The following is a 133981-nucleotide window of genomic DNA, read 5'->3' on the forward strand; positions in this document are numbered from 1 at the left end:
TTGGATGTTGGATTGTACTCTTAACTTTCAACAATCATTGCAGCACTTCAAGAAATGAAATCCAATCAAGAATTAATGGTGACTGTGAATAAATAGCCAAGTGAGAAAAACTGGATAAAAGGAAATCACAAATTCCAAGCAGACTTCACCTCACCAGTCAATATCATGATAAAAATGTAGTGGAACGTTGCAACATAATGTCTTTTTTGTGTTACCTGGAAGCATTGACAAATATAGGAGGTTGATCAGATATTCAGTGGTTGCAAGTATCGAAATTGCAGTTGGTTGGGGAGCCAACAGCGTTTGTCAGGTGTAGAGTGGGATTAAAGAATGCACAGGCATTAAAACAGTTAATGGAAGGCAGCCTGCAGTGCTATGAAAAACACCACAGCATGAAGTTTTTCCATGAGTAGTTGAGTAATGTAACTAAAAGACACGAGTCCAGTGGGTGGTTTCGCAGACAGAATAATGTAAGAGTAATGTCCTGACATAAGAATTGAGGAGGATTGATGAAGCAAAGAAAGTTATACTCCAAGAAGCTGAAAATATGGCACTAGATGGCTTCTTGAGGAGCTTGTCACCCAATGTGTCAAGATATGTTCAAGCGGGTACCCCTAAAGACCTGTACACTACTGTCAGATTAGCTAAAGAGTTTGAGGAAATTGATATAGCAATAAGGGTGTGGGGCAAATGAGGAGTGTTTTCCACTAATGTGAAGAGGCAATGTAGGCAGCCTCAATGGAGTAAGACGTCATCAACGAGATTAAAGAAGTAATGGTGGGAATAGCTAAGATGGAAAAGGATAAGGCTTGAACATAAAAGGGAACTTCAGATCTGCCAAGTGGTGTTCCTATTAAGTTTTGATGCTAAAGATATGTATGCAGATGCGGAATGTCATATAGTGGGGATGGTGAAAGGAAAGAAATATGCTTCTGTTAGACACAGGGCACGAGTGTCAATGGCAAGTCGAGATCTTCTGGAACAGTAAAACCCACCATGTTATAGGTTGGGAGACAATAACACGAAGACATTGGTGTCAGTCTTACTGAATATTCAGTTTGAGTTGGCTAATTTTGAACAGTGTGTGTAGGTAGTGCTTTATGTAAGTGAAGGTTACTGTGTGATCCTGGGGTTGGGCTTTCTCTTAAAACATAAGGCAAATACTGACCTTCAGTGACATACAGTGGAACTGTCACCAGTGAAATACTGTCACAAAGTTCCACTACCGTAAGAGATGGACCAATAAAACTGCGTACAAAAACACCACGGCTTGATTAATATGATCTGTGCCACAGGGCACCAGGAAGTCACTTTTAGGTGAATATAGAACCTGAGTTTCCTGTTGATATGTATCATACAGTCACTAGAAAAGAACAGCGTTTTGTGATAAGGAGCATTGTATACTGGGAAAATGGTATCCGTAAATATAGAAAATTTTGACACCCGCGGAATAAAACAAACAATGAACTGTTTGTAGCAAATTCAGACATCCTACGGGAAGATGATTGGGGCACATTAGGTGTGGAGCATAATCAGACACTGGCTGCCACTGAAACTGCATTACATAAGAAAGAAAAGTATCTAAAAGAACCAGAAAGACTGTCATTCGAGAGATTACTATGAAAGTTTCGGGTTATTTTATCCTCAGGGCACTTTTCTGGCAAAACCTGTAATACAACACTGAATCTCAACAGGACACAAAGCACTGGTTCATTGAAAGTTGTATCATACACCTCAGCATTTACAATAGATTATGGAGGATTGCATTAACCAGCAACTAGCCAATGGAACAACAGAGGAGGATAGCACGAGGCCCTGGGGGACTACCTGTCATAGTCGTGGCAAGGAAGTTGGCAGTTGGTTCTAAGTAGTACAACTTTTGCTGTGATTATTGACATTTTAATAATAAGATAGTAACTAGTGTGTACCCCATGCTCAGTATCAAGGAGGTTATTGATAATTTGTGGCAGTGCCAGTATTTCTCTACCATGGAATGAAGGCCAAAGACAGCTTTCTCGGCCCTCATTCATATTGAGGAATGCGTCAGCAGCATTTCAACAGCTGCTGGATGTAGTACTGAGAGGGTTTAAACTTCAGCAATGCTTAGTGTACCTCGATGAAATAACTTTTATCTTGAGGGATGTGGAAGAACATGTGCAGTAGTTGAGAGAGGTTTTTATAAGGTTATATGCTGTGTGTCTTACACTGAGCACAGAGAAGTGTCATTTTGCCTTAGAGGAGATGGGATACAAAGGGCATGTAATTAGCAAAGAAGGAGTGAGGGCAGACGCATAGTTGGTACAAGCAGTTCACAATTTCCTGGATTCTAGGATGGATAAGGAGCTACAATTATTTTTAAGGCTCTCAAATTAGTATAGGAAATTTGTGATGAGATTTGTCACTCATGCAACTGTTGAAAAAAGGTTGAAATTCTATTGGACAGAGTGCCATGCAGTTTTGACATAAAACCCAGTGTTGATTTTTGCAGACTATCAGAAGTAGTTTGTACTATCATGTGATGCTTCCAATCAGGCATTAGAGTGTGTTTTACATCAGGTCATAAATGGTGAGGAACATCCTATGGTTTACACTTTGTAACAATTGAATAAAGCAGAAAAGCACTATTCCAAGACAGAAAAAGAGATTCTCAGTTTAATATTAGGGGTCATGTATTCTCAGTGTTATTTATATCAGAAAAAATTCAAAGTAATGACCAATCATGTAGTTCTAAAGAGGTTGTTCGGATTGAAGGGCTCTTCTAGCAGGCTCACAAGGTGAACTTTGAGGTTACGTGAATTTGAATATGAAGTTGTGCATCAGCCAGGTAAGAAGCATGGAAATGCAGATGGGTTGAGCAGAAAAGTAGTAGCAGTTCAGATACTGGGACACAGCATCACTGAGTGGCAAGCAGTCCAAACTGCTGATGTTGAGTGCAAGCTGTACATGATGCAGCCACAGTTCAGTGTCTGTGACGGCTTATTATGTAAGACAACTAGGTTAGGGCACTGTGTAATGTTGCAGCTAAGCTCAGGGAAGAAGTTTTAAGGGAAACAATACAAACACCACATGCTATCTGGCAATGGAGGTTGGAGGGCAATGAAATTGAGAGTAGCAGAACGGTACTCTTGGAAGGGGAGAAAAAGATGTGGATCAATATGTAAAGAACAGTGTGCACTGTGAGTGGACATCATCCATGAGGGAATATCATTACAAAGCTTACTGGAAGCAATAAAACCGTCTGAAATGATTTAGGTGGAAGTTAGGTCTGTTTTACCTGACTCCAGTGAGAAATGGTCCTGTTTAAGCAATTGTTGACCACTTTTCATGGTAAATGGAAATGTTACCATACTGAATCCACAAGCAATGGTTAGCAACTGACTGCTCAAGTTTGGTATACTTGAGAAGGTAATCACAGACCAAGGGACAAATTTCATGCTGTACTTGATAAAACAGCCATGTCATTTGCTATGGGTTTGGAAAGTAAGAAGTAGTCTGCTGCACCCGCAAACCAAAGGTAGAACAGAGCACATGCATCAAACTATTGGTAAGATGCTGAGTCACTATCTAACCTCTCACCACAATGAGAGGGACATGTACATATCATTCAACATGGCAGCATACAACTTGAAGGTTCATACTGGTACTGTGCTATTCCCTTATGGAGTGGTGTATGGGAGGGAGATTGAGGTGATCAAACCAAAGATTGGTAAGGATGGAGGGCTGGTTTACAGTTTTGACACTAAGGGACTCTTAAACTGCAAGGGGCAGTGGGAAAGTGCATGGGGAAGTAAACCCAGTATAGAGTAGGTCATTGGGTAACTTTATCAAGCCCTTGTACCCCGAAAGATAAAAAGAAAAAAGTGATGACATATTAGGGCCATATCAGGTAATAGAGACATCTGCACCAGTAAACATTAAGATGTAGTTGCTGCCTAGAATGATGACAGTTCATTTTGGATGCCTGTGACCATTTCAAGGTGCTCCAGAGTCATTGCCACTCAAATCAACATCCACAATAAAGAGAAAGTGCACAAGATGTGAAAGGAGGGTGAGTGTGAAGTTGTTATGCAACCTGTGCAAGAAGATCATACAGATTAAGGCCAAGAAAATGAGGGATGAAATTAGGGATACTTTGTGATATATTGTGGTGTAATTATGGACTTGTGAAGCAGTAATGTGAGGATGGTGTGGTTTTCAGAAGCAGCAAGGTTTAATGAAGAGGGTGTGTGGAATATATTTTGTATAAGCAGCTGTTATTAATTATAAATTTCAAGTGTATGTTTAATGTAGGTGTAAGGAGTATATCGGGAGACAGCAGACCTTTCCACAAGGTGGAGGCAGAGTAGCTGTAGCTCCCTGTTCTCAGGTTGCTGGATACCAGGGATAAGGGATGAAGTGGATTCTAGTTGTGTCTGTGCTTCACCACTTCACCACAGCAGGAGTGGTGGTGGTGGTCATACAAGATCAGTATCAGGGCAGTGGAGTGCTGTTATTGGGTAAGAGATGTGGTTCTCACTAGTCATCAGTGGACGCTGAAACTGGTTATCTGTGTATGGGAGATGAGAAATGAGGTGAGGAGATTGGAGAACGTGTTTGCAGCATTGCGATGCAACATTGAAAAGAAAGACGAGGCATAGCACCGGCCAGCTAAGTGAACTCCCAGTAGTACAGACCAAAGTAGATTAGGTCACCAGTCGCCTACAAATAACAAAAAGGAAATGGAGAGCATGAATATTGTTGTGTGCATGAAAATTGCAATAGAAGTAATGTTAAGAAGTGTATTTATGTAGATTGCACAAAGCTCTATTGCACAGGGCATGGAGCTCATGGCTAACATTAAGTAACATTGGGAGACGTGCCATGATGGCAGGATTAAGAGTGAAAGGGCAATAGCAGTTGCAAGTTGTGTCATAAATACTTCCACAAAACTACTACTTGTAAACTTAGAAGGACTGTGGAGTGTACAAATGTGAAGCCAAGGAACTAAACTGTAGAGTAAATTCACAGCCTCTGAACCTTGTGGTTAAAAGGGAACTTATAAAATATTGTGCACTGTGTCCACACATGTTAAGTTCTGTTTCAGACCCATCTAAGGTAGAGACCAGGCACCCAGGTCTTCCAAAGAGAGGAGGTAATATAAGGCTGCCACTTTTTTTGGGAATTACTCAGAAGCTAGCAGTTCAGCCATAGCAGTGGAAGGCAGCTGACATTCAGGTATGCCGAGTGCGGCATCAGGGTGGTTTATACAGCACAAGGTGGACCAGGTCATGCACCACTGTTCTGCAGCTGCCACAAGAAAGCAATGTTCTTGCAGAGCGAGGCAAGCTGTTACCACAACCCAGGCCACGGATTTATGGTATCGAGTGCGGCTGGAAAAAGTTCATCAGCAATTTGGGCTGTAAACGGGTATAAAAATCATCAGCAGTCTAGTAGTGTGTGTACGGATGAGAGGACCATAATGGAACATGAAGTGAATAGGATGAATCCAGACTTCCACTGCCACACCTTCTTGTAGTGTCAACTCATCCTCATTGGACTTGGTATTACTCTACGTGTGAGCTGCCTCCTCGTTCACTTCAGCAGCTGCAACATTTCTGCCCTGGAGGACAGAGGAACGAGATGCAGGTGGTACAGCCACCCACCCTTCTGTGCTGGTTCGGACACCGTGCGCCATCACCTGCTGGGGTGAGCTCCACCACCTCAAGCTGACATCCCTTGCATGTAACATGGCAGTGTTCTGTGCCACTGGCTGTGACTGCATGTGGCTGAATCCCACTTATGGGGGCTGCCTGCTGCTTCATAAGCTACTGGAGTCAGCACTGCCAGGCGACAATGTCACTGTGTTGTTGCCATCAGCTCGCTGCTGCTATTCCCTGACTTCATCACGTGCAGCAATGGGAGGGAGAGGATTGTGTGCGGCCATCACCTTCACCAAGGCACTATGAATGTAGTCAAATGACTGTTAATAAAATGTTTTGCCTTTGGACACTGTTTGACTATGCAGCTAACAGCCTCTTCCCACAACCTCGCCACAACCCAGCCCTGCACAGAAGTGGTTCTACACATCCGGACTGCTTCATTTTGAACAGAATGAACCGAGAAAGTACTCCCAACACTAAATGTAAAAGAAGAAGAGTAACAATGAAATACTTAGTTGTGGAACTGGCATAAGATATTAAACCACATAATACTCTTATACACCGTTTCAATGAGATACTACTTATGAAGGAAAGACTCTTGTATACACTATGTGACCAGAAGTATCCAGACACCAGGCTGAAAATGACTTACAAGTTCGTGGCACCCTCCATTGGTAATTCTGAAATTCAATATGGTGTTGGCCCACCCTCAGCCTTGACTACAGCTTCCACTCTCGCAGGCATATGTTCAATCAGATGCTGGACGGTTTCTTGGGGAATGGCAGCCCATTCTTCACAGAGTCCTGAACTGAGGAGAGGTATCAATGTCAGTCGCAAGGCCTGGCATGAAGTCGGCATTCCAAAACATCCCAAAGGTGTTCTATAGGATTCAGGTCAGGACTCTGTGCAGGCCAGTCCATTGCAGGGATGTTATCGTCGTGTAACCACTCTGCCACAGACTGTGCATTAAGAACAGGTGCTCGATTGTGTTGAAAGATGTATTCACCATCCCTGAACTGCTCTTCAACAGTGGAAAGCAAGAAGGTGCTTAAAACATCAATGTAGGCCTGTGCTGTGATAGTGCCACACAAAACAAGGAGTGCAAGCCCCCTCCATGAAAAACATGACCACATCATAACACCACTACCTCTGAATTTTACTGTTGGCACTACACACACTGGCAGATGATGTTCACTAGGCATTTGCCATACCCACACCCTGGCTTCGGATCGCCACATTGTATACTGTGATTCGTCACTCACACAACATTTTTCCATGTTCAATCGTCCAATGTTTATGCTCCTTATACCAAGCAGGTGTCGTTTGGCATTTACCGGCGTGATGTGTGGCTTACGAGCAGCCGCTCGACCATGAAATCCAAGTTTTATCACCTTCCACCAAACTGTCATAGAACTTGCAGTGGATCCTGATGCAGTTTGGAATTCCTGTGTGATGGTCTGGATAGATATCTGCCTATTACACATTATGAGCCTCTTCAACTGTCAGCGGTCTCTGTCAGTTGACAGAAGTGGTCGGCCTGTACGCTTTTGTGCTGTACATGTCCCTTCATGTTCCTACTTAACTATTACATCAGAAACAGTGGACCTAAGGATGTTTAGGAATGTGGAAATCTCATGTACAGACGTATGACACAAGTGACACCCAATCAGCTGACTACGTTCAAAGTCCGTGAGTTCTGCGGAGTGCCCCATTCTGCTCTCTCAAGATGTCTAATGACTATTGAGGTCACTGATATGGAGTACCTGGCAGTAGGTGGCAGCACAATGCACCTAATATGAAAAATGTAAGTTTTTGGGGGTGTCCGGATACTTTTGATCATATAGTGTATATAGGGTAGAAAAATTTCTTCTCTATAGATTCCAAAACAGAATAAAAAAAGCTGGATTTGCTAATTTGTGAAAGCGATGAGATCTTACCCTAGTTTAAAGAGGGGAACTGAGATGGCTTCACTCCAGCAGCTGGAATAAGTAGCCCTAATCCTGACTGTTTGAAAGAAGTCCCATGTGGATTTCTTCTTGTTGGGAATTCAGCTGCGGCCCACTGACATAGTGAGCATGCTCTATTCTTTTCTACAGAGATGTCACAGACTTCCAAATGGGGAAGGGCTAGTTATACATTTGTGTGTCAATGAAGTCATGATACCAGAAAATGATGGGTGGTATACAAATAACAGGAGGGTTGAAGGTAAAAGTTCACCTTACAGCTGAGATGTCAAGCAGCTGACAGGTACATAAATTTTACTGAAATTGTTATTAAGCTTTTAGCAACTTTCTCTGAATTACCTAACAAGAAAACATCCAAGTAAAAATGCAGCTGCTCTGTTCCGGTACTGCTACATGAATAAGTCTGAAAGCTTAGCGAGCATTTTGATTCTGTCTAAGTGCTTATCGACCACTCACTTCCACAACAGTTGTTCCTTGTAAACTTACCTTTCCATATACTCCTTCCCCATCTCCTCCTCTTACATCCCTCGGCCCCTGCTCCCACCCTCTGTATCTCATCTGTTTCACCCCTCACACTATCCTCACTGCACGTCTGTCCATCTCTTCCACCACTATCTCGCTGTCCATTTTACCTTCCACCAAGTACATTTTCCTTCCCATCTCTCTATCTCCATTTTTCCTGCATCTGACCACACCCTCATCTCCCATACCCATGCCAATCTCCTTCTTGTGCCCCTCTATTCATCACCTCCTCTCGATCTGGCCATCTCCCTATCCATCTCCTCTCCCCCTGTCTCTGTCCATCTTATCTTCCCCCTTCTCTCTGTCCATTCCTCCTACCCCTTCTTCTGCCTCTCTCTCCCCCCCCCCCCCCCCCCCTATCCATACCCTCTCTGTCCATCCACTCCCATGTCAACCTTCACCCAGTCATGCACATGCACATGTGTAACCCCTGCAAAATGGGTTGACAAAGCAGGCCAATACTGCTGGCATAACATGCATGTCATGCAGGGCAGCCTCCACATAAAGGGCTTCAGAACTGTTATCTGTCTGTCCCTGGCACGTAGGCTGCCCTGCAAAGCAGGCCAATAAGGTAGCCCAGATTCAACAACACAACACCACACTTGTTGTGCACAGCAGCTTATGTGTCAGGGCTGAGAAATTGTTTCTTGTCTCTGATGTATAGTAGGCTGCCATGCAAAGCTGATCAATAAGGCACGCCATATTACTTCCACACAAAACAACTATCATGCAGCGCCGCCTATATGGCAGGGGCTGAGAAAACACTTGTTGCTCGTATCTCCACTCCTGCTGGAGCTAGGTTATAAATCCGACAGTGCTGATATTCCTGAAGTTTGCGTTTTGTGTGCCAAAATGGGTTGAAACTGATCCAGTGGTTGGGGAGAGTCCAGACACACACGACCCATACAGCAGGGGCTGAGTATATCACTCCTTTACCCATATCACTACACAAAGTGGACAGTGAGAGAGAGGTGATGGAGCTTCACTTGAGGACATGTTCGACACGTATACTACGCACATCTCCCCCTATCTCTTTCCATCTCCTTTTCCTCTGTCCCCCTCCCCCCATAAAGCCCAGCATTGCCTCTCCCTCTCTCTGACCAACTCCTCAGTCCACAGAATGATACTGCATGAAACTTCCTGTTAGATTAAAACTATGTGCCAGGTCAATACTCAAACACGGGACCTTCGTCTTTCGTCAATAGGTGCTTACCATCTGAGCTACCAAAGCACAATTTACAACCCATCCTGTCAGCTTTACTTCTGACAGTACCTTATATCCTACCTTCCAAACTTCACAGAAGCTCTCCCGTGAGACTAGCAGAACTAGCATTCCTGGAGGAAAGGATTTTGCTGAGACATGGCTTAGCCACAGCCTAGGGTTTCTAGAATGAAAGTTTCACTCTGCAGCCAAGTATGCACTGATATGAAGCTTCTTGGCAGGAGGTGAGATACTGACAGAAGTACAGCTGTGAGGGCAGGTCGTGAGTAGCGCTTGGGTAGCTCAGTTGGTAGAGTAGTTGCACACGAGAGGCAACGATCATCAGTTTGAGTCTTGATCTGCCACACAGATTTAATGTGCCAGGATGTTTCCTCAGCTCCCCCCCCCCCCCCCCCCCCTCTGACTACCCTTCCTTCCCACCATTACTGTTCATCTCCACCTCCTCCCTCTCTCAGTCCTCTTCCTAGTTCTGTCCAGCCAATGTGGAAGGGCAGGAGCGGGGAAACATGTGCTCCTAATGTGCAGGCTGTAGTGCAAAACAGGGTGGTAGGGTAGACCGATAGTATTCCACACTCCTTATCTCTGCACGTATTGGAGCTAGGATGTTATAAACTCTACAGTGCTGATACTCTTGATGCCTGATGTTTTTGCCAAATTTGGTTGACACTGATCCAGGGGTATAGGAGAAGTTCCTGGACATACATTCTTTCTATTACAAAAGAAGAATATGGCCATTTTATTATCTAACACAATGCAGAAGAGTAACATTTGGGGAGTGGGTCAAAGACATATCAATTATTCTACCAGAATAGTTCTGTATTGTACAATTTTTTTGCATTGTAAATCTGTTCTATTAAATAGCCATGTATTTTCCTCGACAACTGTTGGGTAATCATGATGAAAAGCAGCATGTTTCCTTATACTGCGGTTCACAACATAGTCTTGACTGTTACTGATGAACAGTAGACAATATAAGCGTTGCCTTGCATTTGCATGCAGAGTACATCATTGTTTTGTTGGTTGTTACTGGAAGGAGTTTGTGGCACAACTTGACCAGAAGAAGGGATTGGTTGGTAGGACATGTTCTGAGGCATCAAGGGATCACCAATTTAGTACTGGAGGGCAGTGTGGAGAGTAAAAATCGTAGAGGGAGACCAAGAGATGAATACACTAAGCAAATTCAGAAGGATGTAGGCTGCAGTAGGTATTGGGAGATGAAGAAGCTTGCGCAGCATAGAGTAGCATGGAGAGCTGCATCAAACCAGTCTCAGGACTGAAGACCACAACAACAACAATGGAATTCCATGTTCTGTAATATAGGCATTCATCTGACTTGTGCAGCAAACACCGAATATTAAACAATGGAAAATCCAGGATGGAATGTAACAACATAATGTGAAAGATAATTGCTACTCACCATATGGCAGAGGTGCTGAGTCGCAGAAAGGCACAGGCAAAAGACTGTCTGAAAGTTTGCTTTTGGCCAGCAAACATTATTAATATTCATATTTTTTCTACGATCTCATTGTGACTTCACACCAATTTCAGCTGTTTTTCATCTTTCACTACACGCCTACTTCCTGATATTTCATCTTGTTTCCTCTCATTTTATCTTTTTTTGTGATTTTTACCATGTGTTTGAGTGTATTTTTGCATGAAAAAGACTTTGTTGGTCATAGGCTAACTTTCCAACAGTCTTTTTCCTGTGTCTTTCTGTGACTCAGCATCACCACTATATTGTGAGAAACACTGAATATCCTACACTGTACACCACATCTAGATACATGTTTACTCACTGTAAGCTACGTAAGTGACATATTTGGATTTTACCTGATGCTTTTAAAAAGCAGACAGAAGAAACAGCAACTTAAATCACACACATTTTTTTCCTTGTTCCCTTTTTATTCTTATAATTTTTGAGCCCTATTTTGCAAAAGTCATTCAGTGTTAAATCTCTAATGCCAAATAACATTTAATTGTTTGGAAATAAACAACACCTTATCAATCCTTGACATAATTTTCATGTTTCAGATACCGAACATTTGACCAATTTAAGCTACATCTGATTTAAAAAATAAATAAATAAATAAAAAACAATGTGGTAAGTGCACACTCACCTACCACAGTGTTGGCAGTAAGGAGAGACGTCTTCACACCTAGTAAGTTTAAAAATGATGTCTGTATGAAAGTGAATTTCTGACAGATTCTTGCACAACTGTTATAAAACTAGATGTTGTTAGCATCAATTTTGATGCAATTTAGTGACTCAACAAGTTTTTGTTGAATGTACATCTACTTTTTTTGCTGATTACTGGACTGTTCTCTGCAGTAAGTGGATGGCATGGTCATAGTTACTGTTATACTACATGCAGTTAAAATCTACACAACAAAGTGAGTTATCACTGGTAGAATCTGGAATTTGTATATAATATAGTCAGAAGAATGTAAGATCAGTATGATATCCTTGATAAGTAATGTGAAATAATCTGTAATGAAACACAAAGCAAGTGTCATTTCTTCAACTTCTGGATGTCCCTCATGCACTCAGCAACAACCCCTTTGGCTATCAATATGGCATTTTCCTGGAACCAGTCTGGCAATTGGGAAGAAGTCCAATCCAATGGACAGTGCAATGTATGCTCCCAAGCAAGAAGATCTGATGGAATACATATAAGCAAAGAAAATGGTAGGCCTATTATTAAAAAGATTGCGAGGGTTCTTTTTTTTTTTCCTTCACAAAATCTGAACAGAAATCAAAATATATTTTGGAAAAGTATGTTGTTATCACTGTGGACCAAACCTGCAGACACAGAAGAAGAAATTCATTGAGAAATGTGCTGCATGTTCATGAGAGCCTCACCACTTAAGGGCAGACAGTGTGCCCTTCCTACACTATGAGAAGTCCGGGACAGTCTTCCCACAAGCTGACAGATGCAATGATACAGTGCACTCCCACTTGCAGAATAAATGGTGAAAGCTTACATGCAGCTTGATGACTAGGCATAAAGAAAAGCAGAGGAGGATGCAGTGTGCTCCATGAGCAGAAAAAAATAACAAATAAAAAAAACAACCTGACTCCCACCCATGCTGTTTCCAAGACAAGAGTGTCAACAAACTGTGACCATGAGCAACAGCACAGCACAGTGCTGCATTTACATGTTTTTTTTTCCAAAAACATACCAGTTGAGATTACCACTGCAACAAATTGTAAGTAACATTGGAGAGTGATGGTAAATGAGATTTTTAAGCATTTAATAACTCTAATAAGGCCACATGTCAGTATGTACTAACACTTGTACAAAACTCTGGAGATTTCATGCAAAGAACTCGGGAACTTCCCCTTGAGAGAGATGACACAATAAAGAGCTTTAATGCTGTGTTTCCCTTCACCAGGGCTGTAGCTCATAGTGTGAAGGATCTTAAACACATTGAGCCACAGAACATGAGCCATTTGTGATTCAAAGAGCTCAGCAGCCGACTTAAAACACTGGTACACATGATTCAAAAGAAATGGTTATAACTATCAGCAAACATGACATTTTTGGAATAGCCTGTATTCCCACACAGGATGAGCTGAAGATTCCTGAGGGAACAACACTATCCTGCACAAAGGTAATGTGATAAATGAAAAATAAAGAGACTCTTAGTAAGGCATAACACCATATCTTTGTGAAGGCCTGGGGTTTATTAGGACTGTACAAGATTATCTTCATCTCTGGAAGGTTGTAATCTACTGAAGCCCCTGCCAATGTTGCAAAACATATATTGGTGAGATGGTCTGCACACCTCTGCCACAAATGGTCAGACCCAACCCCTACGACTCCAGCCTCTGGCTGATAGTAGGGGTATTGCTAAGGGTATAAAACAGGTCCCTGCTGCAACATCTTAATGTTAAGCTGAGAAAGGAAACAAATCTCACAGCCAAAAATTTGTGCACAATCAATGAGGCAGAACACCTAAGAAGAATTAATACGTTACAATGATTTCTTGATACATTTTAAGATATTACCTGTAGTTGGTTAAAATTTGCATCATCATAAAAGTAACTGTTCATTCACCACAAGAAACACTCCAAAACTGTTGTCTGTCTTAATTTGTTTCCTGTCTGGTACATGTACAAAAATGAAGAGTCATAGTCCAGGAAGTATGGCTCAGAATTACGCACATTGCTTACATAGAGCAAATTTATGTGCCATCAAATTTCACATCCTTTATTCATCAACACTTTTATGGTCAATTAGCATTAAATGTCTACAGAATTGCAAGCATTATCGCCATCAAATTATTGTTTATTCACACTAAGCAGAAAGTCAACACGCCACTCTGCACGGCCCAGTATGAAACAGGGAAATGGAGGTTCCGAAATACCATTCACGAGAGAAAAAGTCAGAATACAGTATCAGAATTAAGGAACTAGAACCGACTACATTTATTAATGGTCAAAGCAAACATCATACCTGATGTTCTTTATAAAAGTTTATAACTCCTAGTAAACTGCTGAGATGTGAAACAACAGGAATTGTCATCCACACATTTCAAAACACTGACATTTATTTACTATCAACCATATTTATAAGGCAATACAGAACCCGTTTACCCTATAAGTTGTGTTATTTTATTCTGAGTATCTAATAATGTCAAAAACAACATTATTTTTCTCCTTCAAGAGGACTGACTATTCTTAAAAGCAGGTTATTTAATGAAAGTTGCTTTATCAGCTTATGTTATTATATCAACGAAAATAAGCAATATTTGAAAATATAATATGGATGGAGAAAAAATTTACTCCCAAGCAGTGTCAGAAGAAAACACATAAAAGATGCGGAAATGTGCGAGTTTTTCGAGCCAATGGCTCCTCCTCCTCGCAGAACGGTTGAAGCTACGGGCAAAGGAATGAAGAAAAACGACTGGTGAGGTTTAGAAAATGAGAAGAGTAATGGAAATGTTGCCCAGAACCACTGGTCAGGAGAGACTTGTTGAACAGGATGAGAAGGGAAGACTGATTGTTGGTACCTGCAACAGACAGGATGATAAAGACATCCACTCTCGTCTGGTATGGGCACCACCTATCAGCCTTTCCTTCAGCAAGTCTCCTCCCACCGACCCAGGGGGCCTTTTCCATAATTCACATTTTCTTAACCTCACCAGTCGTCATCCTGCATCCCTCTTCCTTTCACTTTCACATACCTGGCTGGCTTCTCTTGGGGAAGAGCAATCAGTGAAAAAATATACAAGTTGCCATGGAACAATTGAAAGGTACCATGAAAACAATCAAAATAATAAAATAAAACCCAAGAAGGTGCAAAAGCATGAAATCCACTACTACAATGTGAGTGACTATGGAAAAAATAGGTCAAAATCTGAAGTTAGCAGACTACACCACCATTCATCCCACCAATGTCAATGTCAAAATTTTGTTCCTGAGAACTGAGAAACCTTGACTTTGATGTCCTGTTCCATTCTGGAGGGGGAGAGAGGGGGGGAGAGGGGGGGGGGGAGATAGAGAGAGAGAGAGAGAGAGAGAGAGAGAGAGAGAGAGAGAGAGAGAGAGAGAGACTTGAATATAATCACAAACAGAACAATAAAGGAAGAAGAACAGAGTTTAACACCCCTTTTAGTCCAGTAGGGTTAAACCTAAAAATTAGACACATCGGAAATAATTGCTACAACAGGTTTTATTGTTTTAATGGCTTCATTTGTAGGCCCAATATGACTATCGTAGGTTTTCCCTCTTGGGGGAGTTGTGGAGAAGTGGTGTGGAGGAGGGGGGGGCAAAAATGTACCCGAAAAAGGGGTATTTTTCAGTTTTGTGATCATATCTTGTAAATGAATCACAATATCAAAAACATAGTGGAATTAAAAAATTGTAGGGCATGAAATTCTGCATTGAATGAGACCATCCGCATATTTTTTGGACTACACGTTACCATACTAGTGCTCTTCAAAATTGGACCAATTTTACATGTTCATGAAAAATTTTTGTTTTAACCTCAGTTTTTTGGTAATATCGTTGAAACTAACCCATCTATCAATAAAGTGGTTCATACAAATGATACAGAGGAATAAATTCTGCGTTTGATGAGACTAAAAGTGAAATGAACCACTCGTTTCTGTATGGCTAAGTTTGTACTTTCATTGCTAAGCGTGTAAGGTACTTCACATTTACAAATCTGGGTCTCTAGATCAGTTTTATGCAGAGGACTCAAAAGTAACATTATCATGAGTAAAGACTTAAAAAAAAATATTTTAAAAACTGTTCAAAGTCAGGGGTAAATTCCGTGACAAGGAACTTAAGGTGAACTTTGGCAATCCCTTATTAAACGGCAAAGCCTTTTTTGCACTATGCTCTTCTGCCTTTGTGTATATGTTCTGCCTGGCAAGCCAGTGTAATAATGACAAAAGTGTATCTTTTGTAATTCCTAAGGTAATTGTCCAGAAAGTTACCTTCAAAAAATCAGAACCCTACATTTGACCAAATTTTGAGGCAAATATATTTATATGGGTCACCTCTGATTTTAATTTAAAATGCACCATTTGGAAGATCAGCTTTTGCTTTACTAGAATATTGTGCATAATGTAAATGTGCAGTTACCAGGCGGCAGCATCCTGCGTCCGCCCACTAGGCGACACAGTTTATTACACTGCAGTGTTGCCCAGGTAAAAGTCTTATCTGGCTGGGTCTCACCAGTTCCCACCTTTCTTCCGGGGTGGATGCACACCAAACGACGCAGTTATTTACCCATAGAGAACGACATGCCACACGGCGCTAAGGCTGTATGGACTGTAGTGAAAGAAGGAAGGAACAGGATGACATCACTGTTGAATTAAATGGGTCATAAGTGATGAGCCGGAGGCAGAAAATGTGTTTAATATTAATTTCTTAAATATAGTAGAAACTATAGGGTTGTATGGAGGAATGGTGAAACATTCCAGTTAATGCTAACCAAATACATTGAATATTTAAAAAGATACTACAGCGGAAGTGCGACAAGTATGGTGGTCGATGGCTGCCCAGAAGACCTGCCCACCAAGAGCATCAAATATGCTGAGCGCCTCCACTGAAGAAAAAGATACACTTCTCCTGAGGTCATCTTTACCGAGTTAATGAAGGTGACTATGACTCAGGAGCAATTCCTTTCCAGTGACAGAAATAAAGCACGTCTCATTAGCTTGCTTACTTCGAGGCTTGAAGATGAAGGCTTCTCAGTAAAGTAAGCTAATGAAGATGCAGACCACCTAATTGTCGCCACTGCGCTTGAGGTATCATGGGAACATGAGAAGGTTGTGGTTGTTGGTGAGAATATGGACCTTCTCATCATGCTCAATCCCCTAGCCACACCATCAGCAAATAAATATTTCTTAAAACCTGGAAGAGGATAGACCTCATCAAAAGTATTTGTCCAGCAGTTTCAAACTGGCAAACAACATCAGAAGGCCACTCATATTTCTCCACGCCATGAGTGGATGTGACACAACTTCAGCACTTTTTGGTCAGGGCAAGAAGAAGGTGGTCAATCTACTGGTCAAAATAAATGTCTTCTGGAAGATATCAAACCTTTCTTAGAGCATGACACTCAAGCTGAAGCTATTGTCAAAGATGGCCTCCAATTTTTAACAATCCTCTATGGAGGTACGGCAGGAGACACTTTAGACAAATTGCGATTCGACCTGTTTTCCAAAGCAATTGTGAAATCCAGATTCACCCTAGCATCCCTACCAACAATGTCGGAAGTAGCTCGCCAGCATTGCTTGAGGACCTACTTATAAGTATAAATGTGGGTAGGACACCAGATGGATCCCCTCCTCTGGGGATGGCAGGCTTCATTGTTTGGTCTTGGCCCCGTTCCTACCTCCAAAGAACCAGCTCCAGTGTCTCTTCTCTCAACAATTTCCTGCAAATGGAACAAGCGCTGTCCAGGTAGTTGTGGGTGTCGGAAGGCTGGCATTAAGTGCTCATCAATGTGTGTCAACTGCAAGGGGAACTCTAGCACTAACTCCCTCCAACCAGATGAAACTGAGGAACCAGATGTTGACGAAGACCTAGACTGTATATATGAGGCGACGAAAATTACTGAGTTTGAGGAGCCGAGTGACGGGGCATTGGACTCAGAAATTACAGACTTTGAGGAGCCGAGCAGCGCAATGACAGTCAAAGGGCAACATATGTGAAATTTGTGTACATATTTACTTTTACCCTTTTCATCTCATACATTTATGTAACATTTTGTAATTACAAAATATAATAACCACTACTTAATTTCAAGGAGTGTCTCTCTCTTCGTGCCTCCTTCATATTAATTGAATGGGTATCACTATATTATATCGAGGGTTAAGAACGGAGACCACATATCTGACAAAAGACAAATTTTACACGGGAGCTAAAACACATAACTTTTTAATAACAATTTTGATTGCTTCGATTTCTTTATTTAGAGCATAATCATTTATTACTCTCAGGTTGTGCATTGTCTTTTTGCATCTTTTGTTATAACATATATTTTTTTCACTTACAAGTTTTTTGAGCGAGGGCTTTTTCTGACATCTGTCAGATACAAGGTCTCAGTTCTTAACCCTCGATACATAAAAAACATTTTTATTATTATTTTTCAAATTTTAATATTTTATTCTATTACTACAGGGTGTTACAAAAAGGTACGGCCAACCTTTCAGGAAACATTCCTCACACACAACGAAAGAAAATATGTTATGTGGACATGTGTCCGGAAACGCTTACTTTCCATGTTAGAGCTTATTTTATTACTTCTCTCCAAATCACATTAATCATGGAATGGAAACACACAACAACAGAACGTACCAGCGTGACTTCAAACACTTTGTTACAGGAAATGTTCAAAATGTTCTCCGTTAGTGAGGATACATGCATCCACCCTCCGTCGCATGGAATCCCTGATGCAGCCCTGGAGAATGGCGTATTGTATCACAGCCGTCCACAATACGAGCACAAAGAGTCTCTACATTTGGTACCGGGGTTGCGTAGACAACAGCTTTCAAATGCCCCCATAAATAAAAGTCAAGAGGGTTGAGGTCAGAAGAGCGTGGAGGCCATGGAATTGGCCTGCCTCTACCAATCCATCACCAAATCTGTTGTTGAGAAGCGTACGAACACTTCGACTGAAATGTGCAGGAGCTCCATCGTGCATGAACCACATGTTATGTCATACTTGTAAAGGCACATGTTCTACCAGCACAGGTAGAGTATCCCGTATGAAATCATGATAATGTGCTCCATTGAGTGTAGTTGGTAGAACATGGAGCCCACTCAAGACATCAACAATGCCTGCCCAAACGTTCACAGAAAATCTGTGTTGATGACGTGATTGCACAATTGTGTGCAGATTCTCGTCAGCCCACACATGTTGATTGTGAAAATTTACAATTTGATCACGTTGGAATGAAGCCTCATCCATAAAGAGAACATTTGCACTGAAATGAGGATTGACACATTGTTGGATGAACCATTCGCAGAAGTGTACCTGTGGAGGCCAATCAGCTGCTGATAGTGCCTGCACATGCTGTACATGGTACGGAAACAACTGGTTCTCCCGTAGCACTCTCCATACAGTGACGTGGTCAACGTTACCTTGTACAGCAGCAACTTCTCTGGCGCTGACATTAGGGTTATCGTCAACTGCACGAAGAATTGCCTCGTCCAGTGCACGTGTCCTCGTCGTTCTAGGTCTTCCCCAGTCGCGAGTCATAGGCTGGAATGTTCCGTGCTCCCTAAGATGCCGATCAATTGCTTCGAACTTCTTCCTGTCGGGACACCTTCGTTCTGGAAATCTGTCTCGATACAAACGTACCGCGCCACGGCTATTGGCCCGTGCTAATCCATACATTAAATGGGCATCTGCCAACTCCGCATTTGTAAACATTGCACTGACTGCAAAACCACGTTCGTGATGAACACTAACCTGTTGATGCTGCGTACTGATGTGCTTGATGCCAGTACTGCAGAGCAATGAGTCGCATGTCAACACAAGCACTGAAGTCAACATTACCTTCCTTCAATTGGGCCAACTGGCGGTGAATCGACGAAGTACAGTACATACTGACGAAACTAAAATGAGCTCTAACATGGAAATTAAGCGCTTCCGGACACATGTCCCCATAACATCTTTTCTTTAGTTGTGTGTGAGGTATGTTTCCTGAAAGTTTGGCCGTACCTTTTTGTAACACCCTGTATATTAAATAAGTACAAGACAATGGGTTGCTATGGTTCTGTATTTCTGTATTTAGAAGAGTGTACATAAGAATTACTGAAGATAATGGTCTTCATTGATGATGAGAAATGGTCCAACTTTAATGAGGAGCTCCACACACGTGTGGTCCAATAAATTCACTTTTGGTTTCATCGAATGCAGAATTTATCTCTCCATATCTTTCTTATGAACGACATTATTGCTAGGTGGGTTAGTTTCAATAATATTACCAATAAACAGAGGTTAATATGAAAATTTTTCATGAACATGTAAAACTGGTCCACTTTTGAAGAGCACTAATATGGAAACGGGTGGTCCAAAAAATATGCGGATGGTCTCATTCAATGCAGAATTTCATGCCCTACAATTTTTAATTGCACTGTGTTTTCAATATTGTGAGTCGTTTATGAGATATAATCACAAAACCGAAAACATACCCTCTTTTTGGGTACATTTTTGCCCCTCCACCACTTTTCTACAACTCCGCTGAGGGGGAAAAACTAGGATAGTCATACTGGGACACAAACGAAGCCATTAAAACAATAAAACCTTTTGTAGCAATTATTTCTGATTTGAATGCTAGTTCTACTAGACTATCTGACAATGAGGACATTACAGAGGACATCAAACTGCAGGGGATGGGGAAGAAATTTACTCCTGTAGGGGGATGGGGAAGAAATTTATGTCATTTTTAAAGAAATGGAAACAAAGTCTGGATGGCCATACTGTGATTTGAACCATCATCCACCAAAATGAGAGTCCAGTACATTAACTTTGTTTGTTTGTACTTCAGGAGTAAAGGAGACCATTCACTGAATAGCAGAAGTATTAGAATCATTGACAGGCACACGAAAAAGAACGAAAACCTTGCTAACTTTTGGAAGAAATCCTTTAATGAGCTCATTTGCCTAAAAAGAGACAAGAAGAAAAACAAAGGGACAGACGATACAGGAGACAATGTGGATGTAAAGCAGTGTTCTACAGGCAGCAGAATGGTCTGGTATTCGTGTCGGGAAAAAGCTGAGATAGTGTTTTTGTGTATGGTCAAACAGATGGAAATGGTCGAGAGCCAGCACGGCTATACAAAAACAAGTACCTTCACAGACACCAATCACATCACACAACATTTCAATCCCTTTTTGGGCGTTTGTGAGATCACGAGTCCTTTCAGGGAGATGGCGGACAGAGTGCACCAGATTTGGAGGACTGGGTTCTACAGGATACCAAGACGAACCCTAGTTCAAGCTCCAGGCAAGTGGCCTGCCAACATGGTGTAAGCCAAAGTACGATTATTGTATCCTGCATGACAATTGCTACTATCCCTATCACCTGAAACAAGAGAAAGGGTTATCAGAAGTGGATTTCCCTCTAGAGGAAGGATTTTGTTGATGGTTTTTGCACCAGACCATCACAATTATGGGATTTCTGTCATCAGTCCTCTTTAGACAAAGCAACCAGAACTGGCATCGTCAATCTGCATAATCACCATCTGTGGGCTACAGACAAGCCTCAGTGAATGAATGAGGCATCTCATCAGCATTGGTTCAGCATCAATGTGTGTGCACGCATTCTTGGCGACCATATGCTTGGGCTTGTTATTATTACACAATGCCTCAATGGAAGAATATATCTGAACTTCCTGCAGAATAATCTGCTTCGGCTGCCTGAAACTGTGCCTTTAGCAATAAGAGAGGTTATGTGGTTTCTACATGACTGAGCACCATCCCACTTCCGCATTAAAGGTCACCGATATTTCAAGATAATCTTCCCCAGCATGGCGTGCTGGATCAATGGACTTAAATCCCCTGGATGTTTACCTCTGATGGCATCTGAAAAGCATTGAGTTTGCTGAACTAGTTCCTGACATGCAGACAACAGCGAGTTTATGATGCCCATGATGCTATTCCGAGAGAGGCCGAATGTGCAAAAGAGAGCGGAAATCCATAATGTGAAGTGTGAAAACCATGGAGGCCACTTTTAACATCTGTTGTGATGTGGATGCAATGCAGCTCTGTAGTGTGTTCTGGAATGATATACTGTCATTGCACGCACACCGTCCTTTTCCAGACGCATGTTTGTAGGACATTCTTTCTTCCACATCCAGTCAGGAACCCGTTTCTGCAGTTTGTTGGTTTTCTTAATGTTAACCTTGTGTAAGATAAGTCACCTTGTTTGGTACACAAAAAAGTATCAATTAGTTTTAGCTGTTTTCTTAGGGAAAATCCACTTAATGTCATATTCACTGTTATCTAAGTGTTCCATTTTCCAAGTTGTTCTCCACGCTGTTGCCTAAGCAACATTCTGCTAGGATTTGCCAAGTAAAGGCTGAACAAAATACTGCTGGGGAATAATTAACAATTCTGTATCAAAATGATATGCTATAGTTTTGGCAGAAAAGGAGCATCTACTTACCAGTCACTGAAACATGAACAACTGAACCAGACTGACATAGGGACATAAAAATCCAACTGAACCATTAACTTCTATAATTTTCTGAAGTTCCTTCAGCAGAAGCAGATGAAGTGACTTATTTTTATTTTACTTGTATATTGCTAATAGAATTTTTAACTTTTCAAAACTTCATGATTCAAACGTATTTTAAAATTTGTCTGGCAGTTTTCCTTCAAATTACTGATACTATTCAAATAAACTTTAATTTTGATATGATATTCAAATATCACAACAGATTTCCAGATCGAAATTCAAAATTTCCCTGAATCAAGCTTTATTGTAAGTGAGACCAAGTTTTACTTTACCAATTTTCATGGCCATAAATGAAATTATTTGACTTGTCACATCACTTGTTAGTGAGTTCCACAAGGAATTACAGTTTTAGCAACTATTCTGTGAGCTGTAAGCTTCTGCTGCCCCCAGGAAATTCATTTCTTACCAGTGTCCATCACCATTCTGCACCATGCTAAGACTTTGTGTGATAATCTTAAGTAAATTATCACAGGAACACACTTCAACCTGCTGTCACTTGACTGTAATATCAAGATACTTTGTTAGGAATGATGAGTCACATTTCAAATTGGAAACACTTCACACTATGTGCATTGTAGACTTGAAGCTTGACACAGAGAGAAAATTGGTAAAGTATTACTTTGTGTCAAAGGTTGTTGTTGTTGTTGTTCCATCCCCCACAATGAAGTTTGAATATTCAATGCCAACATTTTTAAAAAAAATTAAAAACCTACCTTTGCTTGTGTGTGAATAGTGAATTCGTAATTAGATAAGACATTTTAACATACACTCCACTGCAATTGTAAATTGACAAGGAGCCTGAGAACCAATAGACAATAACAAAGAAACTCAACGTTGGCAAGCATTCTGTAGGTACCCATGATCAAGCAACGTACATTACAATAACTCACTGTTGTGAACTCTGAACATTTCTTTGCATCATTGAACAGCTGAACTCCCTCCTCAGTGTCCCCTCCTTCTATCTTTCACAATTTTCCACACAAGTCACCACCTTGGTCAAACACCCTGCTGTGTGAATTGTAACTAGAGATAACAGCCTTCGCACCTCATCAACTGACAGCTGAGAATAAGTGAAGTTTCCTTTTATTCAAAAAAGAGAATAGCAGTTTGGAATCAATAAATACTAAATAATTTTGCATCAGCTACATCTACCTTGTTTAATGTTTTGAGACATTCTTATGTTGGGTACTGTGCAAAACAAAATCCATAAAGTGAGTTCTGCACCATTATAAAGAGCAATGAGCAGTATTTAACTCAACAGTCTTTTATTGTGAAATTTCCATATGAAAATATGCACATTTTCATGACAATATACAACAAAATAATGTCCAGGCGAATTAACAAGTATATTTTTTTTTGGCTCTTGGTGACAGCATACATATTCAAACTAAGGAACTTAGGATGCATCAGCCATTTCTTCATCCATAATTTGTAAATCATCCAGCATTTCATCTAGTGTTATACGAGGCATAGTTAAGTCCTCAATATCATCAACATCAACTGGAATGTCTTTAGATGGATCACGGAAAATATTCACATTCTGTCTGTATGCTGGGTCTTCTTCCAAATCATCCAAGAATTCATGATAATCACTGAAAAATAATTGAATTGAATTTAGCATAATTATGTTTTATTTTGTGAGGACTGAATCTAGAATGTCACTTAACTCAATGAAAGACATAAAGAGCAACTTACAATGGAATACTGTCTCAATTCATTTGCCGCAATACATGACGTGATAAAATATTTGTGGATTTTTGGATTTTATTCATAAGAATGACAAATTTAAAACAGGACAGTTAAGACAGGGATTTGAAATATCTCCACTGCACTCTAATTCCTATGAAACTTTGCACTTATTTTCGAAATTTTGTCAGATGCTAGTGTAACTGATATTATATATTACAACTGCTTATAGTTGTAAGTATGGTTGGAGTATGAGCACACTACTGAAGTTAGTCTAGGTAGACAGGAAGTCAGCTTTGAAATAATTAATTTGTTACAAGTAAAGTGCTTTCAGAGCAGGTTACTTCAAGGCACAATGGCAGAATAAGTTGAGATAGTATTTTCGGCTGTAGGTGAAACAAACATTGAAATGTTGTTGTTGGTTTGATTTATACTGACAATGTTCCAAGTTTTCGAACACTGATCCTAGAAACATCCTCCAAAACTTTAAGCATCATCTAACCAACTCAAAGATTAGTACAATGTTTATAAATTTCTTATCTGTACAACCCACAGCCATTGCACAAGCTTTTAAAGATAATATATTCTTACAGAGATAATGAGCTTCGTTCAGAAGTAAATAAAAGTGTAATGTTTCACATTCAACAGCACAGTAGACAACATTGGTTACAATAGATCCGAACTCTGTTTCAGATCTATCCTACACTCTTTCAGAGAAACATTAATTACAATTCTTTATAATTCTTCATGTTGATCTTCTTTATTTCTCCAGAAAATTTCTAAATTAATACTTTTGTGTAATTATTTGTCACTTGTTTTCTATAAACTATGTGGTTTTTTAAGCTCTGTAAGTGTGATGTCTAATAATGACAAGCAAATGTTAGAAATTATGAACCATTTCTGTTATAGTCTGACATGCAAAACACGGTCTTATGTGCAACTTTCCGTATCACACGAAGTCACAAAAACCATTGAAAATATTGAACCCACGGCATATGTACAAGTAAGTCACCAAGTTTGGATGGAATCCCAATCTCGCTTCACAGAGAGTACTCTACACCATTCGCCCCTGACTTAGTTTGCATTTATCATGAATCTCTTGCCAAGAGCAAAGTCCCAAGTGACTGGGAACACTCTACTTTACAGGCCTTTATACAATGGAGAAGGGTGGAAGGTACTATACATGGGATCAAAACAGGAGTAAAAACACAGAGCTAAAAGAAAGGCACATGGTAATGTGACTGGCTGACCACTTCTGAAAGAAACACGGGTGAGTCAGTCACCCTATTACATATTCAGAACACATTCATAAAATTTTGGGAAACAAGTTGGCCACATCACAAAACTGTAAAACACTAACCACATTTGTTTTGAAATCACCTAAAACAGAGGGTAGGTCTCCCGGCAAATCTGAAGCTGTCCTCTGGTCAGAAAATAAAACACAGTCGAATAAAATGTGGTGCACATTGATTTGTAAGCCCCAAGACCACACATTGGAGGATCCTCTCGCCAGAGCAAGAAGGAATGCATCATAAGGCCGTGGTCTATGCGAAAACAAGTAAAGAAGACCTCATCCTTACTTTGTGGCTGAAAGTAAGTACACCACTGCTGCATAATGGGTTTTACTAGATGCAACTCATTATCAGTCACTTCTAGCTGCTCGTCTCCGATCGACGCATGACTATGTCACTGTACCTCAACAGCGAGGTGATAGCATGCAGGAGGATAGCCCACTACACCGCTACGCAACAGCTCCTCAGCTGCTACATCTGCCCTTTCGTTCCCTGCAATACCCATGTGCCCTGGTACCTAGCAGAAACACATTTCCTTCCTAGATGTTGTTGTTGGAGAAGGGTGCCCTAGACATTCTAGACTACTTTATCTGCTGGGTACAAATGTTGCTGGGAGTGAAGGGCACTCAGAGTCAAAATAGATAAGGAAGTTAGCACTATAAGAACGTTTCATCTGTTCCAGTGCCTGCAAGATTGCACACAGTTCTGCATCGAATACAGATAAGCCTTGAGGCAGTCGGACTTTGAGTATATGATCTGGGAAAACAACAGAGCAACCAATGGAGTCTCCCTGTTTTGACCCATCCACAGCTGTAGAATTGTGGTGCTCATTTAAAATGGAAGATAAAAAGTATTAAAAACACGTGCAGGAGTGTAATCTCTCCTGTACTGAACTAAATCTTAAATCACCCTGGGCCTCTGCTGCCACCACGGTAGCAGATGGTTAAAACCCTGGGTTCTGGGATGTACATGCTCCACACCAAGTGATTCCTGCCTATGCATGCGGATCCAAAATGGCATTGTTGCCTGTGGATGATCGGGAAAAAAGCATTCCAGAGGTGGTTGACCAACAACATGGTACGCTGGTGAAGTTGGAGCTGTGAGGAACTTGCATGCCTGATGCACCATGAGGAGTTGCTGCTGGATGGTGAGTGGTGGTTCCCCAGCCACAGCACAGAGACTGGGTTACCCGACCCTGCGACATAGCTGTGTAATAGTTGCAGGGAGAAATTGTCTTAGCAATGTACTGCACCAGAAGCCATTTCACGAACTCTCAAATGCGGCCTACCATAACAACAGTGGCAACTTGGCCTTTACAACCATAGTGACGAGATTATTACAAAACTGGTGATGAGGGTTTACAAACATCCCCACGTGGTGGGTAGTGTCAATAATATTCAGGTAAGATGGGCTCGCTGATCCATCTCTATGAAGCCACTGTCTAGGTGTGAATGCACAACAGCCCAGTAAAACTGGAGCAGACATGCCATGTCTGTTCCCCAAGACCTGTGGCTAAGGCACTTGATAATATTCAGTGCCTTCAGAGATGTGGCTTTCAGGTCTCTCAGGTGTAGTAACCAAGACAGTTTAGAGTAAAAAATGAGACCCAGAAACCTCACTCAGTTTTTAAAATGTAGAATGATGTCCCTCATATGTGAGTCAGGTAAATTAAAAGTATGACTATAACAATTAAAATTAACACACACACACACACACACACACACACACACACACACACACACTTCTCTGCAGAAAGCCGAAAACCTGTCTTTGTAGCCCAATACTCTAATCTCTGCATTGTAACTTACAGCTGATGGGTGCTATTTTAACACTGGAGGAGGAATGGAAAACAGCAAAATCAACCACAAATAAGGAGCACTAAACCGGAGTCCTGACTGTAATCATGATACTGTTTATGACTATGGCAAAGAGCGTAACACTTGAAGTGCTGCCCTGAGGAACACCATTTTCTTGCTCAAAATGATCTGACAGCACATCACCAACTTGGGACCTAAACTAGCGCGTAAACAGGAAGGACCATTTGAAGATGGGAAGGTGGCCATGAAAGACCCATTGATTAAGTTGCTTGAGAATACTGTGTCTCCAGGTACTGCCATCAACTTGCTGATATCAAACAATAGTGAGACAGTGATGTTTACACAGGAAAGCCTGCTGAATAGCCACCACTGATAGGACCAGGTGGTCAACAGTGGACCGAAATCTAGAACCTACACTTAGAGCAGCTAAGGAGTTGCCTGGTCTCTAACAACCAGATGAGACAATGGTTAACAATTCACTCCTGAGCCTACCCTACACAGTTCATTATGGCAATGTTCCGGAACTACTGGGACAGGTGCAGTCTTTTCCTGGTTTGAGGAGAGGTCTCAGAATTGCCACTCTCCACAAGTAGGGAAGTTACTTGTAGACTATGTAAGATTGAAACATTCGAGGAGGATTTTCTTTGACACTCCTGACAAATGTTCAAGCAAGCAGTACCGGATCTGATTGTGATCGGGTGCAGCATTGTACGTCTCAGACAGCGCTGATTCCAGCTTCCACATGGAGAAACGGCAGTTGTAGGGCTCAGAATTCTGGGATCTGAAGTTAACTTGCCTCTCTCTGCAGTTGCATAGTACCAGCAAAATGCTGAATGCTGGCTGGCACTGGCAGTAGCGTTTGCAAAATGTGCTGCCAGCATCTGTGTGATGTAGTCTCTGGGCATTGTTTGGAGAAACACCCATTTCAGCACTGCTGCTATTGGCAAATGATTGTGTTTACCAGAAATTCTCCTGATGGCTTCCCATACTATTGCTGAACTAAGGGAACAGTTTATGGTGTCAAGGAACACTTGCCATAACCTTTTGTTGATCTCCTTAACTATGTGTCGAGCCTTGGCTCTTGTGACCCGAAATGCTGTGAGCTTCTCTACCGTTGGGTCCACTGACAAACCACATGCTTGAGCTGGGTTGCTGAATGGCACTAATTGGTCCATCAAGGAACAGATTGCCTCCTAAGATGAACTGAGAACTTTGAGATGGGTAAGTTAGAAGCATGATGAATCATGGGTGTGATGTGGTCCACCCATTCCTGGATGCTGTGTGCTGTGTTCAAACACAGCCAGCTGGCTGGAAAGAGTCCAGTTAGCCCTGCTGACCATCCTTTGTGGTGGCTTCTCTTCAGGTAATGCTCCATCTAGTAGGTGAATGTGGAGGGGGTAGTGGTCACTGGAATAAAAGTCATCATTGACTTCCCACTGAACAGATGAGGAGTGGAAACGGATAGGACCAGGGAAGAGGATACCTCTGTGTGCCACTCTCTGCCAATGTACCCACCCATACTTTCCCCTTCCCTGCTCTCTCCTTTTCTGTTCTCACTCCCCCTCTCCCCCAACCCACCTCCCTACATTGCACCTACCCCCATCCCACTCCAGATTGCTATTCACATGACAGTCACATTCCGACCGGAGCTGTCAGTGGTAGTGGTTGTGTGTGTTTTGAGATGTACTTGCTTTGTGAGTGTGTGTGTGCTTTCTTTTCCAAAGAAGATTTTTGCTGAAGGCTAACGTGTAACAGTTTTTTTGAAGTGCCTGTCTGCAACTCAACACATCATCTTTACTGTGTGTAGCAATCTATCCTTTTTCTAATACTGTTAAAACTATGCATAGGAATGAATTACACTAGTTCTGGAAGTATAGTGCCATCTATGATACCATTTGTAAGATCCTCAGCATATTTAACAAGAAATTGCTTGTCACTACAGATAAACTGATCAGCTGCTATTTTATTAGGAGAAGGACATGCACAATGTAGTAACCATAAAAGTTATATTAATGAGGTTATGGTAAAATACTGTATTAATTTTCCCATCTTTCTAAATAAACATATATATTGGTGAAAATATTCAATGCTTGACAATATAATATGGATAGATCAAAAATTTACTCATCAGGCGGTGGCAGGAAAAAATAAAAGGTGTGGAAATGCACAAGCTTTAGGAGCCATTGGCTCCTCCTCTTGGCTGAATTCCTTCTCAACCATCTGATAAGTGTCTCATGACCAAGGATTCTAGGTGACTTTTCTGTTTCCAAAATCCCACCAGTCCTTTTCCTTCATCCTCCTTCCCTTCCATTTCACCCTTCTGCCAGAAGGGGCCACTGGCTCAGAAAGCTAGTGCATTTCCACACCTTTTATGTGCCATCCACGCCATTGCTTGGTAAGTACTACTTCTTCTTTTTTTAAATCTATGCATATTATAAAGAAATACACAGATGATTAACTCACTTAGGAGGTGAATTAGACATACTATTTTGATGTGAACCATAACTGTACAAGAAACAACTACTGTTGTGTACTGACAGTAGTCTACTGATGCCCAATGTCTATGTATAATACTCAAGTTACTTCGATAATTGACAGAGGCAAATTCAGACAAGTGCATTATCTAAAGGCAAATAAGTAATGTGCTATGCCATACCATACTGTAACATGAATTCATACTTTAATATGCTGGTCAGTGACACACAACCCTAACACTGATGTACTCTTGGATTTACACAAACAGGATAAATCAGTGGTAAAATATAGGTTTTTAGTGTCCCACACAAGGTCTATATGAGCAATGTTTTTACCACCAAATATGGGAAATCCATTACAATATAGGACAGTTAGCAACCCTGCTGTAAATGGAACACACATATGGCGAGTGTGAAACTTCTGTTTTCAGTAACAGCATATACGCACAAAATATAGCATTGCTTCTAAAAATAGTAAAAAAAATTCTAAATTTAGAATACTCACTTGGCTTCAGTGTTGATATGAGTGCTTTCTTCAGCAAGATGTTTAAGTTTCCAGTTACGCAAACGTTTACGACTACTCCTATCACCGTAATATTTTTTCACAAGAATGATATCTGGTATCTTTGTAGCATCCAATTTCTCTAAATTTGGATCATTTACATTACTGTCTGCAAGTGTGTACCTGGAAATGTAATAAAAAAATGCAAGGAATAAATTGATGATAGTTTATGAATGAGGAAATGTCTAAACCCAGTTCATACACTTTGTAACATAAGAAATAAATTTTAGAAATTTTCTGAGACAGTATCACTGGCGATACTAACTCGCTATTTTGCCTTGTAGAACATTTTTAATTCCAGGAATGTTAGTAGGAATACAAAAATCAAAATATACATGACCATATTAAGACCTATAGTAATATATGGATCAGAAGGCTGGGTATTGACATTAAAGGAGGAGAACTGGTCATTGAGATGCGAAAGAAAGATACTGAGAAGGATTTTTGGAGCAGTGAGAGAGGAAGATGGCTGGAGAGTAAGAACAAATGTAGAACTACAAACACTTTTTGGACAGATGGATATTGTTGTTAAAATTAAGCAGGGAAGAATAAGATGGGCAGGACATATAGAGAGAATGCCAGAAACTCGGAGTGTCAAGAAAGTTTTTAAAGGAAAACCTGATGGGAGAAGGAGATGAGGTAGACTCAGAATGGCTGGACGATATGGAAGAAGATCTGAAGGAGATGGGAATAAGAAATTGGAGAAGGAATGTGACAGACAGAGAAGAATGAAGGCAGGTGATACATGAGGCCAAGGTTCTTAAAGGACTGTAGAGCCAACCAAGAAGAAGAAGAAGAAGAAGAAGAAGACTAACTTTCTGGAGGAATGTGCATCATCTTTTCAAAACTTTCAATGACTCTTCTACATTAAAAAAAACTTTGGAAGCTATAACAATTGATCAGGTTACCTGCCATTATGAATGAGGGTCCATTCAACGACTGTTTTATGACTTTCAAATGATAGAGCACAGCAGTCAGTCATCCTTTTCTTGGAAGTTTTATTCGGCAAATCTAGATTTCAGCTAATGCCTAGCCATTATCAGTGCACCATTTCATAGTATCAATGCTTGTTCAAGTATGTCAGTCCCCTGTTGGTCAGACTTCGGTCACAGTTCTTTAACGACTACTGTATCATGAAGGCAGGCTTTGCGAAGAACACATCGATAACGAAACCTAACTTCATTATACAGTAGTCTCGAAGTTACTGTGACAGAAGCCCGAACAACAGGGGACTGACATACTAGAACATACACTGATACTATGAAATGGTGCACAGATAGTGGCTAGGCACCAGCCGAAATCTAGATTTGCTGAATAAAACCTGTAAGAAAAGGACAACTGATTGCTGTGTTATACCACTTAATTTCAAAAATATTAGTTGCAATTAACATTCTATATCTGGTTTCAGTTCTTGCCAAATTCATGAAGTAAATTACACAAGGATGATTTACCATGGATATTCATGGGCGGAAATAGCTAGAAGGTGAAAGAACGACCTCACAAATTGGCTAGGAATTATTTTCAGAAATGATGAGAAAATAAATGCAACTAAAACTAGGATTCAAAGTATTCCATTTAAATAGCCCAAACACAATTTTTTTTATATAAAATAATTTGTGTAAATTAATAAGTACCCAAGAACAGAATCTCCAGGCTTCAATATGTGGCCAAGATGAGTCCGAGTGTGGATTGTGTTTTCTGTCATTCCCAATTCTGATGCTCTTACCACCCACACATCAGCTATTGTATGCTGAAAAAATTAATTGATTTAAAACATTAAAGCATATACTATATTCACCAAAAGATTATGGTGACGCAACTCACAAAAAAGCTAACACAGCAGATTCAGCAAACACAAATAAGAAAAACATGTGGAATGACAGTAAACAGTAATTACGTATATTTTATCAAAGATAATTATGTATTTTTTAGTAAAACAACAGACTCTACAGATATAATAAAATTTTTTGGAATATTTCTGACTGTCTAGTTTTTCCTTGAAATAAAAACTACTATCACACACTGCAATCTGAATTGTCTCTAATACTTCACAATACTAAATGATTGAGAAGACTGATCAGTAGGCCAAAGATAGACAGTTTTCATTATCTAAACTGTAAACAAATCTTAATTAGTCCCAGCCCTGTTAGTTCAGCAAGTCAGTAACACCATAACTGAAATTGTTTTATAAAAATATTTTTTTCTCCTGTGGTCCAAGAAAGAACGGTGTAAAGGAACAATGCAGACAAGGGGCTCTCACATCAGAGTGACATTTAAAGAAGCTCTTGGTAAATTATGAAATAGATAAATAGATGCAAATTGTACTTTAGGTATCTCAAATCCACCTTTCAAAGTTGCAGTATTACCACTGTAAGAAACAAACTATGGAAAATCCAGGAACAAATATGAAATATTATGAAAAGGAAAGTTGCTACTCACCATATAGCATGGATGGTGAGTCGTAGATAGGCACAACAAAAAGACTGTTACAAATAAAGCTTTCAGTCCGTAAGGATATCGTCAAAAATAAACGACGGACAGACACACACACACACACACACACACACACACACACACACACACTTGCCTGAGTCTGCAGGCGCGTGTGTGTGTGTGTGTGTGTGTGTGTGTGTGTGTGTGTGTGTGTGTGTGTGTGTATTTTTGACAATGCCTTACGGGCCAAAAGCTTTATTTATAACAGTCTTTTTGTTGTGTCTCTCTGTGACTATAACAAGCAGATGTTCCAAACACCTGTGATCATGTGGAATCTTTGGAAATGTAACACCACCCAAAAGCCGGTTTGACCACAATAGTATTTTATTAGCTGTGATCCTATTGAATGCAGAATGCTTTTCAGGTTCAGACTGATTATCATAGCTAGTTATAGGGGGACCTATTGTTTAATGTGGACTTCTAACCGTGGTGCATGTTTTTTTTCCACATTTAGAAACACACAACAGAAAACAGTTAACAGTCACTTTCAAGCTCTTGCTCTTTTTCTAATAGGAATACACACATACCATTTGGGTGTCTGTGTGAATGTGTGTACTCTCAATAGAAGAAGAGCAAGAGCTCGAAAGCTAGGGTTAACTGTTCTGTTCCTGTGTGCCATGCATCAATTTGCTACATGCAAGCGGCCGCCCTTCCCTTATTTTATGTATTTTGCATCCAGATATTTCCAATGTTGTTTCAAGATTTTTAACATTTAACTTATCAGGAGCAGCTCCTACATAGGTTTGCAGGTTTGCACTACCCCCATGAATAATTGTTAAGTTGTGTTTGCTTTTTCAATTTTATACATAAGTGAAGAAGTTGCGTGCCATTAACCTCTTTGAAATGCTCAGGCTCTAAGTACCAAAAGTAGCTGAATAGGACAAAAATGTGTTGACAGCAACGTGGGCTGCACTGGGCCTGTAAATGGCGACCTGGGTGTCTTGGTTGTGTGGGAGCAAAGTTTATCAAGACAGTTCTCATATACAGGCCTTGTGCATATAAACACCCCAAGCAAGCCAATTAGGAATAGAGGAGGAAGGTGGGAGTGTACTGAGCAGCATTCGCCCCCGATACACGGACGAGACAATGCCTCCTGGCCACACAGCGAGGACGACGGAGCATGCGGACGCGAGATGCAGAGTCACATCCAGAGCTGGTACCTACTAGCATGGTGCGACTGATGGAGCAGTTTGCGGCTGCAATGTGTGATGTGTGATGCAGAGGCAGCAAGCAACGGCGGCAACATCAGCGGCTCCAATAGAGGTCTCTTGAGGTTTCCCTTAGTCGTAAAGTGAATACCAGGGCTGTTCCCTTTAACCCCTCAAAATAAATTCTTAATTATAAGATATAAAATAAACCTCCCTCCTTTTAGCACAACAAATAAAGAAACACTGCCAAAACTTTGTAACGTAGCCGGTACCTACGGCCCGGCAGAGCAGACGCTATTAGTGGCCCACCCTCCACCTTCCTTCTGAAGAGAACTGAAGATTTCACATCTTTGAACAAAGCAGGACTCTTGCACCTCGTTACCAGATCACATGTAACTGCGAGCGAAATAACTATCTCCTGTTCCTTGTGTTCATTATTTTAGCATGGCTATAGAGAATTTTGAGACAAGAAGTGAATATATGAAACAGTGAAACACATAATTTCCTTGCTCTCTGAACCCATCAATTTACACAATTTTGAAGAAAGATTATAAATGAAGAGGCTAGGTACTTAAACAATTTCGCAGACATTTCAAATGAAAAGTTGCCAATTTGGTAGAAAGTTTAACTCCAAACTGTACAATAAGCAAGAATGCCTGTGTGGTTGCGATTTGGAAAACAACTTATTTTGTTTTTCTTGTTTATTACTAGGGGAGCTTTTGACTAAACATGGAGTCTGTGACATTCAACACCTCTGCGACAAAATTAGTAAACACGAACTTTCTTCAATCCACATGAACAACATTTTGAATGTCTAGGAAATTTAACTAGGCTACCCAATTAGGCAATGGGTACAGAAAGCCCATGCCACTAAACAACCAAAAAGTCACCCATAACAGGTACATACTAAATATAATTATGACCTGTATTCGTTTCTGTGGTGTGTTGGAACTTGACCCTCTGATGACACAAGACGGAATCATGTTCCAATCCCAACATTTTTCATGCCTTGATTAATTCTACTGTAGAATTAGACTTTGCATTAAAATCACATTTAGAAAAAGCAATAGTTTCCAAAGCAACCTCTAAAGCCACCCAAAATGACCTTCAATGGGTGTGAAGTCTGCCCAGAAGACATTAGAAAGTAAAGACAGGTGCAGAGTTTTTGTTAATAATAGCTGACAAAACCAGTGGTGTAGCCTGCATTTTGTAGGTGGTTATAGTATATAGGTACATATCATTAACGGAATACCTGTTAAAAGATTTTGGGGTATCACAGCATCAGAAAAGTATGATGCCCAATATTTGGCAACGTACATCACAGAACAGATAAATTGCCATTTAGAGAATTGTCCATACATACTAATAGCACAAACATACAATGATGCAGCAATCATGAGCGATTTGCCACACAGGGTACAGGCTCTTGCTAAGGAAACATTTTACAATGTTTCATACATTCATTATTAGTCACCAGTTGAACCTGATTTTTCACCAAATTTCAGGGACTTTTCAGCTCCTTTTCAGCATTTCCACAAAGAACAAGAGTCCTTAATGAAATAGTGTGAAAATGTTCACCACATTTAGTGTCTACTTATTGGAGTTTCCAGTGAAAGAGTGTCAATACTGTTTTTGAATATTGGGAAGGTATTTTCGAGAACTTGAATAATATGACCAACAGGGAAAAACTGTGTAATGAAAATACAGTCCTATAAGCCTGCAGCTTAGTTACGATTTTGAAGGATAAAAGGTCCATTTTCTGTCTCTCACTTTTTTCATAACATTATGATCTATGTGGATATTTTGTACACACAGCTACAGAAACATGATATTGACTCACCTTATGCACAACATCAGCTGACAGCTTTTGAGCATGAAATTACAAATATTACGGGAGGCACAGCTGAAAATACAACAGATTTGGATGAATATCATAAAAGAGGAAGAATTGAAAATGGAGGAGTGATGTGTAATCTGCTGTGGAACACGAAAGAAGTATTACAAATATTACGGGAGGCACAGCTGAAAATACAACAGATTTGGATGAATATCATAAAAGAGGAAGAATTGAAAATGGAGGAGTGATGTGTAATCTGCTGTGGAACACAAAAGAAGTATGCAATGTAAGTTAAAAGGTGAACGAAAGATTCAAATTCACTGGACAACTAGTTGCAGCCCCTCTCTTTCTACCAGAGAAATCCACTACTTAGTCTTCCAGTTTTCCAGAAACTTCTTTAGAGCTGCTGTTGAATGCTATTATTTTTTGGGAGCTAACGAACTTTGAACAGAACTCTTTGTTATTTATGGAAGAGAGGAGTACAAAAGTATCAGTGGAGCTTTGAGCTTGCCAGATTACATAACAGATAATAACCTTCATGATACGTTGGGAGAATCTTTGAAACTCTTGAAAGCAATAACTACAATTAAAATGACCACATCAGAAGCAGAACATTGTTTTCCATCACTGAAACGTATCAAAAGCTTCTTAAGGAATGCTATGGAACAAAGAACAATATCAGCACTTGCAGTGCTCTCTATCGAAAGAGATTTTGTATTAGGAATTCCTGACTTCAGTCAAAGAGTGACTGAAAACTTTGCAAACATGAAGAAAATAAAAATCGAATTTATGTGCAAATGATAGATAACCCCATAAAATGACAGAGATGGACTCGAAAGAGATTTACATCACTGCTGCTGAAAAAGGCTAGTAAGGGAGGCCTATTACTTTTTGCGTTAACAGAATTGCAATTCATCTTAATTTCTTTTATTCTGCAAAGTAATAATTTATTTGGGGAACATGTTTTGGTGTTATTACTAGCAGATGCTGCAGTAATATGAACAAGCAGCCTGTTTATATTATGGGTTACAAAAACATGTGCAATGCACTGATTTTCTATCTGTTGTTAATGTTTTTCTTGGCGAGCAAAGTGCACCATCTTCCTTGGTCACAAGCCACCGCTGCAACTTATGCACAAGCACAAGAAACTCAAGTTAACAACTAAAAATCAAAAAAGGGAAAATCCAGGATGGAATAACAGCAATATGAAGTAGGATAGATTACTACTTACCACATATAGGAGGCACTGAGTGGCAGCCAGGTACAGTTAAAGTACATCTATGGGTAAACAAAGTCTTTCCTCAGCCGTAGAAACAACACACACACACACACACACACACACACACACGCACGCACGCACGCACGCACGCCACTATTGTCTCTGGGCATAAAAGCCCGACTGCAGTATCTTGGCTATGTTGGATAGTGGGGGTACAGAAGGGGCCTGGGGCAGGGAGGAGGATTGATAGCAGGGTATGGGTGGGGGAAGGTGGTGGTGTTGTGGCTGTGGGAGAGTGCAGGGATGTGGTGAGGACTGGGTGGTAGGCTGCTAAGTGTAGCATCAGGAAGCTGTGCACATTGGGCTGGTGGGCGTGTGGCTGGGAGGGGAGGGGGAGATAGCAGGCATGTATGAGGCAGGAACGTGCACCGGGAAAGGTGGAATGAATGATACAGTGTAGAAAGAGTTTTTACTCGCTTAATTCAGAAAAGCCGGTGTTCGTGGGAAGAATCCAGATTACACAGGCTTTGAAGCAATCAACCAAACTGTGTTGGGTGGTATGCTCATCACCTGAGTGTTCAGCTCTCACTTGGTCATAGTTTAGGAGTGTCCAACCGCTAATGAGCTGTCTGTCCAGATAAATGGCCACTGTAAAACTGTGGCTGAGAGACTGTTGACCCACTCAGCCGATGAGCATGCCATCCAACATGGTGTGCTTGACACAGCCTGTGTCATTTGGATTCTTCGCAAAAATACCTGCTTTTCAGGACTGAGCAGATGGAAACACTTTCTATACCCAGGACACTGAAACATGCCACTATAAGGTGACTCCACAAGTGAAGTAGAGTTGGTAGTATAACTAACAAACAAGTGAGGGACGGTAGGCGCTGCATCTTCTGAACCAATAACAGCACTGAACAAAAGCCAGTTCGGGCATCGATGCTACCACATTGCCGGCTTCAGTGTGAACATTGTATGTGAGTGCGCGAATACCTGCTGTTGTGTTGTGTTACTGCCTCGACTTCAGTTTTTGTTTGTTAAACAATGTCGTTCACCAAGCGATAATCCGTTGAGCCGTGGAGTGCCATTAAATAGTCAGGCTTTGGAATTGCTACGGAGGAAGCGTGAGATTTACCAGCAAGAAAAAGAATTTGTTTCTGTTCATGGGCATGCGTCGATTCCTGCTGATGAAGTTTTAGAGCATATCTCGAAAACTCTAAAACTCAGTGAAAGAACAGTTATAAGGAATGGGCTGCTACTTCAAGACTTAGAAGACAGTGAGGTAAACAGTGTGGACGAAAGACCCTGTGTGAGAAACAGTGTGTTTTTAAGAACTCTGGGCAAGAAAAAAAGCAGCCTCGTCCTGTTACAGATATTGATTCTTTCCAATCCGATGCAATTCCTCAACACATATACAGATACTATAAAAGGAAAGAATACCTCACAATAGCGAAGTTGCTAATTTCTTTAAAAAAAGTGAACTTTTCTCAGGGGGGTGGGAAACGTCACTTAAGATGATATGAAAAAGTATGGGCTTCTGTTTTAAAAAGTTAGATGGATGAAAACTGTTACTTGAAAAAGCTCATGTCGGTGCAGCTCGTACCATTTTCTTACACAAAATTGTAAGAAAGGACACACTTAGTCATATGTTTAGACGAAACCTGGGTCAACACTGGAGAATTAGTTGAGAAACGCTGGACAGATGATATTCTGAATAGCAGCAGTCATCAGCCAGCAGGAAGAGGATCCCGATTAATTGTGGCCCATGCAGGATCTTCCCAATGGCTTTGTGCCTCGAGGACTTTTAGTTTTTCGATCGAAAAAAACTGGTGACTATCATAAGGATAGGAACTACCCACAATTTCTACAGTGGTTTAAAAATTTGTTCCCCCAGTTTAGTGTTCCGACAGTGTTTCTGATGGACAACGCATCGTACCATTTCATGATTCTACATCTACAGCTACATCCATACTCCGCAAGCCACCTGACGGTGTGTGACGGAGGGTACCTTGAGTACCTCTATCGGTTCTCCCTTCTATTCCAGTCTCGTATTGTTCGTGGAAAGAAGGATTGTCGGTATGATTCTGTGTGGGCTCTAACCTCTCTGATTTTATCCTCATGGTCTCTTCGAGAGATATACGTAGGAGGGAGCAATATACTGCTTGACTCTTTGGTGAAGGTATGTTCTCGAAACTTTAACAAAAGCCTGTACCGAGCTACTGAGCGTCTCTCCTGCAGAGTCTTCCACTGGAAGTTATCTATCATCTCTGTAACGCTTTCGCGATTACTAAATGATCCTGTAATGAAGCGCGCTGCTCTCCATTGGATCTTCTCTATCTCTTCTATCAACCCTGTCTGGTACGGATCCCACACAACTGAGCAGTATTCAAGCAGTGGGCGAACAAGCGTACTGTGACCTACTTCCTTTGTTTTCGGATTGCATTTCCTTAGGATTCTTCCAATGAATCTCAGTCTGGCATCAGCTTTACCGACGATCTACTTTATATGATCATTCCATTTTAAATCACTCCTAATGCGTACTTCCAGATAATTTATGGAATTAACTGCTTCCAGTTGCTGACCTGCTATTTTGTAGCTAAATGATAAGGGATCTATCTTTCTATGTATTCACAACACATTACACTTGTCTACATTGAGATTCAATTGTCATTCCCTGCACCATGCATCAATTCACTGCAGATCCTCCTGCATTTCAGTACAATTTTCAATTGTTACAACCTCTCGATACACCACAGCATCATCTGCAAAAAGCCTCAGTGAACTTCCGATGTCATCCACCAGGTCATTTATGTATATTGTGAATAGCAACGGTCCTATGACACTCCCCTGCGGCACTCCCCTGAAATCACTCTTACTTCGGAAGACTTCTGTCCATTGAGAATGACATGCTGCGTTCTGTTATCTAGGAACTCGTCAATCCAATCACACAATTGGTCTTATAGTCCATATACTCTTACTTTGTTCATTATATGACTGTGGGGAACTGTATCGAACACCTTTCGGAAGTCAAGAAACACGGCATCTACCTGTGAACCCATGTCTATGGCCCTCTGAGTCTCGTGGACGAATAGCGCGAGCTCGAAACCCATGCTGATTCCTACAGAGTAGATTTCTAGTCTCCAGGAAAGTCATTATACTCTAACATAATATGTGTTACAAAATTCTACAACTGATCGACGTTAGAGATATAGGTCTATAGTTCTGCACATCTGTTCAACGTCCCTTCTTGAAAACGGGGATGACCTGTGCCCTTTTCCAATCCTTTGGAACACTACGCTCTTCTAGAGACCTACGGTACACCGCTGCAAGAAGGGGGGCAAGTTCCGTCGCGTACTCTGTGTAAAATCGAACTGGTATCACATCAGGTCCAGCGGCCTTTCCTCTTTTGAGAGATTTTAATTGTTTCTCTATACCTCTGTCGTCTATTTCGATATCTACCATTTTGTCATCTGTGCGACAATCTAGAGAAGGAACTACAGTGCAGTCTTCCTCTGTGAAACAGCTTTGGAAAAAGACATTTAGTATTTCGGCCTTTAGTCTGTCATCCTCTGTTTCAGTACCATTTTGGTCGCAGAGTGTCTGGACATTTTGTTTTGATCCACCTACCGCTTTGACATAAGACCAAAATTTCTTAGGATTTTCTGCCAAGTCAGTACATAGAATTTTACTTTCGAATTCACTGAACGCCTCTCGCATAGCCCTCCTCACACTACATTTCGCTTCGCGTAATTTTTGTTTGTCTGCAAGGCTTTGGCTATGTTTATGTTTACTGTGAAGTTCCCTTTGCTTCCACAGCAGTTTCCTAACTCGGTTGTTGTACCACGGTGGCTCTTTTCCATCTCTTACGATCTTGCTTGGCACATACTCATCTAACGCATATTGTACGATGGTTTTGAACTTTGTCCACTGATCCTCAACACTATCTGTACTTGAGACAAAACTTTTGTGTTGAGCTGTCAGGTACTCTGTAATCTGCTTTTTGTCACTTTTGCTAAACAGAAAAATCTTCCTACCTTTCTTAATATTTCTATTTACAGCTGAAATCATCGATGCAGTAACCGCTTTATGATCGCTGATTCCCTGTTCTGCATTAACTGTTTCAAATAGTTCGGGTCTGTTTGTCACCAGAAGGTCTAATATGTTATCGCGACGAGTCGGTTCTCTATTTAACTGCTCAAGGTAGTTTTCAGATAAAGCACTTAAAAAAATTTCACTGGATTCTTTGTCCCTGCCACCCGTTATGAACATTTGAGTCTCCCAGTCTATATCCGGCAAATTAAAATCTCCACCCAGAACTATAACATGGTGGGGAAATCTACTCGAAATATTTTCCAAATTATTCTTCAGGTGCTCAGCCACAACAGCTGCTGAGCCCGGGGGCCTATAGAGACATCCAATTACCATGTCTGAGCCTGCTTTAACCGTGACCTTCACCCAAATCATTTCACATTTCGGATCTCCGTCAATTTCCTTCGATACTATTGCACTTCTTATCACTATAAACACGCCTCCCCCTTAACTGTCCAGCCTGTCTCTGCGGTATACATTCCAATCAGAGTTTAGGATTTCATTACTGTTTACGTCTGGTTTCAGCCAACTTTCTGTCCCCAGTACTATATGGGCGTTGTGACTGTTTATTAATGAGAGATGATTTAAGACAAAACCCCCACCACTAGTGACCGTAAAGTAACTATGGTGCGGTGGTTGCAGGCGAGAGACACTGCTGCGGACATGAGCATGACAAAGCTGTTATTACCCTCCCTCGTGAAACAAAATAAGCCTGTGACGCCTAAATATGTTGTAGGTGAAATTGCAAGCGAACAGGGTCACTTGGTAATTAGGCTACCGCCTTATCACTGCCATTTTAATCCAAGTGAATTGGTTTGGAGTGAAGTCAAGGCGTACATTAGAAGTAGCTTTTACTACAACAGAAGTGGAGAGACTGCTACGGGAAGGTCTTGCTACTGTAGATGCTACCTCATGGAGGAAAAAAGTTTACTATGTTGCAAAACTGATAAGAGAAGGAAGACTGTAGATGGCATAATAAATGAAAACGAGCAATTAATGATTTCTCTTGTTGTTGTTGATGATGAAGACAATGGTTTTGGTGTGGATTCTGTAGATAGTGAGGGAGAAATGGATGGAACTGTGCCATTGACATTGTAAGTTGGTGAGTGTAAATGTATACAGAATTAATTCTCTCTCTCTGCAATTGGGTAGGCTATGCATGTTTTGCTTTGTTTCTTTCTATGAGTGTGGATAGTGTACGATTTGGTATGCTTAGGTTTACATTATTATATGACGTTTTACATGCAGCTATTACAGTAACAATTTGGAATGACTATTCATAGATATTGTCATTAACTTCGGCTGTTTCTATTTCCCGGTTTCATATACTATCAAATGCTTAGTCTCCATTGTCGTTCTCTCCATTGTTAGAAAAACGTACTATGTTGCATGTACGTATAAATGTTGATTGTAGCTTACATTTACAAAACATACTTCGGAGTTGTCGGTGTGTACGGTGGCAGCTATTGCAACCTCGCAATCGCAGTATAGCCAACCACACGCTAGCTGTCAAGTGACATGTGTCACCAGCCCTGGTATAGAACGTATTGTTTGTTCCAGTAACTGCCCTCATCCTGGACTCAAACTACTGTCAGTCCCTGTTTGTAGCTGCCCGTTGCCTTACTAGCATAATCCTTACCCCTTATCTGCCCCCTCCTCCTCCCACAGCCTCACAATGCTGCACATAAGAGGCTACTATCCAGTTCTCACCACACCCCTGGACTCTCCCATACGCAGCAAAACAGCACTTACCATGCCCCCCCCCCCCTCCAACCTCTTCTACTTTCACTACCTGCCCCACCCAAGATCACTGCTCACCACAGTCAGGCATCAATATATCCTACTTTGTATCACCACATTTAACAACAATAGTAAATATTTGGAGCAACCAATATTTACTGTCGGACTATCTGGCGCATGCTTAACTATACTGTGCTCCCTCAACATTATTTTGCAAGTATTTATACATGATGGAAATAGTCATAAGCTTGTAAAGTGTTGCAGGGTAAGCTGTGTTCAGAAGTAAAAGAAAGAAAGAAAGAACGAAAAACAGAAATCGATTCACTGTGCTATTTCCAAGTTAATTAGCACTGAAGTTAGCCAATCAGGGCCTCGCACATGCAAAATAATGAGACCCACCCATGACAGAGTTATCAAATATGTTTTTCGTTTTGCTTCCTAAAACTGAACAAGAGAGTGACACAAAAACTGAACATGGGATGGTCGTAAGGATTGAACCAAAGCCAAGGGCTGAGCAGTCTTGTGCAATGTCACCTACGCTATGAGAAAAACTGACTGACTGTGTCTGGCAGGCTGCTTGAATTTGCAAGCCCAATGGCCTGATTGGCTAATTTCAATGCTAATAAACTCAGAAATGGTGCAACATATGGACATTTCTTTTCTTAACAATTATTTCTTGGCGCAGCTCACCATTAAACAGCCTTACAAGTTTTTCAGACTGTTTCTATCCACTCTTTATATTCAACTACTAAATTACAAATTATATGGCAAGAAAGTCATACAAGCCATGGTAGAAAACTTGTATGTAAACTGTACACAGTTCATTTAACCTGATTTGTAACACAGCATGCAACAAAAGTTTCATGCTAAGTTACTCTGTCAGTGTGTTTGCCAACTGCAATTGCTATTATTTACTTCTGGATAACATTCAAAGTGAGCTAAAAAGTGATTTCTGACCTGTGATACGGAGACAGTAATCTTGTAAAATGTCCCTTCACATATATACTCTTTCAGTTGAATCTTTGTGTATCCTGACAGTGTCATTTAATTTCCTAACATTTTGCTTCTAATTCTATTACAGTGATTCTGTGCAGCTTTTAAGGGTTCCAATTTGTTTTCATTGTTGTTGCTTGAATGAATTTTCACTTCAAAATCAACCTAAAAGCAAATAATGCTGCATCTTATTCACTAACAAAAAAAAGTCATCTACATTCTTTTCATTAACATCAGTTATACTAAATGCTATTGTCTCCTATCTTAAATGGCATATTAAGAAAATTTTAGAATCCCAGGGGTTAAAAAATTCTACCACTCCTCTTTGTCACTCAAAAACTCATCAAACAACCATGTCTTTTGCAATACTGTTGAGGTTTTTCTTTCATGATTCACTAATTTTGTGGAATCAATGCCACCGCACTTGTTTCCTAATATTTGTGATAATACTGACTGCATACCACAAGACGATTTAAACAAATAGTATCACAGAATTTCCCGTGTTGCTGAAATATTGTGCCACCAGTCTCAGTGAATAAATGGCACTTGGACATGCACACCAGAGTTCTAGTTCCTTCTGAGAACTTACAAATGGAATCACACTGACACTATCATTTCACAGAAAGGTACAGGGAGACCTTACCCAAAGTAAGATTGTTTCGCACTATGTAAAACATCAGCATATCAATATCACAAAGTGCTAATGTTACATGTAAATGTTCTCCCCCCCATATTTGTTAATTGGCTCAGCGACTCAGTGGTATGATTTTTATCTGTCACTTACCATGCCATTCACATCTTACAAGGTTTTTTAATGAGAAAGTTGCTCAGTTGCATGGTGGTTCAGAATCCACATTAAACTATACACCCCCTATAACTGGCTGAATGGGTTAGTTCAACGGCTATAGGAAGGCAGTGTGAACCAAGTCCTTTAGGACTGCACCTAGCAAAGTACTGTAGAGTTCAAACCAACCGTGTTGATGGCAACTTATTTAATTTGCCACCTACAGGATTATGTCATTCAAGGGCAGAGTGGAGCCACTAAGCCAATTAACAATTGTGAAAAGAATAAGTAAATTCATAAGTAACATTAGCATAGAGTGAATTGAGAAAAGCTGCAATCTTAAACATGCTCAAAGAATGCCTCCTGTAAAAACTTGTACAAAACCCCTATTATGCTCTACCTCATTTCCATCCAGGTCCTGAGGGACTTTCCTATCTTACCTACTCCCCGTTTCCTCTGTACCTTTCCAATCCACTACTGCCGTATGTTGGAAATCAAGTCATACAGTTTTTCTGTATGCCTATCAAGTCTTCAACTGTTTAGTAAGTAGACTTGGTTTCATTATATATTATATAGTACAGTGTTGTATTGGCTGTAGAATTGGTCATTAATAAAGGCTTTAAGAATTATTGCCCCCCCCCCTCCCCCAATATACTTGAGGTAAAACAAATACAAACCATAATCCATCAACAATTCTGTAATTTTACTTCATGTCTTTTCAGCTTCCTTATAGAAATCACCTCCTTTTATGTAACCTCAGATTCACTTTCCTTAACACTGAACTATGACACTACTCTCCAATACACACAACTGGAGCACAGCATGGAGCAGCCTTGAAATACAGTCAGCAAATACAATTACTTCTTAGTTACCTCTCTGCCTTAAGAGCCCAATTTTCTCAAGTTATGGTCAACCATACAACTAAAATAAAAGTTACATCTCCACTCAGTCAGTATTCAATTTTAATAGAAAATAAAATAAAATGGCAACATATGAGATTTATATTTCAAAACACTGACTAACTCTTATATAAAACCTGTTTACACAATAATTTTCCTCACTTTTTGCCCTTTTAAGTGTAGGACAGATCTATCTAATTTAATGACAGTCAAGTCAACTAGTCAACACCAGTTTCCCCAGATTGTGGTACCCTTTTCACAGACAGGTTATATTGTGGAAACCTTTTCCCAACCAATGAATGACTGTAAACTTATAAGTTACAAGATGCGTTCAAGTTGTAACACCTACAACTTCTTTTCTCAGGACTGCAAGCAGATAGAAATGTGTAGTTTATTTCAAAATGTGTGTGAACTTGTCATGAATGTGTAACAGAGATGGCAGCATTGTACGGCATACACAGCTACAACAGTAATGTCAAGCTTGAGGACTGTTCTTGATATTGAAAATGGCGATGTTTTAATTGCAAGAACAACGAGTAATCATTAACTTTCCCCATGTGCATGGTGTGCCACCAAATGAAATTCACCCACAGCTGAGTGAGATGTGTGGTGATAGTGTCATGGATGTGTCTAATTTGCATTCATGGGTGCAACAGTTCAAAGGAGGCAGAACGTCATGTGACAACAAACCAAGAAAATCTCAGCCTTGCACAAGCTGTGTCTGAGGAAATGATCAAGTGAGTGCAAAAAGCTGTTTTGGATAACCACAGAATGAGTGTGGAACACATCACTTCCAAAACTGGCATTTCCATAGTGTGTGTGCACCATAATCCCGTACGAAAGTCTGAAAATGCAAAAAGTGTCTTGCACTTGGGTGCCATGTTTGCTGACAATCATTCATGTTGCCAGGCAATGTTGACGGCTTGAACGGGACTTTCTTTTCATCGAATGTGATAATGTTTGAGACATAGATGCCAGTTTTCAGTCTTGAAACAAAGAACCAGTCAGCTCAATGGAAGCACACATACTCATTGCCAATGGTCAAACAAGACTTTGTAAAGAAGCATTCACTGCAGCTGTGCAATCAAGGTGTCGTCGTTGTGAGATTACATCAAGAAGTGACAAGTTTCACTGTTTTCGTGCGAATTGTCTGTGAGGGAAAGAAAATGCAGGTTATTTCCCTCTTTTAAAAAATCTAGCAACAAAATGGATAAATTCCGCAACTTTTTGATTTCCCCTTTTAATAGGCTTACCTTGTTTGATATTGCTCCTTGCCCTGGGAAAACTTTCCGGTCTTTGTCTCTTATTATATCCACATCCATTACGATATATTCTGCAAGTTGTTTTGGATTGCAGACACTGTTAAATGGGTGTCGCCAGAAGTTTGTACTACTCAATTCAGCAACTAAAATATAATAACAATCATTATTTTTGCAAACCACATTGTAAGGAGCCATTTTAGAAAAAATAAAGATCTGGTAAAACCAAACTGAGAATTATGATATTAATGGAAAATTTATTATATTTTCAATCTAAAGATATCAAAATCCTTACTACAACGACAATGTATGGGACATTCACTCAAAGATGACAGACATCAAAAACTTACTCTGTGCAGTAGAAGGATCAATAATGTGGATGGAGTTAGTCACTCGGTATATGAGGCAAATAGGGCTGATGCCTCCTAACTGATGGGTCAACTTTTTTGGCAAGCATACCACACTGTCCTTTGATAGAGGTACTATTTCCACACTAAAATAAAAAGAAATCAGTTTGAAAATATGTTCCACTTTGTTTTATACTGAAAACTTACAAGCAAAACATCAAGGACCGATTGTATGTACTTCTGACTGGAAGTACATTTTGACCTTAGCTCCGAAATTGGACTCTGTTCAGGACCCCATTCTACTGTGTAACACTAAACTTGGATACATCGAAGGAAGTATGGTGTTTATTTAAATTAGCATGAAACACGCTTGGCTGTACCGGTACAATCAGCTATCAACAAGATTACTGTGCTTCAACTGCAGATAGTAATACTGGAGATAGTAATCATACATTGTAGATACACAGTACTTATTATTGGAGGTGTCATTTTCTAAAGATGGAGGAAAGTAGGCAGAAAAGCTGCAATCTTCAAACTTCTCACCATCTGGAAAAAATTTTACGCTGGAAATCATATTGAATTTGCATAAAGACATAACAGAAGACAAAAATCTGATAAAGTTAATATGGCCAACAAAGAAAAGGTGACAAATCATGACTGGAAATATTTGAAAATATGTTACATCACTATTAAGAAAATGACAAGAATGCATTTGCGCAAGACAGAGTATAGCTTTAAGATGCACTTTACAATCACTACATTTCATCTATGTAATTACAGTACAAATGTTGTGTGAACTTGACCGAAAATAGTATCAAAACTTTTCAAGGTTGAATGTATAAAACTGGAAGTGGTAATTTTGTCTGGTCTACTATTATGAAAAATGGGCAAAATCTAATTGCAGGTCAAAAGCCAAAATTTATTCCTATTTCCAACTTATATGACGACAATGTACGTTTTCATCCTGAATATATATGCAGAGGTCTGTATACATTTTAAAACAGTTGAGTAAACTGAAACGAATTTGCTTTGTAAAATATAGTTTACAATATTATTCATAACATTCTTGAACAATGGAAACACCAGGTAGGAATACCAACAATGTAGGAAATGACAGATTGCTACCTACCATAAAGAAGACACATTAAGTTACAGACAGGCCCAATTAAAGACACTCAAAGTTTTCGGCCACACACACACACACACACACACACACACACACACACAAGACCGCCAACTCCAGCATCTTGGGCCAGAATGCAACATTGCTCAGGATGCAAGCAACAATCTGGATGGGGTGGAGAAGGGGAAGGAACAATAGTGTATGGGTGGGGAGAGAGACAAACACTGTCTGTGCCGCACGAAGAATCAGACAGCATTCATCCCTCTCCCCACCCATACACTATTATCCCTTCCCCTTCTCCACCTCCTCCAGACTGCTGCTTGCATCCCATGTGATGTTGCATTCCGGTCCAAGACGCTGGAGTTGGCGGTCGTGTGTGCGAGGTGTGCTTGACTCTCTCTCTCTCTCTCTCTCTCTCTCTCTCTCTCTCTCTCTCTGTGTGTGTGTGTGTGTGTGTGTGTGTGTGTGTGTGTGTGTGTGTGTGTGTGTGTTTTAATGAATAAGACTGTGGCCGAAAGCTTTATGGAGTGTCTCTTAATTGTGACTGTCTGCAATTTGACAGGTCTTCTTTAAGATAAGTATTAATCTGTCTTTTCCTAAATTGTTCATTACATTCTTGTTCATTTACAGATTTTAATAAGTGAAATGATGTAGCTATAATAACTGCTGCACAATTTAATTTACTCTGAGTCCCAAAACTTAAATAGCTCACCATTTTGCATATTGACATACATTTCCACAGGTGAAACGAGTGACACATGGGGAACAAAATTCCAAGAAATGATGTGGGAACTCACCTGGTATCCTCTGCACTGAATTTCAGGACACAATCACAGAGCCATTGCCTTACATTTACAAATTGACTTGCATATGTTTACTACTAGTATTGCTTATCAACTTGCATGCATTTTAAGCTTTTTTTTTTTTTTTTGCAGTTAAAACTTAAGTGAAATTATGTAGTCACTGCTATTTGAGCTTATAAAACATTTTTGAAAGAGGTGTTCAATCAAATTGTTCATTTTCCATTGAAACTATCTCCATTTAGGTAACCATTCATAAGTGACACATCTCACTATTAAAAATTATGTGTAATAATTTGCATGACTACAGAAAACGTAAAATCATGCCAAACTACAATATCGTTTCTTCTTCTTATATTAGGTCTCCAACCTTAGAAACAAATATATGTGCATTAAATGCATATACTGATAAATCAAAACTTATCATGAATGTATTACAAACTTTCCTTTTATAAACAAGCCACTATATTTTCAACTACCGGAGTTGCAATGCACTTAGAATACTTTTTCTTAGTGAATATGAATTGTATATGCAACACCAAGTTGTCAAAATGACACTGAATAGCTTAATTAATACTTATTAATTTTATAATGCAAAGATAATAATAGCAAACTAACCTGTAGGTGAATTTGTAGTTGTAGATATTACTGTGTATATCATGAGAAATCAGTTTCTTAGAGTGTTGATACCTGCAGGGAAGCACAGTTGTTAAGAAATCAATCATTTTTCGGGCATGTCCTTCAGTTGAGTAGAAGAAGTCAAGTCCCTCTATGAAAGAGGAAAACAACTAATTAAACACTAATATTTCACTGAACCGCTACAGAATAAAAAATAGGTAAATCACACAAAGACAATAACAAGGCACTAATTTCACAAGTAACTGATCCTTAAACAAGAAGAGTTCACATGTAGAAGGTAGTCTTTCCCTTGAGTAATTACTGCATACAAATGTAAGTCATCTATCGTGGATGATAACTGTGCATCACACAGTAAATATCAACTTAAAATTTTTTTCAATACCTGGAATGGAATCTATAACAAATAGCTGAACAAATTTGGCATATAATTACACACTGATCAATGCATTCTCTAGCATCCATCCCTCCAGTTGTACATCAATCTCAGATGAGCCGTACTGACAGTTCGAAGTCAGAGGGATGATGGATAAAATTTATGATAATAGCTATGAGATTTCTGCTGTGTGCTCAGATGCTCGCATGGCAGAACACTGCCAATAAAATTTGAGTCCTGGTACCACATAATGTACAGATTTATATGAAAGCATACTATGCTGTTGGATGAGAGGTCTTATTGGGTAGGGGACACCTACTTTGTAGTGATGGATAAGCTCTCCTTTCAGTTACCACTCACAGGAAAAATAACAAAGTAGTTTTCTTCCTTCCAACAGTAATATTTTTATTTGATGAAATATTCTGTGCCAATGGAAAAATTCAATTAAAAAGCTGCAAGAATACAGCTACTTTGTCTCCCTGTAATGAAATATTTTGTGCTTCACTCGTCTATTTACATACATGAGGTTTGTTTTGCTATAGATTGCATGTATCTTCTTCATATAGCTTGGTGGCTACCTATTGGGCTATATATTCAAAGGTCCAAGGTTTAATCTTCTGCAGGTCTTAATACTACTACTTTCGTTACTTCATCTGCCCCTGTCAATGATTAATAATTTGATTGCACAATGGTTCAGAGTCTACATAAAACTATAAATTCCCTTAAAACTGGCAAGGTTGGAGCAAGAAAAGTGCATAGTACCTCTAATAGGACCAAGCCTAGTACAGCACTGACTTTTACACTGACATTTGGGTTGATGACAAGTTTACTTTCCCAAATCTTTTTCAATTTAAGCTTCTGCACAGACTATATACACTTTCTCTATTCAAGCAACTGCTTATGATTATCTCCAAAGGGGCTTCCGAATAAGACACACGTGTGATTTTGTAAGTTTTCCTGGCAAAATAACTTGATTCTCTTCTCAGGGTTTGTAGCCAGATCTTCAAGTCAAGTTGAGACAATATTTCGATGGTGAAACTGGCCATCATCTTCAGGTGAGATGTTGTTAGTGCTAAACATCATTGAAATGATGCTCCAGTGAAGCCAGCATCTCATTATAGCTGAGCAGAGGGTCATGGTAATGAAAGTTTGATAAACTTCTGAAGAAGAAGAGAAAACAGAAGTGTGCCTCGATTTTCTTCCCAGGGTGCTATAATGAAGGTATTATTGCACAATTTGTTTATTTTATTAATAACAGGCGTGTCAATACTATCAAGATGAATGCTGGTGCTGGTAAGGAAGCAAATTTGTTTCACTCTTAGACAACTGGATATCATTTCTAAAGATTTATTTTTCTTGCATTTGGAAATTTAAGCACTGCTTTCAATGGCTTCCTAGGAATAGATGGATGGTGCCACATAGGTTGTGTCAGACTGGGTGCATAAGAGTGCAATCACCAGACAACCCTCAAAATTTGAGCAGCTTCTTTCATGTTCCACAATATTAGATGATTTTCATTGACAGACTATCATTAATCTTATGTGTATGGGACTGGATGGTATCACTGTGGCCATGATGGAGAAAGGCCTAAATTGTTCTCCCACTATGAAGAGAATTCCCCAAGAAATTTATCTGTTCTGTAGAACAAGTAGTATTCAGTTCCTCAGGGAATTGAATGGAAGAAATCAAGCTTGAGGTGCATCACACGTTATGCCAGGCTGCTGCCGAAGAATAATATCAATTCTGCGGAAAGGGCAGTTACTCATTCTATTAGAGTAAATAAAGATATAGTAGTTTCCCTAGCAGACAAAGGAATTGCATAGTCATCATCACTTGGTGGACTGTGCAAGTAAAATGGATTACTTACTTAATGCTTCAATTTACTGAAAAGTGAAGAATGCCGCTAATGAAATGACAGAATTGCACTCCTGAAAAAGGAGCTGGATGTCCAAAGATGATATCAAAAAATTGTGGCCCAGTGCTGCCATTTCGCTGAGATGATATGGTTTACCCAAAATCCACAAGGAAAAGGTGCCATTTTGCTCCATTGTTATAGTTAAATTCTTTTATCTTGGCGGCTTGTGCATGCCCGCCCAGACGCGGGAGATTGCTGCATTGCCAGTTGCAAACGACGCACGTGCCAAGATAACCAGTGCTATAGTATAGTATAGTATAGTATAGTTCGCAAACTTACGTTTAGGGTGGAGTGTGCAGTTTATGACGTAAATCCACCATGGCCACATTAACCTTTTCCCTGCTACAGAGACGTGCTCCCTGCATTTCGTGCGATTTTGTCATCACTGCACTGCTCGCCTGTGCGGACACATGGTGTTCCGACTGCTTTGACACACTTATCATTCGATTTCACAAAAACTATTTGGCCCAAAAATTTGATTTTTACACATCTTCTTGACTGATACCTTCCCCCACATAAATGATTTAATTTTGTTTCGATGTTCAACACAGTTATTATGCAGCATTAAACGTAGTAAACCATTGCACGAAATTTTGAAGAGTTTGCAGAGGTAAAAGTCCATAGCGTATACCTAAATTTCATATAAAATTTACCATATAACAATATCTCATTTAATTTAAGTACCAGATAGGTGTCACATGTAATATTGAGAAATATTCCGTCTTTCGTGACTGTAATAAAAGTTTTATTTACACCAGGTGCGTATGGCTTTATTTTAAAGCACTTCAATCAAAAGGAAGTAGACAAAATACATTAAACAAAACTGTGGGACACCCAATGATACCAAATCTGACAAATTTGTGGTCAAATTTGTTATAATTGGGTGTCCCCTTCCGAGAGGAACTAATTTTCATTAGGATTTCTTTTGGCTCTGTGTGTCGTTTTCAAGAGATTACAATGTCCCCAGTTAAAATGAACACCCTTTATAACATAAACAGTGTTTATAAATTGGGAAATATTCCATCTCTAGTGACTGTAATAAAACTTTTATTTATACCAGAGTCATTTCACTTTTTTCTAAAACATTCTGATTAAAACAAAGTTGGCGAAGTACACAAAACTGAATTGTGGACGTAATAAAACATAGAAACTAAAATGTATTGTCAGTGAGGCGCAGTGTGCAAACAATTTGTGTTTGTCATAACTGACAGCAAATACTTGCCAAAACATTGAATATGATGTTGCCAAAGCAGCGAAGCAAAGAATTGCGTCAGACAATCAAGTAGCTCGGCAACGTATGAGCCGAAATTTTGCTCTAAATAATACTTTTAATACTGTCGCAAAAGAATATAAATATGAATAATAAAATAGCAACTGCGGAAGAGAAGATATACAAACAAAACAGATAACACGAATATTGTATGTGTGCCTTTTCATTGTTTTTAATTGCTGTGAAAAGAAATATTGGAGGACAAAATTAGAAAAACCGAAATCTTATTATGATTATAATGAAGAGACAAAGCACTAGAAATTTCAAAAAATTACATTCAAACGAATAAAATTCATGAAGTAAGACACTTCAATATTGTTTTTAAATAAAGGAAATATTCAGCACTGAACGAGGTTTGAACTCAGAACCTTACACTTTGCATTCAAACACCTTAACCATTACACTAACGAAACTCATCAATCAATAAGACTCCTGGAGGACTCTAAAACATCATGCAAAATACCGACAAACACTGTTGGTATGACTATGAATTACTCACGTTTCGTCGAAGTGCAATAGGAAATAAACAATTACCGCTGTTCTTTATTGCAAAAAAGCGGTTCGTGAGAATGATACAAACACCTTTCCTTGCTATCACCTGAATTAGGAGGCTTATTGCTTGTTTGGTTTAGTTAATTAATAGAATATGAAGCAATTGGTATAAAGAATGCTTTTTCCAAACTTTCGATAAAAGAAAGTGTGCTATCAAGACATTGCGTTTGTTCAATTACTTTATTTATGACTGAACGTTTTCAAAACTGAAGACACTTGTCCGTGCTCTGCACTACAGTCGTGCTCTGGCAACATCGTTCTCTGTTCATTGGCTGACTGTGTTTTGTGAAGTCAGATGCGCAGAACAAACCTAAACTTGGCCGCCGTTGTAAATGACGCGCACTATAGTAATTTGGGTCTGTCCACCTATAACATGGCAAAGCATTTTTGGGGGTGAGGACTGGGGGGGGGGGGGGGGGGGGTTCTTCGTCTCTTCATCAGCAAGTGTGGACATTACACCCCAACTAACTGGAAATTATTCAGCATATAAATACATTACAGATGGGCTCCTCAGACCTGCTTGTAAGCTTTGTGTCGATAAACCCCTATCAGCCACAACTGCTGATATGACTGAAAAAAGCACTAAAGACAGCGATTTTAAAACAAACATGTTTCTGGATATATGCTGATATCTCTTTAATTCGGCCACATGGAGCTGATACCCTTAAATGTTTCTTAGGACATTTGAATCCCCTTCACCCCAGCATTAAGTTTACAACTGAAGTGGGGACAGATGGAAAGCTCCCATTTTTGGATGTTCTCATTTCTTAGCAAAATGGTGGCATTGTTATGTATAGCATTTACTGGATACCTACACGCATTGACCAGCACCTGCAAATGACTAGCTGTCACCAAGCAAACCAACGCAATGGGGTCCTTAGGATGCTGGTCTGACGAGAATGTGCCACACCTAATGCAGTGGCTATGAAGCAGCTCACCTACATCTGGCAGAGCAGGGCAATAACAAATAGCACAATGATCCGGCTAGTTGAAACAGTCGTGTTTTCTGTCTTCTTTTATGGTTGCGAAACATGGACACTCAAGGCCAGAGACAAACAGCGCATTGATGAGTTTGAGCTTTGGTGCTGGCTTAGGATGCTACGCATAAAATGGACCGAAAGAAGAACACATGTGTCCATTATTGAGCCATACGATATCTCCAGATGCCTTTCTTTTCGAGTCACTGAAAAAATTCTCCAGTTCTTTGGCCATATTGTGAGAAGAGATGGAGAAAATCTAGAAAAAATTATCTTGCGAAGAAAGATTGAAGGCACGAGACAAAGAGGAAGATCAGTGAGCAGATGTATAGATCAAATCAAGATGATCTCCAGTCTACCTCTCCAGCAGGCACTAAGAGAAGCTGGCAACCGTCCGGGATGGAGACACTTTGTTCACGGGGTCACGACACTCAGCAATGAGCACAACAACTTCGCTTATCACAGGAAACTGGACACCAAAAGTTTGCACTTGAATGGAATGAATTCCCTGAGTAGCAGATCCATCGAGCCTTGGAGTTAAGATCATCACCAAAAGTATAGCATGATGAATCTAAATCAGATGCTTTCCTACCATATGCTGGGTGATTATAATCTAAACTAGGGAAAATTTTTAAGAAATTTTAACATCAAAACTGTGTTTATTCTGTCAGCCAAGATTAGCGACATTTTGGGTTCTGTTAAAGATGACCTGGGGCTAAGGAAGCCCAGTGTTCGTAATGGTAAAGCATGAATTGGTCAAATTATTCACACCACCCACCTCAATTACCAAAAGGTTAGCATCTCTGCCTTTGGTGTAGAAGGACCTGGTTCGATCCCTGGTACCTCTTTGGATTTTTCTGAGGTAGGCAGGTCTGGAAAGCGGTCCTCTCAGCCTTTGAGGCCAAAAGCAGAGCTGCTTGAAGAATGAAGCAGCATTGTCATCTGGATTCAGCTATTGGCAATAATGACTGGTAGGATCAATGACTGACAGATCACATCTCCCACGATCGAAGACTGCTCCTCATATTGCCTTGTAGGCAGTAGTTGGACAGGCATAACTGGCCTAAGGCCTAATATGTGGGTGGTGTTTACATTTACTATTCATACTCTTTAGGACAGGTGTGTGGAACTTTGTTGCCACACAACCAGGGCTGGTTTGAGAACATTTTTTTGCACTAGTGACATATCATCATCATACATTAGTTGTCACTGTTTGGCCTCTTGATAATAACTTTAAATATAACTCAAAATCTAGTAAGTGTAGAAATGAGTAGTTTTTGCTACTACTTAATGGTACACCATGTGTACAAATCTTGCACTAGATGTGGCCCCCAGGCAACTTCTTATGTCACTTGGGTCTTAGACTGGCCCTGCACACAAGGTTATAACAATCGGAAAAATCGCCATTAGCAAAGCTGTGCTTAGTTGAGGAACACACAATTAAATATAATGAGAATTGGGTGTCTCATTACTGACTTTTGCTTGAAGGAATCAGCTGAAAGTGGGATGGTTGATAATCTTATTAAAAGGTAACTGCTATTCCCTGAACAAGTTGTGAAATCCACGCTGATCTGCATTAAAACACAATTTCTCATTTGGAAGAAGAATTTGACAATTAATTTCAGCAGGGATAATTCACTTTTGTCTGTCTTCACCACCAGTGGCACTGCTCATATCCTCTGCAGCACTAACAGTGCTTGGTGCATGTGCCAAGTACTCTCTGTTGGCCTATAAGTGTGCCAGCTTCAGCAAAGCATCAGCTCGATGACACTCAGCAACAGCAATATCTTACCCAAAGATGGCAACCAGCTGGACTGTTGAAATATTCTATCAATCTGACTTTAATATCTGGTTGCAACAGAAGAAGATTATCACAAGCAACACAGGTGTTTGCCATACACAACTAGAAGTTACTTAACACTGTATAGTGCCTAATCAATACATTTTGTAGTACATACACACATTAATGATGAAACACTTTGTTAAATAGCACAGCAATTTCCTTAAAACCGCATAAACACTAATTCATTTTGCTGTCTTATTACCTCTAAACATGTTTAGAAAGGATGGCAAGAGAACATTACACTTGCTTTCAATTTGTTTACTTTACCTAATATGACTGAACTACTATTTGCAATGAAAGATACACAATGTCATGGATTTACATGGATTAACATACTCGGCAATTCTGTATCATTTGCTCTTCATTCTGAACTGTGGGAAGTGGCATAAGTAAATGTGGTTTACAGTGAATATTGGAGGAAATTATTCCATTTAGGGGGTGAAGGGGGGAGGGGGGAGGGGGGAGGAGGAGGAGGATGCAATACGGAGACCACTGACAAATTCAGAGAGACCTCCTGGGGCTACGGAGTATAAAGAGGAACAGTTAGATCAAGGAATCATGGCAAGAACCAAATGAAACAGATAACAGAGAGTAGGAAAGTGTGGAAACTGGTATCTAGTGGGAAGGAGATGTGGGTCCTCCTTATAGCAGAAGAGTTGAAGGGGGAGTAAGAGGGGTGAAGGAAAAGGACTGGAGAGGTTTAGGGAAGTTCAGAAAGGCACCCAGAACCCTGGGTCAGGGGAGACTTACTGGACAGGCTGAGTAGAAAGTAACGAAATGATAGGCAGTTTGTTATGAAGGTAATGACTGGCACTATGAGATGCAAGATATTACAGTTTTTTTAATGAATATTTTCTTTAAAATCCTTTGGGAAAGATTGCAGATCAGCTATCTTGCACTTGTTGCTGTCCATGCAGAATTGAGAGCCTGCTTACTGCTGAGCCAAATATTACACAGTATGAGAGCTTCGGCTTGAGAGCTTCACATCTCCATTTCTTGCTAAGCCAAAGTGAACTGGCCACCTAGCAAACTTACGGTAAACCACGCTTTGTTTGAGACAAGCTTTAGGGAGTGATGGTCACTTTGCTCCCCACAGCATACCATGTGACTTCATCACTAGTCAGTTTATCTCATATATACCATGGTTTACCACCTCTGGATACATCCCAGGGTGTATACGCGGACAAGAAAAAAAAATTCCCGGATTTCCCGCTTAAAAATACACTTTCTCTCGGGTGGAAACATAGTTTTTCCCTGTGATTTGACAGTATATTTTCTCTCGGAACTATATAACTTATCAATCCCTTGAATGGTTATGGTTTTATACATGGGTGTAGAATTTCCCGGCACTTTAGAAAACGCACCTCAGGGGAAAAAACACCTTTTGGAAAGATGTTTGATGTGCAGTAACGTGTACACTGCATATTTTCATATTACGAAAGTATAAATTCGAATTCCACCAAACACCGCATGTTACTTTCCGAAGCACTGAAATCGATATTGCGATGCGTATTTGTAAGCCAGTCATAGCTCATATCACGTGATCATCTCGCCAGCCAATGACAGCGGATATTCAGAGCTTCGGACATGTGGTGTAGTCAGCCAATAGCAACATCACTGTTAAGTACCATGAACACATGAACAGGAAAAGTTAATGGTTTAAATTAACATATATAATGTTGCTACAAGAAAAATAAAGCTTTCACATATAATATTGGTCTCTAAGGCCAATACGCTGCAAGAGAAGCTAAGGTTTCACATATAATGTTGGTCTTTTATGCACGCATTAAATTTTAAGATATATCACACAAATGTGAGAGTAAACAACATAAAAGTGTTATCTTCTCGGCTATAAATTCTTCTACATGGCTCGTCATCAAAGAGCTGATTTTTAAATGAGTCCCAGATTCCCAGTGAAGTAGGCATCAACCTGATATTAAGCTTTTCAGTATGGTTTCGGGATGTAAATTTCCTTGGGTACCAGTACTTTGTTATCTCATGTCTGGTTCTTTGTTATGGCATAATGCCACATGTGCTATAAGATGAAAACATACACTTGAAATGCACTGAACAGTTGAAACTAGCCAATAGTTTGAAATTAAACCCTTTGTTTCAAATATATTGACTGCCTCAGCAGAAAAGATTAAGAAAAGAAAATTTCTTCAGCAAACCGATAAAAATAACTTCATTGTTCTGCATGGCAATTAATGCTTGACTGTCAGAAAGGTGGAAATAAAATAAAATCAAACTAATAACGTATTTTAGCCTTCCGCAATTAAGTCAATGTATTTTAATTCACATGATAGCTCCCGGCCAAAGAAATCAATTTTGTTTTCATTTGATGTGAGTGCAGTAGACAAAGAGGAAACAGCAAAATCACTAAATGTAAACACTGGTCACATGGAGACTACCCGCTTCCCTATTATAACTCAGACTGCTCTGCGCACCAGACCCATATCTACGATATTTCCGAACCAGGCCAATAGTAAATAGTGGCGTCCCTCGAGCATTTGAGATAGGACGTCAAAAATTTTAAAAAAATCGAATTTTCTAAAATATGTTCATTTTGTAGTGCACATCTTTCTGAAGAGTCTGATACATAAAACATATGTGTCCCAGGAATTGTAAGACATGTTATTTGATCTTAAGTGTGCCAAAGTGCAGCGCCACACCTCTTCACACAGCATTCTTCTATCGCACGTCACTGTATTACGGTCTGTGGAATTGAAACGTGTATACTTTGTACTGGATGCCATCAAACTATATACAGGACAGTGGAAACTAAAATGTTTTATGGTGCCTTTCCTGCTTCCAGTCGGCCAGTTTGACATCCTGCCCCCTCTCAGAAAATTTGCACTCTTTATTCCCTATTAGCTAACAACTTGCTGCTTTGTGTGACATAAAATTAAGTATAGGATACATAAAACCAGTAAAGAGAAGAGACAAGCAAGACAGTACACAATTCTTCAATCCTTAGCTCCCAGAATTTTTTCTCTTTAATCTTGCTACAGCTTTACGTGGCATGCTTTCCTTTCTGCGAAAGGATCTGTTACCTCATCACAATTTGTCAAACGTTTTGCTACATAAAAAATCGAAATGTCGCTGTCTAATACTGAAAAAGCTGTAATTACAAATAGGCCCAAGATTGGTGCGGTTTCTCGATCTGATTACCTGTATTTTGTAACTGTCTGCGACATAAAACAAAATAGGCCTTTATAATACTGTAGCAATTGTAACACACGCAAAATAAACGAGACTGGATTGGCACAAATGGTCATTTTTATAACACGGTAGAATATAATTCGCAAAGCACCAATATCAAAATATGCCTATTAGGCCTACTATAAGCAAAAAGCTTTATGTTAGGAAATAGTTTTTCACTTAATTCATACGCTCCAGTTTCTCAAGCATGAGATCGAAAAGTAGTAGTGCGAAATTTTTATATAAATTTGGAATTGTCATATTCTTCCATAATTTAAGTGATGTCACAGTTTCTTCTCCTTCCTCGTTCTAACAAACAATGCTGTCATCACTAATTCTGTATCTATTCCTACCAGTGTCAAAGCTTATTCGCCGGTTAACTCGACTAACTTTGCCAGAATCACCAGTTTAGTTATCCTGCGATTATTCTCCTGTTAGGCATTATTACATGTTCGTACAACGCGTTTTCCACGCTACTTCCAGAATAGACCTTAAAGCGGATGCTAGCCGGAGACTGTACAACTGGCCCTTGTTAGTATATCGATCTGGCCAAAAATTTTATGGCAAAATTTCATTTTCTTGGATACACCGAGAAGATAATACGTAGTCTTTCTTACCTGTTATTCCTGTTAGTCGTTTATTCGCACTCCGGTAGTCTGAATCTATAGATTTCGCTGGTAATCATAACAACGCTCATCATTCGCAAACCCAATCAACCACATAACCAGAGGGGTTGGCTTTCTTTCATTCAGCTACACTCTGCTCAGCTCGTATAGCCCCTTTTGTCTGCAGGAAAGTTTATTTCTAGATGTGACGAGGATTCCACTGACAGAGACATCACGTACACTATGCACGCATTCACAAATCACTAATGATTCATTCAAAAATCAACGTAGAATGTGTTCAACAATGTTCAAAAACCGACAGGGACACATTTCAAAGTCATACGAATAATCGATAGACCAACGTGCGCTGGACGCTAGGCGCTTTGTGAAACAAGGTTTTTTCCTCAGAAATATGAATTGGCCTAATGCAAAGACCCACACTGTTCATTGACTTAATAATGTTCTCATCATCAACTGGAGCGGCTTTTAATTAAATGAACATACATATGCAGAATCAGCTCCCTCAGAACATGGAGAAGCTAAAAATTCAAATGACCATTCTCGTTATAACATTGTGTGTCATGCCTGTTAATAGCATGGAGCAGATGTAAATGAAAAAGATTTTTATCCTGCTTGGCTTATCTGAAAAGCAATGGAACATGAAACCACAAACTGATGAAATAGTTTTTTTCTTCCAATCAACTACAAACTTACCGTGTATTGGTTTAATTCCTAAGGTATGTTCATGGGCCTTGTGCTTCAAGATTAACTGTTCCAAGTAGTAGAAAGTCTTCTTATTTTCACATTTCTGCCTTACTTGAACCTGCATCAGCAACAGAAGAAAGAAAGTAAGGATAAGTTATCTACAAGTAAGAACCAGGATCAGCAAACCATGTTGTTGGCACATAATATATATACACTTTTCACGATATTTTAAAATCATTAACTTATAGATATAATGCACTATTTGAAATGTCAGCTCACACACTGTTAGAGTATCTTCAACAAGAATTGGTGGAAATAAAAACAAAAGCTTTAGGTGCCAATTGTTGCAACGAAAGGCTTAATTTATATCTGATTGTATATTTTCTCCACACTTTTCACATATGTGGACAGTCAACTGCACCAGAGCATTTATACTGCAGGGGCAGCAATGCAAATGTACCTATTGTCCTGAATGTTGTTGGAAGATAGGAAGTGCAAGGAGCCACTGCACAAATAGCAGGCACAGAGTGCAGTGGCCTGACTGTGTGTAGTTGCATTCCATATATGAACACTGCACCCAGACGATATACAACAATTTGTTATGCTCTGATAAGCAGGGGGCATTTAGCACTTCATCAACAAATGGTGCTTGGTGTTTAATCCACAAGTTGTGGACGGTAGAAGCTTCCAGTATAAACTGGGTGTTCGCACAGATCACAATACAGCAGTAGCTCTGTTTGGCAACTAGGAGTCAGAGTGGTCACTATTCCTGGACATTGTGCATGTGGCAGGACATACAAATTACACATATAGAAGCTATATGAACACTGCAATGGAGGACAAAAGCATAAGGAAATGTTTCTGAGTTAATTTCATCTCATGTTGCTGGTTTGTGCTTAACCTAATGTCTTCTGGTGGTGGTAGTTAGTGTTTAACGTCCCGCCGACAACGAGGTCATTAGAGACGGAGCGCAAGCTCGAGTTAGGGAAGGAAATTGGCCTTGCCCTTTCAAAGGAACCATCCCGGCATTTGCCTGAAACGATTTAGGGAAATCACGGAAAACCTAAATCAGGATGGCTGGAGACGGGAGTGAACCGTCGTCCTCCCGAATGCGAGTCCAGTGTGCTAACCACTGCGCCACCTCGCTCGGTCTAATGTCTTCTCTCATGGGGCATTATCACTACACTGTACCTATTTAATTGTAAAACTTTGCTTGCTGCTTGGGTCCATTTAGGAAGTAATAATTGTACATTAGGCTGATGTGTTGTTCATAGTCCTCAGTATCAGAGTCTACCTTTGTCTTTGACTTCTTTGATTCAAAAGTATGCAACCAGCAGATCTCATTGTCTTAGCTGGTTGGATATTGAAATTATTATCTGCAACATCTACCCCCATGAACCATGGACCTTGCCGTTGGTGGGGAGGCTTGCATGCCTCAGCGATACATATGGCCATACCGTAGGTGCAACCACAATGGAGGGGTATCTGTTGAGAGGCCAGACAAACATGTGGTTCCTGAAGAGGGGCAGCAGCCTTTTCAGTAGTTGTAGGGGCAACAGTCTGGATGATTGACTGATCTGGCCTTGCAACACTAACCAAAACGGCCTTGCTGTGCTGGTACTGCGAACGGCTGAAAGCAAGGGGAAACTACAACCGTAATTTTCCCCCGAGGGCATGCAGCTTTACTGTATGGTTAAATGATGATGGCGTCCTCTTGGGTAAAATATTCCGGAGGTAAAATAGTCCCCCCATTCAGATCTCCGGGCGGGGACTACTCAAGAGAATGTTGTTATCAGGAGAAAGAAAACTGGCGTTCTACGGATTGGAGCGTGGAATGTCAGATCCCTTAATCGGGCAGGTAGGTTAGAAAATTTAAAAAGGGAAATGGATAGGTTGAAGTTAGATATAGTGGGAATTAGCGAAGTTCGGTGGCAGGAGGAACAAGACTTTTGGTCAGGTGAATACAGGGTTATAAATACAAAATCAAATAGGGGTAATGCAGGAGTAGGTTTAATAATGAATAAAAAAAATAGGAGTGCGGGTAAGCTACTACCAACAGCATAGTGAACGCATTAATGTGGCCAAGATAGACACAAAGCCCATGCCTACTACAGTAGTACAAGTTTATATGCCAACTAGCTCTGCAGATGACGAAGAAATTGATGAAATGTATGATGAGATAAAAGAAATTATTCAGGTAGTGAAGGGAGACGAAAATTTAATAGTCATGGGTGACTGGAATTCGAGAATAGGAAAAGGGGGAGAAGGAAACATAGTGGGTGAATATGGATTGAGGCTAAGAAATGAAAGAGGAAGCCGCCTGATAGAATTTTCCACAGAGCACAACTTAAATCATAGCTAACACTTGGTTCAAGAATCATAAAAGAAGGTTGTATACATGGAATAATCCTGGAGATACTAGAAGGCATCAGATAGATTATATAATGGTGAGACAGAGATTTAGGAACCTGGTTTTAAATTGTAAGACATTTCCAGGGGCAGATGTGGACTCTGACCACAATCTATTGGTTATGAACTGTAGATTAAAACTGAAGAAACTGCAAAAAGGTGGGAATTTAAGGAGATGGGACCTGGATAAACTGACTAAACCAGACGTTGTACAGAGTTTCAGGGAGAGCATAAGGGAACAATTGACAGGAATGGGGGAAAGAAATACAGTATAAGAAGAATGGATAGCTCTGAGGGATGAAGTAGTGAAGGCAGCAGAGGATCAAGTAGGTAAAAAGACGAGGGCTAGAGGAAATCCTTGGATAACAGAAGAAATATTGAATTTAATTGATGAAAGGAGAAAATATAAAAATGCAGTAAATGAAGCAGGCAAAAGGGAATACAAACGTCTCAAAAATGAGATCGACAGGAAATGCAAAATGGCTAAGCAGGGATGGCTAGAGAACAATTGTAAGGATGTAGAGGCTTATCTCACTAGGGGTAAGATAGATACTGCCTACAGGAAAATTAAAGAGACCTTTGGAGAAAAGAGAACCACATATATGAATATCAAGAGCTCAGATGGAAACCCACTTCTAAGCAAAGAAGGGAAAGCAGAAAGGTGGAGGGAGTATGTAGAGGGTCTATACAAGGGTGATGTTCTTGAGGACAATATTATGGAAATGCAAGAGGAGGTAGAAGAAGATGAAATGGGAGATATGATGCTGCATGAAGAGTTTGACAGAGCACTGAAAGACCTAAGTCGAAACAAGGCCCCGGAAGTAGAAAATATTCCATTAGAACTACTGATAGCCTTGGGAGAGCCAGCCCTGACAAAACTCATCTGGTGAGCAAGGTGTATGAGAGAGGCGAAATATCCTCAGACTTCAAGAAGAATATAATAATTCCGATCCCAAAGAAAGCAGGTGTTGACAGATGTGAAAATTACCGAACTATCAGTTTAAGAAGTCACAGATGCAAAATACTAACTCGAATTCTTTACAGACGAATGGAAAAACTGGTAGAAGCCAACCTCGACGAAGACCAGTTTGGATTCTTCAGAAATGTTGGAACACGTGAAGCAATACTGGCCCTACGACTTATATTAGAAAATAGATTGAGGAAAGGCAAACCTACATTTCTAGCATTTGTAGACTTAGAAAAAACTTTTGACAATGTTGACTGGAATACTCTCTTTCAAATTCTAAAGGTGGCAGGGGTAAAATACAGGGAGTGAAAGACTATTTACAATTTGTACAGAACCCAGATGGCAGTTTTAAGAGTCGAGGGGCATGAAAGGGAAGCAGCGGTTGGGAAGGGAGTGAGACAGGGTTGTAGCCTGTCCCCAATGTTATTCAATCTGTATATTGAGCAAGCAGTAAAGGAAACAAAAGAAAAATTTGGAGTAGGTATTAAAGTCCATGGAGAAGAAATAAAAACGTTGAGGTTTGCCGATGACATTGTAATTCTGTCAGAGACAGCAAAGGACTTTGGAGAGCAGTTGAACGGACTGGTCAATGTCTTGAAAGGAGGATATAAGATGAACATCAACAAAAGCAAAACAAAGATAATGGAATGTAGTCGAATTAAGTCGGGTGATGCTGAGGGAATTAGATTAGGAAATGAGACTCTTAAAGCAGTAAAGGAGTTTTGCTATTTGGGGAGCAAAATAACTGATGATGGTCGAAGTAGAGAGGATATCAAATGTAGACTGGCAATGGCAAGGAACGCGTTTCTGAAGAAGAGAAATTTGTTAACATTGAGTATAGATTTAAGTGTCAGGAAGTCATTTCTGAAAGTATTTGTAAGGAGCGTAGCCGTGTATGGAAGTGAAACATGGACGATAAATAGTTTGGACAAGAAGAGAATAGAAGCTTTCGAAATGTGGTGCTACAGAAGAATGCTGAAGATTGGATGGGTAGATCACATAACTAATGAGGAGTATTGAATGGAATTGGGGAAAAGAGGAGTTTGTGGCACAACTTGACAAGAAGAAGGGACCGGTTGGTAAGACATGTACTGAGGCATCAGGGGATCACAAATTTAGCATTGGACGGCAGCGTGGAGGGTAAAAATCAGAGAGGGAGACGAAGAGATGAATAAACTAAACAGATTCAGAAGGATGTAGGTTGCAGTAAGTACTGGGAGATGAAGAAGCTTGCACAGGATAGAGTAGCATGGAGAGCTGCATCAAACCAGTCTCAGGACTGAAGACAACAACAAGAACAACAACATCTGCAACATCTGTACAAGTTGCTGCATACAACAATATTCCTTGTGCTCCAGTTTCTCCCTGCTTATCTAAATGAGTAGAAAGAAGCAACATGGGTCAGCACTGTCATTGGTTACTATGGCTCATTAGTTCCTGGAGCAGGTGGACTGTTTTTGTTTTTGCCTACAAAGTATCAAAATACTGCACTAGCTTTTATGCTACAGACTCTCGCTGATGGGAACCAATTTTGGGCAGAGAATATGGGCGTGTTCAAAACTTAAGTGCTGGACTCTATTTTAACTGATTACATCCTTCCTTATACCAGTCAAGCATAACTTAGTTGTCTAAGTTTTTGATTGAGCGTCATTGCTTCTTGTGTACTTAAACTAAAGTGGAATAATGTTAAACCTAGTGTCAACATAAAAATAAGCTCACAAACAACTCACTATTATATATAGTTATTGTGGGTAATAAAAGAAGGGCCACAGGTATACATCCAAGATTCAAGACTGATCTCTACTTGACTTTTCCAAGGGAGATGCATGATGTCCTTAGTTTATACTTTGTCATTCAGCTGGGCATAGGAACTCATTCACTGTATCCCTACTATTAGATTGGTGCGTAAGTTCAACGCATTTTTGTTTTTTGTGTTGGTGTTCTGCTTGCTATGGGTTTATTTATTGATTGTTTTATTTGTAGTTCACTGTTGCTATTTGAGTCTACATATTGTCATTTTGTCACTTGAAGATAGTGATTGGAGCTGTGGATGCTAGCAAATGGAGTGCCAAGTGGAGAAATCTGAACATTTCCAACATATTCTTCCGTTTGAGTTTGATAGAGGGGTAACAGTAGTGGAGGTGGTCAGAAACATTTGAGCCATGTATGGGGATAAAGCCATTGAACAGAGCATGGCTAGAAAATAGTTTTCTTATTTTAGGGAGGATTGTTCTGACATTAGTGACTCTCCATATTCAGGAAGGCTCTTGGGGTTTGATGACGACTGTTTAAACATATTAATCCACAATGATCCATTTCAGTATACCTGAGAACTGGCAAATGTGGTGAACTGTGATCTTTCTACCATTGTGCAACATTTGCAAGAAATGAGGAAGTTCCAAAAATCAGATGTATGTGTACCACATGCTCTAAGCCAAAATCACTAGCATCTGCAGGTGACCATATGTGCACCTCTGCTTACTTGTCATCAATTGGCACATGAACAACACCAACTATTCCTATTCTGTATTACTGCTGGTAGTGAGAAATAGTGTCTATGCCAACGAAAGGAAAGGAATGGTTGGGTCCAAACACAAAGCAGCAACTCCCTGTACAATGATCTGTGTGCATCCACAAAAGATAATGTTACGCATATGGGGGAACAGTGATGGTGTGGTGTACTACAACTTGCTTCCCCGAGGTGTAGCTATCACGGCTGAAATTTATTTTCAACAAATGAGATGCCTTGCACACACAGTCCATAACAACAAACAGGAAGATGGTGTGAAGTGATGCTACTCCACAATAGTGCCCGCATGCATTTTGCTAGACTGACGCAAAACACTATACATGAGGTGAGTTGGGAAGTTGTTCCACACTGACCTTATTCACACCAAAAAACTCTCTAATGAACTTCCTTTCTGGATGAAAATGTGTTCCAAAGATGGCTTGAAAAGTTATTCGCCTCAAAAACCATCTAATTTCTCCAATCACAGAATTGAAAAGTTACCTTGACATTGGCAGACTGTTGTAAATAGTGAAGGAGGATATATTATTGATGACTAACGTCTCTTATGTGTATCTGTTGTGTTTATTAAAATTATGGAAAAATGTTACGAACTTGTGCATCAACCCAATACGTAGAAGGTATGATCAAAAAGTAATGGGAAATTTTGTTTTTTAAAGAATCTTTAGTTATTCATCAACTTCAACTTTGTGCCCTTCAAAGTAATCCCCCGCAGATACAACACACTTGTGCCATGACTTCTTCCAGTCCTGGAAGCACTTCTGGAACTCACTTTTCATTACAGTGTTCAGTTCCTCTGCAATTCTGCTTTGATCTCATCAATGGTGGCAAATCAATGCCCTTTCATGGTTCTCTTCAGTTTCGGGAATAGAAAGAAGTTGCAGGGGGCCACATACTGCTGACACAGTGGCTGAGGCAACATAACTGTTTTGTTTTTAGCCAGCAAATCACAAACAAGCACTGAGATGTGAGCACGAGCATTGTCATCATGCAATTTCCATGAATGGTTTTGCCGCAACTCTGGTCATTTTCTTTGGACTGCTTCACACAAATGGAGTGTAATTTCCAGGTAGTATTCCTTATAAATTGTACAACCATAAGGCAGCAACTCATTATGCACTATCCCACTGTACTGAAAGAGGACAGTGAGAATAACCTTCACTTGTGACCGAACTTGTCAACTTTTTTCAGTCTTGGTTCTTCAGATGGTTTCCATTGGGACAACTGAGCCTTGGTTTGAAGTCATACCCATGTTTCGTCACCTGTTATAACCTTCTTTAGAGGTTCTGGACCACTGTCGACTTCATTTGGCAATTCCTGAGTGATGTCTATGCAACAGTGTTTTTGATCGAAATTCAACAATTTTGGAATAATCTTTGCTGCTACACTTTTCATGCTCAAAACAAAAAAAAAAATTCCTGCCGGCAGTACACCCGTGGACTGTTCGAGCAAGAAATACGCTGGGAGAAACTGAAGAATCAGAATCAAAAGATTGCTTGGCATGAGATAAAGGATATGCCAACATCATCAGCAATCTCTCTGATGGAGATTTAGTGATTTCCTAGAACCATTTTCTTTACTTCTTCCACACTGTCATCAGTAATTGATGTGCTAGGGCATCCAGGGTGACTGTCATCTTCAAAATTTTCTCAACCCTCTCTGAAATGTTTGCACCACTTTTATACTCTTGTCTTACTCATAACAGATTTGTCAAAAGCTACATTCAACATTTCAAATGTGTTGCAGCACTTTATTCCACTTTTCAAGCAAAATTTAATGCAAATTCTTTAATACATCTTTTTCCAAAGTAAAAATTCGCTGAGCACTCGAAAACACACAATCTTTTCAACTGTCAACAATAATCCAAATATTCAAAACAGCTGAAAATGCAAACATATATCAAGAACATGTATACAAACAAGTTAAAAGAAATTAAAAATTAAGTGTATAAAGCCAGCAAAATTTCAAAGGAATAAATCCCATTACTTTTTGATCACAACTTGTGTATGAGCCTTAGAAAACAATTTATTATGTTCAAGTCTCAGTGATTAAGTGGTAAAATGCCAGATATAATGCACAGCCAAAGATCTTTGATTTATTCACTGATTAGACCCAGATCTTTATCTGTCACTTATCACTTGTTTCACAGATGGCAACATTTGTTCATCTGAGAAATGCTGAGTTGCATAGTGGTTCAGAGACCAAGTTAAACTGCATGTCCCCCCTATGACAGGATCAATCAGAAGACTCTTCCACAGCAAATGAGTGGCAACGCACTGAGCCGACAGGCCTAAGGACGACTTATTTTCCATATGTAGGTTAATACTACATGAAACGGAGAAATTAGTAACTAATATATCTAACACCTGTAATGTGCATCAACACAGTTAACATAAATCACAGCATTCTGCACTCCACTGGTAGACAGGAAACTACTGCTGTGTGTTCCTGCATGGCAGTTGCATGGTGTTCTGGGAAAGGCCACTTTCCTCACCATGTGTGCTGTTCATTCTTCAGTTTACAGACAGCCTACATTTATGCTTATTTTGTGCACATATGACTAATGTGAATCACTTACTCAATTTGGTATCCCACCAGACAAAAAGTGCTTATCACACATGTCTACAATAAGGATGACAGAAGTAATCTACAAAACCACTGCCCAGTCTGATTGATGTCCACCTATTGTACATTTCTAAAAACATATTTTGTCCTTTAACATAACGAGGTCTCTCGATCGGAATGATCATCTTGATGCTGACTAGCATGTATTCCAAAAACACCCATTACGTGATACCCAACTTAAGCTTTTCTCATATGACCATTAAGTCAAGCAGATGAGTACATTATTTCGTGACTTCCAAAAAGCTTTTGACTCTGTGCTATACAAATATTTATTTAAAAAAAAAAAAGGTTTCTATGGGGGTATCAAACAAAATCTGTGACTGTGTTGAGGATTTCTTGATAGGGAGGACATAGCATGTGACATCGGATGGAGAGTCATTGACAGAATTGGAAATGACTATAGGCCTGGCCCACAGAAATGCATTGGAAACCTTATTGTTCATTTTGTATATTAATGACCTGGCAGGGAATATTAATATCAACCTCAGACTTTTTGCAGGTGATCAGTTACCTACAATGAAGTGCTGCCTGAGAAAAGCTGTAGAAATATTCATTAAGATCCTGATACGATTTCAAAGTGGTGCAAAGATTGACAACTTGCTTTAAACATATTTTACAAAGGCAGAATGAAACATAGTGGCCCGTAATTACAATAACAATAATTTACATTTAGAATCAGTCAACTCATACTTTACAGAATGTACTCTTACAGCACTGACCCTTAGCTAGAATTTATTGCAAATCTCTTGCCCAGTGCAAAGTCCCATCTGACTGGAATGAAAATGCAGATGACTCCTGTGCATAGTAAGGGTAAAAGAGCAGATTTGCAAAATTACAGTCCAATACCCTTAACATTGGTTTGTTGCAGAATTTTTGAACAGATTCTGACTTTCAATATAATAAATTTGATATGGAAAAGCTTCCACCCACAAATAAGTACAGAATTAGAAAGCACTGCTCATGTGGAACTCAACATGCCCTTTCCTCACACAGCATTATACGAATCAAGGATGAAGAGCAACAGGCAGATTCAATATTCTTACATTCCCAGAAAGCATTTCCCACTGCAGGCTTAATGAAGGTCCAACAGGATGTATACATGGACAAGTAAAAAAAATTCTCGGATTTTTCTCAGATTTCCCGGTTAAAAAAAAAACACTTTTTCTGGGTGAAAATACACTTTTTCTGTGTTTAAGTGACAGTAAACTTTCCCTTGGAACTGTAAAACTTATCAATCCTTTGAATGGTTATGGTTTTATACACCGGCGTAGAACTTCTAGGCACTTTAGAAAACGAATATCCCCCCGAAAAGAAAATAAACAATGCATTTTGGAAGATCTTCAATGTGCAGAAACATGTACGTTGCATATTTTCGTATTATGAAAGTGAATATTCAAGTTCCACCAAACACAGCGAGTTAGTTTCTGAAGCATTGAAATTGAAATTGTGATGCACTTTTGTAAGCCAGTCACAGCTCATGTCATATGATCTCGGCAGCCAATAACAGATCTTCACAGCATACAACATGTGATGTAGTCAGCCAATAGCAACATTACTGTTAAGAAGCGTGAACACACAAATAAGAAAAGTTAAAGGTTTAAATTAATATACATAGAGTGGCTATAAGAAAAGCTAAGCTTTCACATATAATATTGGTCCTTTTTTTGCATGTGTTACACTTTAAGATACATCACACAAATGTGCCAGTAAAATTTTAAATAACGACATAAATGTCTGGTCTTCTGGGCTTGAGATTCTTCTAAGTGTCTGGCCTTCAAAGTGTTAAGATTTAAATGGGAGTCACACACACTGTGATTTAAGAAATTCAAAGGACATTGTCGCATGTAACACAAGTCGTGTTAATTAAAATGAAATTTACTTTGAAAGTAATGCTTTTCAAACCACCATTCACAATATTTTCCTGCGACCTGTTAGAATTTGTTTCAGCAATTGTCAGAGTACCAGAAAACAGAAGTTACAGAGCATGTGCAACTACAATGATGTAGGAACAGGACATCAGATGACACTCCGTGAACATCGGAATTTCGTAAATCATACTAAAATGCATAATTTGGCTTAATGTGCACATTCATATGTCCAGATTCACAAAGATGTAGGCCCCAACATGATATTAAGTTTTTCAGTGTCATTTTCAGGATGCAAATTCTCTTGGAGTACTAGTACTGTATTATCTCATATTTGGTTCTTTATTATGGTGCCATACATGTCAGAAGATGGATACAAGCATTTGAAATTCAGTAAACATTTGAAACTGCCAATGGTGTGGAATGAAACACTTCATTTCAAATAAATTAACTGGCTCTGCGGAAAAGACCAATAAAAGGCAAATTTCTTTAGCAACTCTACAAAAATAACTTCATTGTTCCGCAAGGCGGTTAATGCTTGACTGCCAAACACATGGAAATAAAATCAGAAAAATGAAACTAATAACATATTTTAGCCTTCCGCAATTATGTGAATATATTTTAATTCACTTGATAGCTCCCAGCCACAAAATTCTATTTTGTTTTCATTTGACGTGACAGCTGTAAATGAGGAAGAAACAGCAAAATCACTAAAAGTAAAAACTGGTCACGTGGAAACTACTCCCCCCTCCTCACTAGAACTCACACTGCTCTGCGCATGTGGGAATCTGGCAGGTTGTACTGCTAATACAGCAAACAGCCACACTTCACGCAGCCATAAGTGGGAGAAGATACTGATCATACATGTCTCAACTGCGCATGCACGTCAGTCTGCTGGTAACTGTTCAAAAAAAACCTAATGTGAACAGCTGTGAAGTCACGCTTGTCAGAAGCAGTTTGTTGTTATGAAGAATTGTATAGTCTTTGCCCTTAAGCCTTTGAAATGTTTTGCTGTTGGCAGACACTTGTGTATGCACTGTGTTTCATTGTTGTAAATGGCGCATATCTCTCATTTGTTTTATGGCCATAGCATATTGTTCTGCAGGGTGGGATACAGTAAAGTTCTTTGTTGGAGTGTTGGTTCTTACCGGTCAAAATTACAAAAATTTAACTGAAAACCAAAACATTGAAAAATTCCCAGAATTCTAAAAAAATTACCAGGTTTTTTCCGGTTTTCTCCCATGAGAAAAGATTCCAGGGTTTTTCCTGGTTGTCCCTGGGCGTATACACCCTGTCCAAGCATACAGAATAAGTTACCAGATACGTGAGTTGCTCGGCAGTTTCTTATGTAATAGAACTCGGTACATTGTCCTCAACAGTGAAGTGTTCATCAGAGACAAGGATATCATAAGGAGTGCCCAAGGGAAGTATTATGGGTTCACTACAGTTCCCTATACGCACAAACAATCTGCCAGCAGGGTGAGGAGCAATCTGCGGCTGTTTGCTGATGATGATGTAGTACACAGAAACGTGCCGTCATTGAGTGACTAGGAGCACACGAATGACAGACAAAATTTCTACTTGGTGTGATGATTGCCAGCTTGCTCTAAATGTAGAAACATGTAAGGCAGTGCAGATCAACTGGTAAAACATTTCCATAATACTCTAACACAGCACTGGTGGTGTGCTGCTTGAAATAGTCATGTTGATTAAACAAATAGTCAATGTTGCGAAGCAACATGAAATAGGATGAGCAGGTAACATCTGTAGCAGGGACTATTAGGAGAGTTTTAGGAAATTGTAGCTCATCTACAAAGGAGACTGTGTATAAAACACTTGTGTGACCTACTCACGAGAACTGCTTGAGTGATTTGGATTCCCGCCTGGTTGCATTAAAGGAAGACATTGAACCCATTCAGAGATGAGAGATCAGATTAGTTACTGTTCAGTTCCATTACTATGTGAGTATTATGGAGCTGATTTGTGATCTTAAATGGTGATCCCTGGAGGGAAGGCGGTATTCTTTTCACGAAATACTACTGAGCAAACTGGCATTTCGAGTTGACTGCAGAACGATTCTACTGCTGCCAAAGTAAATTTCGCATATGGACCACGGAGATACAAGAAATTATGGCTCGTGCAGAGGCACATAGACAGTTGTTTTTTCATCACTCTGTTTGCAAGAGAAATAGGAAAGGAAACTACTAGTAGTGGTACAAGATACTCTCCACCATGCATCGTACAGTGGCTTGTGAAGTATGTATGTAGATGTAGATAAAATATATCTGGTTTATCAATTGTTGGAATATAAAATGGAAACATCACTTAGGTTCATTCACTGGTAAGGCAAACTGAGAACTAAAGGTCATTGGCAAGATACGGGAGAAATGCAGTCAACCTACACAGGAGATCGTTTTAAAATCACTTGAACATCCCATTTTAGAATATTCATCTAGTACTTGGGGCCCATACAATACAGGACCAACAGAGGACACTGAATGTAAAAAAATCCCAGTATGAATGGTCACAGATTTCTTTGACTTGAGAGTGTGTTATGGAGATGCAGAAATGTTGAAAACAGACTATTGAAAGTAGACACAAATTATCCTGAGAGAGTGAACTTGCAAAAATTGAAGAACCTGTATTAAATAAAAAATCTAAAGAATTCTTCAGCCCCCTATGTGTCATTCCTGTAGAGACTATGAAGAGAAAATTAGACTAATTACACAGGTCTGCAAAAAAATATTTTTTTTTTAAAGTTGTTTCAAATTTGATAAGCGACTTATGTACTTTTCAGGGCTGATTTCAAAAATGCAATCCATTTTTTCTATCATATCAGATTTTCTCACAAAAAAGGGAGTATTTTTGGGTATAATAACAAAATTTAAGCAAGTTATCACATTTTTCTGATGTCATAAAATTTTATTTTATTTATAATTCATGTTCTTAACTACATTTCCAGTCACTCCCATTTCTCTTTAAGCTCATAGGTTCTTATAACAACACTTTCGCTTTCTGTCGAAGCTTCTTTTATTGCTTTTCTCTTGTTGAGGAACATCTCTTTTTATAATCCAGCAGTAATCCACTATCATGTTGACGTTCCATCTTCCTTGATATCTTCTTTCCATTTCTTTGATGTGTAGGTGGAATATTTCGCCCTGCTCTTCACTTAAATCACCAAGGTTTGCAGGGAAGTAGTCAAGATGTGAGTGGAGAAAATGAACTTTAATGCTCATGTTACAGCCCAGCTTCTTAACGTTGTCTAGCATGTCTGCAACGATTGTCTTGTAGTTTGGATCTCTCTCATTTCCTAGGAAACTGATAACAACTAATTTAAAAGATGTCTATGCTGCCTTTTCTTTTGTTTCCATTTTGTCCACAAAGTTGGGATCTGTCATTAGTTTTCTAATGTATGGTCCGACAAAGATTCCTTCCTTTAGCTTTGCCTCAGATAAAAAAGGAAACTGTCCACAAAGATATCTGAAATACTCCCCTTCTATTGGCAATGCCTCAACAATTTAATGTGAAGTGGTGGAAGTAATACCTTTTTGGGATCCACAAGGCTTTTCCTCTCAACATTTTTAAGTCCTACCTGTAAGGTTTTTCTCGAGGGCGAAGCTTTTTTATGTAGTGTTGCTTTCTGTCTCTACTGTCCCATTCACAGAGAAAGCAAGGGAACTTTGTATAGCCACTTTGTTGACCAAGCAGCATTGAAATCACTTTTAAATCATCACATAGTATCCATTTGTGGTCTGAATAGCATTGTTTGCTTAGAACCAGTTCAAGTTTTTTGTAAGATTACTTTAAGTGAACCGATTGTCCAACTGGTATAGAAGCACACTTATTGCCATTGTGTAGAAGTACTGCTTTAAGGCTCATTTTTGAAGAATCAATAAAAATTCTCCACTCATGAGGAGCATATTCTATTTTGAAATGTGCCATAAGTCCAGGAACATCACTGCAAAACACCAGGTCACCTTCTTGAGAGAAGATAGAGACAAACTCCTTTTCCCTCAATCAATACTAAGAAAAGGATGTACACGGAGCCAACAAATGTTTATCTTTCAATCAAGATCCTAAAACCACTGTTGATTCTTTAAAAAGGCCTAGGTCTCAGATTGTGAGAATGGAATGAGATCGGTTGTACCAGGATTGTAGCAATCTCTGTCTTCTTCACTATCACCTAGCTGAGCCAATGGCTCGTGATCATCCATATCATCCAAAGAATCTGGAGGAGAGGGTATTGTTACTTCAGGTCCACGAGGAACAGGGCGAACGGCTGATTGAATGTTAGGGTAAGAAATATCCTCTTGTTTTTCAAATTGAAACCTCGTTATGTTGCAAGAACAAAAATAGCAGTCATCACTATGATTTTTGGGCTCCCTCGAAACCATCAATATTCCAAAACTTAAGGACTGCTTTTTATGTTGAAATCATTGCCTCTGTTCTTCAACACATACTGAACAAACTTTGTGTGGGCCCAACGCTTATCTTGATCGCCTAACTTTAAACCGAAATAGGTGAAATATAGTTTTTCAACAAAATCGGAAATGTTTCTCTGTATTTATTAACAGCATAGTTACCACAAATGTAGCAGAAGAAATCTGGCGAGTTTATACATCCTCTGGTAGCCATTGTTCACAAAACAACTTCACAACACAAGAAAACAGTCACTACTTTAAACACTAGTAACAACAACACATGACCAGCACAGAGTGAAGGGGTACTGTGAACTGTAGGACAATAGCAGCAGCTCACTGCTTGGTGATGGCGGGGGAAGGGGCAGTGCGACAGACAGGCACTGACATGAAAATACTGTTAGTTTCTCCTAATTACTCTTTATTTTACATATATCTAGTATAAAAATGGCTAGATAATAGTTTATGGAGATCCTAAAAACGAAAATTCAAACTCACTGGAGTGCTCAAATAGCGAAAAAAGCTAAAACTAGACAACCAGTTTGTGAAATAACTGTACATGATGGAATTTTCCCACCATTTTCCCTGAAATCAGCATTTAAAACACTATAAAAACCACTTACTAAATTTGAAACAATTTTTATATCACAGACCTATGTTACAGCATCACACTTCATTTGCAAACCACTGAAGTGCATGACTAAGAGAATTTCTCACTCTACTAATTACACTGAACAATAAATTTGAAGTGAAAGTGTGTAAATTGCATGATTTTGAATGAGTTATGTTTATTTCAGTACAAAATGATATAAAAATAATCATCTTCGTACCTATTTAGCTATAGTTTTTTAATAAAGTAATCTGCATTTTTACATAAATAACTCACTAAATAAATATATATAAAAACAAAGATGATGAGACTTACCAAACAAAAGCGCTGGCAGGTCGACAGACACACAAACAAACACAAACATACACATAAAATTCAAGCTTTCGCAACAATCGATTGCTTCATCAGGAAAGAGGGAAGGAGAGGGAAAGACGAAAGGATGTGGGTTTTAAGGGAGAGGGTAAGGAGTCATTCAAATCCCGGGAGCGGAAAGACTTACCTTAGGGGGATGGATGTGTGTGTGTGTGTGTGTGTTTGTGTTTGTGTGTGTGTGTGTGTGTGTTTGTGTTTGTGTGTGTGTGTGTTTGTGTTTGTGCGCGTGCGTATACCTGTCCTTTTTTCCCCCTAAGGTAAGTCTTTCCGCTCCCGGGATTGGAATGACTCCTTACCCTCTCCCTTAAAACCCACATCCTTTCGTCTTTCCCTCTCCTTCCCTCTTTCCTGATGAAGCAATCTTTTGTTGCGAAAGCTTGAATTTTGTGTGTATGTTTGTGTTTGTTTGTGTGTCTATCGACCTGCCAGCGCTTTTGTTTGGTAAGTCTCATCATCTTTGTTTTTAGATATATTTTTCCCACGTGGAATGTTTCCCTCTATTATATTCGCTAAATAAATATGCATTCATGTTCCAAGATTCAGCATAACAAATTTTAAGTGAATAATTACTTTAATTATTTATGTATTATGCATTGATAAATTTCAGTGCCATTCTGGAAGCACAAAAGTAAAATATCAAGAAAAAATGAAGATGATATTACATGAATGCAAATACTTTGTAAGTCTACTTTGTACCAGAACTATGTACAGCACAAAAGAAAATATATAAATTAACTGGTCACAAATGTATATAAAGGATTACAAATGTTAAATGTCCATATATACAGTATATACAATTATGTATTTTGTTCAGATTTGAAGTCAGAAGATGACCGTTTTCTCTTGGCTTGACATTTAAACACATAATTGGGAACATCCCTTATGAAAGTCCAGCAGTAATCTGCTAAAATAGTAGGCTCCACTTTCCAGTATAAGTCTTCTCAAATATGGCAATATCTTAATGAAATTGCTTCCCAGTTCATCACTTACTGCACCACAATCTTTGGGGAAGAAGTCAAGATGATCATGTAAGAAATGCATTTTCAATGACATGTCGCAACCAAGTTTTTCATAAGATGACAACATGTTATCTATAACCTCCTCGCAGTTTGTTGCTTGTTGTTCCCTAAGAACTGTAAACAAGCTGACTTGAAACATTCCCAAGCATGCTTCACCTCACCTTGTACGATTCCAGCAAAAGTACGGTCTCCAAAAAGCTCTCAATTCTGTGGGCCTACAAAAATGCCCTCCTTTACTTTAGCATCACTTAAATAAGGGAATTTTTGCCTTAAGTACTTAAATGCGTCACCATCTTTGTTCTTTCCTTTAACAAAGTTTTTCATGAGACCCAACTTGATGTGCAAGGGCGGGAGCAGAATCTTTTTGGGGTCTACTAGAGGTTCACTCTTAATGTTCTTTATACCTGGTTGAAGAGATTTTCTGGTGGGCCATTCATGTTTACTGTAATGAGACGCATGAGCTCAGCTATCCCATTCACAGAGAAAGCAGCAGTATTTAGTATACATACAAAGGTGCAAAAATTATTACATGCATTAATGAAGTCACTGAAGTTGAAGAGCAGGGAGACAAAAAGATCACTAAAATTGGTATCAAAATGTTTACATTCAAAATATTCCACACAAGTAAGACCAGGGGCAATAAAATAAACCACTGTTACTAGTTATTATGACTTTGACAAACCATTATAATATTTGATTTTAAACGTAACATAAAAATCCATATATAATTGTCTCACCACAATAAAATGGCGTAAAATGAAAACTAGAGCTAATTTTGAACTGTCTTTGTGATATTCGTGATCGGCACATTAGAGCTGATAGGAATTGGCTATTTTCATTCAATTTACATTTTCATTGTTGCACAGTGTTATTACAGGTTCTTCCCATTCCATTCACACATGGAGCGTGGCAAAAATGATTGCTTAAATCCTCTGTGCTAGCTGTATCTAGTCTAATCTTGTATTCGTGATCCTCGCAGAAGCAACATGTAGTGTGTTCTAGTACATTCCTGGATTACTAAAAGTTGATTGTTGAAAGTTTCCAAGTAGGCTTTTATGGAATAGTTTGAGTCTGTCACGGTTTATCACTACAGTTTATCAACATCTCCCAGTGAGTCAAGCAAACATGTGACCTACAAATTAAAAGGGTGTTGGACAGGGACTCGAACCTGGCTTGCTTTTGCCCACGAAAGGCAAAAGTCCAGGATTTGAGTCCCAGTCCGGCACACAGTTTTAATCTGACAGGAAGCTTCATATAAAAACATACTTTGCTGCAGAGTGACCATTTGTGCTGGTCTTCTTTGCATACATTCAATATTCATGTTAATCTATTTGGTACAGGTCATACACAGTTTAGTAATATTCTAGTATGTGTTTCCTGACTGTTTTGTAAACAGTACTTTACAAACTGGCTGCATTTCCCTAATATTACAACGATTGAGTCTATGGGATCGATCATATCCTTAGAAATTGTTACTCCCAGTATTTGTATGAGTAGGCCGACTCAAACTGACTCATTGATACTGCAGTCATAGGCTACAACCTTTTTTAATTTTGTGAAGTGCACAATTCTGTGGAATTTGGGCTATACGAGTGTTTTTTTTTGGCTTAATTTCAGTAAGTAAAACAATTCCTGGCCAAATTTTCACCAGCATGTTTTGCATCTAAGAAGAATGCAAATAATTAAACATAAATTTTCAAGACATGCAGTATGAATCAAATGATTAAGCATTGTGGCAAGTCTGATTCTTTGTGAACATGTCAACTGATTTACTGAGCTGTTCAAATGAACCTTCCACTGAAAGACTCAGTATTACCATGCATTCACAATATTGCTGGAGAATATATTTCATTCGTCACTGAAACTCGTGAGAAAATACTATAACTGAGAGAAGGGATCTATAATCAGAGTTAATACACATTACATCGTAAAAACTATAATGATACATATATTTAACATAGAAGAATAAATTCTGACTACTCTATCCTAATAACACAGAGTAAAACTGTCATTAATCCGAAGATTGTTTCCATGCAACAGTGCTTTACTAAGCATGTTCCTGTTGGACATGATATGCAGTTTTCTTCCTTAAAACTTTGAACTTATTTACCCAGCTAGTTGAAGGAGGACCAACAGTTTTTCGTGGATTCCAAACCATGGTGCTGCTCAGCCTTTTTCACATCAACAGACATTTCCAGAGGGGAAAGAAATGATAAATGACAGATAAAATTCCTTAGATCTTTGTATTTGTAGTCTGGCACTTTACAACTGAGCCATCAAGCTACATTACTTAACTGCATTTAGAGTAGCACATATAGCTTATTTGTATCTGTTTTTCAACAGAATTTAATATCAGTATTATTGACTTTTTTTACATTATTTAACAACACTGATCTCCCAGGGATCTATTCAATGATTGAAAACGAGTATGTGGGCTGTAAGTTGGCACACAGAAGGTCTCAAATACAATGCTTATTTTTGTGAACAGATGCTGTGCCAGGAATACGAGTTCTGTCACGGAAGAATATAACTTGTGGCTTCTCTATTAAGGCACCAGACATGAAAGGTATGAACCAATTCTTCCTCTTGTAGCTTTTAAGTTCCCAACAGGCAGTATCATACTAGAATTTTTTTAAACTCATTGTATCTCTCAGGTTTTATATGGTGGCTAATTACTGCATACTATTTCCATCATAGGAACCAGTTTTTTTCCAGGTATGCAGTGATATGTTCACTTCTCTTCATCCGTCATCTACTTTCCAAAATTCCTTGTTCTTCTTCAGCATATTGCTTAATGCATTTCAATCTGACACTTCTTTGCATCTCTGACCTCAAGTACACCTTACACAAAATTGCACACTAGTAAAGCTGTCCACAAACTGAAGGCTGGTATGAACACCACACTGTTTTACCATGCAGGGTGCTATTGGAGGTCGTATGCCCTTGCTTTCCTCTGATATTGGAAGTGACTCACCAAGCTAATTATAGTAGGGACCTACAGTTTATGGTGGGTTCCAGACCATGGGAAACTTGGCATTTTTCACTTTAAAGATTTATTTCCAGAGGCACACTGATTATCCTGGCTGCAGCCAGGTCACCTCTTGTCAAGATGTCTTCTATATACATTTCTTTATTTTTGTTCTGTGGCCAAGTGCCCTTCCTATTACCATAAACATCAGTTAACACAAGAGAAGAAGACGGGAAGGTCTTTAACCTAGTGTCTGTAATTGATTCTAGTACAGCTTACATCACAGTTTAGCAGTAACATTAAACTATTCAAGTAGTATACAATGAGATATTTTCATAGGTCTCATTACAATACAGCTTGAAAGTCTGCAAATGATTGTATTAACAAGTAGTATCAACAGGGCTAATAATAATTTGACAAATACATATGCTCAAAATCAAGTGTCTGACTAGAATACTTAAGAAAAATATATCTGCACAAGCAATGAGGTGACCACTCCTAACAGATGAAGCACACAGTGTACCAGGCAACAGGCAGCTGAAGTAGCCAACCCCTTGTCACAAAGGGGTGGACACACTCACAGTTCAGGACGAGGATGTGTTCCTGTGCATGAGCCACTTATCTTGCATGAGCTCCACATGTGAGAACAGCTGATGGTAAGCTACTGATTTGTGTACATTTAACACACCAAGCTGCCTCTTAATCCTCGACTAATCAAAAACATTTAACGTGTTTTGGGAAGAAGGCAACTGCCTTATGATGAAAAGGGGTATGTCAATTGTGAGAGCTATGTACTTTTTTTAAAGTTAAGTACAAACGTTCAATTCAGGAAACTAAAACTGCAAAGAGACAGAATGGGTATCCTGTACTAACCTAAAGAAGGCAAAATTTCAAGTACTGCCATTGTACAGATGTAAAAGTAGAAAGAGTAACCAAGCTTTCTTTGGTTCCCCTCATCCTCCTAGCAGGTGGAAGAGACCCTTTGAATCTGGGATTTGAGGACCTGCCTTCCTTTCTAACCTTCCCAATCCATCCCTTTCAGCTCCCTGGAATAGGAATTATCAGTTCCCAAAGTTGAGATATCTTTTTTTTTTCTATCTAATATTTGTGTCTATTGGCAGTACTTGGACTTTTGCCTCCTAAAGGTAATTACTGGCAAGCCATTCTGTCTCACTGTAATTTCACAATTTTGTAAGACCATCTGCATATCTGTTACAACTCCATACTGACTGGAAGCTGAAGAGTTATTCATTTGAAGAGTTTATTTTTCTTTTCATTTAATTTATCTATTCTGCTGCTTCCTCAAATAAAGCATCTATCATACTTATCGGAACATCTTATATATTTCTCTAATACATATTAGTGAATGCCAGGCTAAACGACTCTTAAGATAATGAACTGCATGGGAGCACAATTTATAATGAAACTAATACGAATGATAAATTTAATATGTATTAAAATACTCACAAGTGCGCGCCAATAATCTTGAGCTTCTGATCTATGACAATCATCACACATTTGATTATTTACGATATATTCAACCACAAATACTTGCTGCAGCATTGTCCCACCCAGCACCTCACCATGGACAGTTAATTTGACCTAGGAACAACAGAATCCAAACAATATTGGTCAAAAATACGATACTGTAGGAGAGGGAAATTATGTTGTTCGTACAAGAATAAAAACATAGATTTAGTGGAAAGAGAGCATTTATTTCCTGTAACAAATTAACACTGATGGTATCTCTTATCAATATTTTTGGACTAAAATCGCTACCCCCATCATGTTCTGTTATACATTAGTAAAAAAGATGTGCAATGTGTTCTGTAACCCTTCCTCCACCTGAACAACAACAAAATTCAATTTTCACAATTACTTTGTTATAACTAACCCAAAAAATGGTCATGTAAGAATAATGAGTGTGGATAGTAAAGAAAAATGTGATTACAAAATGACAGACCAATAGTGTGAGCAGGTACCAAGAAAGTATGGAGGAAAGGTGCAGAGTGGGTAATAAAACCAGTTTGCCTTTCTCCTTCACAGTAGTTCTTCTCCATTCACTATTATGTAACAATGATCTCATTCCCATACACTATTCTTCTTTGTTATTTATCCATTCTAAACATTACCTCATACTCTTGGGGCAAACCAAGCATATTATAATATTCCAACAATTTAAAATTCAGGATAGAATAACAGCAATATGGAAAGGCTAAATTGTTACTTACCACATACAGGAGGCACTGAGTTGCAGAGTTGTACACAAAGTCCTTCTTGCATAGAAGACAAATTGACACAAGCACAACTCACACAAACATGGTAACAGTCTCCATGTTTTAGAGCATGACTCAAAGCCATTAGGGCCATAATGCCCAGAGACGTGTGTGTGTGTGTGTGTGTGTGTGTGTGTGTTTGTTGTCTGAAAGCTTAAATATTTCTAGCATTATTTTTCATTGTGCCTGCCCATAACTCAATAGCTCCTCTATGTGGTAAGTAGCAAGCTAACCTATCCGTATCATCATTCTCCTTCACATGGTCATGGACATTAAGTACACACATTTTTTTAATTTGGAAATGGTGGATGCTTTCCAATCTGAGAGTATGATTCAAGATAAATCACAATCAAAGGTCATAACAATATTTCTGCTGTGAAAAGCTTAAGAATTTCAAAGAATCGAAATACAACAAACAGTATAACACATAGTGACAGCAGTATTTTATTATTCTAATATAACAGCTGGTAATGTAAATTATGTGGAAAGCAAATGATGAGCCGAAATAAATTATAATCACAATATTCTGCTCATGCAAGTTTGCTTCAAACATTTGATTGATTAGTCAACCACCATCTTAACAAAGGTTTTATTTATGTACGTACAATAAAATTTTCAATCCAATTCAACGAGGGACAATCAATTATTTTTTACCTTTATTCTTTTTGAATGTGGCTCTGTCCATACAAAACCAGCATCTACCAGTTTAACTCTGTTTAGACCTTTCAGTTTTTTTAGGCATAATGAAAGTAGTTCACGTGATTCAAGTGCACAGGTTATCCATTCTCCTGGTGGCTGAAGGTACCTGGAAAAATTTTAAAAGTTTTTCTATCAATTTATGTAGATACACAAATAGGCATGACTAACTTATCTATGCATTAAGGCACTAAAAACTACACAATTTGCTCACTGCCCTTATATAAGTATGCACTACGTCTAGTTGCAGAGGGCATATAGATAAATTATGACTACCACCTCACATATGCATCCTATTAATATTTCAACCTGCCGGTCTTAAAGTGAAGTCTCACTATCTTTTGGACAAAGTTAATATGGAAGTCTACTTCTTCATATGAAATGTGTAGCAGTTGTTCAAATGAATGCAAACAGCAAAATTTCATTGCATCACACTTGAAAGACGCTTTTCCTTTTATTCCAATTGTCTTAAGGTTAGTAGCGTAGCTCAGTGGTAGCCTTTAGATGGCACCATTCTCTTCATTTATGGCAGTTTCAGCATTGTCACATGACTTACGGAGTAAACATGGCTGTACCACTCTCCGTTTGTACTAATGTAGAAAATCATTAGCTACTTCATTTTTTTGTAGCTTGAAGGTGTACCAGGAGCTGAAATCCACAGGAGATATTCAGCACAGAACAAGGGCAATGTTTTACCATGGCAAAATGTTTGCCAGTGGATTGAACAATTCAGAAGTCACCAACCAAACGTAAAGGATTAGGAAACAACAGGACATCCACTACTGAGGCCAACAAAGATAACGTCTGCGACCTGATTTTTAATACAGTTAATTTCCGACTTTAGTATGTTGGCTGAAATTAATTTCAATTACAGTTTTTTCTTGGCTTCCCAATCATAAGACTTACTATTCTGTACACAATCCTTACTGTACTAACTCAAAAAATGAATATATCTACAGTTACATTATCATCACAATGTAGTCATCAGCCAGAACATTGTAACCATAGAGAGAGAGAGAGAGAGAGAGAGAGAGAGAGAGAGAGAGAGAGTTGTAATGATAGTTTCATTTCTTATCCTACATACATCAGTAATTATGATAAAAATCAAGAAAATGTTATCTCTGAATTTTTGTGAGTTATTCATCACTTATTTTGATACACACTTTTTTCCTTCTGCTTCAGCTAGCCTACTGTATATCAATGACCTTTCATCAGTAACATTACCAGACGCTGTTCGTTTTGTTTGCCGATGATACAAACATTGCAATAAATAGCAAATCAAGCTTAGTCTTAGAAAAATCAGCTAATAAAATATTTGTGGACATTGATCACTGATTCCTAGCCAATTCTTTGTCACTAAACTTTGAAAAAACAAACTACATGCAGTTCAGAACTTGTAAGGGGTGTCCCACGAGTATATGTTTAACATACGATGACAAGAAGATAGAAGAAGTGGATAGTGTTAAATTCTTGGGATTACAGCTTGATAACAAATTCAACTGGAAGGACTGGGAGGAGCACACCACAGAACTGCTGAAGCATCTTAACAAATCTCTGTTTGCATTACGAATTTTGTCAGACATAGGGGATATAAAAATGAAAAAGGTGGCATACTATGCTTACTTTCATTCCATAATGTCATATGGGATTATTTTTTGGAGTCATTCATCAAGCCAAGCTAAAGTTTTCCGGGCACAAAAACGTGCAGTAAGAGTTATATGTGGTGTGAACTCAAGAACATCCTGCAGAAGCCTGTTTAGGGAACTCGAGATTCCTTCATCAAAGACACCAACCACTTTCTCGAACACCTGGAATCCTTACCCAATGTGTTACCCCCGGAAACCGGAAACCATCCTTGTAACCATTGATGCCACTTCCTTATACACAAATATTCCGCACGTCCAGGGCCTCGCCGCGGTGGAGCATTTCCTTTCACGCCGATCACCTGCCACCCTACCTAAATCCTCTTTCCTCATTACCTTAGCCAGCTTCATCCTGACCTACAACTCCTTCACTTTTGAAGGCCAGACATACCAACAACTAAAGGGAACAGCCATGGGTACCAGGATGGCCCCCTCGTACGCCAACCTATTCATGGGTCGCTTAGAGGAAGCCTTCTTGGTTACCCAGGCCTGCCAACCCAAAGTTTGGTACAGATTTATTGATGACATCTTCATGATCTGGACTCACAGTGAAGAAGAACTCCAGAATTTCCTCTCCAACCTCAACTCCTTTGGTTCCATCAGATTCACCTGGTCCTACTCCAAATCCCAAGCCACTTTCCTTGACGTTGACCTCCATCTGTCCAATGGCCAGCTTCACACGTCCGTCCACATCAAACCCACCAACAAGCAACAGTACCTCCATTATGACAACTGCCACCCATTCCACATCAAACGGTCCCTTCCCTACAGCCTAGGTCTTCGTGGCAAACGAATCTGCTCCAGTCCGGAATCCCTGAACCATTACACCAAAAACCTGACAACAGCTTTCGCATCCCGCAACTACCCTCCCGACCTGGTACAGAAGCAAATAACCAGAGCCACTTCCTCATCCCCTCAAACCCAGAATCCCCCACAGAAGAACCACAAAAGTGCCCCACTTGTGACAGGATACTTTCTGGGACTGGATCAGACTCCGAATGTGGCTCTCCAGCAGGGATACAACTTCCTCAAATCCTGCCCTGAAATGAGATCCATCCTTCATGAAATCCTCCCCACTCCACCAAGAGTGTCTTTCCGCCGTCCACCTAACCTTTGTAACCCGTTAGTTCATCCCTATAAAATCCCCAAACCACCTTCCCTACCCTCTGGCTCCTATCCTTGTAACCGCCCTCGGTGTAAAACCTGTCCCATGCACCCTCCCACCACCACCTACTCCAGTCCTGTAACCTGGAAGGTGTACACGATCAAAGGCAGAGCCACATGTGAAAGCACCCACGTGATTTACCAACTGACCTGCCTACACTGTGATGCATTCTATGTGGGAATGACCAGCAACAAACTGTCCATTCGCATGAATGGACACAGGCAGACAGTGTTTGTTGGTAATGAGGATCACCCTGTGGCTAAACATACCTTGGTGGACGGCCAGCACATCTTGGCACAGTGTTACACCGTCCGGGTTATCTGGATACTTCCCACCAACACCAACCTATCCGAACTCCGGAGATGGGAACTTGCTCTTCAATATATCCTCTCTTCCCGTTACCCACCAGGCCTCAATCTCCGCTAATTTCAAGTTGCCGCCACTCATACCTCACCTGTCATTCGACATCATCTTTGCCTCTGCACTTCCGCCTTGACTGACATCTCTGCCCAAACTCTTTGTCTTTAAATATGTCTGCTTGTGTCTGTATATGTGCGGATGGATGTGTGTGTGTGTGCGCGCGCGCGCGCTCTTTTTCCACCTAAGGTAAGTCTTTCCGCTCCCGGGATTGGAATGACTCCTTACCCTCTCCCTTAAAACCCACTTCCTTTCGTCTTTCCCTCTCCTTCCCTCTTTCCTGATGAGGCAACAGTTTGTTGCGAAAGCTTGAATTTTGTGTGTATGTTTGTGGTTGTTCGTGTGTCTGTCGACCTGCCAGCACTTTCATTTGGTAAGTCAAATCATCTTTGTTTTTAGATATTTATTTCCTACGTGGAATGTTTCCCTCTATTATAAATATATATATATATATATATATATATATATATATATATATACACACACACTCTAACTTCTGCACCATTTCAGTGCAGTAATGCGTTCATTGTAAATAAGTATTATAGTAGTTGTACTACATGTTTATTACCTTATAAATAAATAAAAAACTTTTTCATTTTAAATTCAGTGCATTAATATTTGTAAAATGACTTTCATACAGTGTTCATAAAAAATTAAGATCATTCCACTTGGGACCTGTGGAGTGGTACATTAGCTTATTTGTTTTAGTTCTAAATATTTGTCATGTATTGTTGTTTTTCTGACATGTTCCACATCCTGGAGGACCTCCTCACTACGGATCAATTGGAATGAAAGTAAATCTAATCTAATATCTACTGCCTAGGCCATTGCTTATGTACCCATTTGTAATTCTTAGTTAATAATAATGGCAGTAATAGGAAGTGGCATATGTGTGTTTCTTTTGAAATACTCACCATTTTCACAGTTAGCAAACCCTGTGCTGACAAATAATTGTTGTTGTTGATGCAGCTCTCGATGCCACTCTATCCTGTGCATGCCTCTTTAGCTCTGAATAACTACTGCAGCCTATGTCCTCAAACTGCTTACTGTATTCACCTCTGTCTTCCTCTACAATTTTTATACCCCAAGCTTCCCCTCAGTACTAAATTGGTGACCCCCTTGATGTCTCAGAATGTGTTCTATCAACTGATCCCTTCTTTTGGTCAAATCGTGCCAAAAAATTTTTGTGTCCCCAAGGCTATTCAGTTTCTCTCCATTAGTTACGTGATCTACCCATCTAATTTTCATCATTCTTCTGTACAACACATTTCAAAAGCTTCTATTCTCTTTTTGTCTAAACTGCCTATCGTCCATGTTTCACTTCCATACATTACTACTCTCAGGAAAAATACTTTCAGAAATGACTTCCTAACACTTTCATCTATATTTGATACTAATAAATTTCTCTTCTTCAGAAATGCTATTCTTGACACTGCCAGTAAACATTTTATATCCTCTCTACTTTGGCAATCCTCAGTAATTTTGCTACCCAAACAGCAACACTGATCTACCACTTTAAGTGCCTCATTTCCTAATCTAATTCCTTCGCATCACCTGATTTGACTACATTCCATTATCTTTGTTTTTCTTTTGTTGACGTTCATCTTATATCCTTTCCAGACACAGTGTACATTCCGTTCAACTGCTCTTCCAAGTCCTTTGCTGTCTCTGACAAAATTACAATGTCATTGGCAAACCTCAAAGTCTTTATTTCTTTTCCCTGAACTACTCTCAATTTTTGTTTGGTTTCCTTTAACGCTTGTTGAATGAACAGATTGAAAAACATTGGGGTTAGGCTGCAACCCTATCTCACTCCCTTCTCAACTACTGCTTCCCTTTAATGTCCCTTGACTATTATTACTACCATCTGGTTTCTGTACAAGTTGTAAATAGCCTTTCGCTCCCAGGGTATTCCAGTCAATATTGCCAAAAGCTTTCTCTATGCCTATAAATGCTATAAATGTAGGTTTGGCTTACTTCTAAGATAAGTCATGGGGGCAGTACTGCCTTGCATTTCTACATTGCTATGTAAATGTAAATGTCGTGTGACTAGGGCCTCCCATAGGGTAGACCATTCTTCGGGTGCAAGTCTTTCGATTGGATGTCACTTCAGCGACTTGTGTGTCGATGGGGATGAAATGAAGATGAGTAGGACAACACAACACCCATTCCCTGAGTGGAGAAAATCTCCGACCCATCCGAGAATCGAACCTGGGCCCTTAGGATTGACATTCTGTCACGCTGACCACTCAGCTACCAGGGGCGGATCCTACATTGCTATGAAATCCAAATTGATCTTCTCCAAGGTTGGCTTCTACCAGTTTTTCCATTCTTCTGTAAAGAATTTGTGCTAGCATTTTGCAACCATGACCGCTAGTTCGGTAATTTTCACACCTTTCAGCACCTGCTTTCTTTGGAATACGGATTTTACATTCTTCTAGCACACCAGATGGAAGAGTTTTGTCATGGCTGGTTCTTCTAGATATTGTCTACTGACAGGATATCGTCTACTCCCGGGACATTGTTTCAAATTATGTCTTTCAGTGCTCTGTCAAATTCTTCTCACAGTATCGTATCTCCCATCTCATCTTCATCTATGTGCACTTCCCTTTTGCACAATATTGCCTTCAAGTTAATCTCCCTTGCACAAACTGTCTATATACTCCTTCCACTTTTCAGCTTTCCCTTCTTTGCTTAGGATTAGTTTTTCATCTGCGCTCTTTATATTTGTTACAGCTGCTTCTCTTTTCCCCAAAAGTCTCTTTAATTTCCCTGTAAGTGGTATCTATCTTCCCCTAATAAAATTTACTTTAAAATGTTACATTTGTCCTCTAGCCATTCCTGCTTAGCCGTTTTGCACCTCCTGTCAATCTGATTTCTTAAACATTTGCATCACCTTTCACCTGGTTCATTTGCTGCATTTTTATATTCTCTTTTCGTCAGTTAAATTCAATACCTCCTGTGTTATCTAAGGATTTCTAAAAGGCCCTTTTCTTACCTATTTGATCTCTGATGCCTACACTATTACATCTCTTAAGCCTACCCAGTCGTCTTCTGCTGTATTCCTTTTCCCTGTTCTATTGAACTGTTGTCTAAGGCTCCCTCTGAAATTCTCAGCAACCTCTGGTTCTTTCAACTTATCCAGATCCCATCTCCTTAATGTCCAACATTTTCCAATTTCTTCAGTTTTAATGTACGGTTCTTAACCAATAAATTGTGGTCAAAGTCCACATCTGCCCATGGAAATGTTTTACAGCTTAAAACCTGGTTCCTAAGTCCCTGTCTTACCATGATATGACCAATCTGAAACCTCCTGGTACCTCCAGGTCTCTTCCACACAGACAACCTTCTTTTATGACTCTCGAAACCAAGTGTTCGTAATGATTAAATTATGCTCTGTGCAAAAACTACCAGGCAGCTTCCTCTTTCATTCCTTTCCCCCAGTCCATATTCATCAACTAGTTTTCCTTCTCTTCCTTTTCCTACTACTGAATTCCAGTACCCCATCACTATTAAATTTTTGTCTCCCTTAACTATCTAAATAATTTCTCTTATCTCAGCATGTATTTCTTCAATCTCTTCACCTCCTGTGGAATTCGTTGGCTTATGAACTTTTACCGCTGTGGTGGGTGAGAGCTACGTTTCTATCTTGGCTACAGTAATGCGTTCAGTATGCTGTTCACAGTAGCTTACCTGCACTCTTCTCTTATTCATTAGTAAAACCACTCCCGCATCACCTCTATTTGACTTTGTATTTATAACTTTGTATTCATCTGACCAGAAGTCCTGTTCCTCCTGCCATAGAACTTCACTAACTCCCTCGACATATAACTTCAACAGACCCACTTCCCTTTTTAAATTTTCTACCCAACCTGTCCAATTAAGTGCTCTAACATTTCATACTACAATCTGTAGAATGCAAGTTTTGTTTCTCTTGATATAACATCCTCCTGAGTAATCCCAACCTGGAGATCTGAATAGGGGACTATTTTACCTCTGGAATACTTTACACAAAAGGACATCATCATTTAACCATACGGTAGAGCTGCATGCCCTTGGAAAAATTACGACCATGGTTTCCCCTTGCTCTCAGCCGTTCACAGTACCATCACAGCAAGGCCATTTTGGTTGATGGTACAAGAGCAGAAAAGTCAATCATCCAGACTGTGGCCGCTGCAGCTACTGAAAAGGTTGTTGCCCTCTTCAGGAATCAATGCACATGTTTGTATAGCCTCTCGCATAAGCCTCCATTGTGATTGCACCTATGATATGGCTATCTGTATTGCTGAGGCATGCAAGCCTCCCCACCAATGGCAAGGTCCATGGTTCATCAGAATAATTATCAATAATTTTCTACTTCTCATGCAGATCACTATTATCAGTAGCAAACTTTTTCGGACCCTGCAGTTGTTAATTCACCTCAAAGTCCGATGCCCAAGCACAAATAACTCGATTGAAAGATAGCAAAGTTATCAGGCTTGTTTTGGTGCCTTGCAACTACTCAGTGTCTCTACAATTTGGTGAGTTATTACATTGAATCCTTACACCTTGCAGTACCGAGGGGGGGGGGGGGCGGCGGCGGGAGTACTTCATGCACTCCTTTAGGAGATATTCAGTAATCTAGTAGCGTACTTTATATTTTAAAATTCTGAAAAAATAACATTTGTTTTTAATGATTTTTTATACCAGATTCCATAATTGTTTTAAGTTTTTCAGTAAACCTTAACCCAATAATTTAAGTCTTAATAATGAATGTGACTCTCACAACTAAAATTACATATTCAGGTTCAAAACCCTTCTTACACATTTATATAAATGTTAAAAGCTATTTTGTGAAAAAATGTTAACAACAGTAAACAAAATTTGTATTTTTAAAAAAAAATTTGGGGTGATCATAAAATACCCTTGAATTAGTGTGCACATTACGCAAAATGCATTGGTATTGCTAAGATTGTGCTAAAAGATATTTTCCAGTTCTGGACCCAGCTTATATGTCAATATCTATTTGAAAAGTATGTTGTTAATAAAAATAATTAACGAATTTTTTGTAGTGGGCATAATATGCCCTTGGTATTATATATCATGGGAAATGCATTGGTATTGCTAGGGTTAATTAATTACACACAATATACAAGGTATACTGTTTGCCTATGATATTACTCTAGCTCATCAGCATTCATTATGAACTACTGTCATAACTTTTTAGTCCCATTTTTGTTGAATGTTTCATGAGACCTGTTTGATAGCTTCAAATGTATGCTGGGATCCTTATACTGAAGCAGGCTGTGAGTTTTATCACAAAACACATTGATTAGCAATCAACGCAATTATGCCACAGCTACTGTTATCATGTTTAGTAGGAACAACAATCAGTTTATTAAGGTCTGACTAAGATATTACACACCTAAAATAATTGACTCACTGCAACTGAGTGTGCTGGCTTGCATCTTAGTGGATAAAGAAGGGTCCAGAAAAATGTAGATACTCTTTGATAGTTAATGTCTTTCGAACAAAATGACATCACTGCAGTTTTGCATGGTAGCATAGTCCATTGTTTTCTCAACAGATCTTGGTGCGCGTTTTCCAGTAGATGACAGTGCACCAAAGAATGAAGTAAGATTGTTGTTTCGGAACACAAGGCTGTATTGAAGTGGTACTGGACATACAAAATCACGATGGAGGTACAACAGCAAAGGCGTAATGTGTACAGAACTCAGCCACCAACATGTACAACAATTTACTGTACTCAGGATACATTTGAAGCTGACGGTACTGTTCAGGATATGCACACAGAAAGGTGTGTTGCAACATTTTACTAGGTCACCTCTCAAAAATCTGTGAAGCAGGGTGCTTGTGAAAGCAAGGTAAGCCGGTGAAACATATGATGAATTCAGAAGGCTGCGAAGTGGAAAGTGTACATTCCAAGATTGCTGCATGCTATGAATGGCGGGATGACCTGGATCGAAGGATGAGTACTGCGAGTGGTTTGAAGGCATGCTTTGCAAGGATGAACGTTTTGCAGGGATGGTTATCTAGTCTGACAGGCAATTCAAACTGAATGGTACTGTAAACCACTACAATTGTGTATTCTGGACTCCTAAAAATCCTCACATTCACGCACGAACAAACATTTTCATCTACCAGCTGTTACTGTGTGGTGTGGTCTGTCATCATGTGGTTTGACTGGCCCATTCTTCTTACAAGGGAAACTCCCCATCACACCTCTCTCAGATTTTGTGGTAAGAGGGCCCAGTGGACAGCCCATCAAAACCTGAACACAGATCAAGCAGGCAAACAGGAAGATGATGTACTACACTGTGAAAGAAAAACAAAATAGAAACAATGAACAGTCCAAAGAAAAGAGGTGCAATATAGAGCAACGTGAAAGAGATATTGCAACATGGTTATGTGGCCACAGTGTTGAACTGCCAAGCAGGCGAGCCGTGTTGGAACCTCCCTTCTGCCAATTTTTCTTTTATCTTTTTTTCTTTTTGCTGTATCAAATTTGTAAGTGTGTGTCATAGTGTAATGTCCATTTGCAACAGCAAGGTGTATCAGTTGATTCTGCACAACTACTCTATTAGCGGCCGAAAGGAAGTGGCTTTCGAACGGGAACTCAAACATTTGATAAGTCATCTGAATCCTCGACCGGAAAACACGTTTGATGTGTCATACATGGCATTAGTGACAGTACATGTGTCATATGATAGGAATAGGAATCTCTTACCGACCCACCTAACTTGTATGCCTGGTAAGGGAGTGAGATATGCCTCCCTGCCCAATTCAGGTGTTGATATGAATGTGATCACTCCCAAGGAAATGGTGAAAACATAATAGTTTGTCACAAAAGTTGCAACAAATAGATGCAACAGTTTCACAATCACACAGTTTCTCTATGCTCTGTCAAAACATATGTTTTTAACAATTTTGAAGATGCTTTCCATTCTGGAATCTTTAACTCTTGAATTTCTTTGTTATAACATAGTTCACACCCATTTATTTGTCGTTTCATTTTTGTGACACGTCAATGTGGTGTCTCGCCTGCTCTCACTACGCTCACGTTTACTTGTGATGGTAGCATATACTTTCCACATGACTCATATTCTATAACCAATATAAAGTATGACAACTGCCAAGACTACATAAAGGTTCACTGACCGGACGGGCAGTTCTTCTCCTGGCCCCACCACTGTTGTTTTGAAGTGCAAGGATTACCTGGCGGAAGGACTCTGCCAACTGTCAGATACTTCCACCTACAAACATTGCCACAGTGACCCCATTCCAGTAATCCAGCAGAATCTCCAGTTCCTACTCCAATCCTTAGGCCCATCCTAGAACCTCTCCCCAGAGTCCACCTCTCTACTCAACCCCTACCACTCCCCGCACTCCTACCTTCTAAATGCTTGTTTAAGGCCTTAAAGCTAACCACCCAGGACACCCCATTGTGGCTGGTAACTGTGCCCCCACTGAGAGAATCTCTGCTCTTGTAGACCAACACCTTCAACCTATTACCCGGAACCTACCCTTCTATACTAAAGATACCACCCATTTACCCCCACTGACTATCCTCACCTGGTTCAGATTCACTGATGACATCTTTGTGATCTGGATTGAAGGTGAGGACACCCTATCCACATTCCTCCAGAACCTCAACAACTTCTCCCTCATTTGCTTCACCCGGTCCTACACAACACAAGAAGCCACCTTGCTAGATGTTGACTTCCACCTCAAAAATGGCTACATCAGTACATTCGTCCATATCAAACCTACCAACCACTAGTAATATTTCCACTTTGACAGCTGGCACCTGTTCCATACCAAGAAAGTCCCTTCCATACAGCTTAAACCTGTGGTCATCGCATCTGCAGTGACAAGTGCTCCCTCTCAAAATATAACACAGGTCTCACTGAAGCCTTCGCAGACCGCAATTATCCTCCCAACCTTGTACAAAAACAAATCTTCCATGCCTTATCTTCCCAGTTTCTCACCACCTCCCAAAGTCCCACCATCTGGCCACAGATGAGCATTCCCCACATAACTCAGTACCACCCAGGACTGGAGCAACTGAATTACATTCTCCGCCAGGGTTTTGACTACCTACTGCTGTGCCCTAAAATGAGAAATGTCCTGCCCACTATCCTTCCCACCCCTCCCACACTGGTATTCTGCTATCCACCGAACCTACACAATATACTTGTCCATCCCTATACAACCCCTGCTCCGAACCCCTTGCCCCATGGCTCATACCCCTGTAATAGACCTAGATGCAAGACCTGTACCATGCATCCTCCCACCACCACCACCACCACCTACTCCAGTCCATTCACGAACTTCACTTGTCCCATCAAAGGTGGGGCTGCCTGTGAAAACAAGATAAGCTGCAGCCATTGTGTTGCATTCTATGTGGGCATGACAACCAAAAAGCTTTCTGTCCGCATGAATGGCCACTGACAAACTGTGTCCCAGAAACAAGTTGACCAACCTGCTGCTGAACATGCTGCCAAATTTCACATCCTTCATTTCAATGACTGCTTCAAAGCCTGTGTCATATGGGTCCTTTCCACCAACACCAGCTTTTCTGAATTGTACAGGTGGGAACTTCCCCCGCAAAACATCTTACGTTCCCATAACCCTCCTGGCCTCAACCTTCGTTAGCCACTGTCCTCACCCATCCAGCCCTTTCGCTGTTCCCATTCCAGCACTAAAGAGCCCTCATTCCACCATCACACCCAGTCTTTTTACTTCTATCCTTTTCCTCTACCCCTCCCCCTCTCCCCTACCCACCATCTAACCTGCAGCACTTCACTGTCAGTCACCTCCACCCGCCTCAGCCTCCTCCTTAACCCCATCCAGTCGCCGCTCCCATGATGTACTGGTGCTACTGCTCGCAGTGTAGTTTCAATTGCCTGAGACTGCAGTTGTGTGTGAGAGTTGCATTTGCGCGCGCGCGCGTGTGTGAGTGTGTGTGTGAGTGTGTGTGTGTGTGTCGAAGGTCTTACTGGCTGAAAGCTTTATTTGTGACAGTCTTTTTGTTGTGCCTATCTGCAGCTCAGCATCTCTGCTATATGGTGAGTAGCAACTTTCCATGGCATATAATGCAGATTGGAGAAAAGCAAGACTAGGGAAATACCTCTAAAGGACAGAAGGGAAAGGGCAACTTAATATTAAAGGTTAAAGGACAGGACATTGTAATAGGGGACAAGTTCAAATATTTAGGTAGTGTGAAAATACAGACTGCAGGGCTGGAGACAGAAATTAGTGCAGAATGATACAACAGAGCAATACAATTTACCAATGTGTGTGAGGCTCTTAGTCTGGGGAAGGGAGGTGCCAATGAAGTGTAAGGAAGTGTCGTACAAGACATATTGACACCCGTATTGGCATATGCACTGGAGACACGGAGAATGATGAGGAGAGTGGAGAGTAGAATCCAAGCCAGTGAAATGAAATTCCTGAAGTATGTTACAGAAAATAAGGAGAGAGAGAGGGGGGAAAAGAGAGAGAGAGGGGGGGGGAAGAGAGAGAGGGGGGGGGGAAAAGAGAGAGAGGGGGGGGAAAAGAGAGAGAGGGGGGGGGGAAAAGAGAGAGAGGGGGGGGAAAAGAGAGAGAGGGGGGGGAAAAGAGAGAGAGGGGGGGGAAAGAGAGAGAGGGGGGGAAAGAGAGAGAGGGGGGGAAAGAGAGAGAGGGGGGGAAAGAGAGAGAGGGGGGGAAAGAGAGAGAGGGGGGGAAAGAGAGAGAGGGGGGGAAAGAGAGAGAGGGGGGGAAAGAGAGAGAGGGGGGGAAAGAGAGAGAGGGGGGGAAAGAGAGAGAGGGGGGGAAAGAGAGAGAGGGGGGGAAAGAGAGAGAGGGGGGGAAAGAGAGAGAGGGGGGGAAAGAGAGAGAGGGGGGGAAAGAGAGAGAGGGGGGGAAAGAGAGAGAGGGGGGGAAGAGAGAGAGGGGGGGAAGAGAGAGAGGGGGGGAAGAGAGAGAGGGGGGGAAGAGAGAGAGGGGGGGGAAGAGAGAGAGGGGGGGGAAGAGAGAGAGGGGGGGAAGAGAGAGAGGGGGGGAAGAGAGAGAGGGGGGGAAGAGAGAGAGGGGGGGAAGAGAGAGAGGGGGGGAAGTGAGAGAGGGGGGGAAGTGAGAGAGGGGGGGAAGTGAGAGAGGGGGGGGAAGTGAGAGAGGGGGGGGGGGAAGAGAGAGAGGGGGGGGAAGAGAGAGAGGGGGGGAAGAGAGAGAGGGGGGGGAAGAGAGAGAGGGGGGGAGAGAGAGATGGGGGGGAAGAGAGAGAGGGGGGGAAGAGAGAGAGGGGGGGAAGAGAGAGAGGGGGGGGAAGAGAGAGAGGGGGGGAAGAGAGAGAGGGGGGGGAAGAGAGAGAGGGGGGGGAAGAGAGAGAGGGGGGGAAGAGAGAGAGGGGGGGGAAGAGAGAGAGGGGGGGAAGAGAGAGAGGGGGGGGAAGAGAGAGAGGGGGGGAAGAGAGAGAGGGGGGGAAGAGAGAGAGGGGGGGGAAGAGAGAGAGGGGGGAAGAGAGAGAGGGGGGGGAAGAGAGAGAGGGGGGGGAAGAGAGAGAGGGGGGGAAGAGAGAGAGGGGGGGAAGAGAGAGAGGGGGGGAAGAGAGAGAGGGGGGGAAGAGAGAGAGGGGGGGAAGAGAGAGAGGGGGGAAGAGAGAGAGGGGGGGAAGAGAGAGAGGGGGGAAGAGAGAGAGGGGGGAAAGAGAGAGAGGGGGGAAAGAGAGAGAGGGGGGAAGAGAGGGGGGAAAGAGAGGGGGGAAAGAGAGGGGGGAAAGAGAGGGGGGAAAGAGAGGGGGGAAAGAGAGGGGGGAAAGAGAGGGGGGAAAGAGAGGGGGGAAAGAGAGGGGGGAAAGAGAGGGGGGAAAGAGAGGGGGGAAAGAGAGGGGGGAAAGAGAGGGGGGAAAGAGAGGGGGGAAAGAGAGGGGGGAAAGAGAGGGGGGAAAGAGAGGGGGGAAAGAGAGGGGGGAAAGAGAGGGGGGAAAGAGAGGGGGGAAAGAGAGGGGAGAGAGAGAGAGAGAGAGAGAGAGAGAGAGAGAGAGATGAAGATGTTACTACGGAAACTGAAGTACAATAGTTGACTAGTAGAACTGAGAAGAGTAGGTTAAAATTGTTTGGACATATAACGAGAATGGAAGATGAAAGAATACCAAAAAGAAAGATGTTTTGAGAGAAAGAGGAACACCCTGAACAAGGCGGATTGACTTGATCACGACCAGTTTAAGAACAAGGAGTCTGGACTGGCACAAAACAATTATAGAAGAAGACTGGTGGAAATACAAAGGACATTGGATGATTACCATAAAATGCCCCAATCCAGCCTGATACTGAATAAAGAGGAAACAAAGACCAGGGTGAGCAAGACACGTTTTCTTACCAGAGATTGATGAAGCTCTACCAGTTACGACCTGCCAAGAGTATGTGAAATTAAAATGAACAGATCTAGAATGTAAAAAAAATTAACTTTCTGTAGCATTTGCAAGTGTGTGTAAACCGACTGAGCTCGGCAGCAAGAAATCTCAACAGCCACCATACACACGTATGGTACAACAAGAAATTGCAGTTTCTTGATATGTTACATCCCAAGCATTTCAGTGTATTTACAAGAGGTTAACATTCACACTTTTCTTGTGGTGCAAAGCTCAACTGTCAAGCATTTTTGGCTATTACTTGAAAAAAATTTGATTTCTTCTCCTTCCGTTTTCTCTTGTAGTTTTGATATGTTGGACCCAATCTTTCAGAAAGTTCCACATATGGTTGTTTCACAGATGTGAAGCCTGAGGAGCTTGTCTGTGTGTGAATAACAGAAGACATAATTTCTAATGCTGCCCTTAGTGAACAATAAAATTCAATGAAACTTCCTGGCAGATTAAAACTGTGTGCCGGACCGAGACTCGAACTCTGGACATTTGCCTTTCACGGTCAAGTGCTCTACCAACTGAGTTACCTAAGCACGACTCGCGCCCCGTCCTCACAGTTCTACTTCTGCCAGTACACTCCACTGCAGAGTAAAAATCTCATTCTGGAACCATCCCCCAGGCTATGGCTAAGCCATTTCTCCACAATATCCTTTCTTTCAGGAGTGCTAGTTCTGCAGGTTCGCTTCTGTAAAGTTTGGAAGGTAGGAGACGAGGTACTAGCAGAAGTAGAGCTGTGAGGACGGGGCATGAGTCATGCTTGGGTAGCTCAGTTGGTAGAGCACTTGCCCGGGAAAGGCAAATGTCCCGAGTTCAAGTCTCGGTCCGGCACACAGTTTTAATCTGCCAGGAAGTTTCATATCAGTGCACACTCCGCTGCAGAGTGAAAATCTCATTCTGGATAAAATCGAATATTTATTGCAGGTTAATGTTTCCATCACAAACCTACTTTATTTGGATGGGAAGCATTATTTAAAAGACAATTTACCTTTCAACTAAAATAGTCTTTTGTCAATAAACAGCTGCTGATTTGAATTAAATATTTTGCAGAATGTATTACAAACATTATCAAATGGTTCAAATGGCTCTAAGCACTATGGGACTGAACATCTGAGGTCATCAGTCCCCTAGACTTAGAACTACTTAAACCTAACTAACCTAAGGACATCACACACATCCATGCCCGAGGCAAGATTCGAACCTGCGCCTGTAGCAGCAGTACTGTTCTGGACTGAAGCACCTAGAACCGCTCGGCCACAGCAGCCGGCTACAAACTTTATCAACCATAGTCTTAAAGTTGATCAACTTTCCCCATTGTTACTGGATAGAACTGTCATGGACATGATGAATCCTCAACAAAATGCTACTGAAAACTGGTATGTTCGGATGTATGCTACTACATCAATGAAGAAATAAAATTTCTCGATTCCTATATTTCTCACTTTGACAATCAAGATCTGACTAAATCTTACACATTTACTCCCAAAAGAAATGCTAATATGGTCATTCATTTTATTCAGAGCCTGGTGTAGAGATAATTACCAAACAACATTTCCTTCACTTTATTCCAATTACAGACACTACTGGAAAACAAGGGAATTATATACCGAACCTACTTTGTCCCCAAATTGGCATACGGAAGTGAGACATGGGTAATGCACAAAAGCGACAAAAGTAGAATACAGGCTAGTGAAATGAAGTTCCAGAGGAGCAGGTTGAGTGTAACAAGACGAGACAGATTGCGAAATGTGTATGTGAGGGAAAGACTAAAGGAGGAACCAGTACAGGACAGGATAGAAAAATCAAGACTGCAGTGGTATGGACACATGAAGAGAATGGATGAGGGAAGAATTCCAAAGAGGATGTTTGATCTGCAACTGGAGGGGAAGAGGCCCAGAGGAAGACCAAGAGATAGATGGGTGAAGGGAGTGAAGGAATGTGTGACGAGAAGAGGAGAGAACTGGACGAAGGTGGAAGAGGGTGGTGGTGGTGGTTGTTGGGATGTTTAAGGGGGACTAAACAGCTAAGGTCATCAGTCCCTCATTCCAAAAACAGGTGAGACATAAATGCACGAAGCAGGTAAAACCCCAAGGGGAAGGAGACTCCCCCCAGGCCCTAAAAGAACACAAATGCGGTAACGAACACTACAGAGACGAAGAGTACAGATGAACGCCAGACAAAAGGAAACAGAAGAAAAGAAGATGGCCGGAGACTGGTTGACTGACCACGACAACAAAAAAGGGAAAGAGTCAACCAACCGATTACACACTAAAATCTGCAACCAAATATGAGAGACTCGAGGACAAGAGACACACAAAGGGAAAGGAGCAGGACCTCCCTAAATGGAACCATAAAAAGGACTACCACGGATAAAATGTAAAACATTGTCAGCCATGGAGGCATCATTGCATAAAATCAAAGGCAAAGTGCCCAGGAGATTAAAAGACTGCCGGAGGGTGCACAGTCGGGGACACTCCAATAAAATGTGGGCGACCGTCAGCCGGGACCCACACCGACACAGGGGGGGATCCTCGTGACGCAAAAGATGGCCGTGCGTCAGGTAGGTATGGCCGATGCGCAGCTGACACAAGATTACAGAGTCCCTGCGAGAAGCCCGCAGGGAGGAGCGCCACACATAGGTCGTCTCCTTGACAGCCCGCAGTTTATTCGGGGCTGTCATGCCACGCCACTCAACAGACCACATCCCAAGCACCTTACGGCGCAACACCAGCTGCTGATCGCGAGCCGTAAGGCCGATCTCCAAAGCTGGGGCGTCGATCGCCCCTTTGGCCAGCCTGTCAACACGTTCGTTCCCTGGGATGCCAACGTGACCTGGCATCCAAACAAAGACCACCAAACGACCAGAGCGGGTAATGGTGGAAACAGACTCCCGAATAGAGGACACCAGAGGAGAAGGGGGATAGCAGCGGTCGATGGCCTGGAGGCTGCTCAGGGAGTCACTGCAGATGACGATGGATGTACCTGAGCAGGAACGCATATGCTGAAGAGCGCGCAATATGGCCACCAGCTCTGCAGTAAAAATACTGCAGCCAGCCGGCAAGGAGCGCTGTTCAACATGGGCAGCATGAGCAAAAGATAGGCAGCGCGACCGTTAACCAGGGAACCATCAGTGTAGACAGTCTCACAGCCCGGAAATGAGGCGAGGCGTGCAAGAAAACGGCGACGGAGGGCCACAGGTGGAACCGAGTCCTTGGGTCCCTGTGCCAAGTCCAGATGGACGGACGGCCGGGGCAAACACCAGGGAGGCGTAGGTGCACGGACCCGGAAGGGAGGCAGAAGAGGGAATGAGCCCAGTTCCGACAGCAGGGACTGGACGCGGACAGCTATGGAAAGCCCAGACCGAGGTCGCCGTTCTGGCAGATGGAGGACCATGGCAGGGAAAAGCAGGCGAAGATTGGGATGGCCCGGCGAGCAATGCACGTGGACAGCATAGTCTGCGAGCAGTCGATGGCGGCGAATCCGCAGCGGGGGAACCCCGGCCTCCACCAGTAGACTATCCACGGGGCTCGTACGGAAAGCGCCAGTTGCAAGCCGAACCCCACAGTGGTGTATGGGGTCTAACATCGTCAACACTGAGGGTGACGCAGACCCATAGGCCAGGCTCCCATAATCAAGCCTGCACTGCACAAGGGCTCTGTACAATCGCAACAGCGTGCAGCGATCTGCACCCCAAGACATGTGGCTCAGGCAGCGGAGGGCATTGAGGTGCCGCCAGCATTTTTGCTTCAGCTGAGTAATATGAGGAACCCATGTGAGCCGGGCATCAAACACGAGTCCTAAGAAGCGGCAAGTGTCCACCACTACAAGCAGGTGGCCGTCGAGGTAAAGTTCAGGATGAGGGTGGACCGTCCGACGCCTGCAGAAGTGCATAACTCAAGTCTTGGTTGCAGAGAACTGAAAACCGTGAGTCAGAGCCCAAGATGCTGCCTTGCGAACGGCTACTTGCAGCCTGCGTTCGGCGACTCCTGTAGTCGTGGAGATAAAGGAGATGCAGAAGTCGTCGGCATACAAAGAAGGAGACACCGACGACCCCACGGCTGCAGCCAGATCATTAATGGCCACTAGAAATAAGGAGACGCTCAACACCGAGCCCTGCGGGACCCCATTTTCCTGTATATAAGATGAACTAGAGGCGGCACCCACTTGCACCCGGAAAGAGCGGCGCAATAAAAAGGTTTGAAGAAAAGCCGGGAGCTGACCACGAAGACCCCACTCATGCAACGTAGCAAGGATGTGATGCCTCCATGTGGTGTCATACGCCTTCCGAAGATCAAAAAATACAGCAACGAGATGCTAACGTCAGGCAAAGGCCGTACGGATAGCAGATTCCAGCCGCACCAAATTGTCCGCTGCAGACCGGCCCCAACGGAAGCCACCCTGGGATGGAGCGAGGAGACCGCGCGACTCAAGGGCCCAACACAAACGCTGCCCCACCATATGTTCGAGCAATTTGCACAAAACGTTGGTGAGGGTAATGGGACGATAGCTGTCCACCGCCAGTGGGTCCGCACCGGGCTTCAAGATAGGGACAATAACACCCTCTCGCCATTGTGACGGGAACACACCCTCGCTCCAAATGCGGTTAAAGATGGTGAGGATGTGTCGCTGGCAGTCCCTGGAGAGATGCTTCAGCATCTGTGCGTGGAAGCAGTCTGGTCCTGGTGCTGTATCAGGGCAATCGGCGAGGGCAGCGAGGAATTCCCTCTCGCTGAAAGGAGCATTGTATTTTTCAGAACGACGCGTGTGGAATGAGAAAGGCGTCCGCTCGGCTCGCTCCTTTAGAGAGCGAAAGGCGGGGGGATAAGATGCAGTCGCAGAGCTCTTACGAAAGTGCGCGGCAAGCCGTTCAGCAATGGCGGCAGCGTCCGTGCAGACAGCGCCATCCAAGGAGAGCCCAGGGACACCCATAGGGGTCTGGTATCCATAAATCTGCCGGATCCGGGACCACACGAGCGAGGGGGAGACATGGGAGCCCAAGGATGAGACATACCTCTCCCAGCACTCCTGCTTACGCCGTGCAATAAGACGACGGGCCAAGGCACGGAGCCTCTTAAAGGCGATGAGGGTCTCAAGAGACGGGTGCCGCCTATGATGCTGGAGAGCCCGCCGACGGTCGCGAATAGCCTCAGCAACCTCCGGCGACCACCAGGGTACAGCCTTCCTCCGAGGGAGGCCAGAAGAGCGGGGGATGGCAGCCTCTGCTGCTGAAATGATGGACGTGGTGAAGACACGGACCACCTCGTCAATGTCACCCTGTGGGGGAGACTCGATGGTTGCAGCGGAAGTAAAAGCCAGCCAGTCAGCCTTGTGGAGAGCCCAGCGGGGCAGGGGCCCAGAAGAATGACATTGGGGCAGTGACAAATAGATGGGAAAATGGTCACTACCACACAGGTCAGGATGCACTCTCCAGTGGAGGGATGGGACAAGTCCAGGGCTGCAAAGAGAGAGATCGATGGCCGAGAATGAGCCATGGGCCACACTGAAATGCGTCGGAGCACCGGTGTTCAAGAGGCTAAGGTTGAGCTGAGCCAACACATGCTCCACGGCCCGACCGCGGTCATCGGAGACAGTCCCACCCCAGAGAGGGTTGTGGCCATTGAAATCGCCCAGAAGCAGCAAAGGTGGCGGGAGTTGAGCCAGCAGCGCAGCCAAAACATGTCGGGGGAGCTCCCCATCCAGAGGAATGTAAACAGAGCAAACAGTAATAGCCGGCGAGAGCTCAACCCTGGCAGCGACTGCCTCTAAAAGGCATCAGAAGGGGTACTGGCGAGCTACAGACAGAGTGGTGAACAAAAAGGCAAACCCCACCTGACGCTCGTTGGCAGGCAGCGCGGTTCTTATAGTATCCCCGATAACCGCGAAGGGCGGGGGTCTGCATTGCCGGAAACCAAGTTTCCTGCAGAGCAATGCAGAGAACAGGGGAAACACTTAGAAGCATCCGGAGCTCAGGCAGGTGGCGGAAATAACCGCCGCAGTTCCACTGGAGAATGGAAGCAGGAAGGGACTGGGAGGGCGTGAATGCGACTAAGAGGCAGACGGCACCTCAGAGCCAACTGCCGCCACCGGGGGAGAGTCAGCTGAGTCCATAGGAAAGGCCCCCAAGGGTTCCGTGAGGGCCAGATCCGCGGCAGAGGCGAGGATCTCCACCTCATCCCCGGAGCCAGGACTATGTACAGCAGGCGGTACTGAAACCGCCGGAACGTCCTTCTTCTTGGACACATTCCGTTCCTTCTTCTCACGTCGGCCCTTAGGGTGAGAGGGCTGGGAGAGCTTATCTGAAGGAGCGTCGGAGGCTGACGATGACGCAGAAGCCCTACGACCAGCAGGTGGCGGAACCTTCAGCCACTGGCTGACATCCGGCTGGGTAGGAGAAGAAACGGAGGAAGGGAGAGCCCCAAGGGACCCCTTCTGCGAGAGAGGAACCGGCAGAGGCAACGCCGGCGGAGGAGGGGGAGGGATCGAGCCCCCTGGTTTTGGAGATGTCACTCCCGAAGTAAGCGTGGGGGGAGCGACAGAAGAGGGTTTGCCCCCAACTGCTAAGGGGGCAACAGAGGAAGGCTTGCCCCCAGGCACGAGGGCCCACTGAAGGCGGCACAGATGAGGCGACAACCGTCACTCGCGTGGGTGACGATAACGTGGGTGCAGCATAAGATGTTCGAATGGAAGCAGGATACAACCTTTCATATTTCAGTTTTGCCTCTCAATAAGTAAGCCGGTCCAGAGTCTTAAATTCCATGATCTTCCGCTCCTTATGAAGAACGGGGCAATCCGGCGAGCATGGAGAGTGGTGCTCCCCACAGTTGACACATACAGGCGGAGGCGCACATGGAGAATCGGGATGAGAGGGGCGTCCGCAATCTCGACATGTAGTGCTGGATGGGCAACGGGAGGACATATGCCCAAACTTCCAGCACTGGAAGCACCGCATTGGGGGAGGGATGTACGGCTTGACGTCGCAACGGTAAACCATCACCTTGACCTTCTCGGGCAAGACATCACCCTCGAAGGCCAAGATAAAGGCACCGGTGGCCACCCTGTTAGTCTTGGGTCCTCTATGTACACGACGGACATAATGTACACCACGTCGTTCCAAGTCGGCTCTCAGCTCGTCATCGGATTGTAACAAGAGGTCACAATGGTAAATAATCCCCTGGACCATATTAAAGCTACTGTGGGGAGTGACGGTAACAGGGACGTCACCCAGCTTATCACACAAGAGCAACGCTCGTGACTGGGCTGGGGAGGACGTCTTGAGGAGGATGGACCCATTCCTCATTTTAGACAACCCCGCCACTTCCCCAAACTTATCCTCCAGGTGTTCCACAAAAAACAGAGGCTTCGTCGTAAGAAAGGAGTCACCATCAGTCCTGCTGCAGACAAGGTATTGCGGTACGTAAGGCTCCCGCTTGGCACTAGATCGGCGTCCCTCCCATGGCGCAGCCAACGAGGGGAACGACTGAGGGTCATATTGTGCAGCATCAAAGTCTACTCTACCTCGCTTAGAGACGCTGGTGGCCGTGCGACCACCAGCTTGGTGTGATTTATTGCGCTTCATTGCGCCACATCCGCCCAGATGCCACCTACTCCGAACGAGGGCTCTCCCCAAGGGCGCCACCCAGCCAAAGCAACGGGTACCTGGCCGATATCCCGTTGCCCGGAGTCCCCGTGCCCCAGACAAGATGGGCACATACTCCTTGGCATGCATGGGGAGGAAACAGCTCTGGCATCTGTAGTGCGATCCCTGTGTGGTCAGGGGGCTACCACCAAGAGGGTACATGACGACCCCACCACAACGGACTGGCTACCTTGCTGGATTTTAGGTGTTGAAAGGGTCCACAGTTGTCGTGGGCGCTAAGAAGATGATTGCGCACAAGACGAGAAGGAGACAACCCAGAAGATGTTGGGTGTAGTCCCCCCCACATGACAATAGGTAACATGCAAGATGGAGGTGCATGATGAACCAATAGAAAAACACCACGTAAGGTGTCCTTCCCCAAATGGCACGCACTAACAACGGAAATTTGGAAAAAAAGGAGGTCAAATCCAAGAGGGGACCATCACAGAAGGCCGAAACGTTTGAGACTCCTTTTAGTCGCCTCTTACGACAGGCAGGAATACCGCGGGCCTATTCTTACCCCCGAACCCGCAGGGGGAGGTGGAAGAGGAGGAATGGTGGAAAGACAGAACACGATGGAGAGGCTTGTGTTCCCGACAGACCCAGCCAGTGGCTGGAAACTGTCCAAGATGATGATGATGACTGGAAAACAGCTAACCAATATTCTCTTCAATGAGAAGGTATGCTGGACAATTCCTTCGGGGCTTTTTTTTTGTTGAACTTTGCTACAAATTGCGCAGTGCAATCATGTTCTACCGCCATCAACTTTTTCAGGATGGTTCAAGAAGTTTTCAATTTATTTTCCACATCTACATACCTAAGGGGTATATTGAAGATATATTTACCTGCTGTGACTGTAAAACCTCTCAGTGACACCCATTAGGAAAGCTAAGTAGGTGCTATCTACACCTAGATCTACATACTGCGAACTACGGGCGAACTGAAGAGCATTTGACATGGTACCCCACTGTAGAATATTAATGAAGGTACAAGCCCACGGAATAGGTTCCCAGATGTGCAAATTGCTCGAACACTTCTTAAGTAATAGAACCCAGTATGTTGCCCTTGAAGGGAAGTGTTAATAAGACAAGGGTTTTTATCAGGAGTGCCCCAGGGAAGTGTGATAGGACCGAGATTGCTTTCTATGCACATAAATGATCTGGCGGACTGGGTGGGCAGCAATGAGCAGATGTTTGCTTACGATGCTATGGTGTGCGGGCAGGTGTTGAACATGAGTGACTGTAGGAGGATACAAGATGACTTACACAAAGTTCCTAGTTGGTGTGATGAATGGCAGCTGGCTCTAAATGTACAAAAGTTAAGTTAATGAAAATGAGTACGAAAAACAAACCAATAATATTTGGAAGCTGCATTAGTAGTGTCCTGTTCAACACAGTTACCATTAAATGACTGGGCATAACTCGCAAAGCAAAACGATATGGAATAAGCATGTGAGGATTGTGGTAGGGAAGGTGAATTGTTGACTTTTGATTTATTGGTAAAATTTTGGCAAAGTGTGGTCCATGACTGCATACAGGATGCTGCTGTGACTTATTCTTGAGTACTGTTTGAGTGTATGGCACCCATGCCAAGTTGGATTAAAGGAAGACATTGAAGCAGTTACGAGGCAGGTTTTTAGTTTTGTTACCGACAAGTTCCAACAAAATGAGAGTATTGCAGAGATGCTTCGGGAACTCAAATGGGAATCCCTGGAGGGAAGGCAATGTTCTTTTTGCAGAAGACTATTGAGAAAATGTAGACTGCGGGAATCTGAAGCTGACTGTAGACTGGTTCTACTGCCACTAATATACATTTCCCCTAAGGACCACAAAGATAAGAAACTAGGGTTTATATGGAGGAATATTGACAATTGTTTGTCCCTCACTCTATTTATGAATGGAACAGGAAAGGAAGCAGCTAGTACTGGTTCACGGTAACACTGCCAAACACCGTACAGTGGCTTGTGGAGTATATATGTAGATATAGATACATACTTTGCAAGCAACCATAGAATGCGTGGCAGCAGGTATCCTGTAGCACTACTAGCCATTCCCTTGCCTGTTCCAAGCACAAATGGAATGAGGGATAAATGACTGTTTGAATGCCACCATATGAGCCCTAATATCCCTTATCTTGTCCACATGGGCCTTACATGAAGTATACAATGGCAGCAGTAGAGCTGTTCTGCAGTCAGCCACACATAAATTTCTCAATAGTGTTTCACAAGAAGAGCATCGTCTTCTCTTCAAGGATTCCTATTTGAGTTCAAGAAGCATTTCCGAGAAAGTCACGTATTAATTGAACCTATTGGTAAGAAATGTAGTAGTATGCCTATGAATTGGTTCAGTGTGTTCCTTTAATCTGCCTTGACAGGGATCCAAAAACCTAACAGTACCCAAGAAAGAGTCACACTAGTGTTCTACACATGGTCTCCTTTATAAATGAGCCAACTTTCCTACAATTCTACCAATAATCTGGAGTCTACTATTCATCTTCAACAGCTTCAAACCTCATGCACTCGATCCATTCCATATTATTTTGCACTGCTACACATAGATAACTAATGGATATGAAAGTCAACCAACACAACACAAATACTATAGGCTATTCAAATAGTACAGGATTGTTTTCTTCTCAGCTGCATTAACTTACACTTCTCTGCATTTAAAGCAAGCTGCCATTCATCACATCAAATAAAAATTGTCATCTTGTATCTTCCTCCTACAGTCACTCAATGGCATGACTTTCCAGTGGACTACAATGTCATCAGCAAATAGCTATAGATTGCTATTTACCCTGGCTTTGGAGCCTCTTAAAATACTATGTTGAGCAAGTGTATGATGCTGTTTACAAGATTAATGTAAATTCTAAAACAGTTGCTTTAGGAAGAAACAGTGTCACTGGTATTTCAAGACAGTTCCAAATTTCAGATTTGTTTGTTGTACAGTAGTCTGGTGTGAAGTTATTTTTAGAATCGACCAGATCAGCATTATTGAGAACCTAGAGTATGCTGTGGAACTAGTTTATAGTGTTCGCAGTTTTTTTGAAAAATATGAAATCAGAAGGCTTTAATGGTGTGATAATGGGCACAAAAATGCACGGTGACAAACTTTGATCTAATTCAGACTTAAAAAAAAGAAAGACAAATTCACTCCAGAAGTGAAAAACCAGTTTGCCTGCAGGTCTAGCAACGAACCTATTGACGAAGCAGAAAACTCTTTTCATAGTAAATCTTTTACTATCCTGTTGTGAACATAGCTATATGATCACTAAGTGATACAGTTGGACTTATGGACAATAGTAAGAGCTCCATGCTTCCTATCTGCAGAAGTTTGATATCGGAAAACTAAAAGACGCATGTATTGAAACTGTGTCAAGCGATATGACGTCAATGGGAATGATTGAAAGGATTAAGTCAAGATCTTAGAGCCCTTTCTTCTAGTGGGAAGTTCTCTACACAGCCATTAACTTAAATAAAAAAAAAGAAAATTTCTTGATATCTTCCCCACTATTTTTGTCAGTTTATGAATCCTTATGACTACCTGATTGGGTGGACTATCAACTAAAATCACTGAACAATACCTTCAAGTCAATATATCCAGACTATTTTCAAAGATTTTTAAAGTCTAGAAAAATTCCAGTATGCCTATGTTTCTATACACATAAAAAATTAGCAGTAGGCACGGTTGCCCCAAGTTTTAGCATTTTTCCCTGACAAATTTTGAAATCTTAAGGGTAAGTTAAGATGTAAGTTGACAATCTGTCTTTGCAGCTACAGTACAAGAAACAAGTACAAAAGAAGATATATCTAAAACTTGCAAGCAGATGGTGTTTCCTGGTTTGAGCAAAAATCTTAAGTACTGATGTCAACATCATCTGTAATGAACTGTTTTTAGATAGAGAAAGCAAGCAAAAATGGCATATGTATGTTTCATTAAGACCACTGAAGTTATTTTATTTCAATGAAATGAAACACATTTGGTGACAAAAATATGCATATCCCTGGAGTTGCAAATATACCTTCACTGATTTCAAAAATAACCTCAGAAAAAAGTAGGCCTCTTGAAAGAAGTGTATAAAATTGGGAAGAATTGTGTAAACCTGGCACTGTAGGTGACCACCAATAAAATGTTGGTTCTGCTACATTTGTGATTGTCAGTTATTACCCACTGTGTTATATATATTATTTTACAGGTATTGCATGATTTTTCTTCCGAGAAATATATGGGTACACAGTGTACAAACCACCAGCGATTGACACAATTTTCTCCTTCTTATGGTCCATACTTTCTAACACAAACTACTTTTGAAGTGCCAAAATGTACCAAAGAAAATAAAAGGTCCTTAAAGCACCACACTGTACAACATGCTTGCAGTGAGACAGTCGCAATTCCTGAAATCCATCATGCATTGTGTCTGCCCTGCTGAGGAGCACCACAGTCCTGTGTCCACGGGTAAACCATGAAAATCTGCTGCATTATGCCACACACAAACAGAACTGGCCTGCCAGCAGATTGGTGAGACTAGATCCAATGGGCAGAGCCTACACATTAGTGGGAGCCATGGCTTCAGATCACCAGGTCCGATCCATTACAGAGAGGCATGCAGAAAAGACAATCATACTCACAACTAAATTTTCAGCCATAGCTTTGGTCAGAAAATGGGGGAGGGAGTGGGGGGTGCACGGGGACTAGGCGCACACGCGCACACAACTTATGCACACATGACCACCATTTCAAGTCAGTGTCTACAGTCTCTGAGAATCAGATCCAAACAAACCACTCCTCAAGCCTCCTTGCCTCTTGTCGGCAGCAGTTGGTATAGTGACAAGAAGTGGTGGCAGCACTGGCTGCAAGCTGGTGTGAAGGGGAGGAGCAGTAGGAATGAGGGGGAAGGGAAGCAGCACATGTACTCATCTGCATCCATCCAGCGACGATGCATGAAACCTCAGTACACAAACCATTTCATCAACTGCGACAGAAATGAGATTTTTCCAACGTTTTCTTCGAATTTCCCCAATGTATTTGAAATTCCCCGATTTCCAGAACCTGCGGCAACCTTGGTAGGACTATATATATATATATTACAAGACTCTCAAATATTTTTCTTTGGTATCACAAATTTGTGTTTTCTTTTAGAATAGCATACAGTCCGCCCCCAGTAGCTGAGTGGTCAGCGCAACAGAATGTCAATCCTAAGGGCCCGGGTTTGATTCCCGGCTGGGTCAGAGATTTTCTCCGCTCAGGGACTGGGTGTTGTGTTGTCCTAATCATCATCATTCAATCCCCATCGACACGCATATCGCCGAAGTGGCGTCAAATCGAAAGACTTGCACCCGGCGAATGGTCTACCCAACGGGAGGCCCTAGTCACACGACATACACAATAGCATACACAAAAATTTTGACCATGTTATCAATTTTAAATTACCTTAATGGAAATGAACTGTTTTTTTTCTTTTAATGTTTAACAATGGAATAAAATTCAGAAATTTATTTCTGTTACAGAGAAATATCTATGTAGTACTTATTATAAAGGATAAAGGGCACTTATAGAGTTTAGGAGGACACCCATGAAATCTTTGATTTGTCGTTAGGCATGAACCAAAGAGGACAGCTTAAATTGCTGCGACTGAAACAAATATTTGGATGTTCACTTCCGAATATGTGGAGAGTTCCAAGTACGTGGTTAGGCAGGATCCTAAGAGGACAGATAGAATTGCTGCGAGTGAAACTAGGAGCATTAACACTCATATGTTGTTTTACGGTTTCAAAACTGATGAAAAATATGTCATATTCGTGATTAGCATAGTCAAATTGACGATAATAGGTATAAAATCAAAGATTTCATGGGTGTCGTCCTAAACTCGATAAGTGCCGGAAAAAGTCCACACTCCAAAGATTTAGATTTATTTTTAAAGGTCTTACCAAAAATCCCAAGAAAAGGCACTGTCAGAGTGGGAGGGGGCACCAAATGGTATGTCCTTTTTGTGAATAAACGTACTTGAACTAGCGCTGCCAAGCTGATAATTTTGATCTAAGGTCGAATTATCAAATGCATTTGTTAATGGATGCAAATCCATGTTTTGCCATGGTGTATGACTGGGTTTTCCTCAAATATTTAAGATTCTGACAAACTTTAAGAGTGTACTGGTATAATATACCAGCTCGTGTACATGACTTAGGGGTTACGTCAGGATCCTAGTCCTGAATATTTCACCTTTGTTAGTACTATCAACCCTTAAAATGAATGGTATGGATTGCAACAACATGTTAGTAAAATTGACCTCATTCGGCCTAAAGAGCATCAACCACAAGTTACCCAATCGGGTTGAACATTTAATATTTCTGCAGAATAATGTATCTCAATATGTCTCATTACCCACTTTCCAGCGACTCACACATTTACGGTGCAGTTTACGTCGGGAGCTTCTGTATGACAATCAAGCACAAACATTCAGCACCCTAAACAAGAAGGTTCATGCAGAAAAAGTGTCACTTCCGATGCATTTATTTATATACTATGGCACTCAAGTTTAACGTCATTACTTACGGCGAAGTTCAATTTTAAGTACACACACAATAACATTTGGAAGACGTGCTAACAGTGAGATAAAATACATGTGAAAGTAGGAGAAAGATACCTTATTGCAGCATTGCGATAGTTATTATACATGAGTCGATCTGCAGAAGATTCGTGTTACTCACACAAACTTTATATACAGTAACGTACTGGGTGGTGTAAATGCAGTAAACACGGGGTCATAACATGCGAAATTCATCCTTACACCAACTTTCGTCCGACAAATATCATATCCGTGCAGAAGTTACCTCTCACATCCTTTGCAGAAATAAAGAGTAGCTTGTTTAGGAATCCCTTCCGTTATGTCCACTTGCGTCCTCAAACACGAAACGCACATATTTGCTGGATTTGGATCAATGACAGCCCCGCATTGACAACATAATCTGGAAAGAAAACATTGCACAATGAAGTGAATGTGTTTGTAGGTTAAATTCACTATAGTGAGGTTTGTTACAGATACTTACATTTTTGGCGCTGTTGTATCTAGAACCCCAGTTTCGGTAATGTACTCCATCGTTTTTTCCCTCTGTCAACTTCAGAAGTGTAACAAACAACGTACAATAACAACAAACTCTCTACCCATCACCATGCGCTAATGCAAAGATTAGAGAATAGAGAATCTCTGAGAAGATATGCTCAAACAACGCCACCTAGGCGGCGTTGGCTCAAAATAATGAGGCTCTTTCGCTTGATGGTCTCTGGGAAACGTCAAACAACATCTGATTCACACTGGGCATCAACGGAACAAAACGGCAGACGAGGTCATCGACAAATTCTGGCGTGATAAAACTAGAAGGGACGTCAACAGAACGCTATTTACATTAATAGCCCAGTGCCGGTCATTGAAAGCGAGTTGCGATCCCTCAAAAGGACGATTCGCGCCAGACGTCAGCTGAACGGAACAGCAGGCAACATCGCCGTCAAATCACAATGGGCGGAATCTCAATTTAATGTCACTTCGTTAAGCCCACTCCTGAACAATCAAAGTGACTTGATGAGATACCTTCCGGCTTTGACCACAGGACATAGATGACATCATCTGTGATACAGTAACTCGGAAAATACTACCAGAAACAAGGAACCATCAAGGAAAAATGTCGCTTCGTAATTGTATTGGACGGGACGGAACAGCGCGTCAAAACATCCCACAATACATTTCAAATGGTGCCATTCACACAAGCCGTTAACAGAACGGAACGAAACGGATCGGGAGGTAAAGTATAAGTTTTCGAGAAGAAAGTTTTGACCTCGACGTTTGTGGGGGGAACGGTGTTGTCATCGGCCAGTATTGAAAGTTAAACTATTTTCACCGCGTTCATTCATGGTTTTATAGTGGATTCATGCTTTTGCAGCTTTCTCGTCTTTCTTTTATTTTTTGCTTTATTTTCGTAACGCAAAGCAAATGTTGCTTGAAAACTCGTTGTCGGTTATAGCACAACTTTCGGCTGGCCGACTTACGCATAGGCGTATTCTTAATGTTTAGTAAACAGACGTCATAATGGAGAGAGCAGATTTCTTAGGCTCGGAATTATCGTTACCTTGAAGTTGTTCTATAATACTGTTCTGTTTTCTCATTACAGCAAATAATTCAGCACACCAAAAAAACGTGAACAACATTAGACAGTAACCATTTTTAAAATGAAGAGATAGGAAAAAGTAACTACGTAGAGTAATAGAGTGTGCATATCAGAGGGAGGAATGTTTTAAACAGAGAGTACCACAAATTGCACCGAGAAATAAACACAGCGCCCCTGACGGTTGGACGCGAAACTGTTTGACAGCCGTGATGCACCTGTTACAACACTCGATGCCTAATCATAACGTTATACGATCGTGCAGTGAAACCACTGTCTGCAATGACCTCAGACGAAATTGAGGCAGACGTTGTACCAGCCCCTATGGCGGAAGCGGATCGTCGGTGTCGAGGAAGCGAGTGGGGAAATGTATTGTGAATCCTGAATGAGTCGCTTGTGCCGTTGGTTATGAGGTGTAAGGCCAGAGCTGCACTTGTGGCAATGGGTGGGTTGCAGGTCCTGGAGGCAATGACTGTCCCTGATTGGATGCGTATGGTGGTGCTTCCTGGAACATGTATGCAAGCTTGACTCTGCTGATGGGGACGACTCCTTACCATTCCATAAAATGTTCACCATCCACACACCTCGTCATAACATGCAGTACAGGCCAATGTATGGTGGCTGTAAAGGTGGCTTCACTCCCTCAGCATGGAGCACATCTCTAAATCATGGTACACATAACACTGGGGCATGCCATGACAAGAAGCTTTTAATGGGTTGATTTTAGCAAAGTGTTCACATAGCTGCTGTAAGAAGTCTGGTTTATCTTCCAGGGCTTTAAACATCGTGTTTGCGTTGACGTACTTGCATGGAAGACGTATTATCTCTTTGTAAACTAGCTCTGCGTCCTAGGAATCGATGTCTGGGTTATATGCTGTCCTCAGGCCCATAAGTAATATTGGCAAGGCAGTAGATCAAATGATGACATGGCACACGAGTGCTGCTTTCAGTGAATGGTGCCAGTGTTCCACCTTGCCATTACTGGCCAGGTAGTAACTCGTTGTCTTATGGTGTTTATAGCCACAGAACTTAGCGAGCTATCTGAACAATTCTAATTCAGATTGTCGCCTGTGATCAGTGGTGATGTACTGGGGACAATCTAACCTCGGTAGACAAATTGATGCGAATGCAGAGGCTAGTGTTTCGGCTTTAACGTTATCCGGTGGCACAGCCTCCGGCTAGTGACTGAACCGATCGATTACAGTAAACAAATAGCAGTTACTGTTTGAAATTGGCAGCGGTCCCAAGACGTCCAGGTTCACATAGGCGAAACGTGCCATCACGTCCGGAAAATACCCTATTGGAACGTGAACGTGACAGGATACCTTGTTCCGTTGACATTGTAGGCAGGCTCTAGTCCATTGCTGGAAGTCTCTCTCTACCCCGGGCCATAGGTAACCTTTTGATAAGACATGAAAGGTACGGCGTACCCATGGGTGAAACATTGTGAATGCTGTCAACACTTGCTTGCAGAATGCCAGTGGGAGAAAAAGGTGGGGTCTTCCTCTGGAGACGTCGCAATACAGTCCTGAATCTGCTCTGGGAATGTCGACAAGTTGCATTGTAAATGAATGTGTGGAGTTCGTCATCCTCCTGCTGTGCTTGTGCTAGTGCCGCAAAATCGATCGGATTTTCCACGCTGCTGATGCACGAAAGACATTCTGCTATGACGTTATCAGTACCAGAGATTTGTTCAACGTCTCTACTGAATTCTGCCACGAACCAAAGTTGATTGAACTGGTGCAGAGAGCAGTTAGTGCTGTTCCGCTTAAACGCGTAAATCGAAGGCTTATGGTCCGAAAATATCGTGAAGACAGGAACCTCGATTTGTAAACGAAAAGATTTAACAGCCTTATGTACTGCCAATAGCTCACGGTCGTAATCGCTTCGCTTCCTCCGTGATTGCCACATTTTACTGGAAAAAAAGAAAAAACTCTAGCGGCTGCCATGCTGCTTCTACTCTTTGTTGTGGCGTCAGCAACCAAAGCTAAAGGTGCATCTAGTTCAGGGTGAGTGTTGCATTAGCCACGCTCTGTTTAACGTTGTCGAACGCGGTACACATTGTTTCTATCCACTATACTGGGGAACTGTCTTTGGTCCTGCAAGAGCTGCTTTCTATGGTTCCTGTATTTCAGCAATGTGTGATAAACGTCAGCCATAAAAGTTGAGCATATCTAAGAATATCCGCAATATCCTGACTGTGGTGGGCTCAGATATGGGCATAATTACCTCAACTTTTTCTGTCAGGAGTAATGAACCATCTGAGGAGACCATGTGTTGCAAAAAAGATATCTTCAGACTGTCCAAAAACGCATTTAGAACGGCTCGATAATGTTCTAAGCTAGTAAATACCCATGGAGGTAGTGATAACGCTGTTCCTTGTCAGTTGAGAACAAGAGCACATCATCTAATTATGCAAAGGAGAACGAAGACACTGGAGGATGGAATCGACAAACCTCTGCCAAGTCTGCACTGCATTCTTCATCTTGAATGTCATAGATATACTTTCAAAAAGCCTGAAAAGTGTTATGATTGCTGTCTTCGGAATATCGTCCTTATGCATATACAGGGTAATTTTTTCAAAAAAATGGCTCTGAGCACTATGGGACTCAACTGCTGAGGTCATTAGTCCCCTAGAACTTAGAACTAGTTAAACCTAACTAACCTAAGGACATCACAAACATCCATGCCCGTGTGATTTTTTTCCACTATGTACAAACTCTTATGATTGATTGATAAGAAGATATGGAACAAAGAAGTTCTAATGAACTTATGTCTGGAAAGGAATGGTTTCCATGCTAGAGACCATTTATGTAATCATATTTTGTTACAGAGACTGCAGAATGATAGGCACTGTGCCACACAACCAGTTACAGTATGGATGGTTTCCTCCTAGATGGTGGTACTGTTCCTCATATGTCTTGCCCTAGCCCCCTCTCTTGCCATAGTAATTGGTAATGTTATGTCTCATTCATTTCTCTTGCTGACTCACCTTGTAGTGGATGTGATACAGCGTTGTACGCAATGGTTCCGTATTCGAATCGAGAACTTGCCAATATGGTGTTTACTCATGGAAAGGCCAATGGCAATGGGTGGCAGGCAACAAGGTTGTATCAGGAGACCTATCCCCACCGACAACAACCACAACATTCAATGTTTGCAACAGCGTTTCACCGATTGTCTGAGACAGGGGCGTTTCAGGAAGCAGGAAATCATGAAGGACACACCCTAAATGTTCAGACACCAGATTTGGAGGAAAATGTGATTAACACTGTGCGAGGCAACTGCCGTGTCAGTACCAAGCAGTTGGCCCACCAGTACAGGGTACGCCAGACGATTGGGTGGAACATTCTCCATGACAATTGTTACTACTCTTATCACTTACAGCGTGTGCTACGCTTACTAGCGACAGACTTTACACATTGGGAGCAGTTTTGTCACTGGTTTCTTCACCAGGCAACCACAATTCCAGGATTTGGGTCATCCATCGTATTCACAGATGAGGCCACCTTTACATGGGGTGGTATCTTCAACTTCCATACCAGTCATCTGTGGGGTAGTATGCAGAACTCCCATGGTATGGTGACAACGGATCATCAGCATCAGTGCAGCCAGAATGTGTGGGCCGGAATAATTGGCGACCATATTTTGGGACCAGTCTTCCTTCCATGTCGCCTAACATGCTGGAACTATCGATGTTTCTTGTGGGTGACTTCGCCTCCCGTGCTGGAAAAAGTGTTGTTACTGATTCATAGGGTTATGTGGCTGCTACATGATGGTGCTCCAGCCCTCTTCACAGTCAACATCTGGAGGCACCTCAATCGTGTCTTTCCTGGTCGGTGGATTGGACAAGGGGATCCAGTTGCATGGCCTGCTCGTTCACTGTATCTCAACCCAAGTGATTTCTGGTAATGGGGACATCTCCAAAGTGTCATGTATGCAGAGCCCATACCAGTTGTGGAGACACTGGAGCAGCATATTCATGCTGCATTTGACACTGTTTCGATGCCAATGTGAACATGTGAGACAGAGCATGCTATGGCGTGTACATGCATGCCTTGAGGTACAGGGAAAACACTTTCAACACGTACTGTAACTGTGGCTGTGTGGTACAGCACATATTAGACTGCAGTCTCTGTAACAATGTATGATTGAATAAATGGTCTCTAGCATAGAAACCATGCATTTCTGGACATAAGTTCATTATACCTTTTTTGTTCTGTATCCTCTCATCGATCAATCCCTAGAGTTTGTGCACCATGTAAAAAATCAGCTTTTATACAAATCACAGCGCCTCTGGTGGCTGCTGCGAAATGTTTGACGCCACAGCTTTGTGAACATACACAGCACATGTGATACAACACTGTGTGACTGCACGAAGTCACCACATCGGCCTCTGTGGTGGAAGTGGGGTGTTATTCTAAATAGTGGGCTGGAAAGTGGACACGGCGACCATATCTTGAGGCACGCGTGTTTGGTAGGTCCACTGATGTAATCTGCGGCAGTGGCTGTATAGTAGATATGAGGTGGTTCTGAGCGAGGCCTTATTCTTGGAAGTTCTGGCATGGTTGCTTTTTGGAAGACATAAGCCGGTTTAACCCTGCCTTTAGAAACAGTGGTTGCCTTTCCATTAGTTGAAATGTCAGTTGTCTTGTCTCCCCGTGCGACTACACAGTATGATCCTGAGTATGGCGCTGCAACAACCGTTTGATGCCTTCTGTGTGTAACATGACATGCGAACAAATGTTCAAGTCTTGACACACGAAGGAGGTAGCTATACAATATCTGTGAACCTCGTGTGGGCGAATTCTGACCACGTGCTCTCACAATCAGTGCAGGCATTGTTTGATCCTCCCTTGGTTGTGACAGAGCGTTGATTTCCATGAAGTCTCCTGAAGACCTCAACTTCTAGCCGTACACCAGTTTCCCCAAAGAAGCGCTTAGATCTGATTTGAAGGTGTTTCTGAGGCCAAGTAGTACCATGGGAACGGCCTTGTCGTGGCACATTAGCGTCGTGGCACATTAGCGCTGTCTGGTGAGCGATGCCGTCTCTCTATCAACCTGTTACTGGATGGACGATAGATTGTCGTTTTGTGGTGAGTTGTGCTCCAAAACTTCGTGAGTTGGCCGAATAGGTCGGAACCAACTTGTCGTCCTCTGTCTGTCGTGACGTGTAATGGACAGGCAAAACGCGACACCCCATATGAGACAAAAGCAAAAGCCAGAATTTCTGCTGTAACGTTCCGGCCAGCAGATGTAACGACCTATTATCGTAAATACGTAATGTTGGCCATCGCACGATGACAACGGACCAGCGACATCGATGCGAACGTGACGGGGCGTTGTGATCGGTGCTTGCATGTGGCGGTGTATCTTGCTGTGTTGGCATTTAAGACAACACCTCGCCCACTCATGGCAGTCTTTGAGTACTTCTGACCACATGTAATCATTCGTCAATAGGTGAGTCGTCACCGTAAGTCGAGTAGCATCTTTTCTGATGGCAGTGGGTAAAAAGATATTTTCCCCCCCTCTCTTAATGCGGAAAGGAGGGTAATCGTCAGTTCGCCAGATATAATACATTTCTACGGAATACTAATTATGCGCGAGGAATATCCAACATTGCTTGGTAAAAAAAGAAATCTGGTTTATAAGCAATAATTTTTCAATTATTTTTACCGAGTGGACTGACAGGAGGACCTGGCAATACGGCAGTTAGAGCTCTCGTCCACCCTTGGCGCTTAAAATGTTAGCAACGTTTATACTTTAAAAAGTCCAGAGATTTCCTTTGGTGATAGTGTAGGTGTTAGCGGGTTATGTCTGGTTTGTCTACGTGTTCCGCAGAGAAATTATGGAGGAGCAGCGAGGGGAGTGCCTGACGTTTAAACTGTTGGCAATGTTTCTCTGCAAAGTCGTCAAGTTACGACAGGCTTTACTGTGGTGGGACCCTCTTTCCTTGGCGATTGAGCGTCGTGTTAGAGAGCTACTAGGTCGGAGGTGATTACCTAATTTCTCTACCAGATCTGGAGAGATGGTCTGATTTAGTGTTAGACTGGCCTGTGGATCTCTCTCATTCGTGTTCTGGTACCACGATCATATGAGAAGTTCCAAACCGTATTCGCATTATCTGGCGAATAAGGGCGAGGGGTTCCTCGTAGTCTTTGATAATTCCACCTATACCTTAGGATCTGTTTGCCGTTATTACCGCGAGCGAGAGGTTTCTCAGCCAGAAATGATGCAGCAGCAACGTTAGACACCAACTACAACTTTCTCAGCAGTTCCTGAACACTGTGTCTGCCATCTTGGATGTTCACGTCAGCAATTCCTGGACACTGTGTCTGCCATCTTGGATGTTCACGTCCAAACACCCACACACTGGAGTGTGAGGGAGGTGATCAATGCTCCAGGAGGTGACATGATTTTCGTTGGGGTTGTCGCAGATACTGAACGAAACTGTCTAGAGGTGTGGTACAAATAAAGTATCTTTGGTTGGAGGCATAAGGATTTTACTGTGACGTCAAATTATCTAATAATGTAGTGTAGTCTTTCTTATACAACATCTCTGGCTTATAGAAATCTCCATGACACTATTATTTTTACCAAGGTGTTGGTAATGGAGAGGTGACTAAGCAATGATACATACATTGGGACCATGCTCAGGGCATTATGACGCTGACACAATGCAATGCAATGCTTCACGACACTGTGACGTGTGTCATGACGTGATGCTACGCGATGTTGTCACACAACTCACGTAATTGGGTACAATCCGCAAAATTGTGGGAAATATGTAAAACTGAGAGTACTTACATATCTGTCCAGGTGAGGCCTCTGCAGGTAGCTCGAATTGTTAAACAAACAGACTCAAGTGACGTAATTTGTTATTAACAAACAGAATCGGCCTGTGCGTATGGTGTCCAATTCTAGAATGTCCCATCTGTCAACGACAGAGTTTGGAAGTATGCCTCAGTATCAGTGATATGTAACTCTCCATTGTAATTGTCTGAGAGCATAACGACGTCGACACGATGTCGAGAGGAGTCTTATGTAATTGGACAAAATACGCAAAATCGTTGAAAACCTGTTAAAAATTTGTAAAACTGAGGAATATACGTAAAAATACGTGAAACTGAGAATATTTACATATTTGCATAGTTGATGTCACTGCTGGTGCCCAGTAATACATTGTTGCTAACAAATAGAACTCAAGTGGTGTAATTTGTAATAAACATATACACAATGCCTACAACCTCTCCCTAGGCTCCAGAGTGCCTAGAGTTTTAAAATAGAGAAAATTGAGGAAAAAAGTGAAAAATACGTAAAATTTGGGAAACTAAGAAATATATGGAAAATTACGTAAAATCTGGGTGTGGTCTCTGCTGGTGTCACGTAATATTATTATTAACAAATACAACCCAATGGCGTGACCTAATGCAATTTGTTATTAACAAATAGACACAGTTAGAGCCTCTCTCTATGCTGTCAAACTGCAGAACAACCACTCCCACTCAAGTGCTCCATTTGTAAAAGATGAAGGTTTGGAGGGGGTTATGGTCCTCATTGGTCTATAAAGAAGGGGACGGGGATGTCATCATTTTTAAGTCATGTGACTGGTTACATCATGACCTTCACTGTAAGTACCACAACTGCCTGGGTGACCAATTCCCAGCGGTTCCCAGCGACAGGAAATGGGGGAAGCTAGAAGCCCAAGTACACTGATGAGCCTAAGAAATTGGTACACCTGTCTAATATCGTGTAGGCCCCAGTAAGCACGCAGAAGTGCCGCGACACGACGTGACATGTATAAAATTAATAAAATAAATTAAATTAAATAAAATATTAATTATTTTATCTGTATGATTGTCTCTCCTATGAGTCGTCAGGTTTTAATTATTCGGTATCAGACGCTTGACAATGGCTTTTTCGTAAAGGCAATGTTACTCGTAGTTGACCGTGAAATAAAACTGAAATAATCGGACTTCGTAATTAAATCGTTTCCAAAGACTGCTGCGGTAGGTGCGGACTCATAATCTAAATATCAATATTACAATAATTTGCCAGCCATGCCAAAACGTCGTACAGAGGTGATTGTCTACTAAACAAAAAAATTACACAGTTAGTTAAATCAGATATATTCAATGAATAAGCCTACAGTTCATAATCCTACTTACTTTTATAAATATAAATTCTTTACAGTATCGAGTGCCTAGTATGGTTGCAACTCGCAGTAATTTTTTATAACATGAAATATGGCGGTGTGCCAGACAATAAACTAAAATACGTGCTTCTCGCACCACTTCAACCAGAGCTCTCCTCTCTTAATCAAACATACGAGTAACGTAATTGTGCTTTTGTTTTATCAGCGACACAGCGCTGCAGTTGTGTGCCATAGGCTTTATTTATTTGTCACTGATTATTTATTTAATTAATATCTCGCGTTTCCGAGGAAACTCACGCTCGGCATGCAAATGTGCCTTTATATTGCCTGCTGAATTGCGAGGCGAAAGGACACACCTGCAGGCGAGCAATTCACCTAAAGGCACAAGAAAATCTAAGTTATCTACAACTATTTACATGACCTACATTATACACATTATACACACTATATACAAACTTTGAATGACGCGGGTGCGCCGTAAAAGTTCTTATGTTGGCAGATAGAGTGCGCGCATGCGCAGAAGCGTCTGTGTGACTGCCGTTATGTCGTACAGTTAGATCACGCGGCACAGTATTGCAGTTCATATTGTTCGTGTGCGCGCGTTTCTCAGTCGTTGCACAAAGAAAATTTTCAACCAAGATTACATATGAAGACTACATTCTATGACAGGTAACTTAGTTTTAAATTTATAATATTCGTTATAACACAATACAACTTAGATTGTTGAATGTTCTTAGTTACATAGTATTGTTTTGAAATACTTCAAAGAAAAATGTCCGTATTTTTCAGGTGCGTTGACCTATACACATCGTGTCGTTATTACAGTTCATATTCATCTGCTGCACAATAATTTTTTACAGGTTAGTATCGTCGTGGTAAAGTTTTTTGATCACAGTAACATCGTTGTATAACAACATGATTAATACATAAGCGTGTCCATTTCCTATTTCCATTATAGTCGTTGTGATGCAGTTCATAGTGAGTAAAAGCATTGCTTATTACAGATCAGACGTGACCCGTCGAGTAATTGGTCCACGTGCAGTTCGTTTTTTACATTCCGTGGAAGCTTGGTTGCAGAACCTCGGACGGCACATAGCTGGCGTCGATCCTTGGACAGTCCAGGTAAGAGTGTCCGTCACATTTCGAGAACATTTCATTCCCTGAAGTTCCAACCAAAATTCTTCCACCCGTCGTGTTGATTTCTGGTCAGACACTTTGTGTCCATTTAATCCGGTTAACATCTTGAAGTTAGGTACTGTAGTAATGTCACTAGACGATGCACGAATTATGCACTTCACATTTTCAGTTTTTTGCTGAATATAGCTCACCTAAATGTTCGTAGTTATTAATCGAGGAAATCGTTCATCGCGTTTACATAGGTACGATGCATAATGAATGGCATTAACCGTTTCCTTCACATAGGTTTCTGCGTAGTTGCAGAGTTAGTAATGTTCGTTAATGTCCGTGAACAGAGGTTCACTATGCAATGTCTTTTTGGCACTCGTTTTGTTCAAATTTTTACATGATACATCAGTTAAAAAAATAAGTAATTATACATACACACGTCACATATTTTCTTAGTATAAACATAATACAGTGGCACATAAACATGTTTACATCATCATTACATCGCTATAGGTTATTACATTGTGTCACATTTGATTACATGAATTGCAGATATTTACATCCTCTTTAGCGGTTTTGCTGGGATATTATCGATGTTTTTTGTGATGTCATCTGAAATTAAGATAGGTTAGACACAACATTCATTACATCAGTAGGCAAGACCAGGCGTTTTCACTACTCAATAAATATTCAAAATAGTAAGAGAGAGAAAATGTTCGATTCCTCGCGTTTTGTGCGTGTGTGTAGAGTGTCTGTGTGGCCTTGACTACTGATAGATGCTTTTCGTGATGAGAGATGTGCGTCTAATCTATTTCTCAAAGTAAAAGATCGCTTCACAGATGACGTCTGTCAGTTCGTCAGGTGTCATACCAAGTCAGTGGTACCTACAATAACAAATGTTCCGTGAAAAATTAACATGTCATTCACTGCTACGTAATCATAAATTTTACTTTAATATTCAGTCTTCTCGGTGGAGCCGCGGCGTTGAAAGAAAAGTTCTTCTGTCTTCAACTGCGACTCTGGAACGCTGAAATGAAAATTTCTATACTACTTATTATCTGTGTTGTAGCAACAGAGTTTTTCGAGTTGCTTAGCAATATTTTGATGGGTATGACTTTGACATTATTCAGCATGAAATGCTCTAAGATCTCGGTGTGCGTATAGCCCAATAATTTTGTTAGTTCTACGATGTTGTAACAGATACGCACCAGGGTGCGGTATGTTAACAATTATATAAGGTCCTTCATATAGCAGACGCCACTTAGCGTTGCGTCGTTTGAGTGCAACAGATTTATGATGAGTACGAAGTAGTACAAGCATTCCTACCTCGAATTTTTGTTTTCTTTTTATTATGTTTCTGTGATGTTTGTTTCGTATTTGTGCGTGATGTGTCAATGTAGTCAATACTTCTTTTATTTTCTGTTCAGGTGTGATTTCCTTGTCTGACAACTTAGGTAATGGTTCTATCCACTGATCGTTCTGTTTGCAATTGAACATGATCTCGTTAGGTGTGTAATTTGTATCGTAAATATTTAAGTTATTGTGTACGTCTTCGAAAAGACTTAGGTAGGACACCCAATTAGTATGTTTTGATGAAATATAGGTCCTCATGAAACGATTTAATTCTCGGAAAAGTCTCTCAGTCGCGTTACATTGTGGACTAAACCTCGAAATAAATATACTTTTAATGTTATTGTCCTTCAAGAAATTTCTCCATTTGTACCCAGAGTAGTATGCTGCATTATCTGATAGAATTGCTTTAGGTTTTCCCACGTGCGTCAGGTAATCACTTGAGAATCTTCGTATTATAGCACTTGCAGTGGCGGATTTTAAAGCATAAAGTTTAACATGTTTAGAAAATATATCGTAAAAAGCTAAGATATATTTGACGCCTCCAGAGCTTGCTGGATGCGGTCCACTGATGTCAGTACACAGAATTTCCAGGGGTTTACTAGGTAAAATAGAATGTAAATCTGTTTTTGTGGATAAATTCTGGGGTTTTGATTTTTGACATATGACACATGTTTTCAGTTCCCTGTAAATTTTTCTTCTCATATTGCTAAAATAACAGTATGTACTGAGCTTCGCTAAACACTTTTTTGTCCCATAATGACCCCATACTAAGTGTGTGTGCCAAATTAAATTACGTTCAGACTCTTTGGGAATGCATGCACACCAGTTAGTAGCATTTGGATGTCGGCGGTAAAATAGCACATCATTGTGTAACTTGTAATACTTAGCCAAAGGATGATTGTGTTTTTCTACCAGTAATGTTATTATTTTATACCAGTGAGGATCAGATTTTTGTAATTCAGCCATGTTTCTGCACATATCAATATAATATTGGTGATACTGCTTGTCTTGCATTAAGAGAATCCTGTAGTCATTTATATTTTCTAAGTCACTGTTGGTATCATTCATACCTTGTGGAAGTAAAGACAAAGTGTCTGCAATGGTGTTGTCCTTACCTCTTACGTACTTAATTTCAAAAGAGTAGTTCTGAAGTGTAACTGCCCATCGTGATAGTCTAGGATGTACAAGTTTACAAGTTAACAAAAATGTCAGGGCCTGGTGATCGGTGTAAATTACTGTATGTTTTCCAAATAAATAATAATTGAATTTCTTGAATGCCCATACTATGGAAAGTGTTTCTAACTCAGTAGTGGAGTATGTACGCTCACATTCAGTTAGAGTGCGACTCGCAAACCCAATAATTCTTATCTGTTCCTCCTCTTTATTCTTTACAACTTGAAATAAGCAACAGCCCAAGCCAGTACGTGAAGCGTCACAAGTCATACAAAAATCTAAATTGAAATCTGGATGGCTCAATATGTTAGCATTCACTAAAGCATGTTTAATTGTATTAAAGTCATTCTGGCACTGTTCCGACCAGATCCAAACTTGATTCTTTCTGAGTAGATTTAGCACATGTTTACTGTTCAAAAGTGGTTGTGGCAAAAAACGTCTGAAAAATGAACATAGCCCAAGGAATGATTTTAACTGCTTTTTAGTTCAAGGGCTAGGAAAGTTTCTGATAGCATCTAATTTACTGGGATCCGGACGTATGCCCTGTGAATTAATGATATGTCCTAAATGCTTTATCTCACTGCAATCAAACTTTGATTTTCTAAGATTGGCTGTGACTCCAGCTTGTGCAAATTTTTCTAAAATTCCTTGAAGTGTGTCAACGTGTTCATTCCAAGATTGTGTAGCTATCAGTATATCATCTACATAGTGTGTGACTGTCTCAACTAAATCGTCGCCAAGCACGGTATCCAGAGCTGTAATGAATACCCCAGAGCTGACATTCAGTCCGAAGGGTAGAACACAAAACTGATAGGTTCGCCCCCCGAACATAAATGCAGTATATTTCCGAGAATCAGGAGTGATACCCACCTGCCAAAACGAATTAGCGAGATCTATTGTGGAAAAATATTTTGCATCTAGAAATTTCTGTAATTGCTCTTCTAAATTTTCAGGTTTTGTGTGAACCGGTAAAATTATTTCATTAATAGCTCGTGCGTCTAACACTAACCTAATGCTTCCATTTGATTTTTTGACAACAAGTAGAGGACTACAGTAAGGTGAGGTGGATGGTTCAATGACCTTCCAGTCTAACATTTGTTTTAATTCTTGCCACACAGCAGGTCGTTGAGATAACGGTACGTTATATGTCTTATGGTAGAAGATCTTGTGAGGCTTAACTTCAATCTTGTACACATACGTGTTGATAACACCTAATCGTTTGGTAAAAACTTGTAAATATTTGGATAACACTTCCTGTAGTTTTATACGTTCATGTACACTGAGAGCTGTAGCTTCACTTATCTTATGATCAAGCAATGTTTTCAAGTTCATTAGCTCTGCGTCAGATGAGCGTGTTTGCATGTCTTGAATGTCTTTGTCAAGTACTAACTGAACCTTGTACCCTGTACAGTGTTTGTCATGCTTTAGAGTTCTCCTGTCCAAATCAATAATAATTACCCTGCTTTTATCATTTAAAATACATTTACCTTTGGAGAAGTCTATAATGCAGTCCTTCTCGCTCATAATATCTATTCCTAATATGCAATTAGTCACAAGGTTTTGTACAACCAGGAATGGCCATTGTACGGTTCCATTACCTATTTTAACGTTTACAAAAACTTGCTTCGTAACCCTACATGACTTATTACCTAGTGCAGTAGTTATTTTACAGTTTTGGGCAGGAAACTCAGGCACAGGTTCGAATTCACACATCTTTTTGTAAAAATTAAAAGATAAAACGCTCACAGCTGCACCTGTATCTAGGATAATAGTAGTTGGAATCCCACCTACTACACCAGTAGTGGATGCTAAAACAATTTCATTTGTGTTTAAACGACATTGTGTACTGTCTTGTAAAAGTTCATCTGATATATTGTTATTGTGGTTGTATCTTATAAATAAAACAGGTAGTTTTTGTTTAGAATTACTCGGCATATCATTATTCTGTTTTTCAAGTGTGGTGTCAAATAACTGATTAACATTGAAGCTGCCCCCCAAGGATTCTTCAGCCACGACCTGGGGCAAAGTAGTGACTGTTTCTAGTTTGTTGGATTAGCATTTGTACTAGGTACTGACACAGATTGAGGTTGTGCATCAGGTGTCATTTCTATTATATTCACATTCGGATATTGCCTATTATGATCTCCAAACTTTTGCGGTTGTTGTTGCTGTTGCGCATTATAACTTACCTGTCGGTCGTAAGGTATGCTCCAATTTTGACGTGGTGGCTGCTGTGGTAAAGCAGAGTTTGAATGAAAGTACTGATCGTTACGAGTCCAACCTTGATGCTGTCTTGGCTCGTAGTTATTATTATTTCTATTTCTGTTTGTGTTTTTGTTATTACCTTTGTATCCGTTGTTACCGTTGTAGTTATTACCGCGGTGCCTTTTGTATGGATTGCCGCATGAAATGTTATTACTGTTGTAACTATTGTTTGTATTGGAATACGCGTGTTGATTTTGATTTCCGTACTGAGACGGCATGTGAGTTTGCTGTTTTTGTTGTACCGCGTATCCAACTGTGGGCGCGCCAGAATTGTGTTGGCAAGACTGCATGTTTTGCATACCACTAGTGTAAACATTGTGGCTGCTGTTTTGCCGCGCGAAGCGCTGATCTTCAAGTAACATGTCAACCGAATCTAAAGCTGTTAAAAAATAATCTGAATCGTCATCCGGGATATGTAGGAGTTTTTCTTTAATGTTGAAAGGCAATTTGGCCTTCAACGCACGGAGTATATCTCGCGTTGCGACTGGTTCGTCTAAAAAGTGTCCCATGTTCAAGTATTTTTCAAAATATCTGCGTAAGTTACCATTTTTACTGTTAAAAGCTTCAGGTTCTAAAATTTGTCTTCTGAGTCGCTCCTGAACGGATTGCGACCAGAATTTGTTCAGAAAAGCACGCTCAAACTCACTGTACGTGGTACATACGTCAGCTTGACTGTATGCCCAGACAGCTGCATCGCCTTGGATGTAACCGACAATATATGAAATCTTTTTCCGGTCACTCCAAGTGCGTGGAAATGCGTTACTAAAAGATTTGAGAAAAATCACCGGATGAATGGTTCGTTTTTCTGGGATAAAAATCTGAAATTGCCTGTGTTTCATTAAGCTTTCGTCTTCCTTTGCATTATGATATGGATTTGTCCCACTGTAATTACTGCTATGTCCAGCTGGCGAGTAATTACGATAATGTTGCTGTGGTTTACCATGATAATAGCTTGTGTTTGTGTTTGCACATCGTGGTATGTGTTGTAGTTGTGGTGTGTTTTGTTCTTGTGTGTTTGTCGTGTGCGGTATGTGTGTGTCATACTCGAATGTATATTGGTTCCTGAACTGTGCATTTTGACTGATATTTTCGTTACATTCAGACTGTGGTCGATCGGTGAATTGTCTCATGGGTGCAGTGACGGATTGTATTGCGTCACTGATCAGCTGTTTGTTATTAGTAATGTATTGCGCTACGGAGTCGTGCACAATTGTTGGTAAATTTTCACGTAAGCATCTATCAAAATGTTTGTCTTTGTTCACTACCCAATCATGAAATTCTTTATTAATATTTTGAAAATGAGCTGTGGCATCAGATTGTAAGATGTCAGTCAGGTGTTGTTCAACATTGTCAAATTTATTCTGTACGTCAGTAATTCGTTTTTCAAGGTTGTCATGTACTGAAGGATATGTTTGAATTTGTTCAGTAAGAACTTCACACGTGACATTAAGGTTTTTTACTTGTGTCTGTAAAAGTGCTACGTCAGTTGTAGTCTTTTCTTGTCTCGTATTAAGCTGGGAAAATTTAGCACTGAGTTCAGTCATCTGTTTGGTCAGTGTGGCGTCTATAAGTTCCACACGCTTACATAAAGTGTCATTACCTGTCTTGAGTGCTATGAGATCAGATTTGATTCCGTCATTTTGTGTCTTTAACTGTTCATTTTCCGTTTGTAAGGTTGCCATATTTTCTGCGTTTTGTTTCATTAGCATTTGTAACATGTCGGCAATGTTTACCGTTTGCAAGGTCTCTGCCCCCGCCGCGTCATTAGACGTGACGTCATGCATTAACATGGGCTCTGATTGAGACTTCGAAATTTTTGTGGTGGAAGGCCTATTGTCAAAATTTTCGTCAACACTTGCGTCAATGTTTGATGAATCGTCACTACCGGTTGCTGTCGTAAAGTCATTTTCTAACATTTGTCTCTCGTCCGAGTCGGATTGCGTCTGAATAGTACGTCTTTGCTGTTCCATTTTTGCGTATTGTTTTCTAGTTATTACCATGCCACACGTGATATATGTTTCAAGAAAATATTTGACACTGATTTTAAAATAAAATGCAGTTGAGCATGAATCGCTCGTAGCAACAATGGCTGTCTGTTAATTTAAAAATATAAACTGAATTTGAGATTATTGGTAATGGCTGCTGGCCATGTTACATGATATCGTACAGAAGTCGGCCATATTGTACACTCGTGTATTGGTATTGTTGCATACGTTATTGTTTAGGGAAAAGTACTCAGAATGAAATTTATCACTGAAACTGTTATGCGGAAAAGAAACACTACAGAATTTTACTGAAAAGCTAATACACTGAATTATACGTCTGGTCAAGCCTGCTAATGCAAAGATGCTGCGTCTTACCTTATTTTGCTGGAAGCTTCTTTGCGTCTTCCCGCAAAAATTTTATAATTGGCAAATATCTTCTGATTTTTGTTATTTCTCATATAGTCAAGTCCAGGTCCAGAAAATTGATTTTTCACATGAAACAAAGAGAACAATGTAACAAATGACAAAATAACAAGTCCGACACGCAGTCGCCAATATAAAATAAATAAAATAAAATAAATAAAATATTAATTATTTTATCTGTATGATTGTCTCTCCTATGAGTCGTCAGGTTTTAATTATTCGGTATCAGACGCTTGACAATGGCTTTTTCGTAAAGGCAATGTTACTCGTAGTTGACCGTGAAATAAAACTGAAATAATCGGACTTCGTAATTAAATCGTTTCCAAAGACTGCTGCGGTAGGTGCGGACTCATAATCTAAATATCAATATTACAATAATTTGCCAGCCATGCCAAAACGTCGTACAGAGGTGATTGTCTACTAAACAAAAAAATTACACAGTTAGTTAAATCAGATATATTCAATGAATAAGCCTACAGTTCATAATCCTACTTACTTTTATAAATATAAATTCTTTACAGTATCGAGTGCCTAGTATGGTTGCAACACGCAGTAATTTTTTATAACATGACATATGGCGGTGTGCCAGACAATAAACTAAAATACGTGCTTCTCGCACCACTTCAACCAGAGCTCTCCTCTCTTAATCAAACATACGAGTAACGTAATTGTGCTTTTGTTTTATCAGCGACACAGCGCTGCAGTTGTGTGCCATAGGCTTTATTTATTTGTCACTGATTATTTATTTAATTAATATCTCGCGTTTCCGAGGAAACTCACGCTCGGCATGCAAATGTGCCTTTATACATGGACTTGACTAATGTCTGAAGTAGTGCTGGTGGGAACCGACACCATGAATCCTGCAGGGCTGTCCATAAATCCGTAAGAGTACGAGGGGGTGGAGATCTGTTATAAACAGCACGTTGCAAAGCACCTAATATTGTTCATGTCTGAGGAGTTTGGTTGCCAGCGGAAGTGTTTAAAATGATAAGAGTGTTCCTGGAGCCACTCTGTAGCAATTCTGGACGTGTGGGGTGTACCACTGTTCTGCTGAAACTGTCCAAGTCTGTCGGAATGTACAATGGAAACGAATGGATGCAGGCGATAAGACAGGATGCCTACATACGAGTCACCTTTCAGAGTCGTATCTAGATGTATCAGGGGTCCCATATTACTCCAACTGCACACGCCCCACACCATTACAGAGCCTTCACCAGATTGAACAGTACTCTGCCGCCATGCAGGGTCCTTGGATTCATGAGGTTGTCCCCATACCTGTACGTGTCCATCTGCTTGATACAATTTGAAACGAGATTCGCACAACCAGGAACATATTTTCAGTCATCAACAGTTCAATGGCGGTGTCGATGGGCCCAGGCGAGGCGTAAAGTTTTGTGTCATGCAATCATCAAGGGTACACGAGTAGGACTTTGGTTCTGAAAGCCCATATCGATAATGTTTCGTTGAATGGTTCGCACGCTGACATTTATTGATGGCCCAGCACTGAAATCTGCAACAGTTTGTGGAAGGGTTGTATTTCTGTCACGCTGAACGATTCTCTTCAGTCGTCGTTGGTCCCGTTCTTGCAGGATCTTTTTCCGGCTGCAGTGATGTCGGAGATTTGATGTTTTATCGGATCCCTGATATCCACGGTACAATCGTGAAATGGTCGTACGGGAAAATCCCCACTTCATCGCTACCTCGGAGATGCTGTGTCCCATCGCTCGTGCGCTGACTGTAACACCATGTTCAAACTCATTTAAATTTTGAAAAGCTGTAGTAGCAGTAACATTTGTTGTCTTATATAAGCATTGCCGACCGCAGTGCCGTATTCTGCTTGTTTACATGTCTCTGTATTTGAAAACACGTGCCTATACCAGTTTCTTTGGCGCTTTAGTATAGTTTTGTGCCACGCAGTCATCAAGGGTACACAAGTGAGCCTTCGTCTCCAAAAGCCAAAATCGATGATGTTTCGTTGGATTGTTCGCATGCTGACACTTGTTGATGGTTCAGCATTGAAACCTGCAGCAATTTGCGGACGGGTTGCACGTCTGTCACGATGAACGATTCTGTTCAGTCGTCTTTGGTCCCGTTCTTGCAGGATCTTTTTCCGGCCGGAGAGATGTCGGAGATTTGATGTTTTACCATATTCCTGATAGCCACTCTACACTCGTGAAATGGTCGTATGGGAAAAAACCACACTTCATCGCTACCTCAGAGATGCTGTGCTGTGTCCCATCGCTCATGTGCTGACTATAACACCACGTTCAAACTCACCTAAATCTTGATAACATGCCATTGTAGCAGCAGTAATCGGTCTAACAATTGCGCCAGACCCTGATATCTGATATAGGCATTGCAGACCGCAGCACCGTATTCTGCCTGTTTACATATCCCTGTATTTTGTAATAGGATGACCAGAGCGGGTGACGTGTTCGGGGTTGTAGGGTGTGGCTGGGTAGAAGAAGGTGGCTGTTTTTAGCAATCTTCCTCTTTATTATTGATTCTTCCAATACATTTTCCCGTAGCTCAGCCCCACCGCTCGTGTCGTGGTGGAGACATGCTGATGCTTGCAGCTCTGCGCTCGGTCAGCGGCTGTGCAGGCGATAGGAGGTTAGCGGCACGAGGCCCGGACAGTCCGCAGACGCGGCAGCTCGTGACGACGCCAGGAGTCGCCGGTGCAGCAACGGGCAACGCCCTCCGCTGGCCGGTCCTCGGGGAAAGCGTCACTGATGACGACGATGTGACAGCGACCGAACGCCCAATCGGTCAGACCTAAATCCGACGCCCACCTCTGATGCCCTTAAATAGTGCAGACCGCTGCTGAATTCGCCAGTTACGCGGCGGCGTGTTTATTAGAAGGTTCTCGAGGAGCTGGCTAACGCAACCGCGCCACACGTGGCCTGCGCCTGCGTAATTCTGATAATGCTGCATTCTGGCTGATGATGGCTGCTGCGCATGTACACACATACCGACGCTCGTTACAAAACTGTGTCACACGCAGAACGCGCCGGCCAGCCTTCGTCCACCGTCTGCATTGCGCACTGAAACACACTAAATCACAATTTCGCACCATATTTCCTAAAAGTAACCCCTTTTCCTCTACAATTTGAATACACATGCCTATACCAGTTTCTTCGGCGCTTCAGTGAAGGTAACGTGACACCGGATATGTAGTATGATATGAGATTCGGTAAGATCGTTGTGTCATCAGGAACCGGCCATGTATACCTCCTTCCACTGATGCTGTCTCTCTTCCACCTGATGGACATCTGCCGACAAGCCACCGCCTCGATCAGCGCTCGATGCCGCCTCTGCGTGGACCTCACCGACACCACTGCATGCTGCGCTTCCGTAAGAGTGAAGTAAGTCTCACTGGCCATGTGCATCCTCATCAATTACTGCGCTACCACGAATTCCCGAGGTGGGATGTAGTTAGAATATAATTTCCAGAATGAAATTTTCAAAAATGGTTCAAATGGCTCTGAGCACTATGGGACTTAACATCTGTGGTCATCAGTCCCCTAGAACTTACAAGGGGAGGCCGCCAATTGTGAAATTCAGATTCGATTCATACTGCGCGTAATAAAAGCTCATGGCCAGAGGTGTAATGTGGCAAAGCACCAAGATGCACTTCTCA

General features: G+C 41.1%; 1 protein-coding gene across 1 annotated transcript; it reads right to left on the minus strand.

Annotated features, from left to right (window-relative positions):
* Positions 1–23299: 23299 nt before the first annotated feature.
* LOC124776671 (60S ribosomal export protein NMD3) lies at positions 23300–112910 on the minus strand. Its single transcript, XM_047251774.1, has 11 exons — positions 112753–112910; positions 112537–112671; positions 83404–83554; positions 81941–82075; positions 60703–60811; positions 49232–49382; positions 46694–46836; positions 46338–46489; positions 31517–31632; positions 29826–30005; positions 23300–23643 (listed from the first exon to the last, which is right to left on the minus strand). Exons 1-11 carry the CDS (start codon positions 112800–112802, stop codon positions 23448–23450), a joined length of 1518 nt encoding a protein of 505 aa, XP_047107730.1. The 5' UTR covers positions 112803–112910; the 3' UTR covers positions 23300–23447.
* Between the last annotated feature and the right edge of the window lie 21071 nt (positions 112911–133981).

This window comes from Schistocerca piceifrons, chromosome 2, assembly GCF_021461385.2.
Source record: "Schistocerca piceifrons isolate TAMUIC-IGC-003096 chromosome 2, iqSchPice1.1, whole genome shotgun sequence".
Taxonomy (NCBI): Eukaryota; Metazoa; Arthropoda; class Insecta; order Orthoptera; family Acrididae; genus Schistocerca; species Schistocerca piceifrons.

Bases quoted from the DNA above. Each gene is read 5' to 3' on its own strand.
- LOC124776671 (XM_047251774.1), bottom strand. From the start codon at position 112,802: ATGGAGTACATTACCGAAACTGGGGTTCTAGATACAACAGCGCCAAAA. The intron at 49,383-60,702 runs GTAAGTTTGTAG...CCTCTTTCATAG, and splicing joins AGGAATTAAACCAATACACG to AGGGACTTGACTTCTTCTAC. The intron at 23,644-29,825 runs GTGAGTATTCTA...ATTATTTTTCAG, and splicing joins CATATCAACACTGAAGCCAA to TGATTATCATGAATTCTTGG.